Genomic DNA, 135,469 nt, shown 5'->3' with positions numbered 1-135,469 from the left:
CCTTATATTATTTTTAACTTAAAAGTGTACAAAATTTTAATTATTTTTAATTCAATTTATAAATTTACATTCTATAAATCTTGAATATGTTTTCCCTTTTTTTTCTCTTAAGAAAGTAATTTTTCCTTCTTTGTTTGGTCACCATTAAAGGTTTTTTTATGAGAATGTAAGAAATAAAAACCTAAAATCTCATTCCAAGATGCTAATACATTTTTAATTTCTATTGAATTTCACATTTTATATTATTTTAAATATTAACAAGAAAATGAAAAAAAATTCTCTAATAATGGAGAAATTAGAAAATTAAAGAAAATGAATTTTTATTTATTATTTTTCAAAGATTCATCGTCTATATTTTATATGAGAAACTAAAACAAAGGAATAATAAATAATTTTGTAAACTCTTGTTTTTTATCATATTTATGAAAAACTATCCAAAACTCACTCCAAGAGCGTGATGGTTATTTAAAAATCTCAAATCCAAAAGTTTAATGTGGAAATAACAAAAACATTCACAAAAACATTCATCTTGTAATAGGAAGTTAATAATTATTAATTCATGTTTAGAGTAGTAAAACAAAATTTTAAAATCTTCAAATATCAACTTAGAACTAACGCATTAACTAAAGTGTTATTATCCAAACAACTTTAAACTTAACAATTCAAATAGTTATTAAATTGTAACTTTTAAATAATGTCTAAAAATAAAGTTTAAACCAAAATCCTAATATTGACAAAGTCTAGTCATAACCAACACGCCTAAATTGAGAGTGCTTGAAAATTTGTCAATGAAAAAGAATGAGTTCGAAGCCCAATAAAGAATATTAATATAATTTCATAGATCCAAATTTTTAATTATGATTGCAAATATGATATATAATGTATAATCATTTTCATAAAAACTTTTGAGTTCAAACATGTTAATACATTCAAAACTTTTCCACCAAACGTTTTCATATTTATGTCAAAACAATTTTATATCATATCTAAATCAAATACATTCAAAATATTTTTACTTTGATTATCAAATATCAAAAGGTACCCAATTAGGAGAGACTTACAAATAGGTGGTTAGCTTCAAATTTATTACTTTTAATATGAATACCACCAAACACTACTAGTACTAGTAACCTCTAACCAAACCCCTAAAGGCTAAGGTCCAAATCAATCACATTCCCCATCATAAAATATAAAAGTCAGCTATTATATCCCATTGACGAAGACCGAAAAGTAAACTATTATATCCCATTAACTAGAATTGAAAGGTCAACAATTATATCTTTTTGACTAAAACCAAACAAACTAGAGTCAAAACACTTTGTTTTATTTGTTCAAACTTACAAAAACATAATATCTTTATATTTTTTTATATATATAAAAGAAAAAGTTCTAACATATTCTTCATACAAAATATATTTTATCCATATAAAAATATAAAAATAACATTTTACACATTTCAAAGTAATATATAAAAAGAAAATTATTTTCTTTTACAAAATTTACATTAATTTCATTTACATAAAAAAAAATTACTCAAAATTTTTGAAGAAATTAATCTTGAAGAATCTACTCTTCTTCTAACATGACATAAGAGAAACAACTATTATTATTAACTATTTATCTAAAATTATAAATTTGACAATCCTAAAAATTTTATATATTAATATTAATATTTGAATTATCAAATGTAATTTAATTAATTTATTCCTTACCAAAGATAATTTATTGACAATCCTTAATTAATATTAATATTAATATTTATTTTTATTTTTATTTTTATTTTCTTATTTAAATATACTCAATGAATATTTAGAATTTCCTATCTCTATTAATAAATCAACCTACGTTTATAAATTTTCAATCTTTTTCATCTAAAAATTAAATAAACTAACCCTAATCTAGATTGAGATATTTCAAAGAATTTTTAAAGGGTTCAAAACTAATTAAGGAATTTAAAATATTAATCAAAGAGTTAGAATCATACCTAGAAAATAAAATAAAAATTGATTTTCAAACTCAAAGCTCTCACATCTTCAACCTCATGTTACCCTACATTCTTTGATCTCTATGTAAAAGGTTTATATACAGAGAAGTTAGAAAATCTAATTTATACCTAGGGCTTTTAAGAGCGAAAGAACTTTTCTACCCTTAATAATTTATTTAATTTAGGGTTTATTACGCTATGACCCCCTTCCCCAACCTATAGTATGTTTTGCACATTGCTTCCTCAAGTTCAAAATTAAACAATGTACCCTTCATGGTTTATAATTACATGTAATGTGCATTTTTTTATAGACGAAATCACATTTTAGATGAAATGACATGTGCTCTTCACATGATTGAGGACAAAAGAATCATTTCATTTTAAAAACCTCATTCTATAGGCCTTTTCCCTGTTGTTTCTCACGAAGCCCTCCTTCCTTGTTCTTCGTTCCCTTTAAAGCCCTAAAATCATAATCCCGCAAAGTTGTTGCCAAAAACCCATATAATTTCTCTTTGTTCGTTGTTCCTCCTTATTCGTGGGGTGGAAATTTGTAAAATCCCCAAATAATTTCTCCATTCTTAGAATCCCACATAGCTCCCTAAAGTGGCCATCGAAGTTGAAGATTTGTCCATTGAGGTTGAAGATTATGAAGGCAAACAATAATTGGAAGATTAATGAATCATCCAATCCATTGTTGTTGTGGTAATAAAGCTCGTGTGATGACATCATAGACAAATTTGAATCCTGATAGAAGGTTAACGAGATGCCAAAATTACAAGGTAATATTGTGTTTGCCTGTCAAAATTTTTTATATTTATCCTTGGTGTTTTTGTAGACATATGTTTAGATTTGGTACAAAAGTACGAAGATTGTGGATTTTTCCTGTGGTATGATGGTCCCATGTGTGATAAATCAAAACAAACAATTCATGGGTTGTTGAATGATGTGAAGAAAAAGGAAAATGAAGTTATGGTAAATCGAAGAAATGTTAAATGCATGTTTTGGATGATGATGATATCATGAACAATTTGTTTGCTTCTTCTAGTCATCCTAGTGCGGAGAAATTGTATTCTTTTGGATTAAGACTTCTCGAAGTTACCTAGAAATTAGAAGGTTCCTTACTTGGTTTGAATGTTATATTTTGCGTAAACATTTTGAATATATGAGGAAATGAACAATTTCTATAAACATTTTGTGTAAACAACATATGGGAGCCTTGATGGAATTACTGTGTAATTTTGTGGTTAATGGAATAAACAAATTGAATTACAAATTTGTAGCTTGGTTTTTTTACATTTTAATTTTTAAGTCATGGAGTTCAAATGATTTATGTTGGCACTCTGCATTATGCATTCTAAGCAAATGCAGTTATCTGGAACATGCAACTCATTTTCAAGTTTAATATGCAACATTTTGATTTATTTCCTTGAGTTACAACAAATTTTTAAGTGTTGCCCTCGCTTATAGCAAAAAATACACTTTTGTCCTCGGTCACATGAAGTGCACATATCATTCTATCTAAAAATGTGACGTTGTCTCTAAAAAAATGCACATTGCATGCAATTATAAACCATGAAGGGTACATTGCATGATTTTGAACTCGATGGGGCAATGTGCAAAACATGCTATAGGTCTGGGGAGTAAAGTGTAAAAAACCCTTTAATTTACTATTTTACCACTAAAATTAGTTTAGGGTGTTGCATCCATCCCTCCTTAACAAAATTTAGTCCTCTAAACTTGACATACTTGTTCTCAAGTGGCTTCTCGAATACTTTGATTGCTCCATTGAAGCTTTACTAGACGACAACATAACGTAGTACCTTGTCCATCACATTCACAATCTAAATGAGTACTTCATAAGTCAAGTTCTCATAAATCTAAATAGGCTCCAACTCCATAACATAAGAGGGATAAAAAACATATTTCCTCAAAGTCAAAACATGGAATACATTATGAATCTTAGACAGGCTTGGGGGCAAGGCCACTTTATATACTAAAGTGTCTACTTTTTCTAATATTTTAAACAAACCCACAAATCGAGGACAAAGCTTTCCTTTTCTCCCAAATCTCATTACAGACTTCAAATGTGAAACTTTTAAGAAAACATGATCACCTACCTCAAACTTCAAATCTCACTTATGATTGTCGACACAACTCTTCTGTATACTTTGAACTACTTTCAATCTTTCTTTAATCAAGACAATCTTTTCAATGATCAATTGCACAAGTTCAGGCCCAAAAGTTTTCTCTCCAACATCATCCCAACAAATAAAAAATTGACATTTCCTACCATGCAACCCTTTGGTGTCATTCTAATGCTAGCTTGAAAGCTATTATTTTAGGCAAACTTTAATACATGAAAGTAATCATCCGAATTTCCTTTTAGGTCCAAAAGACAAGCTCTCAACAAATCTTCCAAATCCTGAATCACTCTCTCTGATTGGCCATCAGTCTAAGTATGGAAAACAATATTGCAACTTAACTTAATATCTAGAGCTTTTTGTAGACTATGCCAAAATCTAGAAGTAAAACAAGGATCCTTATTGGATACTATAGAAACAAGTGCCTAAAATAAAATTTCCTAACCATACACATTTCAATTTAAATAAGTTTTCCAATTTTGAAAAATTCATGAAAATTTATTTTCAATTAAGAATACCAAAATGTCTTGAGGCCACATATGCAATTTTATTAAGATAGCATATAATAAAAACAAAGGAATAATTAAAAAGAATATTTATCATGGCCTTTAGGGATCCTGTTGCATATTTGGTAATTAAAAATGGATAAAATCCAAATTATCAAAATAGCCTTACAACCAAATATTAGGGTTAGTAAAAATTGAAAAATCCTCAAAGACCCAATTGCCACAAAAAAATAAGCCCAAGAAAAGGCCCAAAATTGAGCCCAAACAAACAAAAAGAATTGGACCCAAATATAATCCTATAATAGCATGCTTTTTGCGCAACTTTGCTTCAATTGGTCATATCTATCTCGTTCAACTCTGAATTGTGATTTGTTTGAAGCGTTGGATTCTTCAGTTCCTATGCTTCAAAATCATATGTGATTTGTCCCAAGAAACTTATTGGAGGTAGTCTCAATTTTCACTCAAATTATACGTCATTGTACTACCATTGTCATGCCCCAAGATCCACTCTAAGGGAGTGACAGTCATTTCACACTTCAAACTCGAAGGCTTATAGTGTAACCTAACCCAAACAATTATCTTGTAATCGGAAGTTACCAATTACCAAATACCTGTTTAGAGTAGCGGAACAAAATCTAAAATCCTCAAAATTCAATTTCAAAACTAAAACATCCACTATCCAAAATCCATTGTCCAAATATTTGCAAACTTAAACAATTCAAGTACTAGAACAAATTTCAAAATCTCCAAAACTCAACTTTGATCTAACATAAAATTTGAAGGATCAATATCCAAATAACTTCCAAATACCAAAAGATCTAAATGAACACAACTAACAATTAAACAAAATCCAACATAAAATCCTAAGTCAAATCCTAATGATGACCATTCCTCAACCTAGCCATCACTCCTCACCCGAACTAAGGGTACCTGAAAAGTAGGCAACAAATGGGAATGATCACACAACCCAATAAGGAACATTAATGCAGTCCATGGATCAAACATTTCAAACTCACTTGCAAAATAGGAGATATTGTAATCAATCATTTTCATAAAACTGTGAGTAAATTTTTTTTTTTTTTTTTTTTTTGCCAATACATTCAAAATTTCTAACTATATGCATTTATTTCTGATTCAAACAATTTCATCTCAAATTCAGTCAAAACATTCCAATAATTTATTTACTCTGGTCATCAAACATCAAAGGGTGCCCAATTAGGTAGGACTTTTCAAATGGGTGGCTAGCCTCAAATTGTTCCTTTAAGGTGGACGAAACCAAACATTACTAGTACTAGTAACCTCTAACCGAAACCCCTAGAGGCTGGGGTTCAAATCAATTACATTCCCCACCAAGAAATGTAAAGGTCAACTATTATATCCCATTGACAAGGGCTAAAAGTCAACTATTATATCCCGTTGATAAGGGCTAAACAAACCAGAGTCAAATATTTACTTCATTTATTCAAATTTACAACATATAATATCTCCGCATTTATTTGTCAAAAACATAATATAAAATTCTAACATACTTTTCATGCAAAACAGGTTTGATCCATGCATAAAACGGAATATAACTCAAACGTTTTCAAATAATGTATATATATATATATATATATATATAAAATTGTTTCAAAAAAGAATTTAACAACTGAATTAATTTCCCTTACCTCAAAAGAAGTCCTCAAAAACTTTGGAGAGAAAATAATCCTGAAAATCTACTCTTCACCTAACAAAATATAAGAGGAATAACTATTACTATTTATCTATAATTTAACTAATCTATTCCTTATTAAAATAAATTAATAAATTCTCAATTTGTTTCAAATAACACAAAGCCCTGCCATTATTAAATAATATAGTACTCAATACTCAAATACCCATCAAAGTCTAACAATACGGAGTCCTGCTACTATTAAATATTACATACCCAAGTATCCATCAAAGCCTAATAATAGAGTATGTGAAAATCCACCAATTAGAGTTCAACCATGAAATCCTTACAAAAAAAGTGAATGCACAGTTCCCACACGCATGCAACCAGTGCACACGCGTTTTTTTTTTTTTTTTTTAAAAAAAAAAACTTAAGATCTCCCAAATTCCAACAATAAATCAAAATCTTAAATTTTCACTATTTGATATTAAAACGAATTAAAAAAAATAATAAACTAACCCTAATCTAAATCGAAATCTTCACAGGAATCTTTTTTTTTTTTCTAAAAAAAACTTAAGATCCCCCCAATTCCAATAATAAATCAAAATATTAAATTTTCACTGTTTGATATTAAAACGAATTAAAAAAAAAATAAACTAACCCTAATCTAGATTTGGGGTTTTCCAAAAAAATATATCTAATGTGCTTGAAATTAACTAATGAATCTAAAATAATAATCTAGGGGTTAGAATCTTACCTATAGAGGTTTGTTCTTTAAACCTTGAAATCTGACCTCAACTTCATGTTCTCTGGAAACTCTCTGTGAACAGGAATACGATTCAGAAAAGAACAGGAAAAAGAGAATTTTCTATTTATATATACTTAGGGTATTATTCGTAAAATTACCTTTTCACCCCTCTTCCATTTTATTAAATTAATTAATTTAATATCATTATTATGAATTTCCTAAATTACCCTCTCTTTTTTAAACTTGGGCATTACAACCATGCTCTTTGTGCAACCTTGTTTCAATCGGTCATATTTCCCTCGTTTCAACTATGAATTGTGATATGTTCAAAGCATTGAATTCTTGACTTCCGGAGCTTTAAAATCATATGTGGCTTCCACCAAGAAACTTATGGAAGATAGTCCTGATTTTGAATTAAAGTTGATGTCACTATGTTGTCATGGATCTCAAAATAAGAACTTCCAATCATCCTTACTTTTTATTTAAGCATCATAGGATTTCAAAAAAGAAACTTCAATAATTCTTCTTTTCTCTTGGATCACCATAGATGGATATAAAAAACTAAAATTTTTTACAACAATAAAAAATTCTATGCTCCTATAATGGAGCTTACAATCCATCAATTGAAATGAAAAGATTTTTACAATCAAATAAAAATCTTATACCCCTTATAGGATGTACAACCCAATCTAAAGAATCAAAAGGCAAAGATCATGTCCATTCCTATTCATTAATTTAATTGAATCAATACAACTATTTCATTCATTCATCCTTAAGGGTCATGGAATGAAAAAAAATACCTTGCAAAACAAAGTTAATACCTTAGAATAAATCTAACATGCTAGAACCTATCATAAGGCTTTGATACCATTTGTTAGGAACCATGGATTACAATGTTCTCATGCCTTGGATCATAAGGTGCATACATTTATCCCTAGGCATCTAATCTATCATAGCAGAATAAAATAGTAATAAAAACCATTATTAACTATAGATCTAGAGTTATGAACCTCATACCTAGATCTAGATGTTCCCAAATCAATTCCTTATGGTGAAGAATATGTTTGAATAGTTTAGAGGTCTCATACACCCAAGATCTTCCACCCTATGACTCAAACCACTATTTTGACACTCCAAAGTATGGGCTTTGGAATGGTGAAAACCTTGGCTTTCTCTCTCTCTCTCTCTCTCTTTGGAGGTGAAGATGACTAACTAAAGTCATTAGGAAACACTAACCCATAAGGGGGTATATATAGGGTTGCCCATTGGGCTTAAATGACTTTAGTCCATCAAGGCTTAAGTCACTTAATCTAACCTAAAAAGTGTCCTAATAAATTAATTAACCACATAGGGTCATCTAATTAATTAATTAAACAAATCTAAGAACCTTGTTCATTATCCTGTATGCAATCTTGCATAATTACCAAAATGCCCTTATGCACAAGAATGAACCTAGAGTCAATCCAACCCTCATAAACCATGTCATCTAGTATATAGACTCAGATCAGGACCGTGATGACCTATAGGAGTACTGGCTCCCTCGGAATCCAATTTTGAAGTTAATTAAACATTCAACTAAAGAGAATCAACTGCATTCCAATACCCTATGTAAATAATAATGAGATGAAACTCGAGTTCATAACCTACTATCTATTGCATGTAGACTCCCCATAAACTAAGTCTTCATAATCTAACAAGGTAGTGTTATTACCTATCAAGATTACATCTCCAATCCTTGAGCTACAAATCTCACTTATTATGTGATCAACTAACATACTCAAGCTCAAAAGAGCATATGTCATATTCCATTAAATGAACTATTACAACACCAAAAATTTCATGATCAAATGTCCTTTGGACCACCCAAGAGGATACATTGTCTCAATATCATGAGATATCATGGTGTCTTTATTGAGAATACATATTGCCACCAGCTTTCATCAATAGTGATATAATCCATTGGGATATATGATCACTTTAGGATCTCACCCATAAGTCAAAGTCTCCAATTGATTTTAGCACGAACTCAATATCCTCTCAAAGTTGAGAGCTCAAGCAATATAGTAGTTTTACCATAGGTCTTGTCCAATGTGCATCACATGCACTAGTGCACTCACCATGGGAAACCCATCCTAACGACTATGATAAGTCATCCCTCTAATTAGGAGGTAATACACTACAATCTCTATTAGATTGCCCAAATCCATGAACCAATGTAGACAACTTATCTATTTAATAAAAACTCATAACTTATATTTTTTATGCAACTCCTAATGCACCCAAACCATGTACAATGTAAGAAACATGAGCCAAATATTTAAAATAAATGTCAATACACCAAAGGGATAACAAAGAGATAGTTACGTCAAACTTTGTTACATCATGTCTTGTTTTTAGAGGCTCAATCCCAACAAGCTAACCTCAAATTTGTTCCTTTTAAGGTGGACAAAACCAAACCCTACTAGTACTAGTAAACTCTAACAAATCCCTAAAGGAGTCCAAATCAATTACATTCTCTATCACAAAAGGTAAAGGTCAACTATTATATCCCATTGACAATGGTCGAAAAGTCAACTCTTATTTTTAGTTAACTAATGTCAAACAAACTAGAATCAAACACTTTGTTTTATTTATTCAAACTTACAAAAACATAATATCTCTATATTTTTTTGTTATAAACAAAAGAAAAGGTTGTAACATATTTTTCATGAAAAATATATTTGATCCATACATAGATACAAAAATGACATTTTATAAATTTCAAAATAACATATAAAAAGAAAATGATTTATTATTACAAAATTTGCATTAATTTCCCTTGTCTTAAAGAAGTACTCAAAAACCTTGAAGAAATTAATTTAAAAAATGTACTCCTCACCTAACATAACATAAGAAAAACAACTATTACTATTAACTCTTTATCTAAAATTCTAAGTATAATAATCCTAAAAATTTTATGTATTAATATTAATATTTCTAATTATCAAAGATAATTTAATTAATTAATTTCTTATTTAATAAACATTAATAAATTTCTAATTTATATAAAAAAATTTCCCAATTTGTTTCTAAGAATACATCATTAATTTAATTTATTTTATTAATTAAATTCTATTTTATTTATTAACTTAACATCCATCATCATCATTATTATTAGTATTATTACACCATCAACTAACCTTGTACTTCACCCTATTCTTAACACCTTGTTAATATTATATATATTTTCCATATTCTCTCATGTTAAAGATTTCCTTACTTCCTTATTTCCTATTTTATTTATTTTCTTTCCTTATTTTATTTTTTTTCTTTCCTTCACACAACACACACACAACTATCTTCCTTTTCTTTTCTTTTTTTTTTTTCCCTATCCACACATGGCTAATAATTTTTGTGTTACTTAAAATAATGAAGATTTTTCATTTGTTGTCAAAAAATTCGAATAAGTACTAAAAAATGATAATACTAAAAATAGGCCTAATATTGAATTTTGTTCTTACTTTTTAAAATGTTGATTGTTGAGATAAAATAATAAGTTATTTTGCTTCTCAATATTTTACCCCATGTTTGGTTATTAAAGAAATTGAGGAAAAATATGAAGGAATAACAAAAAAAGAAAAGATTAAAAAATAAAAAATAAATTTAGGTTATGCTCAATTTTAGGAAAAGAAAACAATAATTTCAATACACTTATTCTACATTAACTAATTAAACAAGACCATTGACAAAATAAAAGCAATTATGTATTTACAGAAAGAATCAAATATTGATAACAAATATGAATCAAATACATGACAGAATAATACATAATATACATAAGGAGGGAAATGTACCTTATAAGATGTAGTTTGACACCAGTAATGACAACTCGTAACTCTCCTCAAATGAATTCAAATGATACAATCAAATATAACACTCTCTTACCAAAAATATACAAAACAAATAGAGAGAAAACCAAAGACAATGACCCATCGACAAAATGTTGTCACCCCCCACTAAAAGAACCCTAAAGGTTTTCCAGATTATATAGCCTTCTTCAAGTCATCAAAATATAGCCCTCCTCATGGAGCTCATCAAGCTAAGACTAATAGAATCCCCAAGTGCAAATAATAGGATAAACCCAAATGCAAAATGAAAGCAAGCTCAATATAATGAAATTAAAATTAAAATCTTAAGCCCAAATCAATATAAATCCAAATCAAATTAAATCAAGTCCAAGCTCACATTAAAAATTTAGTTAAACCTAAAGCCCCATATTCATCATGGAGAATGAGGATAGGTAAAGAGCGAAAGAGTTTAGAAAAGATAAGAGAGTATGGAAGAGGGTGGTGTCGTTGATGAATGGCAGCGATGATATGTGGTAAGTAGTGATTAGTAGTAGAATTAGGTATGAGAAAAAAAAAATGAAGAAAATGAGAAAATGAGAGAAAGATGGGTAGTTGTGGAAAAATAAAATGTGGTTTTTAAGGTTCTCTTTGACATGATGGAGATGGGGGGAAAATGAATAGCCAAGATGGGTTCTTCTAAAATGGGTATAAATGGGTTAAAATTGGTGGTCTACACTTTGACAAACTTGAAACTTGTTGAAATCCATAGACTTGATGTTGGTAACCCCGAATTACTTCGTTTCCATGATGATTGATCTTCTCTATTGTCCAAAATACCAAGCCATTTTACATAGTAACTCTGGTCAAGAAAAACTAGAGAAAAAGTCACCACAACTTCTATAGTACTTTAGGTATCATTCTTAAGGATTAACTTATGGAATTTGTCAATACTAGGATAAAGGAGTAACTTTTATTTGAATCCTAAAGTGAAAAATAATATGTGAATGAAGTGAAACTAAGTAAAAAAAAAAAACTAAATTAATAAAAAAAATGAATATTGATTTTTAATTCAATTGATTCAAGTCTAGGGTTTTTCACAATTTAACTTAAGGTATAGAAATAGAGAGAACAAGGTTTTCTTAAGTAAATTGATCTTAGGGTTTTAGGATCCTTGGCCATTTGCAATCAACTTGATCTTTATAACTCAAAATTGCATCTAAAACCTAATTTTTCATTTTTAAAACAAATTCCTAAAACTATTGTTAGGAATATTAGGCTAATCCAACCTATGATAATCACCCTAGAGGGGGGGGGTGAATAGGGTGATGGTCTCTTTTTACAAATTTAAACTAAGTGAATGTAAGAGACAATTATATGCAAGTATATAATAAGCAATATAAAGAGAATTGCATATAAATTAAAGAGTAGGAAAGAGAGAATACAAACACAAGAGTTTATAGTGGTTCGGCGCAACCCGACCTACATCCACTCTCCTCTAGCTTCAATCCCATGCTTGGGGTTCCACTAATTCAAGGCTTCCAAACCAAGCCTTCAAGTAATACAATTGGATTATGGTTCCAATTCACCCTCTTAGACTTTTGGCTCCAAGCACCCTTTACACTTCTCAAGAGATACCACACTCTTGAGAAACTTCTTCTCAAATGTTTACAAATAAATTATCTCACAAAAATCCTAGCACAAGAACTTTAAGCTCAAATGATACAAGAAAACTAGGATTGAAAGGTGCACTAAGGATATGCAAGTTTTAGAACAATAGTGCACTCAAAAACGCTCTTCCAAGGCTCAAATATAATTAAGAAAGGTTTGGGAAGGTTCAGCTTTTTAAACAATGAAGATTAGAGTCTTTTTATAAAAGAGAAAAGCCAAACTACATGTTTGGGGGTTCAATCGATCGAGTTAGGGATCGACCGATTGACTAGCCGTTAGCATTTAATGCTTGGCAGGTGACCGTTGGACCTCAACCGGACCTCAACCAGACCTCAACTGGTTGAGGTTCAACTTTGATCGGTTGAACAACCGTTCTGGAAGAAAGATAAAGTTTTTTGCACCCTTGACCGGTTGAGCTGGGGGTCTACCCGGACCTCGACCGGTTGAGTTTGCGGTTGACCAGTTTCTCATCTAGTTCAACCGATTGAGCCGTTTTTTGGCTCAACAATCAACTTTTTCAACTTAAAACCTTTTAAAACAAGTTTGAAAAACATGAAATCATCAAATTCTTAAAATATTTAAAACAAAATAAATCTTGGATGATTTTGGTGCATAAGTAAAGAATGTAATGCATGAAAATCCTAGTGCACCAACAACCTTACAAAGAGATCTTATGAAGCTTGGGTCTTGAAAAACACTTCTCTTTGAGGTGGTCTTCTTCTTCATGATTTCTCCTTGGCTTGAATTGTCTGTGTGATTGCCACTTTGCAAGTCGTCTTGCCTAATCACACTTGAAATATAATCATTAGTTCTAAACCTTATTTTGTTATAATCAAAATCAAGATTAACCAAACCTTGGTTTCACAACTATCAAAAGAATGAGATTGATTGTTGGTTTAAGGTTTGGCTTTTTAACCTTTTCTACTCCTTATAGCTTTGTTTTGGGACACATAACAATAGAAAGACTAGGATAATTAATGATCAAAAGTTTCCAAAAATCACTAGTATCGGGTAATAACCTACCATATCATTCCCTAAACTAATTCACAAGAATAGGATAAACAATTGATAAAATGAAATCAAACCAATAATTAATCTCATTGTTATAACAATTTACCCATTGTTCCTATGAGTTTCCAACCCTTAGGTTTTCATGTTTCAAGCCTCAAGTTGTATTTTTAGCCTATCATGGGGGTGATATCACATTTACAATCCATAATAGTGCAAAAATCCATAATTTGAATCAAAAGAAACTAAACACAATATATTTAATAAAGAATAAAATAAATAAACCAAAGTTCTCATCTTCTACCCTACAAAAATTTCAAACTCTTGGAATATCTAAGATGCCAAAAACCTAGAACTAAGAGAGTTTATATAGTATCATTAATGACTTAACATGTGACACACTCTCATTTGACACTTATTACAAGGAGAAGTCATAAACAACCTAAAACAGCTTAAAAAATTATGAGTTCTAAATGAGTACAATGCATTTGAATTGGATTGAGGCATTTGGAATTTGCTTTGACATGTCTCAGGGCTCAAATTTGATCAGCAATGGCTGAGTTCAAAATTTGGATGAGTCTCAAGTAAATATGAACTCATAAGTGGAAGGAGAAGACTCAATTTGAAATCAAGATGGTGAGTTTGAAATTCATAGGAAATTTCAAACTCACCCATTGCCTATGCAAAAACTTTGTTTTCGGGTTCCAAATACGTGTCTGTTACTTGAAATAGGTAGGAAGATTCAAACTTAGCCTCTATCAAAAGTTTCCTTGCATTCCTTTGAGCTTTAAATGGTCAAAAACCATTTTGAATTCAACTTTCATTTCCAACCAATTTGCTTCAAACATGCATAACTTCCTCGTTTCAAATTTGATTTATGTACCATTTGAAGTTTTGGATTCTTGACTTTCAAAGCTTTGAAATGATATATATTTTACCTAAAATAGACATTGAGAATTTCTCCAAAGGTCACCTCAAAGTCAAAGTATATGTTGCTACCAAATTTTAAGTTCCAAATTTCCATGCAAACTTGATGAATCTTGCTTCATAACTTATTTCCCATGTTTGTGTGCTTTCTTTCTTACTTCATAATAGTCATTACTCATCTCCCAAACTCATGATATCCTCATCATGCCTTTCTTTATAGTCATGAGTCTTTACTCACCAATTTCCTCATTTAACCCTTTCTTGATCTTTCAATATTTAAAGTGATTCAACTTGCACATTTTTATTCCCTTGAACTTGAGATAAATCTCCAAAATAAAAGTTAAACTCATGGCTAAGGCCTTAGTGTCAATTTAGGCCGAGTAGGATGATGTATGTGTCATATGGTGCATAAATCATATCGAATATATCCCATTAGAGCACATATTTTGGCTCCAATCACTGGATCTCGTAGGCTACATGTATCTATTTCTAGGCATCTTTAAATATATTATAATGAAAACATATGGCTATAAAAACCATATTAGAATAAAGCTCTAGAGATGCAATATTCATACCTATGTCTGGATGTTCCCAGATCAAAATACATAAAATGAAGAAGAACTCTGAAAAGTCTAGAGGTCTCATACACCCAAGATCTTCCACCCGATGACTCGAACCACGATCTTAGCATTCCAAAATGTGGGCAATGGAAAAAAGGAAACTTTCACTCTCTCTCTCTCTCTCTCTCTCTCTCTCTCTCTCTCTCTCTCTCTTTCTAAAGGTGGAAGATGACTAACTGAAAAGTCATTGGGAAACCTTAACCCATAAAAGGATATTTATAGAGTTGTCAATTGGGCTTAAGTGACTTGAGCCCATCAGGGCTTGGGTCATTTAATCTAGCCCAAAATGGGTCCTAATTTATTGATTAACCACATATGGTCATCTAATTAATCAATTAACCCAAACCAAAAACCTTGTTCATCATTCTCTATGCAATCTTATGTAATTACCAAAATACCCTTATGCACAAGAATAAACCTAGAGATAATCCAATCCTCATAAACCGTGTCATCATGGTATATGAACTTAGAGCGGGGACCATTGGAACCTATAGAAGTACTAGCTCTCTCAGAATCCTATTCTGGAGTTGATTCAACATTTCACTAAAGGAAATCAACTACACTCCAATACCCTGTATAAATAACAACAAGACGAAGTTCAGGTCCATGACCTACTATCCAATATATGCAGATTCCTCGTGAACTAGTTCAGTAGTCTAACAAAGTAATGTTATCATATATCAAGATTATCTTTTCAATCATTGAGTTACAGATCATATTTATTGTATAATCAACTGACATACTCTAATTCCAAGAAACAAATGTCAAATTCCACTAAAGAAATTACTGTGACCACAGATTTCATGATCTCATAATCTTTTGATTACCCAAGGAGACACACTGTCTCAATCCCATGATATATCACAGTGCCTCTATTGAGAATACATGTTGCTACCAATCTCCATCAATAATGACCCAACACATAGGGATATATGACCACTTTTGAGTCTCACCCATAGGTTAAGCCTCTTGTTGATTTTGGCACATACTCAATATTCTCCCAATGTTGAGAGCCCATGGAGTATAGTAGCTTGGTATTGCATCATGATTCACCGTAGATCATATTCAGCATGCACTACGTACATTAGAGCACTCACCATGGAAACCTATCTTGATGATCAAGATAAGTCATCCCTCTCATTATGAGGTGGTACACTATAATCTTTATTGGATTGCCCAAATCCATAAATCAATTGTGGACAAGTTATCTACTTACAAGGAACCCAAGACTTGTATCTTTTATGTAACTCCTAATGCACCTAAGTCATGTACAATGTAAAATACATGGACTGAATGCTCAAATAATGTTAATACACCAAAATGATAGCAAGAGGATAGTTAAGTCTAATTTTGTTACATCATACCTTGCTTTTAAGGACTCAATTCCTATACTTGAAACTTCTTAAAATATGTGGATTTGAAAACTTTTGAAATCCATGGACTTAAACATTCTCAAAATCCACCATCGACATTGCAGATGAATAGTGACTTATTGGTACTATAGATGAATATTGATATGTCTGGAATTTGAAAACTTTTGAAATCCATGGACTTAAACATTCTTGAAATCCACCGTCGACATTGTAGATGAATAGTGACTAATTGGTACTATAGATGAATATTGATATGTCTAGAATTTGAAAACTTTTGAAATCCATGGACTTAAACATTCTTGAAATTCACCATTGACATTGTAGATGAATAGTGACTTATTGGTATTATAGATGAATTTATCCCACCATTTGACATTGAATTCTCTTGAAAGAGAAAATGGAAAAGGATGAGATTATTCTTATTTTTTTATATATGTAATTCTAACTTAGAATCTAAGGAATTCTTAATCTGGAACATAATGACGAGAGTTTTGGTTGTGAAAAAGACTTAGTGGTTGTCTTGCTTTTGTAAAAGTTGAATCTATCTTGAATTGTAAGAGGAAGAATTGACTTAATAAGACTAAGAAAGATCCACCAATTTTGAAACCAAGTAAGAAAACTTACTTGATTACAGGTTTTTTAGGATTAAATGAACCACAAATGCTATTAATTTTGTAATTAAAACACAGTGTACCAAATATTCATATAATCTTGGTAATTGTAGTTCAGAGAATGGAATAATTAACTAGAGTTTAAAAATATAAGGGTTTTGATTCCAATATGACATTGATAAACCCTTTAAAATTTGACTTTTGGAGAATGTAATTCTCTTGAGATTATTCCTACCAAGGTTATGAGTAATTTCAACAAAACAATATCTACATGTATGAACTCATAAAGTGAGCAAATTTTGGAAGGATCATTTGAAGTAAAATGAACACATTTTGGAAATACATGAGGAAGAATTTTTTTAGATATCTTATGTTAGCCCAAGGATTCTCCTAATCGTGTTTTGATGATAACAAACCATGGTTAAGTTACCAATTGGTTTGAATTATAAATAATTTCAGGTGTTAATTTGAAAATTCATCAAATGACCCAATGGATGCACAATCAAGACAATTGGAAGACCTTTAATCATAGAAAACATATGTAAGATGAATGCATGGGTGCACTTAGGATTTTTATATCTTTTCATATATCTTTAAAAACTCAATCTATGCATTAAAGTAACATTTCCATCTAAATCCAAGTTCTATCAAATGAACCTTAGGCAAAATGTTTCAAAATTGACATTAATTTGCCTAAAGACCTTACCTAAGTGTTAGAAGTAAAAAAAAAACATAAAAATATAGTTTTACAGGCCAAAAATAGTGAACCAGTAGAAGCACTGGCCAACTGGCTCAACCGGCTATGGTACCAGTCAATCAATTACTCATTCTCGATCAAGAAATGTAAAAAACTTTCTCTCTTCTAGTAGCCTTTCATTCCCGGTCAAGGGATATGTCTTCTCGATCGAGATTCAGTCAAAGTCCGATTGAGGGTAACAATCACCTGCCAAGCATTAAATGCTTCAATGGCTAATGAACCAGTCGACTCCCAGCTTGACCAATCAAGGCTGCTTTTTAGCAGTTTGGTTCCTGAGGTTAACAACCTATAAATTGAGAGTTTCACTTCATTTATGAAGAAGAGAACACCATCATTTATTTGTTTGCTTACTTGTTCTTACCTTAAAAGCTCTTATTATTTTCTTAGTGCATTAAATCTCCATTTGCATATTCTTTAGTGCATCTTTGTGATTCATCCTAGCCTTGAGTTGTATTTGAGCCATTGTTGAGCTAAGTTGAGATATTCAAACTTATTATTTGAGTGTTAAAATCTTTAAGTGAATAGAGACTTGAAGAAATTGTGTAAGAGCTCATTGGAGTTGAAATCCAAATGTAAAAGTGATTAGAAGCCTGGTTGAAGTTTCAAGTATAATGGAACTCTCACTCAGTTAAGAGCTTGAGAAGAGTAGATGTAGGCAAGGAAGTGTTAAACCACTATAAAATCTGAGTTTGTTTTCTCTAACCTTATCTCTTTATATTTGTGTTTCTTGTGCTTAAATTTATTTTGTTTGAAAAAGAATTTTTTAAACTCCAATTCACTCTCCCCCTCCTTTTCTTGGGTGTTTCCTCTATTAAGATCATTCCTTATTCTCTCATCTTCAAAATTGAATTCTAACTTGATAAGAGAAATTTCTAAGGTTTTAGGCTTTTCAAACATATTTATTAAAATGAAAGGAAGAAAAAGGAAGTGTTGACACAATGCTAGAACTGTATTAACTTTGAATTGAAAAGGATTTGACTTTGGAATTGGAATCTTGAATATAACTTTTTGAAGGTTGGATTAAAGGAAAAACTAGACTTAAAGCTTTAAAAGAGTTTGTATTTGTTAAAAGAGGAGAAGGACAAACATTTGAAGACAATGCATATGATAACTTGGTTTGCTTTATTGAAGAAGGATAAAAAGAGGATCTAATGGGAGTACCCATTAGAGTTGAGAAACCTTACCCCACAAAAACTCCTGACTAAGGAAGTTAGGAAGAGAATTTAACTCTCCTTTGATAAATTCAATTTCAAAATCAAAATTTGAAAATAAAGTTTGTAATCTTGCAAAAATTTGTTTGAAACCAACTTTTAACATCCTTTTGTAAAAATATATTTGACAGCTTTGCAATTTGTTTCTAAAATAAATTTTTTATTTATCAAATCACTTTGAAATTTTGCAATGCACAAAAATATTGATAAAACTTCACTTTTAATGATTGAATAATTTCTTTAAACGTCAAACCAAATCCCTAAATGATATCTAACTATATGTATTTGATTATTATACTTTTGTTTTAATATGCTTCCATATACTATATTAAATGCATTTGATTTTACAATGAGTAGTGCATGAGGATGTGAAATGTTGATGGATGGGAAGTGTTCAACTCTCTATTTAATTTATTTGACTAAGGCATAATGTGACTTTGTCCATGTAGACACATTTTTTCTAAGTTTTTTTGTATAAAGGTTTGCAAATGATTCTTAAATTTTTTAATTAGTCAAAAACATAATTGAAACATCCCAAAAATCCTTGAAATTTTTTCTTGTCTTTAATTTCATTAAAAAAAATTGTCAACAAATTATATTAACCTTTGTATAAACTATCATTTCTTAATAAATTTCATGTCCTAAAAATATAATTTTTGTTTGAAATAATTTTATTTTTAAAGTAGAGCATGCCATTCCAATTTTTTGATTAGATTGAAAAGCTTTTTTTTTTTTTTTTTTTTAATGTGTGAAATGTTTTTTCAATGACTTAGAAAGTGCTAAAACTTCATCAATATAAATAGTAATGAAGTCATTCTTTATATTTTGAAATTCAAAAGGGGTATTTTTTTTAGTAAAAAAAGCATGATATTTCATTCATAATGACAAAAAAGAACGTTAAAATCGGTTTTAAAAGCATTAGGAATATCAAAACAAATTCTTGTTGAATTTTTTTTTTAATTTCTTTTACTTTCTTTAGAATATTTTCTTTTAAAAGGTATTCTTCTATTTTTTTTTTTTTTGTATTGAATTTCTTTTAACAAGAAGTTTATATGAGTTTGTTTTTTTGAACTAAATTTATCCTTTGATCGAATTTCTTTAGATCTAATGTATTTTGTTTTTTTTTTTGAGTTAATGGATATAAAAAAGGAAAAGAAACCAAATTTCCTAATATTGTAGTTTTGATACATTTTTAACTTACTTGAAATGGATAAAGTAATATAATAAAAGGATCTCTTAAGATTAAGAGTTCAAACGTATTTTGTACTAAGACAAATTAGGTTCTAAAACAAAATTTGTTTTGACATATGTGAGTTTTGTATTCTATTTTGAGTCTACTACTATTTGCAAAGAAAACCCTTTTTTTTTTCATAATATTGAGTAGGTACTAAGCTTTCTTATATATAGTTGAGATTTGCTCTAAACCTAGGTTTCTAAGATCATTCCCGACTCTAAGCCTTTTACTAGTTAGTCCCGGTAAAGCCCCTAGACGGTGTATTTTTTTTAAACGAGCCCCTCAGTAACACGACATAAAGACTCCTTATTTTATTGAAATTTCATTTTATAGAAAAACTTAAATTAAAACTGAACTAATTGATAAATGAAGAGAAATCTACTAAAGTATTGTACTACAAAGAATAATGAGATGAATTGTCTCAATATCCAGACCCTTTTGTATTGTTCTTGATTTGTTCTACAAAGACTATCGTTTTTAATTCGAAGTATTCAATTATCACCTTTACTTTTGTATATCATCTTTGAAAGTTTGTTTTAGATATTGAATTAATAAATGTTTCCTAAGACATTTGAAATTATTATTCTTGGATATTGACTAGTAAAGGTTTCATCTTTTGATCAATTAAAAGTATGATTTGTTCATTTTCTTGATTTAGTTGAGTTAGTTTTCTTTTTACTTTTTGTATTTCAATTTGTAAATTTTGAATGGTTGTAGGTTTTAGATCTTTTTAAATCTATTAAAATATTTTATCTATAGTATATTTATTATGTCTATTTTCTTGGATTTTATTTACAATAAGAATTAAATCTTTTAAGTTTTGTGAGGGTTGTATTTTTGTTTCTAAATCTTCTATTATATCTATGACATTAAAAAATATTTACTTATTTATTTTTGAAGAAATCATGCTTATTCCTTTGTCTTTATTTTGAGTTTAAGTGGGTGTTTGATAAACCAATTAAATAACTTAAAATGACTTAATAATTTAATTTAAGTTATTAAATAAATTAAGTATGATTGGTAAAATAATTTAATGATATGACTTCAAAGTAAAAAAAACAACTTTAAGTAATAAGTGAAAACAATTAACTTATTTTTAAATTCACATTTTCATTTTACTTTTTTTTTATCTTCATTTGCTCGAATTACCTCCACAATCTCCTTCACTATTTCACAACCTCCTTTACTCTAATTAGAATTTATGAGGATATATGTATATATATATATCAATTTGATAATTTAGAATAATTTTAAAATGAATTTTATTAAATAACTTTAATATTTAAAGTAAAAATTAAGTAATAAGTTTTAAGTTGGTAGCGTAAGTATAATTTAAGTTATAGTCAATTAAGATTAAATTTTACCAAACACTCCCCAAGAATCATGTTGGGTAGATTATTAGCTATTTGAAAAAAATTATTTTAAAATATTTAGGATGAATGAGATAAATAGTGATTTAAAAAAAATCAAATCAAAATTTAAGCATTTACTAATATTAATTTTTTTTATTTTAAATTTCAGCTTATACTTTAATCTTGTGATTGAACTTGTCGCTCTTCATTGCTTGGAAAATAGAAAAGCCTATTGACATGCATAAAAAAAATTTTATAGTCTATTTGTTGATAATGGGCTCAAAGTCCTCATAACTTGTATAATTGACAAGAAGGATATAAAATATGAAGATACCCAAAATACCCATTAGAGTAGTTGTATAGGCAAACACATAAAATGGAAAGTGATTATAGGGAGAATTTGTGGTCCCGTACATGGTGTACCAAAATTAGATTTTTAACCATTGGATTTACATATTTAATTATGACCATTGATTTGAATTGAAAAACACTTTTTATTGGAGGATTGAATTCTAGAGGATACAAACTTAGTAATAATTAAGTAATGATATTTTAAATTATTAAAATATATAATTTATAATAAATAAAAATAATGTATTATTGTGGACCCCATATTTCTACGCATGTGTTTCCACTCGATGGTGAATTCGCTTTTTATTTGAAAATGATTTATTTTTTAGAAAATGACTTGAAGTTGCCACTTATTTTTGTTTTATTTTTAAAGGAGAAATAAAATAAGAAAGAAAACTTTAATTGTGACTCCTTATTTGGAAAAGATGATATGTAAAAAACCAAATCTGGGCTCGAGGGTCAGGTTACTTATTAGGAAGGTACAGTAAAGACCGTAGCACCTTTCTAAGCCCCTAAAATGGGTCTCTATTAAATAAAATGAAGCAAACATGACAATTGGTAAGGAAATCGATGGATACCAAAATGATCACACACATGGGTATCAAAACAATGCATGGAGAATGGTCAAAGTGAGAGTGCGTGCGTACCTTAGCAGCAAACGATAACACGCTATCATGAAATGGGGTTAGTGCACAATAATGAGTATAAAGTATGTCACACATGTCACTAAACAGAGTAAGAAACCATCACTAATAGATATTGCATTTCACTCAAATTTACTTTTTTTAGAGATGACATCAATGATGTTGGGCCCCCACCAAAGCCCCATTTATTTTTGCATGAATCAATTTCATAGATTCCATCATTTGGAATTACAAAATTAAATTTATGCTTATTTTAAAACATTTAAAAAAACAAGGGAGATGTGAAAATTGATTGTCGAAGAAAATGGCAACAAGTTTTATTAAAAAAAAAAAAAAGATTTTTGGTGATCCTAAACACTAAAGAAGTATGAAGAATTGTGAGTTAAAATATTTGGAAACTGGATTTTCAAAAAAAAAAAAAAAAACGTTTTGAAGATAAAGGAAAGGAGCAAGTGAGATTTGAAAATGGGCCTAGAAGGGTGGCCATGCAACATAGGGTCATGCATGTGGGCCCGAGGTGCAACTAATACTGCACTGGTGGTTGAATATGGGATACCAACAATAGAGAGAGCTGAGGTGGACTGTCCAAAAGCAGAAGCCGTCTACCCAAGAGAAAGTGTTGAAGACTGAAACAATGGTGGTGATTGAGTGTTACCAAAATTTAAGCCATAACAAAATGTTGGAGCTATTCCCTAAGTTGAAGTGGAACCAAAAATTGAAGGTGATGACCTAAAGCTTGAGTAGCTTGGTTCTCCAAAAAAAGTTGGAGAAGAACTGGCTCCCAATGGAGGGGTTAATGATGCTCCAAATATAAAAGGTGTTGTAGATGAAGTTGATCCAATATGGTTGGATATGGATGAATCACCAAAGAAGGATGAATTGAATGTAGGAGTGGATAACCCTCCAAAGCCAAGACTGCCAAAGGTTGGAGTCCTTGGAGCAAATGGATTTGAAGATGTTGAGGAGAAAAAATGATTAGCAGATGACTGGTCAAATGCTAATGAAGCAACAAAAGGACTTAATTGTGTGTTAGATGCACCAAAGCCAACCCCACCTGTAGACTGACTAGCAGGAGCCAACCCACTTTTATCCCACAACTAGTAGTCTTCTCACCTCAGCTCTTCATGGCTTTTATCTTTGTAGACAAGCATGATAGGTATTGACTCCAGCTTTCCCACAGGCTGTGTACCACTGCCACTATCTACTTTAGTAGTTGGTGTCCATATGAGAACAAAGCCCAACAACTCCCTACATTATTTGTATTGTGACATAGATGTAACTCTCAAAATGTACTCTTATTGTTAGAGCAATGTCACCAAAGCAGGAGAATATGGTCGGCTTGACAAACTGGTGTGGTTCACTACTGGCAAGATCTTTAACAAAATGGGACATAATCCCATCACGGTATGACAAAATATCCTCATCTATAGCACGAAAAAAATCACCAACCACCCTAACTATGATGGCACAAACCTAGCATTCCTCAAAATTTTGCAAACCCATCTCCAGATACTTGTGAAACTCAACCATATATTTCCCAAACTTTGGTCCAATCACATAAGCTAGTGCACTGACTACAAGCATCGTTTTCTCATGCACTGTAGGACTACGACAAGCAAAACCTTGAGGAACAAAATCATAATTTGATTTGCAGCCTGGAGTATAATTGGTTTGGTATCATCAGTATTGCTCAGTCTTTGGATTATAACCTAGAGAACACCACGGAGAAAAGCTCGCAAATCTCCTTGCTTTTAACCCTTGATGTATTAGGATGCCATGCAATGAAGAAAATCCTACTTTTCTGGCAATTCTCTTTGGTCACAAAATCAAAATCATAGACAACATATTGACACTCATCAACAGGTAGACTTATAGTGAAATCTTCATAGCTTTGAACAGACTCACCAACATTTTCAACAACAACTTGTTTTTGCTTTTGTTGAGATATTAGGAATGCTTTCCTTATATCATTATTTCCTTATATCATTTAGTGTTTAGATATTAGGAAAGTTAAGATATTATGAATATTGAGATATTAGGAAAGTTGAGATATTAGGATATTAGTTGTTATTTCCTTATATTAATCTTTCCTTGTATCATCTTTTCCCATTCTTAGAATGGTGATTACCCTCTATATATACTCTGTACATGAACGAAAGAAAGTATGAATGAAAAACTACCATTCATCAATTTGAACATGGTATCAGAGCCAGGGAACTAAAATCCTGGATATTTTGTCGTAAGACCAACAATTGCCCCTCCTTTGCGAGAGAAAAAAAAAATGAGTGAAAAAAGTACTATTGTTTTTCAATCTGAAGGTATTTTCAATCCATGAATTATTTTGACTGAATCAAACTATGACGTTTGGTCACAACTCGTGGAGATGCATATTGCCGAACGGGAAAAACTTTCCTACATCCGAGGTAAGACAAATCTACCAAAAGAGTCAGAAGATGGATATGAAAAATGGTATGCAGAGAATCAAAAGGTGAAGAGATGGTTGTTAATGTCCATGAGTCCAGAAATTATGAAGCATTACTTACGCTTACCCACCGCTCAAGAAATTTGGAGTGCATTATCAAAGGCCTTCTATGATGGAAGTGATGAATTACAAGTTTTCACTTTGAATAAAAAAGTCTTCACTGCCAAACAAAACGGCAGGTCTCTTTCTGAATATTATGGAGAGTTAACTGAATTTTTTTGCGAATTGGATCATCGGGATAAGGTAGTCATGAAAGACCCTGAAGACATTGCAGCATACCGGAAATCCATTGAACGACAACGGGTGCACATCTTTCTTGCTGGATTGGGTGGTGACTTTGAGCAAGTTCGAGGAGAGATTCTACACAAAGATCCTCTTCCCGATTTGGAAGAATGCTATGCACTGATTCGACGAGAGGCAGTACGTCATGCTAGTATGAAAGCAGAATCTGACAACCCTGACACCTCAGCTATGGTAGTCCGACAACAATTAACCCAAAATTGGCAGGACCAATCCAAGACCAACCATCCTAAGACAGACCCTAATATTGATAAGTCAACCTTCAAATGCACTCACTGCAATAAGACTGGTCATACCAAGAGTCGTTGCTTTGAAATTGTGGGATATCCAGACTGGTGGGATCACAATCGTGATCAACGGAAGAAGGATTCCAAGAAAACCTCGACTACAGCTATTGCTGAAATAAAAACAGAGGCTAATGTTGATGAGAAAGCCTCTGCATTGATAGCCGCTACAGATTATGGTGGTAAGTTTTTAAATATTTCTACACCTGTTATTAATAATGCATGGATAATTGATTCTGGTGCTACATATCATATGACTTTTGATTCTAGACAGGTCTCACCTGTTAGACCTTCCTCACAAAAATTTGTTTCCACAGCCAATGGTAACACAACCCCAGTCATTGGGGAAGGATCCTTAACTCTTACTGATACTTTGAATTTGGATTCTATTTTAGTTGTTCCATCCTTAAATTACAATCTTTTGTCAGTTTCTCAAATCACTGCAGCCTTATCTTGTATTGTCATTTTTTTGCCTGAATTTTGTGTTTTTAAGGACATCCAAACAAGACAGACGATTGGTTTTGGTATTAAGCGGGGAAAACTCTATTATTTGGACTTGCAGTCAAAGGATTCAAATAAGTTGCGACAAGCCTTGATGGCAGATGGATCTGAGGGGGAGAAGAAAAAGTCTGAAATTTGGTTGTGGCATCAACGTCTGGGACATGCTTCCTTTGGTTATTTAAAAAAATTATTTCCTAGTTTGTTTGCAAAGAGTGATATTTCTGGTTTCCGTTGTGATATTTGTGAATTGGCTAAAAGCCATCGTGTTTCCTTTCCATTAATTTTGAATAAAAGTCCGTCTCCTTTTATGGTTATACATTCTGATGTTTGGGGCCCATCCAAAGTCCCAACTTTGAGTGGTTCGCATTGGTTTGTTACTTTTATTGATGATTGTACCAGAATGACATGGTTATGCTTGATGAAGACCAAAGATGAAGTGAACTTGTTGTTTCAAAAATTTCATAAAATGATTGAAACTCAGTACAATGCAAAGGTTCGGGTTCTGCGTAGTGATAATGGTGGAGAATATCAAAGTTCTGATCTTCAAAAGTATTTGGAAGGACATAACATCATTCATCAAACTACTTGTTCCAATACACCCCAGCAAAATGGAGTCGTTGAACGAAAAAATCGGCACTTATTAGAGGTTGTTCGTGCTTCCTTGATAGCAGCAAAATCACCGATATCTTATTGGGGAGAAGCAATCACATCTGCCGTATACTTGATCAATCGGGTACCTTCTAGCTCAATTAACTTTCAAACACCTCTCCAAGCTCTTACTAATGCTGTAGTTGCCCCAACCGTCCCAAATCTACCTCCTCGTGTTTTTGGTTGTGTGGCATTTGTGCATCTACACAAGCACCAACGCACTAAGTTAACTTCCCATGCATTGCAATGTGTGTTTATTGGATATGCATTGCACAAAAAGGGATATCGATGTTACCATTCTCCAACTCGACAAATGTATATTACAATGGATGTGGTGTTTCATGAAGATTCGATGTATTTTTCATCTGAGTCTGAACTTCAGGGGGAGTACCATAAGGAAATTCAGACTCTTGATTATGATTATCATATCTCTGAGGAAGATGAATCTGGACAATCTGAACTAGTGAACCAGGAAGTGGGTGAGTTGAATATGAGTGGTCAACAATTTGGGTCCGAAGATGTCTTCACTGAAATACCAAACCAATCGTCGTCTGTTGAGGGTGTTCTTAATTTGGAACCCAATCCACCCGATCCATTCATGAAACGGTTACCACATCGTCATAATAGAGGTATTCCTAAACCCACATATGAACCTGATTTGTCTACCAAAGTCAAATATCCCATGAGCAACTATGTGTCTAACCATCGTTTGTCTGAATCAAATAAGTCATTTGTAAATCAATTATCTACTGCAGTTATTCCTAACAGTGTGCAGGAAGCCTTAGTTGATCCAAGGTGGAAAGCACACTGTTAGGAATAACTGCAGTAGATAATTGATTTACAAATGACTTATTTGATTCAGACAAACGATGGTTAGACACATAGTTGCTCATGGGATATTTGACTTTGGTAGACAAATCAGGTTCATATGTGTGTCTGAATCAAATAAGTCATTTGTAAATCAATTATCTACTGCAGTTATTCCTAACAGTGTGCAAGAGGCCTTAGTTTATCCAAGGTGGAAAGCAAGATTGGTTAGCCGATATCCTCACCAAAGCTGTCTCAAGTCAAGTATTCTCAAAATTTTTAGACAAGTTGGGCATGTGTGACATCTATGCACCAACTTGAGGGGGAGTGTTGAGATATTAGGAATGCTTTCCTTATATCATTATTTCCTTATATCATTTAGTGTTTAGATATTAGGAAAGTTAAGATATTATGAATATTGAGATATTAGGAATATTGAGATATTAGGATATTAGTTGTTATTTCCTTATATTAATCTTTCCTTGTATCATCTTTTCCCATTCTTAGAATGGTGATTACCCTCTATATATACTCTGTACATGAACGAAAGAAAGTATGAATGAAAAACTACCATTCATCAATTTGAACAGCTTTTCCTCAATCTTGAAAACTATGAAGTAGTAAGTTTTTCTTACCTTTAGTTCTAGAACTTTAACTCACAATCATCATGAAAAGCCATACTTGATGCTTCGTTGGCCATTTTCGCTATACACGACTAACTAGATGATCAACGACGAACAAGACTTGAGAGGATTTAGCATTTATAAAGAATATAGAAAGAGACCCTCTGATGACGAGGACTCATCGGAGGAAGCCCTTTTTATTCAGTGCCACATGGGAATGAAGCCACGTTTCTACGTTTTCTTTCATATGGGGTCGGTGCTAGTGGCAGTGGTGAGGTAGCCTGGATTAGTTGGAGCTATGGACCAAATGGGTAGTGCTGGAGAACCCACGCTGGATAGGAAAGACAGAGCTAGGTCGAGTATGAAATGAGAAGTGGAGGAAGTGAAATAAGTGGGCTTATGGTGATGGGTGTGTTGGGTATGAAGGTTAGGGGGATAATGAGCTGGTCTGATTTATGGGGGTGTAGCATGTGTTGGGTGCAGAAGCAAAGAAATAGGTGTAGTTTGATTTACTTTGATGGGAACCAGGCAATTTGACGAAAGAGATAATCTCATGTTGACATAGAAGGCATGGGATAGATCCAGGTGGTCCCATTGTGGCAGCATTGAGTTAGTCCAAGCTAAACTTGGTGAAGTTGGGCAACGAGTTTTGATCAGCTTTACCCCTATTCTTGAGATCAGAGAGCATGTGTGCAACAACACTTGGCTGGGCTGTTATTTTACTATTATATAGCTCTTTAGATGACCAATCCGTAATAAGCTCATGCATGCGATACTGTACAGTTAGCATAGACATGACTTCATCACCACACAAATCAGTAAGGCATTCAAAGAGGGTTCCCCCTAAGCCTTTCTTCTCAACCTCAACACTCTAGATGGTTAGAGGAAGTTGAAGATGGTCTCCTGCAATTATACACCTTGAACCCTTTAGTAGAGCTATCCAACATGATATCTCAAGTTTATACCCATACATTCTCACTGGAATTCCATTATTTCCAACTATAACAGCTGCAATGTGACTTCAATACCCAATCTTCGTCCAAATGAGAAGTGAAACCAACTGAATGATTGAATGAGCTAGCTGATATTGCAGCTTCTCAAAATGTTAGGGTATTAAATAGGCTCAGATTGCATTCCCAAAAATCTCTCCAAGAGTGTCAGTAGAACAAAAATGCAAAACCAGAAGGACAAGAGTATAAAATATAAAGAAATGGGAATAGCACCCGTACTCTTGCTTCATCCTTTAAAAGTTCATTTGATAGTTCTCCATAGACGTACACCAACATACCTAGCAAAAATCCACAGGAAAAGATAAAGAATTATGATCCCTATGAGTAGCATTCCTTGGGAGGTTAGTGACATGAATCCTAGGGTAGCAAAAACAATAGTGAAAACCGCCATGCCTGTAATATAAACCCCATCACCAATCACTATGTAGAGTAGCTTCAAGTAATTTGGTTCTCTAAACACATCTCCCACAACAAGCTTCCATCCAAAAAGCTCATCATTCATATGTGCTTGTGCTTTTTTGTCCAGTTCTTCATACCTCGTTAAATCCCTTCGCACTGTCCTTAAAAATATATGTAGACCCTCAATTTTGTCTCTTTAGCACATGTTTTAAAGTCCATTACCAATACTTTACAATAATCTCTTGGTAGCCCATAGCTAATCACGCTACTTACCTTTCTTGAGCCATCTCGGAGACTTTAGTTGAGGGGTTTACCTGGCTCCACATTATGACCTTGGCTGCCCTTCAAGTTTAGATTAGGCTTCACTTAAGTGCACTTCATGTTAGACTTAGTTAGGCCCACCTAGTCTCATCCTAAGCCCACTTAGGTATACCTAGCCCACTTAGGTCCACCTTGACCCATTTAGGTCCACCTTGACCCACTTAGATTCACCTAAGCTCACTTAGGTCCACTTTAACCCATTTAGACTCACTTAAGCTCATTTAGGCACATCTAGACCCACTTTAGTTTGCTAGGTCCACTTAGGCATCCTGGCCCACCATGTTACCTTTTAGATAACTCCTGTATGACTTGCATAGTTCGCATGATTTGTATTTCTTAACACTTGCATGAGCTTGATTTCTTATTCATTTATCTATTTATTTATTTATTATATTTGTTTAGCTATTTGTTTATTGTTATCTATTTATTTGTTTTTACAAGATTGCATGTGATAAATTATCTTATCTCTTTTTATGATTACTATTATTATTACTATTAAATGTTTTTACTAATATCTACGCTAATAAAAATTTTTAGTAAGTTATTTTGTATTTTATTTTATTTTATTTGGTTATTTTCTTAAAGTGTTTTTAATATATTTTTTGGTAAGTTAAGTTTTTTAATATATATATATATATATATATATATATATATATATTTGTTTATACCAATTTGATAAGTTATTATTATTATTATTACCTTTAAAAAGGTTTGTTAATAATTTTTTTTTTTTGAATTATGATGTATATAAAATAGAAAAGCACTTTCTATAAAAGTTAAAATACCACTTTGCAATTAAAACATCACTTTCCATATATCCGCGTACATATCCCAAAAGGAAATAAAGTATTCCATGAAAAGGATAGGTTGCCATATAAATGGAACAAAAAAGGAATAGAAGAAGGAGAGTGAGACTTTTTCTTGGAAAATGGAGACTTTTTCTTTGAGGGGAGATCAACACACGCAAGAGTTTTTTGGAGGGAACGGTAGAGGACTTGAAGGACTAATTGGACTGCCATTTCGACACATCAAGAGAGTATTTTTTCGATACAATACAGGTTAATTTTTGGATTTTTGATACTGTGTTTCTTTTTAGTTTGGGTTTTAGTTGATTGGTTTAATTAATTGTTTGTGATAAATTCTTTTAAATCTCTATTTCGAACAATCTTTTATTTTTCTTAGATTAAATGTCTCTCTTTTATTATTGCAATTCATTAGTTCTATGCTAGTTTATTTTAATCTACATGAAAGCTTAAATAAAGTTTATATTTTTAGTTTAATTTTAGTTTATTTTTAATTTGAATGAGTTATTGATCTTAAATCTATTAGTTTAATTGGACTTGTAAGGTAAAGTTTATATTTTTAATTCCGATTAGTTTAAATTCTAGTTTATTTTTAACTTGAATGAGTTATTGATCTTAAATCTATTAGTTCAATTGGACTTGTAAGGAAAAATTTATATTTTTAATTCCGATTAGTTTAAATTCTAGTTTATTTTTAATTTGAATGAGTTATTGATCTTAAATCTATTAGTTTAATTAGTCTTGTAAAGTAAAGTTTATATTTTTAATTTCGATTAATTTAAATTTTAGTTTATTTTTAATTTGAATGAGTTATTGATATTAAATCTATTAGTTTAATTGGACTTGTAAGGTAAAGTTTATATTTTTAATTCCGATTAATTTAAATTCTAGTTTATTTTTAATTTGAACGTGTTATCGATCTTAATTCTTTAGTTTAATTGATCTTGTGAGGTAAAGTTTTCATTTTTAATTCCAATTAGTTTAATTCTAGTTATTCATGTATTTCTTGAAATCTAAATGTTAGTTTTTAGATGATAATTTTGTTAGTTTGTTTGATTAGGAAGTCATAAATTTGTTGTCTTAGTGATTGTTGGTCAAATTTTTTGAGGGCCACTAGAAACCCATGAAGGTTGGCCTTTATTCTCACCACTTTAATTGACAAGATTTTTTAAAATCTTTATTTCGTGATCTTTGTTTCCTTTTGTTTCAATTGATATTTTGTTTTCTATTTTTATTATTTTAAAAATTAATTTCTTTTATTTTAAAACAAAAACTCTTTTTCTCAAAAAACCCTTTTAATTTTTTTTTTATTATTCATTTAAAGCCTCTAGAATCAAAATCTTTTTTCTTTTTAAAAAAATAATATGCAACCATATCTTAATCAGTTTGCATCCTTCTCAATTTTCAACAAAAATTTTGGTTTTAAACAAAACGCGAATCAAAGCTTGTGGTCCCAAATAAATAGGACAATTTTAGGCTAAATTCGTGTATATTAATTTGGCGAATTGGTGAAACCCTTACATAAGAAAATATTTTCAAAATTTATTTTTGCTACCACCCTGCTATTTATTGTAATCATATTTACATTTTTCTTTTTAGGAATTGTATACAAGATATATATGATAATTAATTATTCCGTATTCTGATAATTTTTGCTAATTAATTAGATAAGCATGCTAGGATTTATTATTTATTATTTATTATCTAACCCCCATGTCCTGAGGAAGCGCATTAGGAGTTATATTGCTATCCAGGTACGTTCCCTAATACCCACTTTCTAAACCCTATGAATATGATTGTCGTTGCGTACTATGTCCATGCTTGCTATCCTGTTTGATTGCCTTGATATACATTTGATGATTGTTTGATTATCTTTGATAAAATGCATGTTGTGTGATGTATCTCAATACTAACTTTCATGTTTTATGATAGCGCTTTGAAAAGCCGTCCAAGTATGCACCCTAGCTCTCTTTTATGGTAATTTGATCCTATTTGGCATGTTATTTTTTGAAATCACCTTAGTCTATCTAGGTATCCCCAATTAATCAATTAATTGACACATTAACCCCAATTTAGTTAGTAGAGACCCCTTTAGGGCTTAGAGGGGTGCTACCTCCTAGAGGTACCTTCCCAATAAGTAACCTGATCCCCGGACTTAGACTCGGGTTTTTCAAAGACACGCTTTTCCAAAAATTATGGAGTCATTTTTTTAGGGTTTTATTTCTTGTTTTATTTTCCCTTTAAAATAAAAATAAAATAAGTGGCGACTCCGACTTTTCCAAAAATTATTTTTTACAAATAAAAAGCGAGTCTTGTCGATCGAGTGGGGACGTATGTGAAAAATGCGAGTCCACAATATAACAAACACAATACCAACTAGAAAAAAAAAAAAATCACCATTAGAGAGTTTAGGATTGAGAACCAGTGGACACGAGCACCTTCCAATTTCATATAAGCATCCCATCTAGATGCCCAACCCAAACATGATACCCAACACTCCAAAAATACCAGAAGCAAAGGAGAAAGTAAAGAAAAACATAGCATGTACAAAATGAAAATAATACTATTAAACCTAGCTCCATTTCATAAGGATCAATGAGTTGGATATAGGTGGAATCAAAAGGAAGCAAAAGTGTGATTCTCGAACATCAAGTTCAAAGATGGACCCATATACAAATTATAAAAATTATTTTCAGATGGAAGTAAAGATATCAGAATAAAAACCAAAACAAAGCAAGCATACAAACAATCAGATTTAGCAAAACAATCATGTGGCCCTTGATGTTCACAACAAACAACGTCCAAAAACCAATTGAAAAGGTAGAAGCAAAGTATGATAGTTAAATGAACTGGAAACCCATGATAGCCATACTTGGAATGACTCATCCCAAGCAGTGTTGGCTTGGCTTTAGGCAAATTGTGTTCTTTCCCCAAGATCTGCAAGAGCTCAACGAGCCATCCTTCTTCTTCATCTCTTGATTCTTCTCTCATCTGTCTCCCTTTTCTCCCCAATTGGTTCTTCTTAGTCCATTTCCCTCTCAAAGAACACTCAGCTCTCTCAAATTTTCCTTTTCTTTCTCCTCTCTCCCTTTCCCTTCCCTAGACACTCTGCAACCCTCTCTAAAAAAAATGGTTTCCTCATTGTCTAAAATGCTCCTATTTTTCTTCTGTTCAGCTCTCTTTTCCATTCCCAAGAAAACCCAGCTCACCATTCTTCTTCTTTTCTCCCGATGTCTTTCCACTCCTCCGTTGGTTTTCCTCAAACCTTTTCTTCTTTCCCAAGCTACCTTCTCTCTCAAGTAGCAACCACGCTCCTCCCTAACAGCTTGCTCTCTCTTCATAATCTTCAAAACAGTCTTAGAATCTTCCCCTATGTGTGTCATTGGCTTATTGCATCTTTAACCCACTACTGTGATTTCCTAATGACCTCTCCAAAGATGACACGCGACCATCTAAAATCCTAACATGTGGCAAAAATAACTTGAAAAAATAAACCCCAAAATAGGGTCTACAATTATCTAATTTTATCTTCATTTTTATTTTTATATCAATATTATTTAAATATATATAATAATAATTTCAATATATAATAATAGTTTTTAGTTTTTTATCACCCAATTAATAAAAAATTAATTCTTATGAATTAAGAGAGTTGGATTTATTTTGAATTCTAATTTTATAATATTAAATAACTAAATTTTAAGAAAAATCAATTTCAATATCCATCAATTAAAAATGCATTTTGATTTAATGCAATTATCAATTTTTTTTTACTTAAAATATTTGTTTATTATATAGAGTAAATAAGGATAAAAAATTTAATTTAAAAAGATAAATTTCATAATAAAATTATTTAACAACAAGAATTTTTATTTTATAAATGGGATAAATATGAAATAAAAAAAGTTATAAATTTTTTAAAATATAGGTGAAAGAAGGGCGAGGTAAGCAAAAAGATAGAAAGAGACTGAAAGAGAGAATGAGAGAGGACTCGTCGGTTAGTTTTTCTAATTTAACCGCCAAGGGTATTTTGTGAAATTTTGAAAAGTAATATTCTTCATCACCTCAATTTGTGAGTTCAAGTATCAGTGAGAGGAGGATTTTGAGCCAATTATCAGTATCAACACAACTCAAAGCACAATTCTCCCATTAAATTTTGACCCGCAACTGAACCGGGGCGACGGTCGGTCCGAGTCGGATAACTATTCTGTCCACACACGTGCTCTATCATACTTAAGAACGTCAGATCCAAACTCCATAATCAGAAGGAAGTTGATTTTGTTAAGCACCTTAAACGCAGCGTTTTGATGATCATTCGTGTAGATCTGGTGTGTCCCTTGCATACCAACTTATTCTCTCTCAGATCACATTGCGATCCAAATTGAGCTTGAGTGATTCTAGGGTTTTACAGAGCTGAGATCGATGCTGTATAGATCGTGAAAATGGATTCGCAGCCTTCCCAATCGGGAAGGTTCATGGCTGAAGCTGCAACCACCCTTGGCAATAGTGAAACCCGCTTTGGAAGAACCACTTCGTCGTCCACCAAATCTGTCCCGGACGGGAGTAGCCAGAGCTTGGCTTCCATTCTCAACAATCCTCTCGTCGGAAAATCCGGCGTTTACAGCTCCGATTCGTGGGTCGGGTGGTGGTCCTCGTCGACGGCGGTCAGTCCGCCGGAGTTCTCGCCTTTGGTGTCCGGAAAGGCCTCTTCGGAAGTTGCTCGATCCGATTTTCAGCCATACTTAGCCTCGATCTCGGAGCCGTATGGTCGTTTCGAGGACATTCGGAATCATAAGAGCAAAGAAAATGGAGAATTGGAAGGTTTTGGCATAAACGGGGAAATTCAAGGTCAGGGTGAGGCTCTCGTGGCGTGTTTGAGAGAGGTACCGTCGCTGTATTTCAAAGAGGATTTTGCGCTGGAAGAGGGCGCGACTTTCCGGGCGGCTTGCCCATTCACGACGGCGTCGGAGAATCTTGTTCTGCAGGAGAAGCTGTCGCAGTATTTGGATGTGGTTGAATTGCATTTGGTGAAGGAGATTTCTCTGCGGTCCAATTCGTTTTTTGAGGCGCAAGGGCAATTGCAAGACTTGAATGTGAAGATTGTGGAGGGGTGTAGTCGGATCCGAGAGCTAAAGGAGACTATAAGGCTCTTGGATTCGGATTTAGTAGATTCTGCAAAGCAAATTCAGGAGTTGAATGCGACTAGAAGCAATTTGCTGGCACTTCAACAGAAATTGAAGCTTATACTATATGTCAACCAAGCTCTCTCGGCTCTCAAACTGGTATTCTTCGTGCTGTCATTAACTATCTATATTACTGAGATATTAGTTATGAAAGCACAGATTACTTTATATTAGTAACAACTTATATGTAGAGCTTGCGTCCCGGACTTGGTTTACAATGCATGATTGAATTTAGGTCTGGAAAATGTGTAACTAATTCATGGAAGTTCAAAACTGAAAGATCAAGTTGCCAGAGGTTTTAAAAGTTTCCATTTGTTCATAGAACAAGTGGAATTAATTTTTCTAATTTATGAAGTTGATAAAATTTCTGATCTGGGAAAGTATTTTCCATGACAGTCTAGTAAAGAATGTAGGTTAATTTCTTGGTATGTGAACAAAAATGATGTTAACAACCCCAATAAAAATGGCACACCAAAGTATTGGGACAAATTCACTGGCGCCAAACGACAAAAAAGAATAAAGAAATGTCGTTTTCGTACTGTCTACATTTGTGCACAAAGAGGCATTGGATGTGAATTCCATGTCTATTATAGATCTAGTTGAGTGGTTGGGATAATGACAACCTTCATTAATGTCGTTGTGGAGGTGCACTGACGTGGGTGGAGAGAAACATTTGGCTTTTTACCAATTGGCAATAGTGCTAACCATTCCTTTCTTTAGTATCTCAACAATGAACCATTCTCGACTATCTTTGGGTTGGGATCTTAGTGGAATTCCAATTCTAGCATTTGGAAATCCTAGGAATCAGTGCGTGGGAGTAAATTGCCATTCCCACTCTCATGTATGGCTATAAAAAGGATTGATTCAAAATTTTTTAGCAGTTTTTCAATAATACCTTTTAAGCTTAATATGGATTTACTTGAAAATGTAACTGCATGATGAAATTGATTGTTAATAGAAAAGCTTAATATATATATATATGGTATTATTTTTTAAAATTTTAGATATTCATAATGAATCATGCTAGCTGTTAATTTGAATTTTTAAACATGTCATCATTATCCTTATTTTTAATAAAAGCATTTTTAAATACAATTTCTTGACATAAATTTCAATCGTATCTCAATAGTAATTACTTTTGCTTTTACTTCTACTATTAAATGTGGAAGTTAAACACTATCCCAAACTGAGCTATAGTTTAAGTTAGAAAATTGAAAAAGCAAAAGATGAAAAATTGGAAGATTCCCAAAACTTTCATATAGACTAAATTCATGTACATGGATTCACAACATTCCTTCACTATAGCAATTACAAAATAATTGATACACTTCAAAAAGTTTAGTGATAGATACAACTGATCAAGCTTTTAGTAATTTTTGAACTACAACTTATTCCTCAAACTAGTCTTATTAGAATGCTTACCAAACTGCAAATCACCATGGATATTGATCAATCACCAAAAGAAAAGCATACATAATTAAGACATTATACATTCCACTAATTCTATGATTAAGCCTCATTTATGGAAGAAAACACGTACAGACATGTATATGTGTGTGTGTGTGTGTGTGTGTGTGTGTGTGTGTGTGTGTGTGTGTGTGTATATGTATGTATGTATGTATGTACTAAGAGAAATTGTTTCATAAAAAGAAGTTCAAAATAAACATAAACAATTTTGTATAATTTATAACAATTAATGCATTTGTAACTTCTACTATTTTAGGTACAAATAAGCAATCTCAAAGAAACTTTTTCATATCAGTTTTCTTTAAGCCTCCATTTATGTCCATAGATAGTTTACTAGGAAGCTTGAGTAAAATTCCCCATGTTCAATTACCTTTAGAAAAAGCTTTTTACGTCATATTTAACTTTCATGTGAAACCTTGCTAATCTTCTCAATCATTGAAGAGAGAGGTGAAGGGCCAATTCAAGGATCCAATTGGAGAAAGAAAAGCTAAAGGATTGGAGTGGGCTTGTAGAAGGCAGTTAGGAAAGTATGTGATGTTGTTAAAAGAAAATCTAGTTCCATATTGAGAGATGGAAGGTGATCAAGTTTGGAAGCATAAGTGGTGTGCTGAATCAACTTTTAATGATTTTTTTTCCGCATTTTTTGCTATTACTACTTTAAAGGACTCTTGGATGGTGGATGTGTGGGAGCCGTGAGGGGAAATGGGATGTTGGAGCCCCTATTTTGTAAGATAACCACATGAGTGAGAGCTCAAAAGAATGGAGATAGGGTGATCTGGTTAGAAACAAAGATCAAAATGTCCTCAATAAAATATCTATACTCCTTTTTGATGCCGAGGATATGCGATTGCCTTTCGAATGGTGTTATTTGGAACATGGGGCTGTGGGTGCCAATGAAAGGGAGATTATTTGTATGACAAACAACTTGAGATAGGATCCTCATCATAGATTAGCTTAAAAAGAGGGGTTAAGACCATGGTTAATAAGTATATATATGGGTAAATAAGCAGGATATATTAAAGAAACTTGCCAAAAGGCACAACAAAGTACACATGGAGTATACAATTAAGACCAATAGGCAAACAGGAGAAGAGAAAAGAGAAACCCAAAACCCACCACCCTAACAACAAGCAACCACCAAAGGAACTGGGGTGTTAGATAAAAAACCACCCATTGCAACCCAAAATTGAACTACTGGACAATAGTGCTTCTTGAGCTTGACTCCAATCCCTTCCCTAAATCACCAACACCCTTCCCCTTTTGCCTGATAGTGGATGGAGAGCTATTGTAGTTGATTGAACACTCTTAACTATCAGATTTCCCTATCAAAACGGGAAGAAGACAAAATTTTTTTCTCCCCCCCTAACCTCTTTACACCTCTCCTTTTCTTGATTCCAATTTCTTAAAAAGAGAACTGATTTCCTTCTCAAAGCTTGCAATTAACATCCCCAAACCGCTACTAAACTTGACAAAGCTACTGGGCAAGCTAACAACTTCCTCCTCATTTGCAGCACATTTGAAGCCCAAATAGGATTCATCTCCTTACCCTTGACCACCAACTCCTTACTTGAAGGGCCCTTCGCTGCCCTTCCTTGAAGCTCTGACAAACAGCCATCCTGAAGCAACGTCTTTAAGGGCTGACATCCAGGACTCAAAAGTTCCAAAGGCGAGAGGGAAGGAGTCCTACCATGAGAATCCAACGTTGACCATGGGACTTGTCTCACATCGCTCCACCCTTACGCCTCAGAGTCGCCACCTTTTACTTCATTTTACCAAACAAGAATCCTATGGACACTAACTTTAGTTAAATGGGCCCTCTTAAGTTGGCAGGGATCCTTTGTGGGGAAGAAACAAAAGAAAGCATGAAAGGACATCCCATTATTTATTTATTTTTGGATTATTTAGAAGGAGAGAAATAGTAGGTCTTAGAAGATGTGGAACAAACAAGTCAAATGCTAAAACACTCCTTTTTACAATTCCTCTTGAAGTGGGTAAGGATGGACTCAATGATGTGAAAAAGTCTTTGGTAGACGTAGTTGATTGGATGGGTGTGTGTAAGTGGAGGGGTTATTGCTGCTTGTATATTGCTTTTTCTTTTTTATCCTTTTACCTTTTGGTGCCCTTGCATACAATTTTTTGTATTCTAGTGCACCCTTTTTGATAGGCTTTGTTAATTTAATTTTTGCTTGCTTGTAAAAAAAAAAAAAAAGAGGGCTAAGGGTAGTAGTACCTATTAGGCTTTGGGGTAAGGGAGAGAGGACATGATGGGGAAGGAGGTGTTTCATTTGTTGTATATAGATGATACTCTTGTTTTTTGTGAGGCTTCTAAATATCAACTTGTTTATTTAAGTTGGTTGCTCATGTGGTTTGAAGTTATCTCAAGGTTGAAAATTAATCTTGAAAAGAGTTAATTAACCAGTGTTGGGAGATTGGACAATGTAGAAGAGTTGACCTTTGAAATGGGGTAGGCAAGCTCCTAACTTCTTATTTGGGTGTTCCTTTAGGCACTCCTTTCAAATTAGTGGTGGCTTGGGATGGAGTGGAAGAGTCGTTTAACAAAAGGTTGTTGTTGTGGGAAAGACAATATATTCCAAAATGAGGGAGGATTATTTTGATTCATGTCATTGTTTTTCACTTTGAGAAAAGTTAGATTAAGGCTTGTGAAGATTCAAAGAGACTCACTTTAGGAAAAAAAAATTTATTTAGTCAAATGGTCAATTGTTTGCATGAAGAACAGAAAGAGGGGTTTGAGGGTTAGAATTCTTGCTTTGCTCAATAAAACACTTCTGTGTAAGTGGAGTTGACAATTTGCATTCGAAAGAGGAGCTTTTTGGAGAGAGGTTATAAGTGGGAAATAGGAGTAGGAAGAAGGGGGTTGGCGACCTTGTGATGTGAAAGATGAGTATGAGGTATGGTTATAAAAAGACATTAGGAAGAATTGGGCTACTTTTAATTATAGAATTTCCTTTCTTGTGGGAAGTGGGAGGAAGGTGGAGTTTAGGAAGGATATGTGGTGTGGGGAGGAGCCTTTGAGAGCATTTTGTAGAACTTAATACTTAATGCTTAATGACTTTAAACGACTTTAAGTTAAATTGTGCTCATATAAAAAATAACTTTATGTCACATTAAGTCATTAAGTTGATTTACTAAAGTTAATTTTAACTTTAAGTTGCTATATTAAGTTATTTTACCAAGCATACTAAATATACTTAATAACTCAAATTAAGTCATTAAGTTGATTTACCAAACACCCTCTTCATGTGTTTCTTTTTCATCTTTGTTTTCTTAAGCCTTATCAAAGGTGGCTTAGGTGGTGGATTCGTGGGACTAGGCGTGGGAGAGGGGTTATTAAAATCTTTGTTTTTGTAGTAGACATATTAATAATTGGGAGCTTGGTAATGTTGAACAATTTTTTTTCTAGATTGCAAGGTAAGGTAGTGAAAAGAGAGAGGAGAGTAGGACAACATGGATGGATTTAAGGTATGATTCATTCTTAGTAAAATCTAGTGAGAGTGTTTGCAGTGTTTCATTCCAGGCTCCGGGGCCGGATGGCTTTACCATTGCAGTGTTTCAAGATTGTTGGGAAGTGATAAAAGAGGATCTAGTGAGAGTGTTTGCAGAATTTCATAGGAGCGGAATTATCAATCAAAGCACCAACGCTTCCTTTATAGTTCTGTTACCCAAAAAAAGCATGTCAAAGAGAATCTCAGACTATAGACCTATTAGCTTGATCACTAGTCTTTACAAGATAATAGCCAAAGTGTTAGCTGGGCGTCTAAGAGGGGTACTTCACGAAACCATCCATTCTACTCAAGGAGCCTTCGTTCAAGGGAGACAAATTTTGGATGCAGTTCTCATAGCCAATGAGATAATGGATGAGAAAAGAAGATCAGGGGAGGAAGGAGTTGTATTCAAAATTGATTTTGAAAAGGCCTATGACTATGTGAGTTGGGATTTTTTGGATCATGTGTTGGAGATGAAGGGGCTTAGTCCTAGATGGAGGAAATGGATGAGAGGTTGCTTGTCCTCGGTTTCTTTTGCAGTCCTAGTGAACGGTAATGCGAAAGGGTGGGTTAAGGCATCTAGAGGTTTAAGATAAGGCGACCCTTTATCCTATTTTTTGTTCACTATAGTGGCAGATGTATTGAGTAAGATGTTATTGAGAGCTGAGGAGAGAAACGTCTTGGAGTTCAGGGTGGGTAGGAACAGAACAAGGGTATCCCATTTACAATTTGCAGATGATACCATTTTCTTTTCTAGTACTTGAGAAGAGGATATGATGATCCTTAAGAATGTTCTGCTAGTGTTTTCTAGTACTTGAGAAGAGGATATGATGACCCTTAAGAATGTTCTGCTAGTGTTTGGGCATATTTCCGGGTTGAAAGTTAATCTTGACAAAAGCAATATCTATGGCATTAATCTTGAACAGAATCATCTTTCTAGGTTGGCTGAGATGCTTGACTACAAGGCTTCTGGGTGGCCTATACTTTACCTGGGTCTTCCTCTGGGAGGGAATCCTAAGGCGTGTGGTTTTTGGGATCCTGTGATTGAGAGGATATCAAGGAGATTAGATGGGTGACAAAAGGCGTATTTATCTTTTGGAGGGGATAACCCTTATTCAATCTTGTCTCACCCATATGCCATCTTACTTTCTCTCCTTGTTTAAGATTCCTGCCTTAGTGGCAGCAAAAATTAAGAGACTGTAAAGAGATTTTTTATGGTCAGGTGTAGGGGAAGGCAAAAAAGACCATTTGGTTAGTTGGGACGTAGTGTGTAAGTAGAAATCGAGAGGGGGATTGGGTTTTGAAAAGATTTTTGTAAGGAATGTCGCTCTTTTAGGGAAGTGGTTGTGGAGATATCCTAGGGAGGGTTCAGCTCTGTGATATCAGGTTATCTTAAGCATTTATGGATCACACTCCAATGGTTGGGATGTCAACAATATAGTTAGATGGTTACATCGTTGTCCTTGGAAGGCCATTGCACTAGTCTTCCAAGAGTTTTCCAAGTTTACTCGGTTTGTGGTAGGTGATGAGGATAGAATTCGGTTCTGGGAAGACTTGTGGTGGGGGGATCAACCTTTGAGAGTCCAATATCCAAGATTACTTAGCGTAGTCACGGATAAAAATGCTCCTATTTCATCAATTCTTGGATATACCCGCCCTTTCTCTTGGAATTTCAATTTTCGTCGAAATCTTTTTGATTCTGAGATAGAAGATTTAGAAGGCCTTATGCGGTCTCTTGATCGTCTACACATATCACCTTCGGTTCCAGATAAGAGATCCTGCTCTTTGTCTCCTTCAGGATTTTTCACAGTCAAATATTTCTTTCTGGCCTTATCTCAATATTCTGAGTTGCCTCCAGTTTTCCCTACCAAGTTTGTCTGGAATTCTCAAGTCCCCTTCAAAGTCAAGTCCTTTGTCTAGTTGGTGGCTCACAAGAAGGTTAATACTAATGACTTGCTACAATTGAGAAGACCCCACAAAGCACTTAGTCCCGACATATGTAAGTTGTGCATGAAGCATGGAGAAACAGTAGATCACCTTTTCCTCCATTGCTCTTTGACGATGGGGTTGTGGCACAGATTATTTCAATTAGCAAAGATGGATTGGGTTCCCCCAAGGAGCATCTCTGACATGTTATCTACTAATTTTAATGGTTTTGGATCTTCTAAGAGAGGGATTGTTTTATGGCAAGACGCGTGCATCGCGTTAATGTGGGTGGTGTGGCGGGAAAGAAATGTAAGGATTTTTGAGGATAAAGCAATGAATTAAGAGTATCTTTGGGATTCTATTCATTTTCTTGCTTCTCTTTGGGCTTTTTGTTCTAAGGTTTTTAAGGGGATACCTCTTAACGTGTTACAACTTGATTGGTTAGCGGTGTGTAACTAGAGTGTTTGCTTATTCTCTCTTTGTATTTTCTTATATTTGATTACTTGTAGTCTTGTTTTTCTTTGGTGGGAGGATTTCTCATCCTTCTATTGTACCTTCTTTTTATCAATATATTCCTTTGTCGTTTCCTATAAAAAAAAAAAAAAATTCTTAGTAAAATCTCTTTATGATGCTTTAGAGGTAGGGAGTTTAATTCCTTTTCTTGCAGTTGTAATTTTTAGGTTCCATCTAAAGCAAGATTTTTTTGTGTGGGAAGCTTGCTAGGCAAAGGTTTTGACTCTTGATCAACTTTAGAAAAGAGGGTGGATGTTGGTTAACGGATGCTTTCTTTGTAAAGTTGAAGAGTCAATTGATCACACCTTCTTCATTGTTCCAAGGCAAGGGTTCTCTGGCAGTTGCTCTTCTCTTTGTTTGGTGTTCCTTAGGTGTTGCCAACTACAATGAGAGAGACTTTATTGTGGTGGCATGGATCTTTCTTTGGAAAAGGCATAAGAAGGTTTAGAGAGTGACTTCTTTTTGTATCTTTTAGACTATTTGGAAAGAGGGAAATCAAAGGTCATTGAGAATGAGGAGAAATCTGTCCAGATTTTAAAGTGCATTCTCCTTGGCAATTTCCATTCATGGGCAAAATTGTATGGAGCTCCAATGAGTATTTCATTCCTCAACCCAATTTCAGAGAATCAGATTAGGAGTTGTTCTTGGGTCATATAAGGCCTGGAAACTCATCTATTGAGTCCTAAGTTCAATTGCTTTGCTATCTCTTGTTATTTCTATTATTTTATTGCTGGAAATTTGTTAGGTTGATATTGCATTGATTGGAGCAACCACACTGCTGTCTTGAATCCTTTTTCATTAATAAATAAAATCATTTCAAGGATCTCAATAGACAGCATATTCTTATTTATACAATTACGCCTTGGTTGCTTTGTTTTTATGCATGTTTTCCTCACTATTCAAACACTTTCTTTTCATGATTGGCTTGAATTTTGATCATTGCAAATTAGTTTATGTAATAGCTAGCAAGTTTGGAACATTCTTATTGATGAAATTATGTGTAAATTGAGTTTGAAGAAATCAATTTTGTAGATTGAAGATCTAAATTGGTGGGCTCTTGTCAGTAATTCAATAATTAGTTTTTAGGTAACTGTTTCATTAATATTTGGGCATATATGTTGATCTATTTTTCTGTCATACAGCTTATTGCATCTGCAGATTGTGCTGGTGCTCTGGATGTCACTGATGATCTGCAACATTTGTTGGTATGTTCTAATTTTGCTCATGTCTTGGTTTAGTGCTTAAAAAAATTATCTGATTGTAGTATGTGAAAAAGTAAGAATGTTTAGAGAAAGAAATGTCCAAGGTGTTAACAAAGCAACTAATCAGTTGAAAAGAGATTCGTAGTCTAATGATTAACTAGAACAAAGAAAGGACCTTTATGAAACTTAATTGCAGAAGATCATGAAAGCAGAGTTGAGTGAGTTTGTCATTTCTATAATTATCGCTTGAAATCTATGACAAAGTCATCATTGTTGAAATGATGGATAGAAGTGGAAATTCTGTATCTACTTGATAATGAACTAACACAAAAATTATAGAAGTGTTGTTATATATGCTGTCATTTATATTCAGATTTTGATATCTGTAAGTTTAAAATTGGAAATAAAATAAAAGTGGGTTCATTAAGGGGCTTTAGCACTATTTGTCAATTTGGATAACCTGCATGTGCACTGTTTATTTGCACCTTCAGATTGGGTTTGCATCAAGATGAAGAATTGATCGGGGGAGAAGTTTTGAAATAGAAAATAAAGGGTACCAGTTTGAGTTGTTCTAGCTGTATTCAGATCAGCTGCTAGTATGTCACCTCTCTGCAATTGCAGTTCGGGTTTTCTTTCTCTATAGATTTTTTTTTTTTTTTTGGATAAGTAAACAAGAAATGCATTAATAAAGAGGCAAAAAGCCACAAAGCATACAGGGGTATACAAGGCGGCTAAGGCCTCAAAAAGGAACAACAAAACCAGAAAAGATTCACCTTCCCTTAAGTGGATGCTACCCACTCCAAAAAGCCTATAAGGGAATGAGACTCCTCACCTAAATACAATTTGGCCTAGCTCCATAAATTACAAACAAAAAAATTCTTTAATTTCTGGATATTCAACACCTCCCCCCTAAAAGCTAATTTATTCATTTCCTTCCAAACCGTCCAAAAAATACACAACGGTATGGATTTCCAAACCTTTTTCCTCTTCTTCCCCACAAAGGGACCCCTCCAGCTAGTTAAGACCTCTTTTATAGTTTCTGGAAAGACCCATTTAACATCTATTAACCCAAGAATAATATCCCACAAAGCTCTAACCACTATACAATGTATAAGAATATGATTTACATTTTCTTCTTTACAACCATACAAAAAACAACAATTAGGAAGTTGCAACCCTCTTATTTGGAGCCTATCCAGAGTGAACACCTTCCCCCACGTTGCCTCCCAAGCGAAGAAAGCGACTTTAGTTGGCACCCTATCCACCCAAATACACCTTCAAGGAAAAACTGTGTCATTAGGATTGGCCAGCAAACTATAAGCTTCCTTGACCCTGAACTGACCATTTCTTCCTCGCCTCCAAAGAACTGAATCTTCCTCCAAAGAAGGCCTATGACCCCTCAAAACATAGAGCAAGTCCCCAGCCATATCCAACTTCCAATCATTAAAGTCCCTCAAAAAATTTAGGTTCCAGCCTTCTTGACCAGAATTTTGATCCCACATTTCCTCAACTGTTGCATCCCTATGAACAGCCATGACAAAGAGGTGAGGGAAGCAATGGGACAGCGGTGTATCAGTACACCAAATATTTGTCCAAAATCTTATTTTGGTGCCCTTCCCAGCTAGAAACACCATGTTTTTTTTTTATGAATAAAGAGAAACACCATGTTATCCCAGCATCAATCAGATTCTTTCAAGATTTCCTTCCAAACCCTTACTCCAACCACCCCAATTGCCTTCTTTGACCTCCATCCAAGATCCTCTTGCCCATACTTCGTCGTGATTACTTGTTTCCAAAGATTATCTTTTTTGCAAGCATACCTCCATATCCACTTACCAAGCAAGGCTTTGTTCAACATGACTATCTTCCTTAGACCTAGCCCACCCTTGTTCTTTTTTGTACAAACCACCTCCCATTTAACTAGCTCCAAGTTCCCCGCCCCCGCCCCCAATAGGAAGTCCCTTTGCACTTTCTCTAGCCTTCTAGCAACAATCTTGGGCATTCGGAAAATAGACATTTGGTAGATTGGCATGCTAGCCAAAGTGCTTTTTATGAGAGTTATTCTCCCCCCTTTGGAAATATACTCCTATTTCCAAAGCGCAAGTCTCCTCCTTACTCTCTCTTCCACTCCATCCCACATAGAAGGAGCCCTATTAGGAGCCCCTAGTGGAAGTCCCAGATACTGAGAAGGCAAGGATCCCACCCTGCAGCCTAACTCGACTGCCAACTCTTCAATCTCCTCCACTTCTCCAACTGGGATAATTTCACTTTTGGCTAAGTTAATCCTTAGACCTGAAGCCGCTTCAAACCATAGGAGAATCCAACTTAAGTGAGTTAGGTGCTCCTTGCTTGCCTCACAGAACACTATTGTGTCATCAGCAAAAAATAAATGGGAGATGTTCAAAGTGGATCTACTACCACCCCGAATGCTACACCCTGATAAGAATCCCCCCTCCACAGCTCTCCTAATGAGAACATCCAGCACTTCCATTCCCATAACAAAGAGGTAGGGAGATAGGGGATCTCCTTGTCTAAGCCCCTTAGTACTAGGGAAAAAGCCAGCTGGCACCCCATTAACCAGAACTGAGAATTTGGCTGAAGACAAGCAACTCTACATCCACCCTAACCACTTAGTCCCAAAGCCCATTTTTTGCAAGACCTTCAACAAAAACTTCCAATTGATGTTGTCATAAGCTTTTTCTATGTCCAATTTGCAGATAAGTCCCTTCTCTTTTCTTTTCTGCCACGAGTCTATCACCTCATTTGCAATTAAGGATGCATCAAGAATTTGTCTTCCCGTCACAAAGGCATTCTAGGCAGTGGAGACCACCTTTCCAACCACTTTCTTAAGCCTATTAGCTAGCACTTTAGCCAACAATTTATAAAGCCCCCCCAAAAGGTTGATAGGTTTAAAATCTCCAAGATCCTCAGCCCCACTTTTCTTAGGAATCAAGACCAGAAAGGTATTATTGAGGCTCTTAAGAAAAGAGCTATGCTCGTAAAACTCTTTAAACATATCCAGGATCTCCTCTTTAGCAAAGTCCCAACAGCTTTGCCAAAAGGCCACAGTAAAACCATTCGGACCAGGGGCTTTGTCCCCATTCATCTCCATCAAAGCTGTATGTACCCCAGTCTCTGTGAAGGGAATCTCCAGATTCTCCGCTTCTTGCTGACTAATTTGATCAAGCTGAATCCTTCCAATATTCGCCTTCCACCCCGTATCTTTTGAAAGTAGCTGTTGGTAAGTGTTAGCAATTCCTTCCCTCACCTCCTGCTTCTCTGAAAGCCACTCCCCATTAATCTTAACTCTGTCCAATGAGTTGTTTCTACGATGAGCACTTGCCATACGATGAAAAAAACCCGTGTTTCTGTCCCCCTCCCTTAGCTAGATCTCCTTTGAAAGTTGTCTCCAATGAACTTCCTCCAGAAGCACCCATTTTTTATAACTTTCTTTTGCTTCTTTTTTTAACTCTGTTTCCTCCACAGTCAGGCTTCTCTCGCTTTCCACCAGGTCCCAGAAATCCACTTGCTGCAAGGCTGAAGATTTGTTACAGTCCAGCCTCCCAAACACCTCTCTATTCCATACTTTCAACTTCTTTTTTATTTCCTTCATCTTAGCAGCCAATTTAAAACTAGCACTGCCCTTGACTTCGATCCCCCGCCACCAACTTCAAATAAGGTCTGTGAATCCCTCAACCTTAAGCCACATGTTTTCGAACCTAAACGGAGTAGGGCTTCTTCTTATCCCATCCCCCACTAAATGATTGGGAAATGATCAGAAATTGGCCGAGACAGCTTGCTATGGGTAACCCCACTAAATTGGTCTAACCAACTAGGGGACACAAGAAATCTGTCCAATCTAGCCCATGCCTGGTTATTGTGACCCCCATTCCAGGTGAACTCTCCCCCCTGTAAAGGAAGATCCACTAGCCCTAGATCATCAACAATCTCAGCAAATCTCCTCATTGCTGAATTTATTCTCCTCTGACTGCTCCTTTCCCTTTGGAGGAGGGTGATGTTAAAATCCCCCCCTAGGCACCAGGGGTCTTCCCAAAGGCCTCTAATTGCCTCAAATTCTTCCCACAGACCATCCCTTTCCACTTTGGTGAACGGGCCATAAACTCCCGTGAATACCCAAACAACCCCATTTTCTACATTCTTGAATCTGCAAGATAGTGTGAAATGACCCTCCTCCCAATCCAGAATGTCCAGACACCTCTTGTCCCAGCCATAGTTTTAAAAGGCTCAAGGCGCACCAAGGCGCAAAGTAGTCCTGGAGCCTGAGGCGCAAGGCGCATCTAAGGCACGGGCTTTAGTGAAGTGAGGCGCACCCTAATTTACATATATATTTTTATATAATATAATCAAATTTAACAATCATTTATTTGTCCTAAACACATAAATCATCAAATATCATCCAAAACTTCAATTTAATAAACAAAAAACATAAAAATAAAGAACTCCAAGCATAAAAACAAATCCAAATCCATATTGCTAATTGCCTAATACATATCCAAATCCAAAGTTTCCAAACCTAAAGGTCCAAAACATGAAATTTGTCCACAATTCAAAAACATCATTAACAAACACTTAAATCACAAATTTGTCCACAACAAGCAATCATCACTCCTCCTCTAAATCAACAAAATCATCATCATCATCATTTCCATCACCACATTTGTAGCCTTCCCCATCTTCTTCATCTGCTGAATCAACCATGTCTCCATCTTCATCTTCATCTATTAGTGAATAAGAAGGCAAAGTTCTAGAACTTGAAGCTATCCCCCTTGTTGGTGGTATTATGCTTGAGCTTGCTCTAGCTCTAGCTCTAGTATCAAACCTGGCCTCCTCAGCTCCAGCAGCTCTAGCAACATCACCCCATGTCAAATTGTCATCATCAAATACAAAATCATCTTGTGCACCTCCATGAGAATCCTCATCTTCCATTCTCCCTATCAACCATTCATTGCTATCATCTATATCTTTCAAGGAAATTGGGTTAATGGTGTTACGTTCATTGTATCTTCTCTTCAAGGCTCGATTATACTTGATGTACACCAAATCATTCAAGCGTTGATGATCTAACCTATTTCTCCTCTTGCTATGAATCTGCAAAAATTCATAAGCTCATAAATATATTTTAAAGTTTTAACTTTTAAGTTACATTCAAGACTCTATTAGACTATTACTTGTAATTATTTTGGATTTGGTCACTCACATTTTCAAAGATGCTCCAATTCCGTTCACAACCTGATGCACTGCATGTTAAGTTGAGGACTTTCATTGCAAACTTTTGCAAATTTGGAGCTGAAGCTCCATATGCAGCCCACCATTCAGCTGTAGTATAGATATTAACAATTTAGTGAAACAATTCACCTATTTTAGCAAAAATACAATCTAATCATTTAAATAAACAAAACTAAATAACTAACCTGGTGCTCTAGTCTTTCTTGTCCTAACAGCTAACTCATTCCCGAATAGTCCTTGGGCATTTGTGAACAAACTCACTTCGACCACAACTTTTTCTTGTTTAGCAGGGTCTCTTGTTAGCCTTAAGATGCATTTATACAAATCACTCATAATCTCGGCATCATGCTCTATTTCTGGCTTATCATAGAAGAATTTCGGGTTCAAAAAGTACCCTGCTGCATGCAAAGGCCGATGAAGCTGAATCTCCCACCTCTTATCAATGATGTTGAAGATTTCTTTGTACTTCTCTTCATTTCCATTAAAACTTCTCACAATTGCATCCTTAGCTCTATTCATGGCCTCATAGATGTATCCCATAGGAGCTTTTTTTTCACCATCAACCAAACGAAGCACACGAACTAGGGGACCCGAAACCTTTAAGCAAAACACAATAGTGTTCCAAAATGATGGCATTAGAACTATATTGGCTATAGTTTTCCCCTTCTGCTCTTTTGCCCATTTACTATCTGACCAATTTGAGCTTGTAAACATCTTCTTCAAATTGTTTTTTTGTTCATGCAATCGCGATAATGTGATGAAAGCAGTTGCAAATCGAGTCTTAGCAGGCCTAAGCAATTCCCTTTGTCCAGTAAACCGCCTCATCATGTTGAGTAGCCCTGAGCGATTATAAATATACCCATTTAGTGATATAGCCCTCTCCAATGTCCTCTTGATGTTTGGTAGCTTTCCAATATCTTCCAACATCAAGTCAAGGCAATGTGCAGCACATGGTGTCCAATACAAATGTGGGCGCTTTAATTCTAACAACCTCCCTATATGAAATTGTAGATAATAAATTTACATAAGTTCTCAAGATAAATAATTCAAATTTTAAAAGTAAATAAAAATTCAAGAAATAGTATTTATTACCTGCCATCACATAACTTGAGTGATTATCTGTTATAACTTGAATAACATTCTCCTCACCAACTTGCTCTACCCATTTGTCAAGTAACTCAAACATCTTTTCTCCCGTCTTAATCATTGAAGAAGCATCAATGGATTGCATGAACATGGTTCCCTTTGAACAATTAACCAAAAAGTTCACCAAAGTTCTCTCTTTCCTATCGGTCCATCCATCCGACATAATTGAACATCCATTTTTCCCCCATTCCACCATATGATCTTTCATCAAATCTTTTGTGAGAGCCAATTCTTTCTTAAGGTTAGTAACTCTTACCTCATGAAAAGTTGGTCCCTTCATACCCACACCATATTGGCCAATAGCCTCAATCATTGGTTGGAAACTCGGATATGTGACTGCATTAAATGGAATAGCAGCCTCATACACCCATCTTGTGATAAGCATGCAAGCTCTTTCTCTTGCTTCCTTTTTGTAGGCATCATTGATGGTAGTTTGATTCATCTTTCCACTCCTTCGATTTTGAACAACCGTCTCTGCATTAGGAGTGAAAAAATGATCCATAGGACCTTTTTGTCTTGGTTTTTTTGAAGAAAACGTCCCACCACCACTTCCTCCTCGGTTACTACCTCCACTAGAAATGTTGGTGACATTCGTTCTACTATTAATCTCCTCACCAATATCTTCATCTTCCAAACCAAACAAATCTTCATTAACATATTCGCTCCCCATATTCATTTGCTCTTTTTGATTTTTCTTGGAACTCATATACTCTTCCATTTCTTCTCTAACATGTTCCGGACATTTTCTACACTTTTTAGCATTTCTATATCCACCAACAAGATGTTGTTTGTGTCTATATATGCCTCCTTTGGTTACTTTATCACAAAAAATGCATATGATGGTGTTCAAATCTTTTTCATTAACCAAACGACCATATTTCCACCCCGGATCTTTTCTTCCACTTGCACTAGAGTCCACTTGAGTTTCACTCTCATTATTCATCTTGCAAACAAATTATCTATACTCCACAAAAAATAATTATAATTAAATTAAGAAAAAAAATTGAAAAAAAAATGCATATCACATTATCAAATATCACATTAACAACAAATATGCATGAGTGCTTTTTATTTATTTATTTTTATTTTGTAAAATTTTCATGTCAAAAACTCAAAATATAATATTTATATTTAAAAAAAAAAAATTACCAATGAGAGTTATGAGATAAGAATGGAAAAAAATGTAGAAAAGTGAAGAAAAAAGAAAAATACCGAGGTCCGGAAGGTACGTGACTATTTCCCCTTTCTTTTTCTCCTATTTTCCCCCTATTTTTCTTCTTCTTTGTCTTCTTCTTCTTCACTTCTCCAGCACGGAAGAGGCTAGGGCAAAGAGTGGCAGTGGTCTCGGGTTGAGAAAGACCAGAAAAGGGGGCTGGATGGAAGGAATAGGCCAAAACGGCGTCGTTTTGGCCTCTTTTTTTTTTTAAAGAACAGGGTCCAAATTGACGTCGTTTTGGCCTCTTTTTTTTTTTTTAAAGAACAGGGTCCAAATTGACGTCGTTTTGGTCCCTGTGCACTTAAGTGAATAGGCTCCAAAACGACGTCGTTTTGGTCACTGTGCACTTAAGTGAACAGTGTCCAAAACGACGTCGTTTTGGGCCAAAAAAAAAAAAAAAAAAAATTAGGGCTGGCTGGGGCGTCTCTGCAGCTCGATTGGAGGAGGAAGAGGAAGAAGAAGAAGAAGAAGAAGAAGAAGAAGAAGAAGAAGGAGAAGGAGGAGGAGGAGCGCGTACCTGGTCGGGCCGTCGGAGGCGCCTCGGGCGACCGCCTCGCGCCTTGCTGGAGGCGAGCGCCTTGCACGCTTAAGCGGCGCCTTCGTGAAGGGGCGTCGCCTCCCTTCAGGCGAGGCGCCGGAGGGTGGCGTCGCGTCGCCCCGAGCCTAGGCGCGCCTTTCAGAACTATGGTCCTAGCAAATCAGAATACCACCCGCAGCCCCCTCCGCATCCATAGCTCTCCAATCTAGAAATCTCCCAGAGTCTAAACTTCTCGCAAGACCCTCCGACATAGGTTGAATTTTTGTCTCTTGAATACATAGTAAATCCACTCTTTGATTCCTTATAAAAGACTTAATAATTTTCCTTTTGGAGCTATCGTTTGCTCCCTTCACATTCCAACTCATAACTTTTAGCTTCATTGGACAACTATGATTTGACTCCCTTTGCCCTATGATGGGCCTTTCTGCTTATTCCCCTTCTCATAGTTTACAGAACACTCCAACCTCTTTAACTCCCTTTTGAACTTTGACTTCTCCAGAAGCTCTTTGCTATGAATCTTCTCCCATCTCTTTCTGATTTTAATCAGAAAGCTCAGGATTTCCTTTTCCAATCCCTCCGTCGGAAATCCCAAGAAGTGACTAAATTTTGCCAGACTACTTTCCTTCCATTTTTCCTCATTCTCATTTCTCACAGCTTGGATCTCAGGCGTGCTAGAATCCCCCTCCGTACCCCTGACTTTATCATTGATTCTATTGGCTTCTCCCAAGTCCTAGCAACCATTATCATTCTCATTAGACCCCTCATACATTGTTAACCACGTTGTTTTATCACCTCGGAATTCCTCCTCTATGCCCCCAGAACGATCGTAAAACTCCCCCTTCGGAGCCCGATCAGAATAAAAAGAATTAAGATGAGAAGTCCCCAAAGCCCTTTTTCCCCTGGAATAGAAAACCGACCCATACCTCAAAGCTTCCTCTTCAAGCGCCCGGTCTGTTGCTGAGTAGCAAACATTCATTTGCTGCTTCCTGAGTTCCTCTGATTCCCAGGCCATAAAGGGCTCCGTCTCTGAAAGGTTCCCACTTCCAGAAATGAAGTAATCCAAAAGGCAAGCCTTCTCCTGAGAGCCTTTACTTGAGGCTTGGGATATTAACGTGACTGGGTCGGCCCTTTCCAAACCTTCAAATCCACTCAGCTTTTGGCAGCCCATTTCTTTAGCCCACATCCTTGACGATGGGCTTGCTTCTGATCCATCATCATCAGTTGCCACTTCTTTTGATTTTGAGCCCAAGGATCCATTAACCACGACCGGCCCACCAGCCCTCCTCGTCTCTTTAGGGCCCACGATTGGGCCTAATGAAGTCGACCCAGACGCTAGCGCATCGGTGGAGGCCCAGTCTCGGATCACCGAGCCTTGAACCCGGTTTCCCAACTCCCAGCCCGGCTCATTCTCCTGCGCACCCCTCACTTTAGCTGACAGGTTTAGCGTCTCAAGCCTCGCGCTTACCAACTCTTTCTCCACGCGCTGCTTGGAGCGTGAAACCACATCACCCCTAACCTCTTCACTCTTTCGTCCAGACGCTTAACTGTGTTTCTTCCTCACAACCGGTCTGAACTCCCACCATAGTGACAGAACATAGACGTCCTCCTCCACTTCAATTTCCAGCACATTCGGCCTAAAGGCTCCTCTCATTTTAACCAAAATTCTAGCCCATTGAATCTCCCCCAACGTCTTTGTCTGATCATCGACTGCAACAAAACCCCCGCATTCTTCCCCTACTCTTTTCAAAATAAGCGGACTCCACAGTGAGATTGGAAGCCCAAAGATTTTGACCTAGACTTCATTTTCTACCTCCTCCTTTACCCAGCAGCCAATCCTAGGGTTCCATTGTTCTAGCCCTAACTGAAGCCCTCCCAACGATCGATTCCCTGAGGATATGACGCGTCTTGCTTCTTCTAGATCTTCATGTTCCAGCAAGATCCTATCATTCTCCAATTTAGCCAGCCCTAATTTTCCTTTTAGGCCCCAAGACTTTGTCCATAATCTTCCCAATCTCTCCAGGTCCTCTTGTCCCTCTAATTTGGATTTCCAGCTCGCAACAATGCGGTGCTCCAATTTCTGCAAATTTCCTAGAGTTTCCTCCCTTTTAATCTTCACACTGATTGAGTTTGTATCTCTCCAACTTGGTCTCTTCACTATTGCCGCATACGAACTCTCCAAAGCAGATTTGCCTGCAACCCTTGCTTCCTGCATGTTTGCTTTTCTGCCAATAGATCCTTCCATTTGGTGTAGTTTCTCCGCCATAGTCACCCATCCCCCTTTGTCCCCTCTGCCTCTCGGTATGAAGATACAAAAGCTCTTCCTTTCCAAATTGACAACCCCTAGCCGGAGAAACCACCCCGCTCTATTTAACCCTCATGTTAGGGAGTACGATCTCCCTTTGTCCTTCCATTCCCTTCCCCATCTTCCTTCTTTCTTGTCCTTAATGCAATGGATAAGGCCCTCCATGAAAAACCCTAGACTCTCCGGTCCCATTCGGACCCATGACAAAACCCCTCTCTTCTTTTCCATGATGAGAACTTGGGGTTTTCCTTTTCTTTCATCTAAGATAATCTTGAACACCTTGGACTCCACTGCAAAGCTGCTCTCCTTCCTTCTTCTTCAAATCGCTGCGCTATTCTCTCCTTCCTCTCCATCGCCCTCTCTCTCACTCTCTCTCTCACTCTCACCCATCACAATATCAACTTTGCCAATCAATTTTCTTCTTTCTCTATAGATTTTAAATATTAGCTTTTGCTTCCTCTAAAGAGGCTTGAGTAGTGGAGTTTTGGGATCCTTCGGGAGAGGAAGGGGTTTGGAGTCCTAGTTTCTCTAGGCCCTTCAACGATTGAGAGGTGGAGGAGGTGGAGAGATTACTTTTGACAATCCGGGGAAGGAGGCTTAATCCTCTTTTGGAAGATAGAATGCTGTGGAAAGAGACTTCGAATGGGATTTTCTCAGTTAAATCTCTTTATAATGATCTAGCTTCAAGAAGAGTTGATCAATTCCCTAATGGTATGATCTAGAGTCCTTGCGTGCCTACCAAAGTGAGCTTTTTCGCTTGGGAGGCATCTTGGGGTAAGGTGCTTACTCTGGATCAACTTAAAAAGAGGGGCCGGATTCTTGCTAATAGATGCTTCCTTTGCTGTGAGGAAGAAGAGTCAATTGATCATATTCTTATTCACTGCACCAGGGCAAGAATTTTATGGGAGTTTTGTTTGCTCTTTTTGGAGTTACTCGGGTCCTTCCTTTTTCGGTTAGAGATGCCCTTATTGGATGGTGTGGCCTGAACTTGGGCAAGAAGCGTAGAAAGGTGTGGAAGGCAGCCCCTTTGTGTCTTTTTTGGGCGGTTTGGAAGGAAAGAAATATGATCGCTTTTGATAATGAGGAATTTTCGATTCATAGGTTGAAAAATTCTTTTGTTTGTAATCTTTGGTCGTGGACTAAGTCGGTTGTAAATGAAGGTCCTCTTCCTTTACTTAGTTTTTTTGATTGGCTAGGCGCTAGTTGGGGGATGGTTCTGTATCTTCTCTTCTTTTGTTTGTGCCTTAAGGTGCCTCTTGTATACCCCCTGTATGCTTTTGGGTCAGCCTCAAGGTGCCCTTTTCTAATATATTTCTGTGTTTGCCTAACAAAAAAAAAAAAAAAAAATTAGTACATTGTAAATAACCCATGGTGTAGGACATTTTTCCCTTGGATTTGGTTCACAGACTAGTTGTGAATATTATTTAGTCTCTCTCTCCACTCTCTCTCTCCTCTTTGTATATATATATATAAATCTTTTGAATGATTGAAAGGTAGAAGTTAGCTTACTATTATCCTTTCTGGAGATTTCAGAGTAGGCTGTTCATGATCAACTTTATTTGACTTTTCCTGTGAACACATGTATAAATTCAGTTTTCTGTAATGGTGGAATTTCTGTTACTACCATTACTATTGTCATCGCTCTTGATATTTGTTTCAGTAAGATATGTTATTGATATTACATTGCATGCGATTATGTTTTTTGGGTGAGCTAGACCTGTCTAGCTTTTTATACAGTTTGTGATGACTTGTAAGAAATGATATCATGTGGAGGTACCAGGATGGAATATATTATATCCTTTTCTTTTGTGGACATGTCATTCTCCGTTTGGTTGGTTCTATCCAAATCTTATTGTTAATATGTAAAAGTATCCTTTTGGTTCTATCCAAAAGTATCATTTTTTTGTACTTCTTAATTCTATCAATATATTTCTTTGTTGTTTCCTATCAAAAAAAAAAAAAAAAAATGTATTTGTCTGCCTTGAAAGTTCTGTTATTTGAGATTTATTTCCAAATTTCTGTAAGATATCTTTTTTAGCAATTTTAAGCATACTTCAGCATGCAAGAGAGAGAGAGAGAGAGAGAGAGAGAGAGAGAGAGGCTCTATTAGAAATTATTTTCATAAAGGACTATAAATTTACTTTTTGACTTCTTTTATTTGGTAGGATGGTGATGAGCTTACTGGTTTGCATTGTTTTCGTCACCTTCGGGATCGTGTAGCAACTTCAATAGATTCTATAAACAGGTTTGTCTATTCAACTAAGGTGACATGATTTTTTATTTTATTTTATTTTTATTTTTTTTAATATTTTAAAAAAATTCTGTGCTAAATTGAGCCTGTTAGGAGTCTCTGATATTTCTCTTTTACTTCATTTTTCTGTTGGATATTTTAATGCTATTTGCTAAAGGTAGGAAAGAGAATATTTGGTAGTGTTGGTAAGCAAAGTTTTGCATTATTATATTGAACCTTTGGGTTTTCTTTCTTTTTATTTTTTATAAGAAACTTTGGTCAATAAGGATAAAATCTTGTCCAGTTTCTTGTTTTTCTTTAGAAAAAGCACTCTGGTTCTGTGTCAGGGAAATCAACCAGGGAAGCTATTTACTTGGTTGATGGCATGGAAAGGTTCATAAAGAAGAGAGGTCTTCATGTGGTTTTAAGTGCCCTGGAAAAGCCTTGTGATGGGGCCCCTAGGGAGATGATGCTGAAAATTTTATAAAAGGAAAATAGTAGTTGATCAATATATTGATGCAATCACTGTAGGCTTTTCTCAAGGTAAACATTGAGTCTTTTACACTTTGGTTACAGAAATGGGTGAACTTACTAGGCAATTTTCATGATGAAGTGTGTTGTTTGTTGACAACATTGTTTTAATTAATGACAGTTAAGAGAAATAATCAAGTATAAACTAGAACTACATAGGAACTTTGAAATCTGAAGTTTTAGGATAAGTAGGATAAAATGAAATGCATTGAATTTAAATTTAGTAAAATACAAGAAAAAAGGGAAGATTCAAATTAATGGTTTGAGATCCAAAGAGTGAAGTTTTTTCTTTTATCTAGCATGTGATCATTCATTATTGTGAGTAGGCCCGAAGGTAGTCATTGACCACAAACCTAGCCTATCTATAACAGATGAGCCATTCCTTCTTCTTCTGGCCCAGGATATCACCATTGTTACAAAGACCGTAGATGCTTCCTTGAAGTGAACAAGTTCCCCTCTATATGGGTTTTGACTTAGAAAAAAGGGTGGACTCCAACTCCTCTCTTTTTTTTTCTTGGTTGAATGAGAAACTCCTTGCTATTGTGTACTTATCAAAAAAAAAAAAAAAAACTCCTTGCTATTGTGTAAAGAATTGAGATTATTTGGATCTAGAAAATAAAAAGGATCTCTCCTTTCTCAAAGCATAGGTTTGTCTCTTTTGATATCCAACCTAGTAAGTTAGCTTCTTGGTTTAACAACTCCTACTCTTGAACTGCTAGGAGAATATAATGTTTTTGGTAGGGGAGAGTAGGTTTCAAATAAGACCTTGGGATTAGATTGAAAACACATCATTTTTGTAAACTAGATGAGAGTAGAAAACATTAGGGGTTGTTCGAGAATATTTTAAAAAATAATTATTAAAAAAAAAAAGAGTTTTGAGAACAATTTTTTAAAAACAGTTCAATGAGGTTTTCTAGAACAAAAGTTTGTTTAAGATCCTGGAATGTTCTCAACTTATTTTTTATGTTCTAAATATTTTTTAAAAATAATTTTTATATGTAGCGGTTTATTTTCAATCATTTTTTATATTTGTACAATTATTTTTGAAAGCAACTCCAAGAAAACAAGTGAAAACAACTAAATTATGTTATTAAAAAACACCTTGTTTTTAGAACAATTCTCAAAAACTTGTGTTGGGAACAATTAACAGCTAAATGTATTTTCTTGTTTTTTTTGTTCTAAAAACCAAAAAACTGTTCTTGAGAACTGTTCCCACACATAGCTTTAGTTTTGCAAATCCACTCACTGCTTTATTTGTATTTTCTATTGCCCCTTGATCAGACACAACCACTGGGTATATCTTGTTTTTACTATTTGTTGGGTTTTGTTTTAATCAAACATAGCAAATTCACTATTTGTTGGGTTTTGTTTTTACTCTGAAAAGGCTAGTCATATCTACATCGTTGTTCATTTTCTTGAAAATTCATATAATTTTGTCCACAATTATAAGGTTTCTATTTGTGGAAAGTCTTTTAGAGGTTTTTAAACTAGTTGTAGCCTTGTAGGTCTTTTCATGTACATTATTTGAAAAAAAGTTTTTTTAAAGGTGATTTGAAGTCTTCTACTTTCAACATTATTAGGATTGACACTAAGAGTCCGTTTGTCAGTGCTTTTAAAATGCACTTCTTGTGTAAAAAGCATTTCGGAAGAAAAATCAGACATTTGACAAAATTTAGAAAACACTTTTAAAAGGTTGAAAAATCACTTGTAGTGCTTCTTGGAGAAGCACTTGGTAGGCAATTCTCCCAAAAACACTTATACAGAAAACACTTCTGTTAAAAGCATTTTGATAGAAACATTGTCAAAAGCACTCTATATGTCCAGAAGAAACATTTGTTGGTCTATGGGTGGGTGCTCCACTGTTAGAATGAAAACATGAGTTCCAACTTGTGCAACTTTTCATACATCTGGGTTGTGTTGATCTTGAACAACCATGGTCAAATTTCATCTTCTTTCACTAATTCTTCTGTTCAATTATTTAATCTTCTTTCAAACCCAAATGCACCTTGAGCCCATTTAGTGAGAATTAAGAGAAATATATCATTGCATAAATCTATATCGTAACTTATCAAATTCATTCTTGTAGCATTCTTTCAGCAGAATTCATGCGTGCATCTATACATGATGCTGGAAATATGGATGCCGTAATTCTGTCAAATGCAAAAGCAGGGGCTTCTATTATGACAAATGGAAAGGATGAAGACGTAAGCATGTTTCTGCCTCTGATGCTGAATCTTTGTGGTTTTACTGTTCCCCTTTACACTCTTTGAATGTTTTGGTATGTTTGATTAGGCATAAGTGTATGTCACATGTTTAACACTCAAGTTTTCCACATTAGTTGTCATGAGACTTGCCTAGGGTGGGTGTAACTTGCTAACCTTTTCTACTTGTCCTCTTTATTATCAGCCTTATTTTTTTTGAGCCATTTCTGAGATGGTAAAAACTTTTCTTATCAATTTGAATTAGTAGATAAAGATTTAAGAAATTGATTGGCTGGTTTTCTTTATTTTATAGTTATGCTCTTCTTATCTTTATGATGAAGTTCCTAAGAGAAATACAACTATGGGAGGTATGAAATCCCTAGCAAACTCCTCTAACTATGAGGCACCACTTATAGCTAACTGATCCACTACCTAGTTGGCTTATCTAGGTATCCAAGAGAAAGAATAAAACCCATGAAAGATGTCTAATTTTGCAAAACTATGCATCTAGGTTCTAGGACCTCCTCTTCCCCTGAAACACCTTAGAGAGAAGAACAGTTCAATCTCCTTCCACCTTGAAAATTTTCATGCCCAAAAAACTGCCTTAATCAGACCTTTCTGCAAGGCAAACATCTTAGCCTTGTTGGTGAAACCAGAACCAGCTTTATTAGGCAAAGATCTGACATGCTACCACAATGATCTTTGGTAAGGCCACCAATCTCTATCTGGGCAGGGGTCCCTAGAAAACAACTGTCAAAATTAAACAACTGTCAAAATTAAACATATAATGGAGGCGATTTCCATGCTGCTTTGATCCTAGTTCCCCACTTGTTAACTCTATACACCTCTCCCCAATCCTGCATATACTAAATCCCTCAGCCTTGAGTTTCTGATCTTTCCTGTTCTGATGTGTGTTGTGGGTGGTTTCCAGATTCCTGGTTTTCATGTGTAGCATCTTACCATGCAAATCTCATTCTCTGACTGAATTTTGTTTTTGTTTCTGTCTTCCCCATTTCTGTACTATGCAGTCTGGTTGGTTTTGCGTACCTTTTATTTTTATTTTTTATTTATTTTTATAAGTAAGAGTATTGTATTACGAAAAGATGCTAAAATAGCGGCTTAAGATGTACAAGAAAGAGACACTCACCCCCTTATAGCTGAAACAAAAAAAGCTGTCCAACAAGATGTACAAAAACCAACCCCTCCTTGAACGGGAATCTACCCAATCAATGAAATCAATTAGTGATGAAGGACCATCTTTTATAAACAATTTAGACTCCGACCAAAGTAAATATACAAAAAACGCTTTTAGCTTTTGCATGGACAACTCACTGCCTTCAAAGGCAATTCTGTTCCTTGCCTTCCAAACTGGCCAAAACAAGCATAAAAAGCCTGCATTCCAAACTGTTCTACGCTTCTTACTCATAAAAGACCCTTTCCACCCTAAGAAGGTTTCCCTAACCGAGGAAGGAAACACCCAAGACACTCCAAACAAAGTAAAAAACAACTTCCACACGTCCCTTGTCTTTTAGCAATGGAGAAGAAGATGGTCAATGGACGACTCATGCGCTTGGCACTAATAACATCTATTTGCTAAAGCACAATCCCTCTTCTGAACTTGCTCCAAAGTTAGAACTTTTCCCCATGATGCTTCCCAAGCAAATAAGCTTACTTTTGGCTGCACACTAGAGTTCCATATTATCTTCATTGGGAAACACCTTGTTGAGTCCAACTCAAAGGCTTTGTAAAGAGACTTTACCGAAAAATTGCCATCCTTCGATTCCACCCACCTCACCCTATCCTCATCCACAATCACTCTCTTCCCACTCAAACACAAAAACAAGTTTTCCACCTCATCCATCTTTCCTCACTTTTTTGAAACAATCCAAACATCTTTCACCCAAGCCTCTTTAGAAAGTAGCTAAGACAAATAAGGAGGGAAAAGATTTGCACAAAGGTGTAGATTCACACCACTTGTCCTTCCAAAAATTCACCCTCTGCCCATTTCCCATCACAAACCTAGCTACAATTCATAGAGGTATAAAATCTCCTACGAAAGAAACCATATGTCTAGCTCCACATTTTGCTAACACGTCGACTGCATGATTGTTTAAGTGAGGATTCCAAGAGAATAACATCCCAACTCTGAAGAAATATCAATAATTTGGCAACTACCCATCAAACTTCCAGTGAATTCTTTATGTCTTTGTTGTTGATGATATAACAATAGCAGAATCTAGGGGTAGAGCAAGAAACATTTTTCAGAGGGACAAAAAAAATAGTTTCATTCTAGGATTACAAAATCCAGAATGAGTGACCCATTGAGCCTAGTGGTAAAAGCAAATTGGAAAGGTTGAAAGCTTTTGCCTATGACAGCCTTCCCAAAAAGGTTAGAATCTTTGCCTGAATGGCTAAAGCTTTGACTTGCAGATTTAGCAAATGCTCTTACCGCTGTTCCAAAATGGTCCATAAGCAAACTCCAATCCTTAGCTGCCCTGGGTTGCTGAAGGCACCCATCAAAATTTAGCTTAACAAAACCCATTGGATGTGGTAGCTGTCAAAGGACAACTTTGCTATCCACACTTCCTTCCTTATTTTAGCCCACGCTTGCTGTCCACACTTCTTTCCTTAATTTAGCCCACCCTTCTTTCCTTATTTTAGCCCACAATTGTTTCCTTATTTCTCCATTTATTATTCTGTACAGTTAGCATATATTATTTGATAGATTATAGTTTACATGTATAGGGCTAGAATCATGCTGGAATTTATTTGCTTTTATTTGCTTTCCATGTAAAGCATCCTTGTAAAGTCTATATATGATATACAAAACTCAAGGCCAAGGTATTCGGTCATTCACACAATATTTTGACATGGTATCAGAGCTTGTGTTTTGAACCTAGAGTTTAAACGCTTTCTAGTTTTTCTTTGGGTTTTCTCGGATTTAGCCCTAGGGGCTCTCGGATCTAGCCCTAGCGGCTCTTGGATCTAGCCCTAGCGGCTCTCGGATCTAGCCCTAGCGGCTCTCGGATCTAGCCCTAGCGGCTCTCGGATCTAGCCCTAGCGGTTCTCGGATTTAGCCCTATAGGCTCTCGGATTTAGCCCTAGCGGCTCTCGGACTCTAGCCCAGCTTTTGGGTTCTTTTTTTTTCGTGGTTGTGACAACACATCTGTGGTGTGATCTTGGAGTTTTCTTTAGGTTTCTTCGCTTCTAGGCTCTTGGAGATCTTCGATTATTTAGAGGTTTGTTATCAGATTTAGGCTCTTTGACGATTTTTTTTTTTTTTGTTTCCTAGGCTATTTCTGTCTTTGTAATGTCCGGAGAATATTCTATTGTTCGTTTCAATGGCAAAAACTATCTTCGTTGGGAGTTTTAGTTTAAGATGTTTGTGAAAAGTAAGAAGCAAGACAAAATCTCTAAGTCATCTACGGAATCTGAGTACCGGGCGATGTCTCTTGCTTGTTCTGAAATCATTTGGCTTCAAGGTTTGCTTGCGGAGTTAGATTTTTCTGAGACCAATCCTACACCTCTACATGCCGATAATACAAGCGCTATTCAGATCACGGCCAATCATGTCTATCATGAGCGCACAAAGCATATTGAAGTGGACTGTCACTCTATCTGTGAAGCCTTTGAAGCTCGTGTTATCACTCTTCCACATATTTCCACCGACTTACAAATTGTTGATATCTTCACCAAGGCTCTCCCTCGTCATCGACATTGCTTGTTAAGTAGCAAATTGATGCTTGTTGATCAACCTGCATCAATTTGAGGGGGGCTGTCAAAGGACAACTTTGCTATCCACACTTCCTTCCTTATTTTAGCCCACGCTTGTTGTCCACACTTCTTTCCTTAATTTAGCCCACCCTTCTTTCCTTATTTTAGCCCACAATTGTTTCCTTATTTCTCCATTTATTATTCTGTACAGTTAGCATATATTATTTGATAGATTATAGTTTACATGTATAGGGCTAGAATCATGCTGGAATTTATTTGCTTTTATTTGCTTTCCATGTAAAGCATCCTTGTAAAGTCTATATATGATATACAAAACTCAAGGCCAAGGTATTCGGTCATTCACACAATATTTTGACAGTAGCCATTCAAAAAGTGCCTTTTTAATCAACTTCATGGTTCTGCAAACTTGGTTCCAGTCTAGCAAAATGATTAGATACTTACAAGAGTTTCACTGATAGAAGCCCACAGGGAAGAAGAGAACTAAGACAAGTCCCAAACTATTTTTAGAAAACTCCACCTATCCTAAAAAATTCTTTCTTTCCTTTCCTGCCAAATAGTCCTAATTAGAATGAGGCTAACAATGTGCCAAAGAGAGGCTAACATTGGAACTGATATTGCGATTTTACTTTGACTACTTTGGTTTGTTTATTTCTATTTGAATATATATATATATATATATATATATATATATATATATATTAATTTATTAAATGATTTTTAGGAGCAAATCTGCTAGGCAATTATCAAATTAATGACTGGATTTGCTATGTTATCAGGTTAAGTTGGATGAGGAAGAAACTTCTAATTTCCGAGATCGTCTTCTCCCTTTCATTATTGGATTGCTGAGAACTGTGAGTAAGCTATATGCAGTTATGACTACATGAACTGTCTATTATCTGTGAAAAACAAATTTTACACCTTTATTTCCTGGATGCTGAGGACTTGAACATGTGAATTATATCATACATCATGATCTTCCAATTTCTGTTAATAACTACACGGTTTCACTTAACTTTTGCCTTTTATGAATATATCTATTGAAACTAATTGTCATTGTGGATTATCCACTAAATTGCTTATGACTTCATTGTGGACTTGTCTTCATTCAGATCCTGAACATCTGCTGAGTAGTTAACTTTTTGAGGCTTTTGTTGGTCTTGCAAGCTTTGTAGGTTGCTTTTGTGGTTTTGGCTCTTCTTTGTTATGTTTTGAAGGATGTATCACCTTCCTTATTTTCTTTCTTCTCATTGTTTACATAAAAAATAAAAAAAAGAAAGAAAACTAAAGCATTGTAATATAAACAAGGTAGTAGGCATCATTATAATATATTTAAAGAGGTAGAAATTCTTAGCCCTCAAAGGGCTTTGTAGGAAGGATGTAATCACTGGGACATAATGTGATCATTAAAGTATTACCGAATATGTAGCATGAATAGGAAATAGTGCTTAAACAGGGAACTCAAAAATGCAGAAAGAGGAAATTAGGTTAGATTTGATAGCATAAAATTATTGATAAGAATTTCAAAATGATTTTCCTTATTTGTGAACCCATAATTGTCAACAATTATTTTGTTGTGTAAACATAGATAAAAGTCAGGTGGAAAATGGGGCTTGCTACAAAATTGAAGGGTTGATGGTGTTGAGATGGTCATGTGTTGGTTGGATTTTAGGGTTAGCCATGAACTGCTAGATATTTGTAAGTTAGCAATTGTAACACTTGAAGGTCCATGTTTTGAGGTCTTAGGGTCACATGAGGAAAGAGGGTAAAGTACCAATGAGATGACTTGTTCCAGATTTGGAGGTCTTCTAAACCCTTGGCAGAATTGCTGTGTCTTATGCATACAGAGTGGTGGGACAACAGGTCGCCCAAGGAAAGACAGTCATTACCAATGAGGTAATGACCTGTTCCAGATTAGGAGGCTTCTTAAACCCTTAGCCTCAAGTGATGTGTCCTATTGATAGAGTGGTGGGACAATAGATCCCCTTTCCCTTTACCATTGTGTTTTTTTTTTTTTTTTTTTTTGTGGTTATGACATAATTTATTTGAGATGGTCCATATTTGTTCAATCCCCTCTATTGCTAAGGTATTGGGAGGAATTTGGAGGAAGAATGCTTTGGCAGTGGGCTATGCTTTCCATCTAGGTGATTTTCTTGGAGAAGAATGCTGGAATTTTTGCCTCAAGTGGAGGTCTAGAGTTTATAGGGCACCATTCACTACCTCACTTCTTTTTGAGGTTAAATTTGAAGCAATTTTTGCACTTTTTTTTGGTGCATGATTATGATGGATTGGAGAGAGGTAAGTTGTACTAACAGGAGGAGGTTGATGTTAGGGCAGTGTGGAAATCCCTTTCCATTAGGGTGCTTTATGTTTAACTTTAATAGTGATTTGCTTGGGAAATGGAGGCAGGCAAAATAGGTGGCATTCTTTGAGCTCATTATGGTTGGGTGGTCAAACCTTTCTAAGACCAGCTGGTTTTGGTTTGATCATCAAGGCTGAGATCTTAAATTTGCTGGAAGGTTTGATTGAGGCGGTTGTTATGGTAGATAACTGATTCTCTCTCTAAAGCGATGTCTGTGGGCATACAGATTTCTGAATGGAAGGGGACCCCCCCTAGAGACTAAATGGGTAGATTTGCAAAACTATAGTCTTTTAGGGGTTTGGATTGCTCCTCTCATTGGGACCATAGATCAGGTCATATAGGGTATCATTTGGTTAAGTGTGTAAAGTGGTTGGTAGAGGTTCTGGCCTTGAGTTTTATCTCTCTCAGGATCCCTTGTTGGGTGTTACGTGGGTCTTGGCTTATCATCACCTTTTTGAGGCTGCTTTTATTTTATTTTTGTACCTTTTCTTTTTGGTTCGACTAGAAGAATATCCTTCTTTCTATTATGGTAAGAAAGAAGATCATCATCATATCCCCACCTCTTTTGCTCATGTGCTACATAGATAATGAAATGCTGAAATATTAGTATCCATTGGTGCTCTTTCACTTATTCTTAAAAAAATCAGAAACTGTACATGCATGCATATGTGTATGTATGTATGTATGTATGTATGCATGCATGCATGCTTGTATATGAACAGTTCTGATGTAGAAGAAGAAGAAGACGATGAAGGAACACCCTATATATATAAAGAAGAGATCATATACATGGCAGGATGAGAGATCCTTCAAAAGGAAGACTGCAAGAAGGGAAAACAGAGACAAAAATTAAAACCTCTGAAGGGGTTAAAGTTTGGCATTTTGGCATGTCGACTCTCCTACCGTAAAAGAATATAAAGAAGAAACAAAAATAAATAAATAAATAAAATAAAAAAAAGTAAAACAAAAAATCTGGTTCTGAGATTTGTCAGTTCTGCTTGACATTCAACATGTATCCTTCCTATTTGTTGATCCCAATAATCACATTGTACAATAAATTCATCCATCTCAATCTATTTGATGCATCGATTTTTTAATCTCTAAGAGGTGGAGGCAATCTGATGATATGATGGTCTTTTTCAGGCAAAACTCCCATCTGTGTTGAGGATATATCGTGATACACTTACAGCTGATATGAAAACTGCTATCAAGACTGCAGTTGCAGAGCTGCTTCCAGTTCTTGTTGCCCGACCATTGGATTCGGATTTTGCACCAGGAGAGCGAACGGTTGATGCTGATGGTGAGTAGTTATATAATAATTAGTCTTTAATGTGTCTTTCTGCAGCTCCAAATATCATAGGCAGCCATTATGTATGTTCTAATATATTAGGCTCTATGCAACACTTAGCAGATGGAATAATTTTATTATGCTCCTGTTCCATTTGTTCCTGTTTTTGAAGACCTTATTTGGCTACTCAGGTGGAGGTTCATCACTTGCAAGCAAGTTGAGAAGTCTATCATCAGAAAGCTTTGTTCAACTTTTAGGTGCTATTTTCAAGATTGTCGAGGTAATGTATACTTGGAAATACTTGTATACATTCTAGATATTAATTTTTTGAGTTTGTTTGGCTTTAAGGGCCATAGTAGAGAAAGGTTCAAAAAGGTTTCTAGAGGATGTATTGCAATCTTGATAGGTTCTTGCATGAGGTTCTTCCATGATCTTTATGCCAAACTTTCTGACCCTAGTGCCAATCTACAGGGAAATGATCTTCAAATTCTTTTGGTCGCCATGGAAACTTGAAAGCTACAATTGTATAAGTTTTTTGAAATTTGTAATGTTATATCACCATATGTTTTATTGTAATTATGTTAAGTCAACTAACTCAACTAAACAAAAGCAAATATACCAGAAACTACTTTAGGCTACATGAACAATTTTTCCTTCATTCTTCTTTATCTAGGGTTGCATCCTCCATGGCAATCATGCCTTGTTTTTTTTTTTTTTTTTTTTTAATAAGCAAATCTCCCCTATTTTTTTTTTTTTTTTTGATAGATAATAAGCAAATCTCCCCTATTCTTTTAGCCTTTCTCCTGTAGTTGTTGTGTCATCAATTTGGAACAAAAAATTCCTTACTGGTGCTTACAGGTCTTAACAACACTATCTTATACAATTATAAAATTTACATTAATGCATCATTTCATGTGTATTATTTTTTAAATTTACTTGTCCATTTTGTGAAGTCTAGCTAGCCCAACCTAGTTCTACACCCAAGAGAGGAGGTAAATTTTTAAATAATACTAGAAATTAATACAAATTTAAAGGCTAAACGTAGTGCAATAAAGTAAAGAGCTAGTAAAAGAGAGAGAAAGAGAGAGAGAAGGGTGCAAACAAAGATTTATAGTGGTTCGACAATCTCCTACATCTTCGCCTGCTAGCTTCTTCTCAAGTTTGGATGCTTTTCCACTATTCCAATAGCTTCTAGAACCAAAGCTCTTCAAGTCTTATACGCTTGGATTCCAAAGTCCAATGGACCCTTTTTTTCCTTTTTTGGGTAGGTAAATATTTATTGTATTTATAGTGCCTAACAAAATAGTGCATTGAAGTATACATGGTGTGTACAAAGGTACCACATAGCCATATCAAGTAGCGAGGTATGCAAAAAATAACCCCTATCCACTGCATTGAGCTCAACCAGTCAATGAATTCCAACATGTAAAAGGAATCAACTCCTATGTACACTATAGGCCACTCTGAAAAATTATACATAAATGATTGTTTGAGTGCTTGATTTGCTTTTTCAGTATTCACAAATGCTTGCCTATTTCTCTTCTTCCATGTGGTTCAAAATAGTCATAAGGGAGCACTTCTTCAATGGCCCTTTACAACACTCTTTAAGTGTTCTTCCAAACACTTTGAAACTCTTTCATAGAAAAGGCAACTAGGGTATATTGAGAAATGCATGAACTAGCTAGAAATTGAATACAATGAAGATGGTAGCTAGGCACAAGGTGCACTGAGTAAGATTTCTCTTCTTTCATGTGGTCCAAAATAGGCATAAGGGAGCACTTCTTCAATGGCCCTTTACAACACTCTTAGGTGTTCTTCCAAACACTTTGAAACTTTCTTTCATGGAAAATGCAGCTAGGGTATATCTAGACATGCACGAGCTAGCTTGGAATTGAATGCAATGAAGATGGTAGCTTGGCCCAAGGTGCACTAAGTAAGATTTGCAAATTTTGGAGTAAATGCACTTAAGAAGAATATAAGGCTCCTTTATGATTGATGGAATTCATGTTCAAGAGTTGAAGTTTTCATAAAATGAAGCCCATGAGCTTTGTTTAGGTTTTTCTGGCACAAAGTTACAAATTAGTTGTTAAAAACAATTTCTTATGCAATCAATCGACTGTGCGATTGACTAGAAAACTAGCCATTAGGGTTTCATGTGACCATTGAGTGATAACTGGTCAACCCAATCGGTTGACTGGATGGTCGACTGTTTTCTCAACTAGTAGCCACTGCCTGCCACACTATTCTATGCACCCTTCCAGGCGATGGACAGGTCGACCACCCATGCTGGGAAGCCTGCCTTGTGCAATTTTGTGTATCTAAGCACCCACTTTGAATTCTGACTAGCTGCGATTTTGCTGTTAAACTTGAAAACTTTTTTCTCTTTGGAAAAAATCTTGGAAAATAGTAATTTATCATCACCTTTCCCAATAGAATCGTTTCATCTAATTTTATGTTCCAAAGCCCTCTTGTACAAAAAATTTGGATGAAAGTTATTTTAAAATTTAGCATGGCCAAGATTTTTAGAAAACACAAATGACACGAACTTAATGCACCTTGGCTTAACTTTACATTAAATCCCTAAATTCTATTTCTGCTTGGGGCTCTTCTTTGATATTTGAATGATGCCACTGTTTTGATTTTTGACCTTCCAATTTTTATTTATTTATTTATTTATTTTTTATTTTTTTATTTTCTAACCTGCTCAAATAATCTCAAAGACAAGGTTAAATCATAATCCTTCGTTTTATCATCATCAAGATAGTTTTTATGCAACCTTGGACTAACACATTTCAATGTAGTAGCTATACTCACTTTTAAAGTCATGTTTCTGTTGTTAAAGTTGTTGTTTCCAAAGTCAAGTAGCTAGTTGCAAACTTCAGTTCTAACTTCTTGTTTTGCATTTCCTTTGCCCTAGTTTTGTGTTTAAATTTTTGTCTATGTATGATGTAATTTGATTTGATTTCTTTTAGTGAATGCAGGCACATTTACTGCGAGCTGCTGAAGTGAAAAGGGCCATTGAGTGGATTATGTGCAACCTTGATGATCACTATGCTGCTGATTCAGTTGCTGCTGCAATTGCACTTGGTGCAGCAGTGGCAGAAGCAGCTCAAGAAAGTGATACTCAAATTAGTTCTTTTCTGTCATATTCTCCTCAAAGGAATGCTGGGAAGATTACTATTCAGGGAAAGACAAATGATGCAGCAAGTCCATCAAATATGTCAAAAAATTTCCGGTGACCTCTTGTCCCTTCCTCCTTTTAATCTTTTTCTTGTTGCTTATGTGGACCCAAAAGTATGGAGGTTCTATTTCTTCTTCTTCTGTGTTTTTTTTTCCTAATTTGGTGCGTATACCATGATGATATAATAGTAATTTTTCTCTTCTTTTTCCCATCATCAAGCATCAGTATGCATACACAAAGGATGTATGAGGTTGTGGAAATGCATTATATTATGGATGCAACCATATGAAGGTCCTTTCTTAATAGCTTCCTATTTTTTTGATAGGCAAAGGCACAAAAGAAAAATATATTAAAAAGAACGCGTCACCCAACGGCCAACCCAAAATATACAGAAAGTATACAATAGGCGCCTATAGGCAAAAAACAAAAGAAAGAGGGGTACAAAAACTCACCAACCTTCATCTAGAGCCCAACCAATCAAAAAAGTTGATTAAAGAATTAAGTCCTTCATCTATACACAACTTAGTCCAAGACCAAAAATTACAAACAAAAGAATATTTCAACCTTTGGATAAAAAACTCCTCATTTTCAAAAGCAATCCTATTTCTTTCCTTCCAAAATGTCCAAAAGAGATATAAGGGGGCTGCTTTCCAAACCTTTCTTCGTTTCTTGCCCACAAACAAGCGATGCCACCCAAGAAGGACCTCTTTAACTAACAAAGGAAGAACCCACAGCACAACAAAAAGGGTAAACAACAAGTCCCACTAAACCTTAGCCTTGGGGTAGTGAATTAGAAGGTGATCAATAAACTCTTCAGCAGCACAACAAATGAAACATCTATTCGGGAGTGACCAGCCCCTCTTCTTTAGTTGATCCAAAGTTAAAGCTTTACCCAATGAAGCTTCCCAAGCACAAAAAAGCCAACCTTAGTAGGAGCATAAGGGCTCCAAATAATGCTGTTTGGGAACGGGACTGTACTGCTACCCTCCATAGCACTATAAAAGGATTTAACGGAAAAAATACCATCCTTAGCCTTTTTCCACTGTATCCTATCCTCCATGTTAGTAACCACCTTCTTCCCTTGTAAGGAGAAAAGGAATCTCTCCACTATCTCCATCTCCCAATCATTAAACGGCCTAGAAAGACATGGATTCCAACTCCCCTCCTCCCCCGAAGCATCCCAAACCTCTACCACCCATGCCTCTTTTGAGGCCGCCAAAGCAAATAAAGAAGGGAAAGAAAGGCTTAGAGCATTGTCACCACACCACCTATCCTCCCAAAATCTCACTCTTCTAGCATCCCCCATGGAGAAAACAAAATTGCTTTTCATTAAAGGTCATTCCTTTCTAATTTCCTTCCAAAACCCCACACCATACCCCTCCCTTACTTCTCGGGTACAACACCCCCCTTCTATTTCATACTTCCTACTAATCACTTGTTTCCAAAGAGTTCCCCTTTCTTCCGCAAAACGCCAACTCCTTTTACCCAAAAGGGCTCTATTGAGTTTAGAAAGGCTTCTAACGCTCAAACTGCCCTTCCTTTTTGCAGAACCCCCCAACACACACACACACACACTCGCTCACTCAAAAGAAAGTCCCTTTGTATTTTCTCTAGTCTCAAACTAATCACTCATGGCATATGCAACAATGACATGAAGTATATGGGCATACTTGACAAAGTACTCCGGATGAGGGTGATCCTCCCTCCTTTAGAAATAAATTGCCTTTTCCACATGGCAAGCCTCTTCCAGAACCTCTCATCCACCCCATCCCAAACCGCCACCGATATATGAGCAGCCCCCAAGGGGAGCCCCAAATAAGAAGAGGGCAGCACCCCCACCTTGCAGCCAAGTTCAAGGATAGCGAGTGGACAGTCTATGATGCATGCATCTGTACAATACTGTATTAGGATAGTACAGAAGAGCAAAATTGGTTTTATCCATTCCTCTCCAGATAGCCAAAATCTCAATTGGATTGGCTAAATGGATCCTGTTTCTTCATTGAGCTCTATCTAGGGTCTCATCCTGCCAAATCCTTGGGAATCATTTGTTTGCTAAAGACCTTTGTTCACATTTTTTGTTTTTTGGATTTTATTCTGTCTGTTTCTTCCCTCTTCTTGAACCTTGCCACTAATCCATGATGGTGATTTGATCCATGTCCCTTGTAGCAACGATGTATTATAACTTGTCAACATTCTTTCTTCAAGCCAAAAAAGGGAATAAAGAAATAAAGAAAAGACCCCATGTTCAAATAAGAACTCAGTTGATAAAAGTCATAAAACAAAATAATGCTTATTAATTTCAGTTTTCATATGATATTTATAGGATATATTTGTGGTTGATAGCATGAACTTGACAGAAAGGATTTTTAAATAGTGTTTCGAAGAACAAGTGAATTAATTACTTACAATTAAGATTGTGTCCTACATTATGCCTATTAGAAGAAAGGAAGAAGAAGAAGCAGATGATTGTTTGATATAATATAGATGTGTGATTATTAGTTATTAAAGGACCTATTGGAATTAGATGCAAGAAAAGAAAGCTGCTGTTAAGTGCCATATGAGTTGGTATCTTGTTTTTCCAGGTTTCATTTTGATCATTTGTCCACCATTTGTATAATGAGTATTACCAATACTCTGTAAAATTTGACAATGATACTTGGCAGGGCTGATGTATTGCGAGAGAACACAGAAGCTGTTTTTGCGGCTTGTGATGCTGCTCATGGAAGATGGGCAAAACTCCTTGGTGTTCGTGCTCTTCTTCATCCTAGGTTGAGATTGCAGGAGTTCTTAAGCATTTACAACATCACCCAGGAATTTATTAGTGCTACGGAGAAGGTAGCTTTTTTTTCTTTTTCCAAAATTTCACTTTAGATTTAATTAATGCTCTTGATCTTTTTGTGATTATGATGCCATATTATGCTAACATTAACAGATTGGTGGAAGGTTGGGTTATAGCATTCGGGGAACACTACAGTCACAGGCTAAAGCCTTTGTTGAGTTTCAGCATGAATCTCGAGTTAGTTTTTCACTGCTGAGTTTGATTTAGTCTTTGTTGGAACCTCTACATGTGGTTACTAGACTAACTGTTTTCCTGTTCTAGATGGCAAAAATAAAGGCAGTGCTTGACCAAGAAACATGGGTTGAAGTAGATGTTCCTGATGAATTTCAGGCTATAGTCACTTCTTTATTTTCTTTGGAACCTTTGATCACTGGAAACCTAGTTGATGCTCAAGGTAATATGGCAACAAACTATGGTGAAGTGGTCTCAAGCAATGATGCATCAAGCATGGTGGACAGTGGACTGTCAAATAATCAGCCGCATATTGAGCAGAGTGATTCTATTGAAACATCTGCTGATGTTAATGCGCAAGTGAAATCTTCATCATTGGATAGTGCAACTGAAAGAAGTAAAGCTGATGTTATAACTGCTTCGGCACAATATAATAGCAGTAACATGAAGGAGCGTGGAAAATCTACCTCTCATACCCTTATTTATGGAGGTGTTGGTTATCACATGGTAAACTGGTTAGTTATCTTGTTACACTTTTTTTTTGGGTTTTTTTCACACACTCTCTCTCTCTCTCTCCCTCTCTTGTTTGAGCGCACAACATACCTACATGTATTTAATTTTAATTATTACTATTATTATTATTGTTATCATTGTCAATGTTCTTAATACCATCTTTCTTATCATCATCGTCGTCATCATTATCGTCATTATCTTGCTTTAATAGTATCCTTTACCTTCCTAAATTTGTATTTCCAGTTTGGCTGATACTTTTGGTTCATGTTTCATATTGTGATGAAAAGTGAAAAGCTATTATAACTACTATCCAAGTAGACTACAACCAAGTTACTCCAAACAATGTTAGAGCCAAGATTTCTAAAGGAAAAATTTAGGAAAAACCCTTTGCTTAAGCTGAAACCAGAAAGTTCTAGTTAATCACTTCTTATATTTTTTCTGGATAATCATCAAAAGTCTTTACAATAAGTAAGTTCTTCCCTTTTATAATGATAACCCTCAACTACTTTCGGAAGGTTTCTAGGACACAATTAGTAGCCTTTAATAACAACAATCGGACCTTTTGACTTCTAATTTAAAAAATAGACTTTTCCCATGCAAACCTTTGATATTTTCGAACTTGCCATAAATTGTCTATTAATGACTGGCATCATACTGGCATTTACAAGTCTTCCATATAGATTTGTTCCCATCTTCTGAACCATTTTCTCTGGTCCATATCTAGTAATGCTTAAAGTAATGTTATGTTGTTTGACTGATTTATATTTTTTTCTTTTTTCTTTTATTTTTTTTTATGGGTAAAACAAGAGAATATTATAAAAAGGAATCGCCAATAAAGCGCCCTAAAGTACGTAGGAAGTATATAATGGATGCCTTTATGAAACCTCTCTTCCACCCCATTCCACCCACCACATATTTAAAAGGGTTGCCTAGAAGAAAAACCCAAGTAAGAAGACTTTATCCACCTTGCAGCCAAACTTTAGAGCCAACTCTTCTAAATTCTATCCTCCCCATTGGAATTAGCTTGCTCTTATCGAGATTAATTCTATGCCTTGAAAGGGCCTCAAACCACATAAGCAACCAACTCAAATAAGTCAATTGGTCCTAAAAGGCTCACAATCACAAAAGACAATAGTATCATAAGCAAATAGAAAATGAGAAACTTCCACCCCTACACCACCTCTGCCCCTTACCCTACAACCCTACAACCTGACAAGAAACCCCCATCCTTAACCCTCTTGAGAAGGTAAATAAGAGCCTCCATAACAATCACAAATGAATAGGGTGACAGAGGGTCCCTCTACTTCAGTTCCCTAGAGCTTTGTAAAACTCCTGATAGGGTGCCATTAACAAGAACGTAGTACCTTGCTATAGATATGCACCATTTGATCTAGTTGATCTACTTTTCACCAAAACCCATTTTATCTAAAATCAAGAGCAGAAAGTGCCAATTAACATTATTAGAAGCCTTCCCAATTTCAAGCTTACAGAGAATTCCACATTCATTGCTTTTCATTATCGAGTCAATGGTCTTGTTAGCGATAAGCACGACATCTAGAATTTGTGCTATTGGAATTCTAATTTCATATTTGGTATTTTCATGTAGATTTTAATAAGTATAAAAATTACTAGTAACTAAAGTTGATGCCATTTGTTTCTTTTCAGTGGCTTAATCTTGCTGAAGATGTTGTCAGAGTACATTGATATGAATAACTTCTTTCCTGCACTGTCTTCAGAAGTTGTTCATCGTGTTGTTGAAATTTTAAAATTTTTCAATACACGAACTTGTCAACTTGTTCTCGGTGCTGGTGCCATGCAGGTAGTCTTTTCTATTAGCAATCAGTTGATATTTGGATTTCTATAAGTTGTTGGTTAGATGTTAATATACTTCTGAAAGGGTCTAGGATATGCAACTTTTATAATCATATATGAAACATCTGATAAAAAAAGAAAAAAATCAGATATGAAATGCTATTATCTGGGTCTGTACTAATGATGTTAATTTATTTCTGTGGTTATTTTTGCACATCTATGTTTTCAAAAGTCCTCAAATAAAATTTTTGAAGTCAACCTCTTTGTATTTATTATTAATTTATATTGGTGATCATGCATGTTATAATCAGGCCCTAAAATTGCACATCATGCATGCCTTGGATAGAGACTAAAAGTGGGAAGTTCTTTGTTAAGTCTCTCTACAAAGCCCTAGAATCAGGCCCTTCAGTCTCTTTCCCATTGAATGTCATTTGGAAATCCTGTGTGCAGCCCAAAGTGAGTTTTTTTGGGTGGGAAGCAACTTGGGGGAAAGCTCTTACTTTGGACCAACTTCAGAAAAGAGGATGACTTTTAGCAAATAGAGGCTACCTTTGCCAAATGCATGAGGAATTGATAGATCATATTCTCCTCCATTGTGCCAAGACAATGACTCTTTGGGCGTTATTTTTCACTCTTTGGGGTGCAGTGGGTGTTGCCAGCCTCTGTTAAGATGACGCTCTTGGGCTGGGATGGGTCTTTTGTGAGAAAAAAGAGAAGGGAAGTTTGGAGAGTAGACCCTTTATGTATTTTTTGGATGGTTTGGAAGGCAAGAAACAGAATTGTGTTTGAAGATAATGTGCTGTCCATTCAAAGACTTAAGCGCTCTTTTGTTTATTTTCTATGGTCGGAGACAAAATTGTTCATAAAAGATGGTCCTTCGACTTTTTTGGTTTCATTGATTGGGTGGGATCTTGATGAGGGTGGTTTTTTTGGCTCCTCTGCTTTTGATGGCTGTTTTTTTGTCTCGGCAGGGGAGGGGGGTGCATCTCTTCTGTATTTTTTTGAGTCGCTATTTTAGTGTCTCTTTTCAATACAATTTCTTCTCTTCTACTTATAAAAATAAATAAATAAATAAAGTAAATCAACATGTTGCTGCCCTCGCTTTGTTCTGCACTCTGTTCAATTTACTTAACAGGCTTCCCTTGTCATTTAATTTTTAGACCTGCTTATCACCATTGTAGCCTTTAATTGGGTCACATGGCACTGCAGGTGTCTGGTTTGAAGTCCATCACTTCTAAACACTTGGCACTGGCAAGTCAGGTCATCAGTTTTACATATGCTATTATTCCAGGTAGGTTATGATAAAATGCTTCTGTTTCTTTAAAGTTGTTACTAGTGCACTTGTAGTGGGTCTGAGACTTGTTTGTGTGTATGTATGAGTGACATAACAGTGTGTATCTTTGAGTGATGCAACTGTCTTTTTTGTGTGCATCAGTGACATAACAGTAAATCTTAAATGGATGCATCTCCGTGCAGTGCAATATATTGTTTGTAGATGCTCAACAATATTCAAGTAATGTCTCCACTTGAAAACAAACTATGAAAAAGTTAGGGACTTGTTAAGAATACAGTTGAAACATCCTAGTGCCTATTTCTGTATGCTACTTAAGGACAAGGTTAATTGTCATTAAATATTACACGATGAATAATTTGCTGTGTTTTTGTCTTATTTTGTAAGCTAAATTTCCATTGTCTAGAATGTTAAATCATATTGATAATTGTGCATGGAATTGAAAAACTAAACTGATCATATTATAGACTTCTTTTCCAATTTTTCTAGTGGAATTAGACTTTATCTCTTTCTAAACTGGAAATACATGCTTTTATTGAGGGTTTATTTACCTCGAGTACCCACCCCCCTTGCGTAACCCCCTGGTTTAGGATCAATAATTGCACGTATAATCGAACCAGGCCAAATCTAGCCTACACTCCCTTACACAGCTGTGAGAATTTTGTCCTAGCTAGTAAAGACATGGATCTATATTCAATACGGAATCAAAGGATTTCCCCCAATGGGCCAACGACAATTGATTGCTATCCAAAAAAAGTGGGCAGGGGGCAAAGACTTAAGAGGTATATCGGAAGTCTATTATTAGTCCTGGCTGTGTGCACATGTTGTGTACTTTAAAACCGTATGCTTATCGTGCACTCCCACAATTAACGTTCCAGTATCCTGAAAGAAGGAAGGGCATGCTTTCCTGCTCCCATCTTTGAGAGTTACAACTTGAAAATGGACTAGATCCATTCAATAGGTCAACAATAGGCTTCTATCTATCTATCTATCTATCTATATATCTATATACATATCCAAATTGAACTTCATTTCTTATATACATAAGTGATGTCCAATCACAATAGCCTTACTTCAGGGATGAACATTGGGTCATTGTTGTTTTGCATTAGTTAATTCTTGAGCTTACTAGGCATATTGAAGAAGATGCACCAGGACTTATGCTCACATGAAAGAAACATAAGTTTGAGCGCTTGGGAAGATACTGTGGTGGGTTTTAGAAAAGCAAGGAATACTAATCATAGATATGGATCCCTCTTGCTGGATCCATCTTCTTTAACCATGTTGATTGATGAGTACTTTTGAACTATGACAATTGATGGGTGCTTGTAGGGAATCCATGTAATATGGCTTTGGGGCATCTTTTTGAATGGGAGAGGAGAGGTAATCATAGTCTTTTCAATGGGAATCCGAGTCATATGGGCTATGGGCTATGTGCTATGGGCTCACGTTAATTTGGTCTTTGGATGCCCTTGGGGAAGGGAGGGTGTTTATTCTTGATTCTGTAGATAAAGCTGGTTCGCAGTGGGTGCTCATTGCTGTTCAGGTTTTTCTTTTTATCTATGCCGATTGGATGGTTCTCTATATACTTCCTGTGTGCTATGGGTTGCCAGAATGGTTGGGAGCATCATTAGAAATCACAAGGTTGAGCTGATAGGATCTTCTCTATGACAAAAAGGTTTCCTAATTGAAGCGGAATTCTTAGCTTACTTTAGGGTGTGAACATCCACTTTGATAGGGGTTACAAACCTAATGATGGAAGGGCACTACTTGGTGATGATTTTTTGGCATCCACATGATATATTCATTGGATGAGTCAAAGCCTTAATGTGGTAAGGATGCAATTCTGACTTATAGTTAAGTGGCTTTGGTAAGCTAATCTAGTAGTTAATTATCTCACCAAGTTGGGAGCTTATACCTCAAGGATGGTCTTCATTTTTTCCCTAAATTTGACTTAATTTTGTTTTTGGTAAGCAAAAGAGAAATATTAAAAACATGCTAAAAAGGGTAGGGTCTAAGTGTGCAGGGAGTATACAAGTTAACACCTAGAAGGAAGCAAGAGGAAAAATAAAAACTACAATTCATGCTATTAATGAATTTTTAAAAGTTCTCCTATTTGCCAATGAACTCCTAAGAATGATCTCAAAACAAAATTCATTGTAACTTCAAAACTAAAGCCTGTCACCAATCATAGATTCTTTTATTACACTCCCTTTCAATTCACCAAGCCACACAATGAAGGAGACTGTCTCTAGGATAAAAAATCTGTTTATTAAAATACATCCTTTAATTTGATCTAGACATTTCTATCCATCTGCCATACTCGAATGTAGATGTTGCAAGAATTCCTTTTGAACATGATCATACATCTTTTGTGCATCTTATGCTTCGCCTTGGCTCCATTTTATTTTATTTTTGTTTTGTTTGTTTCTTTTGAAATCTAGAATTGTTGGGTTCATTTGTCATCAAGGCCACATCCAAATCTAATGATCTTCCACAAAAGGAATTCCAAGTACCTGAGACCATTGACCTTCTAAGTCTTTGTGCCAACACCTTAATGAGTAGTTTCTAGATGCCATTCACCAGACTGACCAATTGATTTAAAATCTTTTAAATCCTGGACTCCCCCTTTTTAGGCATTAGAGCAATAAACATAGCATATGGTTTGTCTCACATTCTCATTTCTCATATTAAACCGTTAATTCTATTGCTGCCTCTTCAACCGCCTCCCAGTTTTATTGCCAAAGTGTCAGTCAAGCAAATCTGGCCTGGAGCCTCATCTTTGGGGTAGTGGTTTTGTTTAGTGTAGGTTTTTCACTTTTTATATGGCTGTACTTTTCTTTCTTTGTAAGATGTCTAAAACTTCCCTTTACTTTTTTCTCTTTTCAATAATACTTGTATTTCCTACATAAGCTTGCAGAAAAGGACATATATCCAATCACAAATAGAGGGGATTAAACTTTTATTTACTTAAGTTGAATTGAGTAAATTCTGAACAAGGTCAATTTTGGAGAATCATGAATTATTGGATAAAACGCACTGTTTTGGATGTCAGTTATACCACATGGTGGTTTATTATTATTAAGATTTATGTTGGAAAATAATAAGTTAACACTCTTGACCAAAAGGATCTGCTTGTCTTCTTGGTTTTATAGAATATTTATCATTATGGCAATGTTTATTTTAGTCCATTCCAACCTTTTGATTTTTCCAGCATGTTGCTGTTCTTCATTTATGCATTGGCTAAGTATGCTAAAAGTGGAGTTCCTAAAGTAAAATCATATTTTATTGTTACCTACACTTATAAAGAGGACTCTGTACATATGGTAAAAGAATTATATTTAATTGTCACCAACAATTATAAAGAGTAGATACACTCTCCCTCTCTCTGTCTGTCTCACCCTCTCATGGTCAAAGCAGAGTTACAAAAATGGAAATATTATTTAATTGTTACCTACAATTATAAGAGGAAAATAATTTAATGAAATACATATAAGTATGCCTCACTGAAGCAAAAGAAATGAAAGATCTCATTTGAGCCTTCCTCTCTCTCTTTCTCTCTCTCTCTCTCCCACCACATAAACAGTTTATCTTTCATTCTATGGCTTAATCATTGTTACATCCCTTTTATTCAGTTATCAAATTGTCTTAATGTGTCTGCTGTATTCTGAATCCTTTTTTCTAAATGCTGAGAGATATTTTCTGTTCTTTGGAGAACAGAAATATGGTACATTTGCTTAGAGAAGGCCATTTTCTGCATAAATTGTCACAATGTAATTTCAAAGTTTCTTGAATCCTAAATAACATTTTACATTTTGACATTGTTATTTGTATGGGGAACACAGAAATCAGGAGGATTCTTTTTCTCAAAGTACCTGAAACACGAAGACCATTATTGCTCTCCGAGATTGATCGAGTAGCTCAGGTACATGATTTTCATGCTGCTGTATCATAAATCTTCTTTTGCATTTCTCAGATATCGTCAGTGTTGGGTCATTGGCATTACCAAGTGTCTGAAATGCAATTGGGATATTTGCATTTTGATATATATAAGACGTTTTTTTTTTTTTTTTAAATTTTTTTTGATAGGCTTTATGTAGAAGACTTAGTGGCAGTTAGCATCAGTTCTTAACATAGATGACAAAGTCTTGCCCTTAATTGATGCATAATTGACATGTGTGCACACACAAATTAAAACTGATGGCAACATCTCTCTTCATGCTTAAGTGTCAATACATTGATAGAAAGTGCCATAGACTATAATGATGCTCAAATATGGTTAATAATAGTTAGGATAACTCTATGTATGTTTTTATTGGGCCAACATATCTGCAACACCTTTGGCGCCCAGCCCACTCTAACACCATTTGGTGAGAATGATTTTAACCATAAGTCCAATACCAAGGGGGTGGTTGAGAGAAAGATGGTCAGACAACTCTTTCGCAGTGGAGGAAAGGATAGTCAGCTCCTGCTTCTTAAGCATAAGAACACAGCAATATGAAGGCTAATAATTTTTCTGAACTGAGTAAAAAAAGTGATTAATAATTATTGTTGTTGTCCTACCAATAATATTTTCTTTAGCGATATGACCCTCTAGTTAAAAACTTTTGAGCTATATACCATTAATTTGTTTGCCTCATAAATTCTTTTATTTCTTACCTTGAAATTTTTTTAGCAAAGATGGTGTATTTGTCATGCAGTTCTATAACCAGCCTTTTGCTTTTGAAGTGATGCATATTTTTTCCAATGTTTGTGTTTATAATATGAATTCTCTAATGAAAGGTCAAATTGTACATGTTAGTTTACACATTCATTTCTTTAAAATCTAGGATTATAAGGTTCACAGGGAAGAGATACATACAAAGCTAGTTCAGATAATGAGAGAAAGGTTATTGGTCCATCTGCGTGGGTTGCCTCAAATTGTTGAGAGTTGGAACAGACCTGAAGATAATGATCCACAGCCTAGTCAGTTTGCTCGATCCCTAACAAAGGTGATAAAATTGAATAATATCCATCTCTCTTCCCTTCATTTATGTGGTGTTTTTGCATCATTGTATGTGTACATGGTTATCTTATTGGAGTATCTGTCTATATGCTGTGCTAGCATTTGATTTCTTTTTCTAAATTATAGGTATAAAATGATTAAATAAATAAATTCCTATAAATATGTTTATTTATTTTTTGCATAAGCTCTTTCTTTTTCATATAATTTTTTTTTTCTCACCATTTTGCTCTAATGTAAAGCCAAGTTTTTGTATGAACTTTTAAAAGTTGTTCAATTGGAAATCTATTGAAAGATTTTCTATTTGATCATTTCATGCTGAAATTTCTGGTTCTGGGTTGAGAGAGAGAGAGAGAGAGAGAAAGACTTGCATTCCTTGGATTCTTTTGAATGGGTCCAAACCATCTCAAACACTTCTCGCTAATCTTGTCTCGTTTTGGTTCTACTGCTTTCTTTGAGCAGATACATTCAATTCTTGTTCTATCTTTTCCCATTTAATCATCATGCCTTAATTCTATGTGCTAGGGCTGTAGCCCAAATCATCTGGATACAGATTGTTAGCCTATCATTTCTTTACAACTTGAGTTTTTAGGTCTATGATAACTGAACTGTGCCTGAAAAAGGTCTGTTTTTGGCCTATCATTTTCTAACAGTTTTAAGATTTTTGGTTAATTGTAACTTAACATTATGAGTAATGTCTGTCTCATTTAGTTTTCCCTTTGTGCTGAATCATTGTCCCTAGGTAAGGAAAATAGTTGTGTTAAGTTGTCTCCTGATTTCCAATTTCAATTATTCCCTCATTTCTTTTCCTACTTTTACTACATTTACATTCCATATACATTTTTGTTTGTCTACTTGTCGTATATTTAGACTGTAAATCTTTTTCTTCATAATTTTAATGTAGTAATAGTTACTCTAATTCATTTTTGACTAAAACTGTGTTGTGAGGAGAACAATAAGCCTCCTAATTTTTTCCTAGATACATGGTTTAGAGTTTCAGATGCTACCAAATCCAATACCTTCAAACATTTGAAAATTTTGAAAATCTTTCTTGGTACCATTTAATTGATGAGTTCTCACTAGCTACTGTGTACCCCTTTGCCCTTAGAGGAATGGCCATCACATTTTTTATGGCACCTTACACTAGTGTGGAAAATGTTGCTCCTGTGACATCTACCTTAAGATTTTATGAAAAACTTTCACTTTGTGCCAGTGACTTCTGAGTTTGATTGATCACTTCCTCAAATACTTTTCTTAAGTCGTGTTGACATTTGTGTACTTCAAGTCAAGTGAAGAGAAAAAGGATTCTATAAATTATGGCTTTCTAGATCTTTGAGTACAATGTGATTTCTAGTTCTGCATATATTAACTATCCAAGTGATAGTTTGTCTTCTAGATATTGCTTAAATTTCCATTTTTTAAAATAGACCTCATTGGCTATTAACGTTGTTACCAGGAAGTTGGGTATCTTCAGCGTGTCTTATCTCGAACTCTGCATGAGGTAGATGTTCAAGCAATTTTCAGGTGAGGCTTGATATATATGGGTGTGTGTGTATGTGTTCTTTATGACAAGGTGGGGCCTAAAATTAGCATGGTAAATATGCATTCGGCCGAGGATTCCATGATTGTTCATTTTTTTCATTGTGCTAAATTGTTTTGTTAATAAAAGAAGAGCATTTTAGCATGGATATATTTTCTTAGAATATTCACTAATAGAGGTATAATAATAACAAATTTAGGAGGCTTTGACATCTCCTTACAGTTGTGATAGACCTTTGCAAAAGATCCTTTTGGTTATTCCCATAGTTGTGAAAGGCGTGCCTTAGGTGGCGCAATGCCACCCACTGGCGCCTCGCCTGACTGTAGGCGTCGCCTCTTCATGGAGGTGCTGACCTCCAGCCAGGCGTGACGCCCCTAACAGGTGCGCCTCTATACTCTGTCATCTTCTTCTTCTTGTTCGTTTGGTCTGTTCTTTTAAAAAAAACAGGCCAAAAAACAACGCCGTTTTGGCCTGTTCTTCTTCTAGAACCCAAAATATGCTCATTTTGGACCTGTGAAACACAAAATAAATGCCCTAGCCTCCTGAACAACATGAAGAAGAGAAAAAGACGAAGAAGGGGAAAAATAGAGGATAATTTTCAGGCACTTGATTATATTATATAAAAATATATATGTAAAATAAGATGTGTCTTACTTCACTAAAGCCTGCGCCTTAAGTGTGCTTTGCGCCTCAAGCTCCAGGAGGACTTTGCGCCCTGGTGCACCTTGAGCGTTTTAAAACTATGGTTATTCCTTTTGTATGGTTGACTGGAAATGACATAATATATCTTTGATCCACCATGATGCCAATATTTGCGTTGTGCTTTGGAACTGTATCTAGTAGATACATTTGGCACTTGGATCAACAATATTTGGCATGAAACTAGGTGTTACTTTGCAGTGTACTGTAATTTGAGAAACCTTGTTTCAATTGTGAGGTGCAGTTTGCTTTGTTAAGATTCCTGAGCCAACAATGTTCAGTTGAAACTCACATGAACAAGTGTTAGTGTATTATCTACATATTTTTGTGCGATTCCCAATGTTGAGGTTACAATCTTGTTGGAGATGTGCTGGAAATAATTGCAGATTTCTATTGACTTAGCTTGCTAAGGTCCTTCTCAAGCATGTTTATTGAGGCACTCCATTGGATTATCCTCTCTTCCCAGGGAATCTTTATTGAGGTTTAGATGAATTCCCATTGCTGTTCTGATTACTTAGAAATGGAAAAGAAGTTGGTATATTAAAATCCATCTAGCACAACCTCTTAATGTATTCTAATTAGTACTTGCTCCAAAGGAATTAGTTTTTAAATTTGGTTCTTGTGTATTATTAGATAACTGAATGTCTGACTCATCCCGGCAAAGTAATGACATCACGTTTTCTACTTGTAGGCAAGTGGTTATAATTTTCCATTCTCAAATTTCAGAAGCATTTTCACACTTAGAGATCAACACCCCACAAGCAAGGAACAGGTACTTTTTCAATTTGGTACTTGTATGAACATCAAATATCATGGTGGTTTTTGTTTTTCTTTAGGATTGATTTCCAGTATTTTATTTATGGAACACCTTTTTAATCTTTATGTCAGGCTGTATCGGGATGTTCAACACATTCTTGGCTGCATCCGATCATTACCTTCTGATAGTTTGGGTAAATCTGGTACCCCAAACTCAGGGCAGCTTGATGAATTCTTGGTGAAGAGATTTGGTACTGAAGCTGGTTGATGGATGTTAGTTTAGAGGAGCAATTTAGATATTCCTCTGATGAAGACTAACCTGATTTGAAGAGACCATTTGAGGATCGAGAACCAATATTCACCATATTCATTGGAGTGATTGCTTTGGGTTAACAAGGTTAGAGACACAGTGTCACTCTTTGAAGTGAAAATATTCCTGAACTGCTATTTGCATTTATCATATCTACGATAATCTTGGCCTCTCATGACAAATCAAATTGTTGAAGTTTAAACTTGATTAATAAAAGTTCTTCAAAAAAGTATAATATTTCAGCCCTAATGCAGATGAAACAAATATGTAATATATGCAGTCTATTAATTATTGCCCAATAATCCTTAATTGTATACATTCTTTCTTGTGGATAAAACATAATTTGCTGTTTTTTTTTTTTTTTTGCCCTGTTACTATGCTCAATACTTTCACATCAAAGACAAGTGGCCTCGTTGGATTGTTTCATTTCGAGTTTTCAATTTCACTGAATATGTATTCTAGTGAGCACAGAGAATTTTTTTTTTTTATCTTTCTGCTTAATGGTTTTTCTGTACATGTAATGAAAATCATCTGAGTCACAGAAAACTTTTGAGTTTGTAACTCTTATTAGTTGCTAATTGCTGGAAAATCACTTCTTTTTTTCCAGGTGTTTGATTTGCGGCAGAGGGAGGGTCTTCAACCAGAGTTTTTGTAGCAGTCCATAATCAATATACAATTTGTAATGATAGGACCCTTGACATTTTGTTCCCTTTGATTGTATCTTTGGGTTTAGATATAAAGGGAACAAGAAGAAAATAGCTTTGGTTTTCAAGTTTTTTTTTTTTTTTTTTTCTTCGTTTTCATGGGGCTTAATTTATTTGCATATTCAGAGCAATTGTATCAGTATTGGATTTCTACAAAATATGCTTTCCGAAATCATAAATAAGAGGTGTCTTTCTTTTGGTTCTTTTTGGGCCTGTGATTTGTCTTACTGCCCCTCAAATCTCAGCTCCATCATAGCTATAGATGTGATATATACCCATATTGAAGAGAAGATCACACAAATATCACCAAGTCAATGCTAAAACCAACATTTGGAAATCAGTCTCAGATGCAAAATTTTAAGGTGCAAATGTAAATTTTAAGGGCGCTTGGATAGAGGCTCTAGATTATGGATACCACCACATTTCTTCCTACCTTAAACACCGCAAGGGTAGTTGCAAGTTGCAACCAAAATCATCTGCATAATGACTTTTGACTTCCTACCTTAATTTTCATGTGAAAGCATTTTTTAGAGTTTTCAATTTTTACAAGACAAAATAAAAACATAGAGAAATTAAAAAAACAAAAAAAAAAAAAACAAATAAAATTGAACATTTCACATTCTAATATTGATATCATAAATCTTTAAATATGATATTATTTTAAATTACATGTGTTTTTCTAATTTTTTTTTTAGTTTCTCTAAAATTTTTCATTAAGTAAATAAATTCTAAATCAAACTATATTTGACACATAAAATTTATTCATTTTTTAAAATAATTTGAAATTGAAGAATTGATTTAATTAATACTAAAAAAATCATGAAAGTCAATAACATTAAAAAATTATAGACCAAAATTCATTTTAAATGACTTAGTTTTACAAATTTTTTCACTAAGTAAATGAACTCTAAATTAAGATTTGATGCGCTAGATTTATTAACAAGTCTAATAATTTTTTTAAATAACTTAAAACTCAAATAGTGATCCAATTAATAAAAGAAAATTCTTAGCAAAAATTGGTCTAGAACAACTTTGGTTTTTTCTTTTACATAGAATTGCTATTTTTCAATTCTTTTATTAAACAAATAAACTCCAAATTAAGTCAATTTTAGAAATAACTTAAATAGTGATCAAATTAGTATTATAAATTTATGGACAAAATTTGGTTGGTAACAATCTATTGTTTCTTTTCAACATAGAATTATTAATTTTTGATTTTTTTTCACTAGACAAATAAACATCAAATTAAGAATTAATGTGTTGGATTCATTAGCAAGTCTAATAATTTTTAAAATCTCACACAATGATCTTATTAATATAAAAAATTTGTAGAGAAAAATTATTCTAAACAACTCTATTGTTTCTCTACCATGGAAAATCATTATTTGCCCCATTTTTTTTTCATTAGGCAAATAAACTTTAAATTAAATAAATTTAAAGTTTTAGATTCAATAACGAGCCTAGTAATTTTAAAAAAATAACTTAAAACTAGAATAGTGATCTAATTAATACAAAAAATTATTCATAATGACTATTATTTCTTTTATACACATAATCATATTTTTATAACTTTGGTCACAAGAAAAATGAACTTCGAAGCAAGATTTGTATTAAATTTATTAATATATATTTAAAAATTTTTAAAATAATTTGGAACTTAAAAAATAAATCTAATCACTTAAAAAATAAAACAAATTGGTATATTTTTTGAATTTTTTTATTAGTTAAATAGATTCTAAATTAATTAATAATTTAAATTCTTTAATATAATTTTAGTTTTTTGAATTTTGTCACTAGAATTCAAATCCAATCAATTTGTAAATAAATGATTAATTTTTATTTTTATTTATTTTTTACTAAAACTATTTATTTTTTTAATTTATTTGTAATTTACAAAACTATTTTCATTTTCAATAGGACTTAAATTAAATTTAATTAATATATATAAATTGGATATATAAAATTATTTTTAAAATCAACTTGTCCAAACAATTTTTTTTGTTTTTTATTGTCAAAAACTGTTTTTATTCTTTTACTTAACAAATAGTTTTTAAAAACAAGCATGATTAAACATGGCCAACTGGGCCTAACGCTTGGAACTAGGAAGTCAGGAGAAAACAAACACACCCACAAACTTGGCTGCATCAGCCAAAATTAATCTAAATGAGATGAAAAGAGGCCAAACCATGCTTCGAGAAAAGTTTGTAACATCCTTCTATATATATATCCACCATAATTGGCGATTAAAATTAGTATCTGTCTGCATCGGAAGTAAAAATCCACACCCATTTTGCTTCGTTTTCCACTGGACAAAATTTACAAAGGAAAAAAAAAAAAAAAAACAAGGCTACTTTGCTGAGCAGGAGCCAATCACTATGCTTTTCAGGTCAGATACGTCGCAGAGAGGCCAACCTCTTTTCGAGTTCCTCAACATCGGGAGATTCAGAGCTGCACACATCAAGTTCAGGTGAGTATCTTAACATGTGCACTAGAGTAAAATTAACTACCTTACTGCAATAATATATATGAATCATTGGTTGGTTTTATTCTGAGAATAAAGGTATCATCTTCATGCCTAATAGAATTTCTTATTTTCCCAACAAAGTTCATACGGACATTATCCAAAAGTCATGAAGCACATACCTAGGAACAACATTTTCGACCTTCTTTGATCCAATCCGGCCTTTTGGAGCTGATGATAACTGTTGGAAACATGTACCAGGATCAGACACTTGATAACATTGTTGAAAATAAGAAACCAATTTTACAAGGAAATTCATGTGGTGTGTTTGCTCTCAAAGGAACTAACCTGTGATGCAATGTCCACGCCAATCTCATCCAGAACCTATAGATCAACCATACAAAGGTAGAAGTTAAGGGAGAGAAAGAAGAAAGACTCAAAGAAGAAACTGAAATAAGTCTGACACAATGTTCCACCTGGTTCGTGAGCTCCTCTGTTTCCTCTTCGGCCTCATCTTTGTCTAAAGTTTCATCAATGGATTCTGACATCATCTCAATCTACATGGGAGGAAAATGACAAATTATACACCTCATAAGCAGACAGACAGACAGATCATCTAGGGAGGCACATATCTCAGCAAATTTTGCACAATTCAGCCCAGCGACTATGTGATTCTATGTAATTTTAAATTATCTGTAAAGAGAGGAAGGTCTGAAAAGTGCAGAGTGACACACACCCCAGAGCCAACTAATGGTGATTGTCTATCTTGTATTATTGGTGAGATGACCAAGTTTTTAGCAGGTAAACATTTTATCATCCTTGAAACCAATTTTATTCAGTCTCACCCATTATGCAATTGTTCCAAACTTATCTTGCCTAGAAAGTTTTTTAGCTAGACAAGTTGACAGACCGGCAAGTTTAACTAGGTGGTGGAAAAAATATATGAAACTGTTCTGCAGTAACCATAAGAATTAATTAGTTTTACCGTCATATCCATTTGTGCTGACTGCTTCTGGAATTCTTTGATCACTTTAGCTTGTTTTGCAGGTGCCATTTGCTGAAATTAAAAACCAAATGAACTGTTAATTACACTGTGTCAACTATAAAAAAAACTTCTTAGAACATACTTAAACCTTGTGGAATCTTATTCAATTGCTGGAAAATCCATTTTAACGAGAGTCAAGAAATGCCAAGGTAAAAAAGTGGGTGTGAACAGATCCAATTTATGTATAAAATTTTCTTTTAGGCTTATCCAAACTTGTCAACTGAACTGCACACCTTCTAATGCAAAAACCATTTTTTTGATGGACAGAGTCAATCTACAATGCAGGATATTTGTCCAATTAGGATTCATACCTTGTTCATGGCCACCATTGCTTTAGTTGCGCCCTTCATCCCAGTGGAAATTGAGGTACTGGCATACAGTGCCTAGAAAAGTTGCAACCAAAGGGCTGATACTTAGAAGAATGAAATGGTATAGATTATAATCATCACCGACAAGATTCTTCTAGTACTGACCTGTGTATGAGTTGCTACACCCCTGATTTGGGCACGACTCCCCTGCAAATTAGTTATTTGTTGCCGTAGCCGAACAAGTTGACGAGCTAAGATTCTGGTGGCAGCCTAGATAGTAGATATAGATGGTTAACAATTAACATCAGAAGATGATGAAGCTTCTATAGAAGTAAAGCAACTGGCTTCAAAGCCCTTGAGGCTAAAGCAACTGGCTTCAAAGCCCTTGAGGCCTGGCTTAAGTGGTAAAGGGGTTGGGGTTTATGCGTAAGAGTTGCTACACCCCTGATTTGGGCATGATGCCCCTGCAAATTAGTTATTTGTTGCCGTAGCCGAACAAGTTGACGAGCTAAGATTCTGGTGGCAGCCTAGGTGGTAGATATAGATGGTTAAGAATTAACATCAGAAGATGATGAAGCTTCTATAGAAGTAAAGCAACTGGCTTCAAAACCCCTTGAGGCCTGGCTCAAGTGGTAAAGGGTTGGCACGTTGGGAGGTTCTAGGGTCAAAGTCCCAATGGTAAACCAAGGAAAATAATTCGTAATAGCAACTGGCTTCAAAGTTAAGATTAGTGAGATTATAAGGCCCCCCCTTTGGAAGTAAGCAAATCAATTCAAAATTAGGGCTGTTCAGAATGGAAATTAGGGCTGTTCAGAATGGTTAGTCTAATAGATTCTAAGACGACAAAGCTCCAAGCAACTCACTTCAAAATTAAGATAAGTTCAGGCAGGACCGAAATAAAGTTTTGCCACCATGCATTTGGCTTTGGTTGTTAAATCTACAATGTAAGTGACAACCCAGAAATATTTTTGTAAGGGGCATGTTTAGTATTGGGTCTATTTCAACAGTAGTGGGAGATCACCACTACTGTTTGATATTTCTGTTCCAGATATCTAGATGACTTGACAAAGAACCATTACCAAAGGTGGTAGCTCAGTTATAGCTTAGCATAATGATAATGAAACAAGTTTTCTACATGATTTGGTGAACCAATAAGATCTAAGGGAATTCACTCTTATATAGTGAATCAACTCATATTGGTGAACCAATATGGTTACTGGTTGACTATTGTTCATCCAACTCATATAGCCAACATTTTTAAAATCTAAGGTAATTCACTTGCCCAAAGTCTGTCACATGCCTGACAAGCGCACTCTTGGAAAAGGACAAAATCCTAAAATATGATAAGTTAATTGGGGAGATAACCCAACTTGGTAAATGAAAATTGAAAATGAGTTAGCCAGTTATTTCTAATCTGTGATGAAAGACATGCTTGTCAATAAAGGTTTATGCCTCATATATAGATGCTGAAGCTTCATCTGGCCCGAATTTGTGCCATTCAGCTTTCTTCAAGTGGACTGCCTCATGTTTATGTTGCAGGATTTGAGGTGCTTTGCCTTGATGTGTTCATCAATCACTTAAGCCTAAAAAACTTCCTATTTACACTGTTTCATTGAAATGAATTGCAGACATTTTGGCTTTGCATGATATCAAGAGTGCGGTAGGTGAGACTTATTTCTTGAGGTCAAGGCTCCATGCTGACCTATAGCATGCAGTGTCCAACTTTATTATACCTAATTGAGCAAACATGAAGTTGTTTTTGCAATGCTTTTCCCTGATCAATACTTAAGCCATAAAACTAGTGATACACAGTTATACACTACTCTGACAAAAGAGAAAAAAACAAAAGAAAAGAACACTGTTATACGCCATACAATTGCAGAACATGAAAGAAGAATGAGCATAGATAGGCTTGTCACTTTAGACCTTGATATGATGCACCAACAGGTAAAAACCAATTTATGAGAGAACAAACTTGCCTCATTCCCAGTTTTAGCCGTTTTCTTGATCTCGGCCACCAATTTCTTCTCCTGAAAACAGTATGTCAGCAAGATCTTAGAAAAAGAAATATGACTAAGTTTATCAAAACATTAACATTGCCTAGCATTAGTAGAATACCTCCAATTGCAGGGACGAAATCTCTCGTTCAATACCTACAAAATGAGTAAAGCAAATGACAATAAAATGAAAACTAACTGCAACATAGAAATTAGAGCTGGAGCATCATTACCACTCTTCAATGCACATGTACCACTAACAACTCAAGCATTTCCAAGGCATGATTTGATAAATGTCTGCAATCCTCTCTTGGAGAAGTTTGACCATTTTTTATTTAAGGTGTCTATCTGCATCTCAATATTCTCAGTTTCCTGTCTTTTGAAGTATCTTTACATATTTATATACGATTTTCATTGTTTGGCCCTTAATTTTCATGTGGCTTTTTCAAAAGGTTGCAAAATGGAAATGTTTTTCCCGTCTTCCTGTTTTCTTTCTCTTTTAAGACCAGAAATCATGGGCTAAAAATTTTACCCAAACAGTACTTGGCGTTCCATGGACTTTAATCTTAAAATGGGCTTTCTGATTCAAGAAATGTACTAAAAATTGCATCTTTTTAAACTATTTTTCTAAATGACAATTTCAGGCCACGCTGAAAATATTTTTATCTTCTTTTTTTAAAAAAATTAAAATTGAAGTTTGAGGTTGTATCAAACTATTTTTCAAAAGAGGCCCCTTTTAGACAAATGCTGACAATATTCATTTTCCTTTTCCTTTTTTAAAGCTTAAGTTATGATGAAATTGTGGCTTTAGTATTTTATATGAAGCTACATGATGAAGATGCTGTCTCCCCCTAAAATTTAAGCTTTGTATCGATAAGATGAAATCGCATCTCAACCTATTACTTTATATACAATATGTGGCTTAGCTCTAAAGATTTTTATTTTTATTTTTATTTTTCTCATTTTTAAGAAAAATCTTGCTAGAATAGAATGGTCAAAAAGGGCTATTTTCAAAATAGTTTGAAGAGAGCCTTTTTAATGTGTGTGTATATATGTATATACAAAGCCCATTTTTTTAAAACTTGAAGCTATGATCCATGTGAACACTGAAACCATACTCATATGTAGCAGACAGTAGAGAGGCCAAGAATTTGGCAAAAGCATGATGTATATATTTGCAAGTACTTGAAAAATGAAGCTCATATATTTTCTTTATCTATTAGGTCATTTGCTCTAGAAGTGTAATTGGTTCCATTTCATGTATCATGCATAAGGGAATGTTTGCTTATATTTCAAATTTCATAATTTCAAAAAACACAAATTCAATTCGTTATTATTTAACTTAAAGAATTCAAACTATGATCCCATCCTCAGCCAAGATGTTTGTTTTTATCCAATCAAATCCTAAGAAATTCTAAGAGAAATCTATAAGAACTCTTTTTTAGGGGAAAAAAATGCATACCTCTTGTTGCAACAGACATTTCTCGTTTGCTTGTCCGGAGTGCATCTGTTAAGGTAAACACGATCATTTATTTTTCAGCCCCAATCAAATTTCGAAAGATGCCCAAAAAGGAAAAAATAAAATAAAATCCGGCTTTCATTTTCATTGCCCAGATAGCAAGAAAAAAAATTCAGCATTAACTTCAAAGAATCAAATGGTTGTAAATAAGTCCAATTGAGTGAAGTATCTTTTTCTCAGGCCCGAAATAACAGAGGAACTAACTCACACTTTCAATTTCCTTCATCTCCCCAAATTTTCCCAGCAAACAGGCAAGAGATGGAAAAACAAAATGACATGAAAAGAAAACCTTTCTCCAAACTGGACCCAAATTCGGGTCAGAAAAAGAAAACAAAACAAAACGTTTCGGGCTGAGAGGCAAAATCACAATTCACAGGTAAGTGAAACAACGAAGAATCCAGAAGGAAATTCCTATGTTCCAAAAAACGCCCATTTTCATTTCTTCGTTTCTAAGGAAAGCATAAAAATTTCCCGAGAAAAAACAAAAGAGAACAAATAAATTTAATTTTAAAAATAAAGAGCCACGAAATCTCAAAAAAAGGAAAAAAAAGAAGAAAAGTAGCAACCTCTGAAGACACAAACTCACCCTCCAAGTAAAACCCTAGTGAAACAACAGTAGTTCCGTTTATTTTGGTGGAGAAAACAGGTGTGAGGATTGAAGAAAAAATATCAGAAAAATTGTAGAAATGAATGTTGATGAGTGGAAAAGAAAAAACCCTAGAGCATAGAAAAGCATTCACCTTTAGGTGAGGTTTTCTTCCTGAAGATGTTCATGGCTGTGATCTCCGAACTGGGAATTGGTGCCGCCGAGGTGAGGATAAGGAACCCCTCCGAATGTGTCAGCTAAACGCGGCCACCTTGCTCTATATTATTTGCCTCGGACTTTGGAGCCTCTAAGAGCCCTCATTTCCAACGGTCGTCTTCCAAGTAGCCGTTACAATTTTTCATATTCCTAAAATACCCCCCCTTTTCAATTCATATTTCCAAGCAGCTAATCAAGGTCATAATTTTTATTTTTTATTTTTGCTAAACTTGATATTCTTGCTTTTAAGTCATGTTCAGATTTAATAGATGCAACAAAAGCTAAAAAATAATTGTGTCATACCTTTTATTCTCAAATGTTGTGGAATCACTCTCATTAGAGCTAGTGTCACTCCAAGAAGCATACATGGGTTTTTTTAATGCCCTTAGGAGTAGGACAATCGATAGAAGCATATCCCAAACCTTCATAATTAAAACACTTAGGTGACGTTTGTTTTTTTGACTTTTTGATGAAAGCAATTTGCTTTCAAAATTTAGATTGTTTGTTTTTTTAGTTTTTGATGACTTATTACTGAATTTTTAAATTTTTTGGCTAAATAGAAAAAATCAGTTTTTTAAACCTCCCCCAAATATGATTGCAACTCTAGCCCAATCCTAGCCCACCCATCCCTTGTAGCTCTCTGCAATCGGCGATCCTCAACCCTCACCTCATCCCCAAAGCGATAATTTCTTCATTCTCCTCCTCTATCACTCTCCATCCGAGATTACAAAGTTGGAAAGTCGTTCCATTTTCACGAATTGGTTGAAGATGTTGTGAGATTGACCTAGGGCTATGATTCGATCTTTTTCAACGACGATCGCGCCGTTGTAGAACACTCGAGTCTCAAAATCCATTGTCATGATCAAAGCATTGTGGAGCAACGTGACTGAGCTGCTCTTCGTCTCCATCGCTTCCTCTGCTTGCTGCTTCTGCACAAATGACAAAAAACAGGTCGTTTTAACCCAACTCTAACTGGTGACCAGAACTCAAAACGCACCATTTTGGCATGAAGCTCACTGCTCACTCCAGGCCAAACCGTAACTGAGGTGGTGCGAGTAAAACACAACGTTTTAATGAATTATTATGTTTTTTCTTTAATTTGATTTAGGTTTTATCAATCCATTATTTTTCAGATTATTAAGTTTAAATATTTTATTTTAATTATATAAAAAATAAATATATTAATTATTTTTTGTAAGAATGATAATGATAAATTATTTATTATAACAATTTTATTGTTTTGAACTTTTTAGAAATACGTTAAATTATATTTTTTTTAATACATTAAAATATTAAGATATTGGTTTTTAGTATATAAAAAAACAAACAACTTAATACTTAATAGAAATAAAATATTGAAAAAACAAACAACTTAATTCTTAATACTATTAAGCATTATTTAGTATTAAGTTAAATATAAGTTTTATTTAGAATTAAGCCAAAAAAAACAAACGTCACCTTAATCTTTTTCCATTTAGAATGTCTTTTTCCATTTAAAACATTATTTAAAATAAAAGCATAATTGTTGTAAAATAATAATGTGGAAGGAGAAGAAAACGAAAAAGAGAAATTAGAATGTAGGAAGAAAACGAATGAATTTTCATTAGAGGTCTCACCATTTTATAGGTAGTCACAAAGAAATATGCATCAATATGGATGATCATCCATAAATTCCCATAATTCGATAAATTCTCATATTTTATAACACTTCCCATTGGATGATTATAGAATATGCCTCATTAAAACCTTACTAGGAAAAACGTTATGGGAAAAACCCTAGTGAAAGAAAAGAGTACAATATTATTTTGAATTACTACAATTGCTTTGTTAAAAACCTTGTTAGAAAAACCTAGTGAGACAAAGCCTAGATGAAGGAAAAAGGAGTACAATGTAGTGATATTCTTATTAATTAGCTCCCCCTCATGTTGACATGATTATATTTTCTCTAGTAGCGGAGTATGGAGATCTTTGAGTTGACATATTCTAATGAGCTTCTTGAGTATTGCAGTTGAAAATGCCTTTGTGAATAGATCTGGTAAATTATCATTTGATCTTACTCATTGAATAGCATTTTGATAACTCTTTTGGAGGTGATGAATGTAAAAGAACTTGGGTCATATATGCTTAATTTTATCATCCTTAATACATCATTCTTTAATATGTGCAATGTATACAACATTATCTTCATATAGCTTGGTAACATTACCTTTAATGGAGGGTAGTTCACCATTGGGATTGAGCCCCTAAAAGTAAGACATGATGTAATTAAGTTAGACTTAATTATCCCTTTGCTATCCCTTTGGTGTATTAACATTGATTTGAGCATTCAGCCCATGTCTCTTACATTGTACATGATTTGGGTGCATTAGGAGTTGCACAGAAGATACAAGTCATGGGTTCCTTATAAGTAGATAAGTTGTTCACAATTGGTTTATAGATTTGGGCAATCCAGCAGAGACTGTAGTGCACGACCTTTTAATTAGAGGGATGACTTGTCTTGACCATTATGATGGGTTTCCCATGGTGATTGTACTAGTGTATGTGATGCACACTAGATAGGACCTATGGTGAATCACTAAGCTACAATATTGCATGGACTCTCAACCTTGAGAGGATATTGAGTCTGTGCCAAAATCAACAGAAAGATTTGACCTATGGGTGAGACTCTAAAGTGGTCACATATCCCTATGGATTGGGTCATTGTTGATGGAGGCTAGCGGTGATAACCATTCCCAATAAAGGCACCATGATATCTCATGGGATTGAGACAGTGTGTCCCCTTAGGTGATCCAAAGGACATGTGATCATGAAATATGTGGCCACAATAATTCCTTAAACAAAGTTTGACATATGCTATTTGGAGTTAGAGTATGTCAATTGATCACATAATAAGTGAGATTTGTAATCCAAGGATTTGAGAGGTAATCCTAACAGGTGATAACACTACCTTGTTAGATTATGGACATTAGTTCATAAGGAGTATGCATGTAGTGGATAGTAGGTCACGGACCTAAGCACTTGGTGTTTCGTTATAATATACATAGGGTACTGGAATGCAGTTAACTTTCTGTAGTGGGATGTTGAGTCAATTTCAGAATTTGATTATGAGGTAGCCGGTACTCCTATGGGTCCCAATGGTTACCGCTCTGAGTTTATGTTCTTTGTTGGCATAAGTTATGAGGGTTGGATGGGTTTTTGGTCCACTTTTGTGCATAAGAGTGTTTTGATAATTATGCAAGGTTGAGTAGGGATAAGTGAGTGGTATATCTGAACTGGGCTAATCAATTAATTAGGCCTTTGATTGTTAATTAATCAATTAGCAATCTTTTTAGGCTAGATTAAGTGACCCAAGCCCAAAGTAGGCTTAAGTCACTTAAGCCTAGAAGGAAGCCTATAAATACCCCTTTAGAGGTCAAAGTTTTCAAGTCTTGTCATTCTCCCATTCAGTCTAAAGAGAAAACCCTAGCTTCCACCCTTGAGATCTCTACCATCTTAGTGCCTAGACATAAGGAAGAGTCATTAGGCGGAAGATCATAGTATTTACGGGATCTATTATGACTTTGGAGTTATCTATATCGATTGGAATTGATCCGAGAATATTCATATCAAAGGTATGTGACTTTATTCTCTAGATCTATGTTTTCTATGGTATCAATATTAGTTTTTGAATACCTATTTATCCGTTGTGATAGATTAATTGGAGAGCCTAGGATAGATTTGCATGCACCTTACACGACCCAGGGCATGGGAACAGAGTCATCCAAGGTTTCCAACAACTAGTATCAAAGTTCTAGGGTAGGTTCTAGCATGTTAGATCTATTCTACGATATGCTAACTTTATTTTGTAAGGTTGTTTTATTCATCCCATGGCCTAAAGGGATGAATGAATGAAATGTTTTTATTTATTCAATTGAAATATTACAATGATTATAATTGTGATTGATTGTTATTTGTTCTTTTGAATGAATATGATCTATGCCATATTGTTCTCTAGATTGGGTTGTACACCCTATAAGGAGTATAGGTTTTTTATTTGGTTGTAAAAATCTTTGTTTTTCTAGAAATGGATTGTAAGCTCCATTAAAGGAGCATAGAAATTTTCATTGTTGTAAAAATTTCAGTTTTTTATATCCATCTATGATGACCCAAGAGAAAATAAGGAATCTTGAAAGTTCTTTTTGAGATTCTATGGTGGTTAAAGAAAAAAGAAGTATTCTTGAAAGTTTTTGGTTTGAGATCCTTGGCAGCACAGTGATGTTGACTTGAACTCAAAATCGGAACTACCTCCTAATAGTTTCTTGGGGCAAGCCACATATTGATTTGAAACTTAGGAAGTCACGAATCTAATGGTTCAAGCGGGTTGCAATCCATAGTTGAAATGAGGGAGATATGGTTGAATGAAGCAAGGTTGTGCAAAGTGGATGTCGACATAGTGATGTCAACTTTGAGCCAAAATCGGGGCTACTTCTATTTATTTGATAAGGTCAAATCATATATGGTTTTGAAGCTTAGGAATTCAAGAATTCAACGCTTTAAATGGATCGCAATTCGGAGTTGAAACAAGTGAGATATGGTTAATCGAAACAATACTACACAAAAAGCATTAATATTATTATTCAGGTTTTACTAAAAAGAAATTTATTTTTAATTTATTTTTAATTACAAAATTATCTTCATTTTTAATAATACTTGAATTAAATTTAATTTATATTATATAAACTGAATTTGCAATGTTTTAACAAAACCAAAACAAAAATATTGTTTTTAAAAACAACTTATCCATACAAGTTTTTTATTTTTTATTTTTAAAAACAATTTGTTAAACACTCTTACTTTTATAGAAATACTGAAAAGCTATTTTTTTTTTTCTTTTATTTACAAATGTTTTTTAAAAACAAGTTGTACAAAACATGGCTAAACAGCCTAAGATACAAAATAATGGGATATAAGTATAAAGTGATGAAACTAAGGTACGAAACAATAAAATCTAGGTACAAAATAATAAGATTAATTATAAAACAATAAAAGCAAGGTACATGACTAATGATACAAAGCAATAAGTACAAAGCAATGAGACCAAAGATACAAATGAATTAGACCCTGATGGTTTTTTAATTTCACTTGGATCAAAATTACAAATTTATGGAAAGGAAGGATTTATCTTGATAGTGTTAGTTGTAATATTGGGAGCACGTACTTATTTTATGAGTGCTTTTAGTGATTTTGGGAATGGAAAAACAGTATTTAGGAGTAAAATTATGTTAAAAATTTGCCACCAAAAAAACTTAATTATGTGAACAAAATTTCAAATTTCCTATGATATTAGTAAATTTTATTTTTCAACCGATAGTATTGTCTTCTACATGAAATAAATATTTTTCTAATTTTTCTTTAAGATAACATGATAGAAATATTTTTTATAATTTGTTTACTTTTTAACATAATATTTGATTTGGCTATTTTATTTTATTCTTATCTAAATAATTAATGATTATTATAAAACTATTTGTTGCATGGTAAATAAATTTTATTTTAAATAAATCCCATTCTTATCTAAATAATTATTGATTATGGTAAACAAATTTTATTGTAAATAAATCTTATATAATCTATTTTTACTATTATTAGAATAATATATGAAATACATATTTAAAAAAAAATTATTTATTTGTGATAATTTTTAAATAAATCTTATTCCAATTTTTTTTTATATATATATTAGTGATAATGTTAATAAATCTATATGAATATATTTTGTTCAAATTTGTTTTCTTTAAGTTATTTTTCTATCTCACTATTTTATTTTATAATATTTTTAGTGAATAATTTTTTGATATATAATTTTTATAAGAATATATTTTTAACTAAAATATATGGTAGATGGAAAATGATAAAGATGAAAAGGAAAAAGGTAGAAACCGATGGAAGGAAGCATCGGTTTTTTTCTTTAGATTGAATTACTGAGTGCATATTTTCCTCATTCATAAATGGTCAATTTTTTTGGCAGATGTCTGTGTGTCATGTCTTTTCATGCTCCTATCATTTTCAAGATAAAGCAATAGCCTATAAAAAAACAAACCTATTCATGTGGCTGACAGTGGACATTTATTATTTTATTATTTTATGTGCCACACAAGTAGATCTACATCCACACAAGGGCATGTGGATGAAACTGCCATTGATGAATTAAAATTCTTAAAAGCAGTAGTGAAGGAAACCTTGAGGCTGCATCCTCCTTTTCCTCTACTAATTCCAAGGGAATGTAGGGAAATGTGTGGATTAATGGATATGAGATACCCGAGAAGACTAGAATCATTGTTAATGCATGGGCAATTGGCCGAGATTCTGATTATTGGGTTGAAGCTGAGAGATTTTACCCAGAGAGATTCCTGGATAGTTCAATCGATTACAAGGGTGCTGATTTTGGATATATTCCATTTGATGCTGGAAGAAGCATATGTCCAGGCATACTGTTTTCTATGCCTAACATTGAGCTGCCACTGGCATATTTGCTCTACCATTTTGACTGGAAACTCCCGAATGGAATGAAGGCAGAGGATCTAGACATGACTGAAGCATTCGGCCTAGCAGTTCGCAGAAAACAAGATTTGCACTTAAATCCCATTCCTTATAAGCCGTCGCATGCTGATTGATGGGTGTTTTGTGTTTGGATCAATTCAAACTTGCTGCAACATGTATTATGACTATTATCTATTTCAACTATATATTAATAATTAATACAATAAAAGTTGCTACAAGATAGGTTAGTTGTAAAAAACATATTGTAAAAGTGATTCTGAGAGGCCTAAAATCAAATCCTAAATGGGCTTCAATGTCTTGGTTCTAGGCTCGTTAGGTCTGGTTCGGGCGAGAACCAATCAATCAATGCCAAGGTTTTCAATATGAAGTTTGGCAATTGCCCTGATTCAAGATTCTTTGCTAGCTTCCAATTCTCTAAGCCATACAATTGGTGCTAACAACCAAAATTTGTAGTTCTCTAACTTTTATGAATCATTGTGTTTGGCCCAAGAAGATAACAAGGAGGTACCACAAAGGAGATGATCCTATTTCATGCATAAAATGCCTTCAGTTTTTTGTTTTGTGCACACATGATCATCATATCCCAACAATTTACACAACCATAAGCCATCTAACCTCATATCACTTGAGATGCCATATAGAGAAACCAACAGAGCAAGCTTGGATTGAATGAACCTTAGGCAGTCGATCCAACCCTTAAGGTTAGGCTTATGCAGGAGTATAGCCCAACCTGACCCTTCCAAGTTATGACACTAATTAGGCCATAAACATAATCAAGCAGCATCTTTCTATTGTCATAAGAAATATTTTCCTTTTTGTATATTCTTTCAGTGTATTCTTTCAAATTAAGAGTACACTTGGCAATGATTCCAAGAAATATTTTTAATATTTTTGACACTTAAAATCTTTTATCTTTTAAGCATTAAAAAAAGTAGAAACACTTCTTCATATCGCTACAAAATATATTGTAAATCTCTTACAACTGTTCAAACATTGAAGTCTTGCAGTTGTCTAATGATGGAGAATGCTTCCAACACTCTTTCTATTATCTTAGTCTATATGCATATATCACTGTACTCTCTAGAACTAAAAATACCAACTACTGATAGAAGAAGGGAACATTATAAGAAGATAAATGGAGTAAGTTAATGCTCATTCCTTTGAGGCTTCTTATTCCTGGAGTGCTTCCTCACCTAGTTCCCTAGGACTAAATTGTTTGGAAGTCACAGGCAAAAAGCCATTACATAAGCCAAATATGAATGATTACTTAGATAACAAGAACTCAAGTACCCAAATTAGGACATAACTCAGCAACATTAAAACTAGGGAGCAATCCAGATTAGCACTAGAGATGTCCATAGAAGTCCTCGAAGATATGCCAAGTTAATCAAGAAAATGTAAGGCACACTTGAACTTCGTTTTGTGAACTAGCGCAGGTGTCTAGGACAACTAACATATAGTCTAAAAATAAATTATATTTAGAATTAAGTTAAAAAAAACAAACACCATTTTAATTTGTTTATGGGAAATTTTTACACATTTAGACTAATATTTTTGAGATACATTATATAAAATATATGAGTGAATTTAATGGTTCTTATTGATCATTAAATTCTAAGTATGGGATACTTATGTAGCCCTTTGCAATTATTTTTTGAATATGATTTTAAACCTTCAAAGTAATATTTTTTAAAGATATATTATAAAAAAATATTTGAGTGATGATTTTAATGACAATAGGTTTGTGATATTTATGTACTATCCCTTCACAATTATTTTTTGAATCCAACATTTTTACACATTTAGACTAATATTTTTAAGATATATTATATAAAATATTTGAGTTATTTTAATGGTTGTCATTGATTATTGAATTTTAGGTGTGAGATATTTATGTACTATCCCTTCATAATTATTTTTTGAATTCGTTGTTTTTACACATTTAGACTAATATTTTTAAGATATATTATATAAAATATTTGAATGATTTTAATGGTTGTTATTGATGATTAGATTCTACGTCAGAGATTTTTTTGTACTATGCCTTCACAATTATTTTTTGAATTCTTTGTCTTTACACATTTGTATTAATATTTTAAAGATATATTATATAAAATATTTGAGTTATTTTAATGGTTGTTATTGGTTATTGAATCCTAGGTGTGAGATATTTATGTACTATCCTTTCACAATAATTTTTGAATTCAGTGTTTTTACAAATTTAGACAAATATTTTTAAGATATATTATATTAAATATTTGAGTAATTTTAATGGTTGCTATTGATTGATTATTGGATTCTAGGTCAGAGATATTTTTGTACTATTCATTCATAATTATTGTTTGAATCCTTTGTCTTTACACATTTAGACTTGTATTTTTAAAATATATTATATAAAATATTTGAGTGATTTTAATGGTTGTTATTGATGGTTGGATTCTAGGTCAGAGATATTTTTGTACTATCCATTCACAATTATTGTTTGACTCCTTTATCTTTACACATTTAGACTAGTATTTTTAAAATATATTGTATAAAATATTTAAGTGATTTTAATGGTTGCTATTGATGGTTGGATTCTAAGTGTGAGATATTTTTGTACTATCCATTTACAATTATTTTTTGAATCCTTTATCTTTAGACATTTAGACTAGTATTTTTAAAATATATTGTATAAAATATTTGAGTGAATTTAATGGTTGCTATTGATGATCGGATTCTAGGTGTGAGATATTTTTGTACCATGCATTCACAATTATTTTTTGAATCCTTTAGTCTTATCATTCAACTAAACAACCTTTAAGCTTTATAATATATATATATGTAATATGGGTTGGGCTACATTGTATAGTACTTTTTTTTTTTTTTTTTATCCCTAAAAAATATATCATCAATTTGATGTTGTCATGTACATAATTTTGTACTTTATTATTTATATCTTAATTCTATTTATTTATATCTTTATACTTTAATCTCATTTATTTTTATCCTATATTATCTAATGACTTAGATTTGGTCAAACATTTTCAATGATTGGGATTTTTTATTTAATAGTTCCATTATTGTACCTTAGTATTGAAAAAAAAAAAAAAAACCTTGGAAAGTACAATGACTTAGATTTAACCGTTGCCCACAAAATTAAATTGAAGGCATCTTTTCTAAGAAACTGTGACATCTATACATAGTATTTACAGATATATGGGTAATTTGGATATTAATTTAATTCTTTTTTTTTTTTTAAAAAAAGAAAGAAAATAAGTGAGATATTTTTGGAATGTTGAATTAATGAAATAAATTAATCAAAGAAAATTAAAAACACAAGTAGCCAAGTAGTTAACTGGACTGTGGGATTTGTTGAAATCTCCAGAGTGTTTGACCTTGGAACAAGGCCTCTGGGGGAGCCTGCAGGTAGAAACGAGTGAAGAGGTTAAATTAATAAAAAGGGCTATGGGTTACTGGATGAAGTGAGGAAAAAGCAAGGGAAATAGGAAATTAATAATGAGACAGGAAAATAATAAAGTATTAATGAGATCTTGGGTTGTGGGCCAGCAGGGAAAAGTAAAAGTAATTAATCAAATGAAAACTTGTGGCCAATATGATGCGATAGGACATGCATCAGACATGAGCCTCATGTTCATCCATACGAAGTTAGCAGCCAGAATGACTTATTTTTTGAAGTTGCCAGCGTGCTTAAATTGAAGGCATCTCTAGCAAGAAATTAACCCATCACATTCTATCTTCACAGCTACTTTCTTTCTCTTTCTGATCATGGACGGCCTTTTCTCTTCTATCCTGTTTGCCTCTCTTCTCTTTCTGTATATGCTGTACAAGATAGGGAAGAGATGGAGAGGCAACATCTCCTCACAAAAGCTGCCCCCAGGGCCATGGAAACTACCTCTAATTGGAAACATGCATCAACTGATTGATGGCTCACCTCCTCACCACTCCCTAAGCCGCCTGGCCAAGCAATACGGGCCTCTCATGAGCCTCCAACTTGGTGAAATTTCCACACTCGTTATTTCATCACCAGAGATGGCCAAACAAATTCTGAAAACCCATGACATCAATTTTGCTCAAAGGGCTTCTTTTTTTGCTACCAACATTGTATCTTATCATTCTACCGACATTGTTTTCTCTCCATATGGCGACTATTGGAGACAACTTCGAAAAATTTGTGTAGTTGAACTTCTAACTTCCAAGCGTGTCAAATCCTTCCAATTGATTAGGGAAGAGGAGCTTTCAAATCTCATTACAACGCTCGCTTCTTGTTCAAGATTGCCCATCAATCTTACTGACAAACTTTCCTCTTGTACATTTGCCATTATAGCAAGAGCTGCTTTTGGTGAAAAATGCAAAGAACAAGATGCCTTCATATCTGTCTTGAAGGAAATGTTAGAGCTGTTTTCTGGTCCCTGTGTTGCTGATATGTATCCTTCTGTTAAATGGCTTGACCTGATTAGTGGAATGAGACATAAAATTGAGAAGGTATTTAAGAGGACTGATAGGATACTCCAAAACATTGTTGATGAGCATAGAGAGAAAATGAAAACAGAAGCAGGCAAGCTACAAGGGGAGGAAGATCTAGTTGATGTTCTTTTGAAACTTCAACAGCATGGTGATCTTGAATTTCCCTTAACTGACAACAACATCAAAGCAGTCATACTGGTTAGTATCCCATGTTTTAATTCAATTTTGCTAAAATTTAGTTTTCTTGTTTTTTTCCTTTTATCCACAACAAATATTTTCAACATCAAAGATCCCTTCATGTTTTACAATAAATGGAAAATATAGGCCTGATTAATATTTTCAACAATCAACAATCATGAGCTACAGTCTCATATTGTAAATGTTTGTAGTTCCCATTAAAACCATAATTAAAAAAAGATTCTTCCTTTGAGTGATATATTGTACTCATAGTTTTTTCTCATCACTTTGATCTGTCCTCTTCCAGAACATTTTCGCTGGTGGAGGCGAGACAACATCCATTTCTGTGGAGTGGGCAATGTCCGAAATGCTGAAAAACCCAAGAGTGATGGACAAGGCACAAGCTGAGGTAAGGCGGGTGTTTGATGGAAAAGGGAAAGCGGATGAGGAATTAAAATTCTTAAAAGTAGTAGTGAAAGAAACCTTAAGGCTACACCCTCCTCTTGCTCTACTAGTTCCAAGGGAATGTAGGGAGATGTGTGAGATTAATGGATATGAGATACCCAAGAAAACTTTAATCATTGTTAATGCATGGGCCATTGGCCGGGATTCTGATCATTGGGTTGAAGCTGAGAGATTTTACCCAGAGAGATTCCTTGACAGTTCAATTGATTACAAGGGTACTGATTTTGGATATATCCCATTTGGTGCTGGAAGAAGGATGTGTCCAGGCATACTGTTTTCTTTGCCTATCATTGAACTGTCACTGGCACATTTACTCTACAATTTTGACTGGAAACTCCCAAATGGAATGAAGGCAGATGATCTAGACATGACTGAAGCATTCGGTATAGCAGCTCGCAGAAAACAAGATCTGCACTTGATTCCCATTCCTTATAATCCATCGCATGTTCAGTAATACTACCGCGAAGAAGCGTTAGATTGATGGATGTTTTTTTATTTGGATTACTGCTATATGTATATCATCTTAAACGATGTTATCTATTTCTACCATATATTGTAATTAATGCAATATAAGTTGCTACCATATAATTAAAATTTATAACCTCGCATTGCTTGAGATGCCTTATAGAGAGGCCAACTTAGCAAGCTTGGATTGAACCTCAGGCAACCTATCCAACCATTAAGGTTAGGCTAATGCAGGTATGTAACCAGATGTAAGTAATACTTACCTTCTTGTCATCTTTTCAAAAATCTACCTGTTAGCTTGCAGGAGTTCTCAATTTGAGTTGGTGAAGCTCCAATTCAAGGGTTACCTAGTGCAAATGTTCTCCATGAATCTACTATAAAATTGACATGATACATTCAAGTGTGATGGTGTTCAAACATTAACTTCATAACACTTAGCAAGCTTGGACTGAAACTCAGCTAACCTATCCAACCATTAAGGTTAGGCTAATGCAGGTATATAACCCATCCAACAATTTGAATCTTATCTAACAAATATGGCAAATAAAAAGCTGCAAAAATCAAGATTTATCTGACAAATATTGCAAATAACTGTCTTAGTCCCATTAGGGAACTTTAGAATAGGAGATCTTTTCAACAAGAATCTCTATTGTTGGAGTTGGGTTTGGGTGCCCCCTACCCGACCCAATAATAAAAAAAATGGGAACAGTTTCTGAGTTTAAAAACTATCCAAAAATTGTCACTATTAAATATACATACATATATATATATATATATATATATATATGTATTTCTCCATTTGTGAAAAGACTTCCTCTCTCTCCCTAAGAACCAGAAAAAACATGATTTTTCTTCTTTTTATGAAAATGAAGGTCAGAGTACTTGTGCTGTGGAAATAGAGTGATTATTGTATTTGTAGCCCCATTCATAACTTGAAGTAAGAAAATTTGTTAGTAAAACAACCAATGCCTAGAATTCCTTCCTTTAAAGAAGTTTATTGGAGATATATCTACTAACTACTGTTTCAGTTTGAACAGAGGAATTGATATTTCATTTATAAAAAAAATGCAGAAGTGTCTCAGAAGTTGCAACACTGTTAGTTCCTTGAGATTTCCAAGCTCCATAGGATTAATGGTCCCAGAGACTGCATTATGAGCAAGTGACCTATTCGTATAAATCCCATGTAAGGGATCCAGAGAAAAATGAACAAATATCAGAAGATGCTCTTATTTAAAGTTAAGGCTCATTCATGGCAGAAGATGCTCATTCATGATTGAATATGAGTTTAAGCATAACAAGTGATGATTAAGTACAATTGCAACAATACTTACAATAATTGCAATTTGTATCGTTAAGAAAAATACGTATATTTTGAAAAAAAAAACATATATTCTTTACAAAAATATGAACATTTTTTTTAAAGGCTAACTGAAACCCCATTAGACTTTATTTGGGTCTAAATATTCATTTAGATACCTTGGGAATTGATTTGAGTCCTTCCCCCACCTTGAAATTTAAACCCCATGTACATCTTTAAGAAAAAATAAGCACATTCTTAAAAAAAATACATACGTTTTTTGAGAGGCTAACTATGACCAATTAGACCCTATTATGTCTTAAGTATTCATTTGAGGAACCTTAAGAATGGATTTGAGATATTTCTGCACTTCGAAATACGAATTGGAACCATATGTACATTCTTAAGAAAAATACATACATTCTTCACAAAAAATATGTATATTTTTATTGAAGGTAAATTGAGATCCCATTAGGTCCTTATAGATCCTTAATTTTGTCCCTTTAGCACATATCTAAATTCACTTTCAGTGCTCCATAGTAGTTCCTTTGTGGCTCATAGCTACTCATACTACTTATTTTTTTTGAGCCACCTTGGAGACTCTAGTTGAGGGATTATTTGACCCCTTATTGTGATCTTTGGCGGTCTCGATTTAGACATAGGCTTTTCATTCATTTTTAGGATAGCTCAAAAAGTATAGTTTTTTTATTGTCATAAGTAATACTTACCTTCTCGTAATCTTTTCAAAGCGCTGCCTGTGCTTGCAGGAATTCTCAACTTGAGTTTGTCAAGCTCCAATTCAAGGGTTGAGTACCTGGTGCAAATGTTGTCCATGATTCTAATATGAAATTGGTATATATATAATATATTCAAGTATGATGGTGTTCAAACATCAATGTTTTCAATAATGCTTCCAACACTCTCTCCGGTATCTCACTCTATGTACATATCACTGTCTCCAGAACAAGAAGTACCAAGTACTGATAGAAGAAAGGAACCTTATAAGAAGATTAATAGAGTACTTGTAATGACAGAGGTACAATGTTATCCCAGTGGCAGAAACAAATCACCTTCCTTCTCCAATGATCTCATGGAGCATTGGTTCAGTGGGACTAACAGGGGAAGGCATTTGATCAGCTGTATTATCCTGCTTCCGGCTCTTAGATGCTACAGATGCCTGACTATCTTCGTTCAAAAAGCTGTTTGTTATGTCTTTGAAATCCCAATCTGTTAAGTAACTGGGTTTTGCTGTAACTATGCCTACTTCAATGTCTCCTGCAAGCATTGCTGCAACACGCGACATTGTTGGCCGCAGCATTGGTGATGCCTGGGTGCACAAGAGAGCCACTCCTATGATCCGACTGGCTTCACTATCATCAAATGCTGTCAATGTTGGATCCACCAGCTCCAAGCTTCTGTTATTTTCATGTAGATTCCATGCCTGGAAACATATAGAAATGACCATGAAGAAGGAATAAGCTTTTTTACTAACATTATCTTGGGAAAGAGAGACAAATATGAGAAGTTATTTCGCTATACCCATTCCAGAAGATATATCTTTTCAGTATCCAAGCTGTTATCAGAGTTTGGCCTCCCACTGAGGATCTCTAGAGCAACAACACCGAATCCGAAGACATCAGCTTTTTCTGTCAGATGCCCTCGCATTGCATACTCTGGTGCTAGGTAGCCACTTCAAGGTTACATCAAAATAGCTTAGTTGAGGTTAATTCAATGAAGGCTTGTAATGAGGCCTATGAATTTAAATAAGAAGGCATATTTCAAATCTAAAAAGTCCAGGAGCTTTCCTAAAAGAGGAATGAATTTGAATTTGGTAACAGCAGGTATCAGAACCAATCTATTCAATATAAAAATAAGCCATAGAAAGTGTCTTTTTTTTTTAGGCATGTATGAAGGCTATGTATATAGTTTCACTTAGATATAGACCATAGCAGAATACAGAAGTAGCAATAGAATGGTTCCAAAGAAACAGTTGAAGGAGCTCACATTGTGCCTGCAACTCGGGTGCTGATGTGTGTTTTCTTGTCATCATACAGCTTTGCCAGTCCAAAATCTGATATTTTTGGGAAGAGCTCTGCATCAAGGAGAATGTTACTAGCCTTAACATCCCTGTGTACAATCCTTGGCCTTGAGTCTTCATGAAGATAAGCCAACCCTCTAGCTGTTCCTAAGCATATATTGAAGCGGGTTGACCAATCAAGATGCAAATCATTTTTGCCTACAAGCAGCAGCACCCATTTGATTAAAAACAAATTAAACTAGCAGAAATGATGAAAAATTTCAGACAATTGTAGTCATTCTAAAACTGGTGAGTGCTCAAGAGTACGCAGATTTTTTCCTCTCCAAAGGCTCATAGAAGTGCAAGATGGAAAGTATTCTAAAAATCCATACCAAAGAGAGCCTGATCTAAGCTCTTGTTTTCAAGATGTTCGTAAACAAGGAGCCGTCTATTTCCTTCAATGCAGCACCCATACAACTTCACAAGGTTTCGATGCTGCACTGCAGATATGGCAGCAATCTCTGCCACAAATTGACTCTTTCCTTGTTGAGATACTACTGAAAGTTGCTTCACAGCTACTACCCTCCCATCATTAAGGGTGCCCTGTAGAACACTAAAATTCAGCAACATAATACTTTTGGAATTATTTAATGCTCTAATTACAATGAGAAAAGGTTTTGACATGCAATACATTATTGGTAAGTCAAATTAAGTTTACCTTGTACACGGGCCCAAATCCACCCTCCCCTAGCTTATTTGCAGGATTGAAGTCTTCTGTTGCAGTTCGTAACTCTGAATAACTGAAAGTGTTTGGTCTAGGGCCTATTCCAAGAAACTCTGCAAATTCATGGAACACAAATGTTATCGAAATATCAGTACAATTTTAGATAATGTCCATTTCATTTTGTAGAAAGTGGTGTCCTTCATATGATAGAAAAGGTTGTATCTAATCTTCTGTGCTGCAATCACCAGACTATTGAGGGTTTTCAAATTCCAAAGTAGAGCAGAAGCAGTACCTTCATCCTCATTGACGTATGAAGCTTTCCTTTTTATGTAAAGAACTGAACATATCAGTATCATGCTCACAACTCCAACAGAAACTGCAACACCCACAATCAACCCAGTGTTGTTCTTCTTTGAGGGAGGAATTGGTGGATTTCCAGCTACAGTTGGTGTAAAATCTGAGAAAAGAAGCACCATTTGGATCATCTTGTATTAACTGAAATTCATAAAATATCATTCAAATATGTTACCTGAAACAACACTGAGAGCTGAAATGGATGGTCCATAATAACCCTGGATTGGATTGCAGCAGGTTCCCTTACCGGCCCAAAACAGATGAATTTCGAGATAGTTTTCTGATACAGTAGCATAGAATTTTTTCTCAAGTGCTCTCTCAACCCCACCAGCCTCTTTTGATATGTCAAAGTCTTTGAATTGAAGGGCTCCCTGAAGAACAAGAAAAGAGATTAAAATAATCAAACGGATTGTAAATGGAAGAAATTTCATACAAGGCAAGACCGTTGAAGTTCAAATGAGGATGTTTAGATTTTCAGCTTTTACAATTTTTACCTGAATGTAAATATCAAAAACACGCCTGCCTAGACTCTCCCAAGTTTGTGTATCTCGATCTTTAAATACCGTTTCCGCAAATTCCAATCTTACTATGTAAGGTCCATTTTCAAGTCCCAGGCCATAGTATCTAAGTGATCCAGGTGATATCCTTGAACTCTGGAAAAGCTCTGGAGTATTAGTGCTGGTAACTTGCATCAAGTTGTTGTCAACATATGATGGATTGCTTCTGTCAGAAAACAACCCCACATTGCTCACTGCCCATTTTTCTGTACTGGTAACATAATAAGATGCTGCTCCAAGAGTTGAGTTTTCAGCCTCATACACTATGCCTTCTGCATTTCTCATCTCTGAGCCACCACACTTGATCGAGAAGTTGGCATCTGCCATTTATATATACACATATCTTATTCTTTTCTGAATAATTGCTTTTATCTTTGTTTTCATGTTGTTTATGGCAAGAACAAAGAGACTTACAGCGTGGAGTATTCTTATTGCATGGGAAGTTTCTCTGTAGACAATTCGATCCTGGCAAAAGACTGCAAGCACAAAGAATGAGTACGTCAAAATGGGAAGTTTCTTATCTATGCTATTTCATGTTAATTGCTTAATCTTAAACTAGATTTAAGATACTGTAAGTCACCTTCTGTTTGAGCTATCAAATGTGAAGTTGTTGGCCACTAAATTCCTGTATTATTCCATGCAACGTTCAGTGAGTAACAGTAGGAGTTATGCTCACAAAATATTCAAGTAAAGCAAATTCAATATCATTTGCATGTCAGTATATGTAAGTACAATAAGGTAACAATTATCTAATGAGAGCAGAACTTAGCAGAGTTAGCAGTCTGCTTCTCCATGGAAGAAGAATAGATCAAAATCCCCTATAAAAAGATGAATTAGATAGGATTAGAATAAAGTTCAACATCTCAACTCCCAATAACGATGTGCATCTAATGGTTCCATAGACTAACATATGTGCCCCCGTATGGAAGACCTTATTGTCTGCCACATGAATTTCTTGGACAACCAATTTCTAGTGAATGAATCCTCCACTATGTTGTGACAAACCTTGCTGTGACAACTCATGGCAAAGAACAATCATTGAAAACTAAATAAGAGAGTGAAAATAGCTATGTCAGTGAAGAACTTCCACTGTTGTGGAAGCAGATCACAATCTAGATCTCTCAAACCTTCTCAATGTGCTGAAGTATTTGAATACCTTCTCAATGGACTATTTATGTGATATGTATATTAATTTGCTTCTGGTTCACTATCTTTATCTACTTAAAATCTTCTTTGCAGCTCAACGATCATTCATTTCAAACTCACCAAGAAGTTGAACTTAAAAACGAAAAAGCAGAAAAACAAAGCAAAAAAACATGGTCCAGCTCCTTGCTTGAAATCATAAATCCTTCCTGAGGCATATAAATATGTTCTTTCCAACTTGCTATGCAAAATTGCAATCTTAACATCAAGGCGATCCAACTCTAAATCACAAAGAGCAACCATGGCAAAAAGCACCTACATTAGGTACTTTATGCATCAAGACGCTTCAACTGGGGTATTTATAATCTAAGCCAATGACAAACAGACCCATAAATACCTGAAAGTAACTTGGGCCAGCCCCAAAGCTCCTGTTAAAACTGAGGGAACTCACAAGACATGAACTTTGCAGTGTCATAAACAAAGTAACAGGTACAAATATCATACATCTAACATCTTAATTCCTAGATATCTAAATAATATCTAGATCAAGAATTTATGTAACAAGTATTGCAAATAGCCAATGTTTTTATAATTAGACCGGTCATTGAACAGAAAAAGTTACAAATTCATGGTTCACTGGTCAGATTGATGGTCAAATTGTGATCGAACCAATGATGTAATATATATATATATATTTTATATATTATTAAAATTATTAAAAAATTTAGAAATAAAAATAATAAATTTAACCTAAATTTTGACATCATTTACTATGTTTGTTGAACTATTTCTTTTTTCTTTTTATTTTATGTTAGTCACTTTGTGAAGTAAAAATATTAAATCTTTAATTTGAAAATATATAATTTAAATTTTGAATTATTAGTATTGTTAATAAAGGAATAAAAATATTTATTAAAAATAAATTATAAAGAGAATTTTTAAATAATACTAAATATGAGAGAGATTTCATTTTTTTAATATTAAATGTTTGTTATAACTGAAGTAATGAATGCCACCACATTAATATAATAAATGTTAATTAAGTATTATTTATGAGTTCCATTAATATTCATTAATGAGAATATTAATGGAAGTTATTTGGAAAGCCTATAAAAGAGCTTCCCATTCCCTATTATATGCATCCCTAAGTAAGAAAGAAATTTCTTACTTTTTCTCATTCTCTCTGTTTTTCATTCTCTCAACTTTCTCAATTCTCTTTTATGATTCCTTCTTTCCATTATATATATTGTTAAAGTAAGATATATTTTATCTCTACTACTTTATTTGGATTGTATTTATCCTTGTTTTACAACACGTTATTAGCACGAATTGCTCTGAAGGTAATTCTCGTATCTTAAACTTGAAGTTATTTATATAGAATAAAATTTTACATATCTATATTATTGTTGATTTTTTTTGTTATATATTGTTAAAATTTATAAACAAATTATTTGATTTTGTTTATAATCAATATTATACCAATGCTATCAATTTATTATAACTAATTATCATAATATTGTTTTGTCATATATTTGAAATTATTTGACAATGTCGAATCTCACAAAAGTCGAATTAATGACACTTGACATTTCGAGAAAGAACTATCTATCTTAGATCCTTGATGCTAAAATACATCTTGTTGCAATGAATCTTGGAGCTATGATCAAAGAAGGAAATCAAGCATCCCTGTGGGATCGTGTAAAAACACTGATTTTCCTTTGTCATCATCTCCATGAAGGTTTAACAAAAAAATAAGCTTTTGATGAGAAATCACCAACTCGTCCAACTAGATCTGAATCATTCTGTGAAGTGAATGCAATATGGTCCCAAACTCGTGGATGATGATGAGGACGTGGTCATGGTCGTGGAAGAAATCCCCAATACCATGGTTCTTATAGTAATAATTCACCAAATTCTCAGAAAAGGAAAGTCTCATTACACCACCAAAAGTGGAATAATACTGAGGTAAAACAAGAAAATGGGAAGCGTTTACAAGATAAACCTCCTAAGAACCATGAGAAGAATTGTTATAGATGTGGTATGAAGGAGAATTGATCGAGTACCTGTTGTACGCCCAAACATTTGGTCAACCTTTACCAAACATTAATAAAAGCAAAAGGAAAAGAGATAGAGATGAACTTTACCAATAGTAATGGATTGGACCTAACCTATCATGACATTGATTTCTTTGGAGGTTCTAGTGGAAAAAACAGACCATTTAATAAATGATGAAAAGATTAACATTGATTAATGTTACTTTATATATCAAATAATATAATATTATGTCTTATATTTTCATCTAATTTTCTTTTGTTATTTACATTATGCCTTGTTTTTTTTAGTTATATCTGAAATCCATGTGTTATTTGGTCTCAAGATGAATGGGGATGATGTATGTCTCACAGACTGTGCAACCACGCACACAATTCTTCGAGATAAAAGATATTTCCTCAAATTGACATTAATGAAAGCTAATGTAAGTACCATATACCCTACAAACTTAGTTGAAGGCTCTAGAAGAGCAAACATAACACTACCAAATGGAACTAGATTCCATATAAATGAAGCTTTATATTCTAGAAAATCCAGAAGAAATTTGCTCAGTTTTAAAGATATCCGCAGAAATGGATATCATATTGAAACTATGAACGAAGATAATGTAGAATATATTTACATTACTTCCATTATATCTGGCCAGAAGCTTATAATGGAAAAACTCCCGACTTTCTCCTTTGGGTTGTATCATACGACTATAAAGCCTATTGAATCATATGTTGTCGTGAACCAGAAGTTCAACAACCCAAAAGTTTTTGTCCTTTGGCATGACAAGCTAGGTCACCTAGGGTCTTCAATGATGCGTCGAATAATCGAACACTCACATGGGCATCCACTAAAGAACCAAAGATTCTTTCGCCCAATGAATACTCATGTGTTGCTTGCTCACAAGGTAAATTGATAGTCAACCCATCTTTTACTAAAGTCATATCTGAGTCACCAGTCTTTTTAGAAAGAATACATGGGGACATATGTGGGCTTACCCATCCACCATGTGGACTATTTCGTTATTTTATGATCTTAATAGATGCTTCTACTAGGTGGTCACATATTTGTCTCCTTTCTACATGTAACGTTGCCTTTGCTAAACTCATTGCACAATTTCTAGATTATCCAATTAAGACAACACGTCTTGATAATGCTGGCGAATTTACTTCTCAAACATTCATTGACTATTGCATGTTTGGTTGTGCAGTATATGTACCAATTGCACCTACACAACGCACTAAAATGGGTCCCCAACGAAGACTTGGGATTTATGTAAGTTTTGATTTTCCATCTATCATAAGATATATTGAACCTTTGACAGACGATGTTTTTACAGCCTGCTTTGCGGATTGTTATTTTAATGAGAGTGTTTTCCTGTCATTAGGGGAAGAAAAGTCGATTCCTAAAGAACGACGAGAGATTAGTTGGAAGACATCTACTATGACCCATCTTGATCCTCGTACAAATCAATGTGAATTAGAAGTTCAAAGGATCATTCATTTGCAAAATCTTGCAAATCAATTACTAGATGCATTCATTGATACAAAGAAAGTGACAAAATCACATATCCCGACTGCAAATACTCCAACACGGATTGATGTCTCTATAGGACAGTTAACAAATGAATCTAAGATACACCTGAAGCGTGGTAGACCTATCGGCTCAAAGGATGTAACTCCTCGGAAGAGGAGAACCCAAGAAAAACTTGGCACTCTAGAAGAAGCCATCAAAACGACTGATCAATTTAAAATTGATAAATCTATAGCCCCGGAAGAAGCACAAATAATGCAGAATGCCCTTGAATAGGCACATATTGAATGAGAAGACCTTGAAGAGGCACATGTACTTGAAAATTGTGAGATCTTAGTAAGTTATGTACACATGGGAGAAAAATGGGATTGAAATAATATTGTTATTAATAATATTTTCGCTTTTGAAGTGGCCTCCGATATCATAAGAAATGATGAAGATCCCGAACCACAAAATGTGGAAGAATGTCGACATAGAAATGATTAGCCAAAATGGAAAGAAGATATATAGGCAGAGTTAAACTCATTACAAAACGAGAAGTTTTTGGACCTGTAGTCCAAACACCTGAAGAAGTAAAGCCTGTTGGGTACAAATGGGTATTTGTACGAAAGCGCAATGAGAATAATGAGATCATAAGATATAAAGCGTGATTAGTAACACAAGGTTTCTTGTAGAGACATGGTATTGACTACGAGGAAACATACTCTCCTGTCATGAATGCAATCACATTTCGTTTCTTAATTAGTTTGCCTGCCTCAGAAGGACTAGATATGTGTCTCATGGATGTTATCACAACATATTTATACAGATCCATGGATAATGATATATACATGAAAATCCCTGAATGATTTAAATTTCCTTAAGAAAATAGTACAAAGCCTCGTAACATGTACTCAATCAAGTTTCAACGATCCTTTGTATGGATTAAAGTAATCTGGACACATGTGGTACAATCGCCTTAGCGAATACTTGCTAAAAGAAGGGTATGTGAATAACCCTATATGCCCATGCATTTTCATTAAGAAATCAGAAACAGGATTTGCAATTATTGCAGTCTATGTTGATGACTTAAATCTTGTTGGAACTCCTGAAGAGTTCACAAGAATAATAAATTATTTGAAAAAATAATTTGAAATGAAAGATCTTGGAAAAACAAAATTTTGTCTCAACCTATAGATCGAACATTTTCCAAATGGAGTTTTAGTACATCAATCAACATACATTAAAAAAGTTTTGAAGCATTTTTATATGGATAAAGCGCATTCTTTAAGTTCTCCAATGGTTGTCTGATCACTTGATGCAAAAAAAGACCCATTTCGTCTTTGCGAAAAAGATGAAGAATTACTTGGTCCTAAAGTACCATATCTTAGTGTCATTGGTGCACTTATGTATCTTGCCAATTGTTCATGTCCAGACATTGCCTTTTCTGTCAATTTATTAGTAAGATACAATTCCGCTCCAACTCGAAGACATTGGAATGGTATCAAACATCTATTGCGTTATCTTCACGGAACTACTGATATAGGTTTATTTTACTCAAGGGAATCAAAACAACAATTTCTTGGATATGCAGATGTAGGATATCTTTCAGATCCATATAAAGGTAGGTCACAAACAGGGCATGTGTTTAAATGCAATGGTACTAATATTTCATGGAGATCTTTCAAACAAACAATGGTGGCCACATCATCAAATCATTCAAAAATACTGGCAATTCATGAATGTATATGGCTAAGATTTATGATCTAACATATTTGGGAATCATGTGGACTCTTCTCTATCAAATGTGACCCAACAATATTATTTGAAGATAATATTGCATGCATTGCACAAATAATAAGGGGTTATATTAAAGGAGATAAAACTAAACACATTTCACCAAAATTCTTTTATACACATGAACTCTAAAAGAGTGGTGAAATGGATGAGTAATAGATACGCTAAGTGATAATCTAGCAGATTTATTCACCAAATCATTGTCAACCTTAACATTCAAGAAATTAATGCACGAGATTGGAATGCGTCAACTCAAGGATATCGACATGAGAGGGAATATGCTTGTAACAGGGTGTTAGTGTATAGTACTCTTTTTCCTTCTTCCAGGTTTTGCCCTACTGGGTTTTATTGACAAGGTTTTTAACGAGGCAGTCCTAACATACCAAGAGCAACTTAAAGAATTATAAGAATATTGTACCCTTTTTCCTTTACTAGGTTTTTCCCATAGGGTTTTTTACTAGCAAGGTTTTAATGAGGCATATTCTTCAATGTGGTGGACATCCAAGGGGGAGTGTTATAATTGAAGTAATGAATGCCACTACATTAATTATAATAAATGTTAATTAAATATTATTTATGACTTCCATTAATACTTATTAATGTAAACCATTAATGTTATTTATGAGTTCCATTAATATTCATTAATGAGAATATTAATGGAAGCTATTTGGAAAGCTTATAAAAGGGTTTCCCATCCCCTGTAATATGCATCCCTAAGCAAGAAAGAAATTTCCTACTTTCTCTCATTCTCTTTGTCTTTCATTCTCTCAACTTTCTCAATTCTCTTCTCTGAATCCTTCTTCTCATTATATTTATTGTTAAAGTAAGATATATTTTATCTCTACTACTTTATTTGCATTGTATTTATCCTTGTTTTACAATAATGTTATATTTTTACTTAAAAAATAAATTTATTTCTATTTCTATTCATTTCATAAATCAAATAATAATATGATATAAATATTATTATATATTTAATGGAAAATGACCTATTGTGAGGAATAAATATAAGAATAGTTTGAATTAAAAAAATGAAAACAAATAAATAAATTGCAAGATTCTCGGTGGGAGATTTGGAATCCAATGGGGTCCTCGTCGGCATGTAGAAACAACAACTTTGATGATGGTGGTTGCTTCAACGTGGTGTAGTTGGAGGCGTGCAGGGTGGAGTATGGAGTAGGGATAGTGGCTAGGCTTGCTAGGAAGAAGAGGGTGTGGCATACATATAAAGCAAAATGGTGTCGTTTCGATGCCAGATGCATCAAAATGACGTCATTTTGATGGCAAAAAAATATAAAAAATAAAAAATAAACTATAAGCCATTCGGTTTAGGGGAAACTAGTTGATTCAACCGATTCACCGGTTTCGACGGTTCTAGGCCTATCCAACTCGTGGCGATTCAGATCATCGAACTTGAATGTTGACCAACCGATGGTTGAACCGGTCGGATCGGCTGATCCGGTCTGATTTTTAAAACCATGCAAATAACAAGCTACAAAAATTGTCATACAATTCTCCCCTATAGTCATGGCCCTAGATACTTTATAAACTTCATATCAATTAAGAAAATTGTTTTTGGCTAGTAAATTTGAATTGATAGTCGAGATTCTTGTCCAAAAATTTCTGGTACGGTTGATGTTGATAAATAAAAAATTTAATAGATAATGATCTATATGAGCATGTGATGGCTAGAGCTTCAGAGTAATGTCTTAAACCTTGAAAATTAAGATGAAAGGGAAAATATGTATCATGATTTTAGAGACATACAATTGTAAACCTGAGGTTACCCATGAAGGAAAACTTCCTGAAAGTTCATTGTAAGACAAATCTCTGCATGCAAAGACATTTACAGGAGTTAGTTGGCATACTTTGCCCCATAAAATCAGAATGTTAAAGGAATTAAAAGACAGACATTATAACTTTCATTAAATGGATGTAAGCGATATGTCACATAGGTAAGAAATTTTATCATCCATTTCTTAGATGACCATAGTTGCACTAATATATTTTATAAGTAGTTATGAATGGCCCAAAGGCAGAACACATCCCCTGTAATAACCTTTTAAGTACTTTTAACTTATCAAAGACAGACACATGTAAACCAATATTTCAGACATATAAATGCATCTTAAATTTTTAAACAGTGGAATGTTAGTGGTTGCAAAATTCTGATACATTCAACTAACACTGGAAAAAAATACACTCACATATTTTGAAGTTGTTCACTTTTTTGGGTTGGAAGAGTTCCAGACAGGCTATTGTTTCCAAGAAACCTGACCATTTAAACAGGATGGGGGAGAAAAAAAAGTACAATTTAAGGTGAATGACATAACGAAGATCTCAAAGAAAGGATATTTGAATCTTACAAGTTAGCGAGAGAACCCAAGTTGAACAACGAACTGGGGATTCCACCGGTTAAGTTGTTGAAACTTAAATCCCTACAAAAGTAAATAAATAAAAAAAGAGTAAAAAAAGTAAAAAAGAGAATGGAAAATGGATAAAAGAAAAGAAAAATTGGTGAATCTGTAGGCACATTAGAACTTACAATCTTTGCAAACTTTGGAATTCTCCTATGTAAGAGGGAATACTTCCAGTGATTAATGCATTCCTCAGAACTCTATGAAAAAAGTAGATTAGTTCAAGTCAATTAAAGGACATACAAGAGATCCAAAAAGCAAAAAGAATAAGAACCGTTTATAAATGAATGGAGGATTATCTTACAAGTCGGTTAAGTTCTTCAAATCCTTAATGAAATCAAGAGATGAGCTCACATTGAATAAATCACTTATTCGCCTGCATAGTAATTCATGAACACAGTTGGAACTGGTCTATTTTCCATAATATATACATAGATAGATAGAAAGAAAGAAACACATAAAAATTCAGAAATGATTACAAAGGGATCGAAAACTCACAGAGAGCTCAATGAGGTCAATTTAGAAAAACTGGAAGGTATTGGACCTTCAAAAGAGTTACCTTGAAACCTCCTACAAGACCATTTGAGAGACTTCTCATCAGAAACCATTTCTCTACTGTGTGGATGGCTTGTTTGCTCAATTTTAAAGAGAAACAGAAGTTTTAGACAGCTTACAAAGATGTAAGCTTGGTCCAGTTCCCAATGAAGTCTGGTATCTTTCCACTGAATGGACAGTCTGATGCCCGCCTGAAAGCCAAAGAGGTGTTCATACAAATTAAGCTTTGGAAACATTACATCATGGATACAGTGGGAGGAAGCTAAAAAAGTGCCATGACCAGTTCGTAACATATCTTACACGACTTGCATGTTCTCAAGGTTAGCAAATGTTGAGGGAATCTCACCACCTACGCCAAGGCTGTTAATATAACTGTTGAATTCACAAGTCAAAAATTCTGTAACTTTCAGCTCATTTGAATCCCTCCGAAAAACTCCAATGTTTTCATTTTCAAAACATGCTCACACAAGAATAAAAGATAAAACTTACAGTTCCCGAAGGTTAACCAGATTTCCAAGTTCAGAGTACCAGAAAAATTATTTGAACTTAAGGACCTGCATTGAAGTAAAAGAAAAAACAAAATAGTAATATACTATAGAAATTTTTTTCGTTAGTATATGGTTTGTTAGCTTATTGACTTCTATCTAAGAGACTCAATATGTGAGGTAGGAAGCCTTCAATTGCTGTTCTTCCATCCTTCTCTTAATGAAATCCCTTCGGATAATGCCCGACTTCTTTCTGTGGCTTTCTTTTATGATTTCCTTAAATTCTCCCATGGGTCTAATGGACCAAGCAAGACATTCAGTTTGGATGGATCGCTTTTAGAAGCTTTATGTTTTAGGTGAGGAGGTTGAAATGGATCCAATATTCTCATCGGTTCTTCTTTATCAGCATAAACCATATGAGTCTCCAAGCTTTCTAGACCTCTTCCAAGCTACCACAATAAATCTTGAGATTTATCCATACCTAGAATTCCTCTAACCTTCTCTGCAGTTCCTTAAACAAGAAGATTTATTACTTCCATCTATTGTTTCATTTTGTACAGAGCAATTGATATTTCGTTTTAAAAAAAATGCAGAAGTGTTTCAGAACTTACAACACTGTTAGTTCCTTGAGATTTCCAAGTTCCATTGGAATGGTCCCAGAGAGTGCATTGTGAGCAAGTGACCTATTCATATAAAACCCACGTAAGAGATCCACAAAAAAATCAACAAATATCAGAAGATGCTCTTATTTAAAGTTAACTGGCAGCCTTGGTCATTTAATAATCAACCCTGAAGTCGCTGTTTTTAAGTTTTGCATCACCATCATCATCATATCTCATGATATCTTAGAAGCAAGCCTCTCTTTCATACAACACAATAGAATTGTTTAATCTTCTTAGCATTGCATTGTAGCTCACTGAACTTCCATATTTCTACAGATGGAAAACTAGTTTGGGAGTTACAAATGGATGCTGTAAAACAACTGATAATTAAGTATAACTGTAAGAATACTTACAATAATTGCAATTTGGATAAATTTCCAATAAATGAAGGCAAAGGACCTGTGAAGTAATTTTGATCAATCTTCCTGCAAATTTTATTTTATTTTTCATGAAAAGGTTAAAATTTTACTCATGAAGCCTAGTTGCCACTAATTAAGATTCAAGAACAAAATGGATAGTCTGAATTGAAAGAAGGTTTGAGACAGAAATTAATTCTCACAAAAAGGTGAGATAAGTCAGAGCTGTGAGTTCCTCTGGAATGACTCCTCTTCTGTTCAAAGCATACACTCTCCTGAAATGAATAAACACATAATTAATTAAATAGCTAAATAGCATACAGATAGATATATGATTTTTTATAATAACACTTACAGCTGAGTAATGTGGCAGGTGGTAGAATTATTGTAAGTACAGTCACAAGTGATAGCTGGGTTGTTAGCTGTCTCCTCAAATCCACTCCCACTTATGGCTGACCCGGTGCCTGGCTCCCCACTGATGTTCCACAATGCCGCCGACTGTGTGTCCCATTGTTGGAATATTGAGTTCAATGCTTCAGCTGCCATTCACAAACATTCTCATCAACCATTTGTCTAAACTTACATTTTACACTTTTCTCCTCAAATTTTCTTATTAACTTCAAATACTTTTCTTTTCAACTTTAATTGAAACATATTAATTTTTCTAAGAAAAAAAAAGTGGATGTTTCCTATTTTTAAAAGCCAGATGCACAATGTTTGAAGATTTAGCATAATTTTAAAGAATGTTCCTATTGTTATCATTATATGTGCAACAGTACTAATTACCTGTACATGTATTCTTGATTGCTAAAAATAGAAGTTAAATGTGATTGAAATTGACCCATTAATTATAACCATATTTATTTAAATAAAAGAAAACAATTTAGTCATAACATATTTTTCTATTCAATTTTGATTTTATTTAGGCTATGAATTTAAGTGAGAAGTGAAAGTCGGCTCAAATTTGGGTTCTCACGTAAAACGTGGATTAGTGTGAACGGGATTGAAAAAAGTCAAAGTATGCAAAAGTTTCATAATCATTATGTTGAAAAATGATTTTCATAAATCCTTTAAGAAGAATTGGTTGGTTTCTTTGTTGACTGTTGATGAATTTCATTATCAAAATAATTAAGTGCTTAGCATAATTCAAAAGGTAGTTTAAAATTATTATTCTCCCCTTAACAAGAAACAATCCAATGGTATGGGTCTCATTGTGAAGTTTTTTAAAACAACTGTTAAAAAATAGTTTTTGACAATACTTTTTTGAACTATTTTTAGAACTAAAATTTTGTTTGAAAATTCAAAATAAGAAAAATAATTTTCCTAACTTAATTTTCATCAAGGTCCTACTTTTTTATGCCAAGGTAATTTAGGTAAAAGTTTTTAAAGTGTTTTTTTTATTTTTTTTTATTTTTAAATTTTCAATTGTTAATAAAAAATAACAGTCGGAATATCTAAATTTATTTTAGAAAAAATGTTTTCATATTAATTTTTATTTATAACTTTTATGATAAAATCATTTATGAGGAAATCATTTCTCTTTGCCTTTATGTTCAACTCATTAATTTAACCTTTCCATCTAAATCATAAGATTTTAAACTTCTAAATAATATTTCTCTTTCACAGTATTCAGTTGTCAAGTGAGACCTAATCATATACAAATGTTACCAACTTAAAAGTGATGCCCATATGCTAGAATTTAGTTTACTTGATCAAGAAGTATAAAAATTCAGAAATAAAGTAATTTTCTAGTCAATAGCTTCCTTATTTCTGAATCCAAGTGATGATCTTCCTTCCTTTCCTATTACATTCAACATACAAGATTGAGGTATTTGGTGAAGAGAATCAAAAGACGAAACAATTGAAAAACATCCACCTAAACCCACCATTGAAGCCAAGGGTCAAAATAAATGTGCAATATTTTGGAGTGCAGTCACCATCTCCATCTAAATCTCAGGCGGCATTACTTTATATTTTATTATTTCAGCAGGTAATCTGTCAACATTTTTAAAATTTAAAATTCATGTTTTCTTCTATGGCTAAGCATGTCAGATATCTTATTTTATCAAATATAATGGCATGTCTCCTCATCTAAAACAAACAAATAAATAAAATTGAAGGATGTATTTTATATTATATGATAGGATTAGCAATATGCAGAAGCTTTGGTAAGCTCCCAGAAGTTAGATTTCTTGAATAAGAAGCAAGACTTCCAAGAATGGTAGAGAAAAAAATTACAGATGAAATGAAACACCAACACCATTACTAGAGAATTAATCTTTGAGGAGGAAGCTACTGATTAAGAGTGATATCAATTAAACCATGAACATCAAATTAGAAAAGGGTTCCAAGCCATAAAAATATGGGGAGAGAAAGAGAGAGAAAGAGAGAAACAGATGATATACATGGATAGGGACTAGGGAGGTACCTTCAGATGCGTCCAAAGTAGCATTCTGAGCAGTTGATCCCTGAAATAACGGGAAGATGAAGAAGAAGAAGAAGAAGGTGGTCATGCAACCCAGATGAGGAAGAAGAAGTGGATGATGAGAAGCTCGTTTCACTTTAAAATTCATCTTAATCAGCTGTGTGATTCTGTGTTACAAAACATCTGAGGAGCAGCAGAGAGGTTTCAGTCTTCCAGATATAAAAATGAGTAAGAGTTGAGAGCTTGTATGAGTATGAGGGAAGTTCATCAATATTATTGACTCTACACAATATGCAGTCATGGTGACGTGAAGAGAGGCGATGCTATTCAGAAAAATGTAGTTACTTAGACCCAGAAGAGCCATTGACCACTGTATTCTCACGTGCCTTTGAATGACATATTGGCCTTTGTATGAAAATATGTCTTCTTCAATGATATAATGTCATACTACGAATATTTGAGTTTAGTTTATAGTTTCAACTTGCTCGCCTGCTTCGTTGAAAATTCTCGATAAGGCCTAGTTAAGAAAGTTATGTTTTTTTAATTACTTTATTATTTTTTATTATCATAAGTATTCTTATATATATTTTTTTTTATTGAAAATGGCAATTAGGATTGCAACATCAAATTGACATTAACCCAACTTAACCTGATTTAAAATGATGTAAACTTAGGTTGAGAACTTTTATCCTAATATAAGATCAAATTTGATATCTTTACAGGCTTCACCAACTTGACATGAAATTCAACCTATCACATCATAACAGAAGATTGAAAAAAAAAATGGCAACTTGTTACACAATCTGAGTAAGTGGTTTCGTCTAGCTGCCAAGAGTTTGATGAAAGAAACGACCAACAATTTTGTCTAAGTCTCATAAGATGCAGACGACTATAGTCCTTGCACAAAAGGTTGTCCAGATGGTTTGTTTGGGTACACCCCTCCAATGCTAAAGTCAGTAAGTGACTCAAGCAAGTAAGGGATTTTTTTCCTAAAGAAAGCCCCTACCATTTGTAGAATCCGCATAGTTATTTATACTTTTTGCGATATAATGTTTTTCTAGGTGTCTTAATAGCACCTTAACTACGCTTGATTGCGCGATATTATGACATTGACTACCGATGTATAATGGTTGTCTAGCCATGATGACTCATTGAGGATGGAATGTTTTCCAATAATGACTATAGTTAATGTGGAGCGTGTCTAGTGCGCAATTTGCGCATTAATAGGTGAGTAAATACATGATGGACAGTTAGGCCTCAATCATATTGCATCCATGTAGGATTTATCCTTAGGGCCATTGGGCCATACGACTGAAGTCGGTCTCCTAGACGGCTTGCCCAGCCAAACGAGCATGAAAAAGTATAGGACTTTAGGACGACTTTGCAAAGGGGGTTCCACAATGGCCCTCAAGTCTTGCAGTTGGGCTCAGATGGAGATCAATTGTCCAAATGCAAGAGTTATGAATTTTGGAGAATTTGAAATCATGGCGCCAAAATCCACGTGTCCTACACTCACTTGTTGAGAGGTCATATCATTTGAGGCATTGTGTCAAGCTGCGCATTCCTTCAAACGCCTCAATTTCTGTAACCATACCATATATAGGTTGATTGTTTTTAGGCAGATGGTTCATTTCTTAGCTTTTATTACTCTTGGCTGTCTTTTCGTCTTCACTAGCAACGCTTCAGGCCTTCATAGTTTCCATCGTCGACGGTCCATTCTCAGTAGGGCGACTCTACTTCCACCACAACACAATTCGCTAGGTACGTAGTTCCTCTTTGATCTCTATTTTTATGGTTTTTTTCACTGATGAATGCACTCCAACCAGTTTTTCTCCTTGTGCTTCCATAAATCTTTGTTGAAATATGTTCTTGCGTCAATTTGGTTGTGGCATTGGAGTCTATTTTTGCCTATTACTAGCATTATGTTGAGTTCTATAGCATTTTTGGGCTCAGGCGAGACTATGGTTTGAGGTCATCGACGTTGTTTGGACATGACTTGCTCAACAAGTTTTGTGTTAGGTTGTTTAGGGTAGGAGATGCATCACTTTTCGTGTGATGAACATAGCTTTTGTTTAGGTGCCTTTGTACGGTGTCCCCATGCTAACTAGTTAGCGCTTTTGTCGTGCAAGTGTTCATTTGACCCTTTGTTTTGTTTGTAAATATGGACATAAGTGAGGTTGCATCCACAAGCGGCAGAACTCAGCGCAGTGGGGCTAAGTCATCTTGGTCTAGTCGTTCCCTGACGAGGCATCCAATAGATGAGTTGTCCAAGCAGGAATTCCATGCTTGCTTCTATATGCCGGACTCAATTTCCTTCCAACTATCAAATAGAGAAGCTTCGTCTATAGACGGGCTTCCCAACAATATGATATATTTCATAGAAAAATAATTTGGAGTGGGACTCCAATTGCCCATCCCCTCCTTAGTGAATCAATTCTTGCATTTTTCTCGGATTCCACCTACTTTCATCCATCCCAACGTCATCTGGATTTTGATGGGATGTAATGTCTTAGACACCCTATATCAGTTGGACTTGTCTTTACTAGAGGTGCTATATATCTACACCATAAAGATGAGCCATAAAGAATGATTTAGTTCATCAGCTCACATCCTCTCTCTACAGTTCATAACTGGACTGCTATACTCTAGTAAAGGTTTGGCCAAAGGACATGTACTAGTTTCTAGTCTATGGAATGGATCAACAGAGGCTCTTAATAGGCTATTTAAGCCCACACGATCTTTAGAGATACCAAGTATTGAATGCTTTCATTACTTGTTTATGATTTGTATACTTCTTAGTCTCATTTTCTTGCGACTTCCACTAATATGTGTTATGTTCACGTAGACAAAGATAGACAAGGCTACTTGGTTAAGTGGGTAGAGAAGTCATCTTTTACCCGCCTCAACAAATTGTTTAAGATTGACTAGACCGAACGGAATCACAGTGTGCTGCTTATAGAGAAGAATATGAGGATCATTCTTACTCAAGCTAAGTCATTTGTAAGCCCTTTTCTTTCATGGCAAGCACCATCGACTCTTTTGTCGAGCGAGCACTTTGTGTTAAAGGATTTACCTTTCTACGAGGTCGCTCATTTTGCTAACGTTGAGGTAAGACAGGTCTGTTTAGACGTTAGGGAGAAAAAACACCAAGAAGGGACTTTGTGTTAAGTCCTTAGTTCAACTTCTCGAGTAACTTCAAGCCTTACCCCCAGACCAGCAAAGAAGAAGATCGTCGTTCGGCCTCAAGCTCAGACGATTGTGACCAAGACAGATGAGATGTTCGGAGCAGGACTAGCTGAGTGGTGTGAGATTGTCGAGCTAGTCGTGTCGTCTATAATTGAAGAAGTGAAAAAAGAAGAAATGGTTGCCAATCTATGAGTCAGCTTCCACGAGCAGCAATAGAAAAGGTTGAACGAGGCTGTTGAATTCGGGCCCTCATAAAAAAGGTAAAGGACGGGCAATGAAAAAAGCTCATCCTCTAAGCTTGTTACCACACCTCCATTGGTGTCGATTCCCCATCTCCGCCCGCTCCTAAGGCACAAGACATGGAAAACATTCATTTTCACGGGTTAGGAGAGACAATCACCATACCATGTAATGACTCTACACCTAGTGCGCAAATTTTGCTGACTACTCTCATCAATATGTCCAACCAAGAAGTGTTAGACGTCCTTTTGGAGTGTTTCCCCACATTCACCAATATGGAGCCTCCAACATCCCATATGAACAAGTTTTTCCCAATACTAGAGAAAATTTCAATGGATGTGACTGCTAACCCTCATCAGAACTTCATGACTTGCGTCCCACATGGGACCACAGATAAGACCATTGAAGCAATCATGCACTTGAAGGATTACATGGCCATGTAGATAGCGGAAGTGGTATAATACCTTTTACACATAATGTATGTGCTTTTACATATCATTTTCCTTACTTGTTCTTTTTAGCACTTTGTGATAGATTGTAGTCAAGGTCCGAAATCTAATGAGACAACGTTCTCATCTTTTTGAACAGTTGAAAGCAACTAAGAAAATTGGGGCACATACGACCCTAGCCGTGGACTGCCAAAATGAACTATCGGCCAAGTTGGAAATGGCAAAGACAACCGAAGCCGCTGCACAGAAGGCGATAGTTAAGGGTACATGCCTACTGAGAAAGAGGAAATTGAAGAATGATGTGCTTCAGGCCGAGATTCGTCAACTAAAATTGGATATGGCTACCTTAGAATCATCCAAGACCAAAACTGAAGAAGAAGGTGTTCAACTGAAGTCAGAGCTTGAGCAAACCATGTTCGGCTTTGCCAAGGAAAAGAAGAAGCTAGAGGTGGCCTATCAGCAACAAGTAGATGACATGTTCTTCTATGGCTATCACTGTTGTATGAAAAAACATGGCATCATCGATGACATCCTTAGCATTCCTTCAAACGAGGAAAATGAAGCTGAGCTAGTTGAGGGTGTCGGGCAAGGGGATAACTCAAGAGTGAAAGACGAATCTATAACAACTAGCCATGAAGATCAGAACACTGCCTAAGAATATTGCTTTCATTGTTCTTTTTTTTTTTTTTTTTTTTTGTTTAGGCAATTTTATTATATAGACATTGACCTTTTGGCCTTTTTTAGATGCTATAAATGAACATAGTTTTTTAAGGAATTTGTCTATTTATGGAATTTTCCTGTGTATTTGGTTTGTTTCATCACACTCACTACTTGGCACAAGTTATTCTCTTGGCCTTGAGTAGCATTAACTATTTCGAGCCTTTTGTCATTTCTTTTATAGGAGCTTATTACTTGCTTTAAGGCTTGTGTCGCTTAAGCTATGCCTTTAAGTTATAGTTTGCGCCATATTGGTCATGTCATTTACAATCTAACTTATAGCCATTCAAAAATAAAATACAATTATGTACAAGTTGTTTATTGATAATATTTCTTCAAATTTTCTACATTCCAAGGATAAAGCAGTGGCGTTTCGTTTAATGTCTATAGGTGGTATGCCCTTGTTCTTCCTGTCTTGAGTACAACTACGGGCGTGCTCTTTTGTCATATTGAGCCATTGTTATTTGCTAGTAAGAGGCCAGTTGGACATTTGTGGCCTCGTGTTCTTCATCTGCCCAATCTAGATGTATTTCAAGATTTGCTTCATTGATTTTCGATTCTTGCACTGTTGTTCTGATCGTGGGTAGTCCTATCTTGATAGGAATGAAAACTTTCATGTTGTATGCTAAAGCAAAGGGGTGACCCTAATAAGTTGTCTACTGGTGGTTCTATAAGCCCATAATACGCCAGGCAATTCATCTACCCATTTGTCTATCGCTCCTTCCAACCGTCTCTTTAAAGAATTTAACAATGTTTTATTCATCGTCTCTACCTGCACATTACTTTGCGTATATTGAGGTGCTGAATAAACATTTTTAATCTTCAGTTTTGAACAAAACTCTCGAAATGTACTACTATCAAACTATGGTTAGTTGTCTGTGACAATGGTGTGAGGAATTCCAAATAGGAAAACAATGTTTTTCCAGACGAACTTTGTCACATTTTTGTCTTTGATGCTAGCATAGGCCTCAACTTCCACCTACTTGTTGAAATCATCTGTGGCTACAAGCAGGAGCTTTTTTGAGCTATGCCAGTTGGTAATGGGCCGACTATGTCCATTCCCCACTAAGAAAATGACCATGGACTGGTTACTAGGTTAAGGAAGTTGGTTGGTAATCAAGGAATAGGTGCATGCCTTTTACGTTGATCACATTTGCAAACATAATCCTCAGCATCTCATTTCATTGTAGGCCAGTAATAGCCTTGAGAATAGGCTCAATGCGCTAAGGTTCGTCATTTTGGGTAGTTTTCGTATACACCTTCATGCAATTCAACCAAAACTTACTGAGCCTCTGAATTGGTGATTACTACTCAAAAAGTGTTATTTGATAGCATGTAATTAATCCTTTTAAACACTTTTGAGTAGTAGTTATTGCCTTTTAACCCAATTAACATGTTAAGCCCCTTTGCAATCAATTCTAATCAAATTGTCTTAAGTTTTGGTGTTTTGATAGCTTTTTGATCACCAAAGCAATATGAGATTGAGGAGAGTTATTTGGAATCCATGGCAAAGCAATGGGAAGCTCAGAGGCATGAAGAACCAAAGCTTTGAAGTCCTTTGCCATAAGCAAATCCGGAATGCAAGGAGGGGAAAAGATAAATCTATCATGAAGCATTCTTGATAACAGTCATGTCAGCCACTTTTGGAGCACTTCCTGAAGTCCAATTTATACATGCTATATGTCATTTTAAAGCTTAGGAAGTCAACAATCCAATGCTTCAAACGGTATGCAATTCGGAGTTGAAATGAAGGAGTTGCAGCCATTGGAAGCCGATCACTCCAAGCTAAAGGAAGAATTTTGCACAGCGTTGCGAAATCACCCTTTTGTTGTGGAATTATTTCGTAGCCTTTTTGCACAGTGCTGTGGATTTTCCCCTGAAGTTTCACGACGCAATGGAAGCCAAACACCACAAGATGAAAGCCAACTTCGCAGCGCTGTGGAATCAGCCTTTTGCTGCGAAGTGATTTCGCAGCCCTTTTTGTTCATCTGCGAAATTTCGCAGACCATGTTTTCACCTACGAAATGGTCCTTAGTGCTTCCCAATATTTGTAACCGACACTTGGAGATATTTTTCATTAGATTTTTGTTGTTTAAATCCCCAAACTCTCCTTGTAAGCCACCAATTATAGGATTCCTTAGCTTTTAAGTTAGGAAAAAGGCTAAATATCCATGTAATAGCTATTAATGTAATTTTTCATATAAATAGAGCCCGGAGAGCCTGTTCTCAGGGTGATGAACCTTTTGTAAAAGTTTGAAAGAAAGTAAAATACAGAGCTTGAGCTCTACCTTACCTTCTCACTTTGATTGTATTTTTCATTTACTTAGTTATGCACTCTCTGAGGAATTTTCCCCAGAGAATGAGTAACTAAACCTTTTAGTTCCTTGGAGTTAAAGTTGCCGGGAAAGGTTCCAAGTGCAAGAATCAGAAGCTTTGTGGTTTCAGCTATGAATGAAGAGAAAGTGTGTCCCGTGAATGGTTTCTATGTTTTTAGTTAACTTAAAACGCCTTGGAGTCACCTGGGCCAACACTTGGTAAGGCAAGTGATCTCTATCCATGGAGATGCACTATTTTACCCCTTGCGAGCCTCTGGGAGGTGACTTGAAGGTGGGATTTTCTAGAATTGCCAACACTTGGTAAGCTTTTGGACTCTAAGGAGACATCCATTAGTTATCTCTTGCGAGCTTGAGAAAGGAAGTCCAAGGTTAAAGATCACCTTGAATGGTAAAGGCTAAGTGAGAGGCTCGAACCATTGCAAGTTGCATCAGTGAGAGAATTAAAGCTGAAATCCAATTAAGGGATGCATTTGTACAAGCACCGGTTAGAGAATTGACTTTATGTTAATTCTCTAATGCGAGGAAATGAACCAACTGACCGGAGCTATGTTTTTGCATGAGGAACCTCCCCTGTGAACCTGAATCTCCAAGGAATGTTTTTCTTCATAAGTAATTTTCATTACTTGCTGTGTCGGTAGTCTAAGTCTAACCCTTTTTCAACCAAAGTTTGTGTTTTATTTCTTAAGCTACCTTGAAATGAAACAACACCAATTCACTTTGAATTGGTATCATTTTCAGTTTGAAAACCCTTCCCAGTGAACGATCCTAGAGCCACTATGCTATAGTAGCTTTTTCTTTGCTACCCTAGTTCATGGTGTAATAGGTTATAAATTTTGTTGATTACTCCCTCTATCAAGGAGCACCAGCTGGACAAGAATCAGCTGAGACACCAATTAGGCATGAATCAATTGGTTAAGCATTTCAAATAAGGCCCCCCAAAGGACCGTTTGTACAATTGATCATTGATCAAAGTAAACTAGGCAGCCTAAACACGAAGTTTATGTGCTTATTTTCCATCCTCCGTGACTTCACCAGGGCAGAGGTAGTTGGCAATATGATGCATTCACCCTACATCTACATGGGCTACATCATGGATCCGTTCTGATGTGATAGAAGACATGGGTTGGATGTAGACTAGCAACATGATAGATTCGGTGATTGGTAGGGTGACGACAACTCCAGCCAGTGCATCTGCTTTTTCGTTCTCTTCAAGGAGAATATGATTGACTCTTCAATCAACCATCTTGGCTAAACGAGCTTCCACACTATTGAGGTAGCAAGCCATGCATTCGTTCTTGGCCTCATATTCACGCTAGATTTGCCTAACCACTAATTGAAAGTCACTTCGTATTTCCACTTTTGATGCTGCAAGTATTAAGGCGAGTCCGAGGCCAACTATCATTACCTCGTATTTAACCTCATTGTTAGATGCGGGAAAATCGATGTGGATGGACTTCTCAATCTGCTCCTTAGTAAGGGAGAATAGTACGAGTCCTACCCCAACCTTTGATGTTCTTAAGGCTTTGTCTACATGCAGGATCCACCAGTGGTTGGTGGTGTCAATTTGTACTTGTTTTCGGGGTAGCTCAGTTATAAAATCTACGAGGACCTTGCCTTTTAGTGACAAGCGAGGCTTATACTATATGTCATACTTGCTTAACTCAATAGCCCACTTCATCATACGTCCAGATAGATGTGGCTTGTGCAAGGTGACCCTGAATGGTTTATTTGTCAAGATTGTAACTTGATGTTCCTAGAAGTATGGACGAAGCTTTTAAGCAGCAATGTGCAATGCTAGCGCTATCTACTCTACTTGAGAATAACGGGTCTTAGCGTCTACTAGAGCTTTACTCACATAGTAGACGGGTTTTTTGCTCGTCTTCTGTGGCTTGTTGAAATAGGACGGTGCTAACTGCATGGTTTGATGCAACAAGATACATGTATAGTTCATCCCCCACCTGTAGACTGCTTAAGTGGGAGGTTCTGTGAGGTATCGCTTAATAGAATTGAAGACACTTTTGCACTCCTCTATCTAGCTAAATGTTTGGGTTCCGCATAGAATAGTGAAGAAATGATAGAGATTATAAGTGAATTGGGCTATAAATCGGCCCAAGGCTACGAGACGACCCATTAGTTGCTGCATTTCCTTCTTAGTGGACAAAATGGGTGTCTCAAGCATGACTTTCACTTGGTCTGGGTTTATTTAGATTCCTCATTGATTCACCAAAAAACCAAGAAACTTGCCTGTGCTAAAGCTAAACGCACTTTTAAGCGGGTTGAGTTTCATATTATACTTCTGCATTAGGCCCGCTTCTTCTAAGTGCTGAACGTGTTTTGAGCGGGTTTTACTTTTGAGGACTATGTCATCAATGTACACCTCCACTGTTCGTCCTATCAATGGTTTAAAGATTTTTATCATTAACCTCTGATATGTTATGCCTGCATTTTTTAGCCCAAAAGGCATGATGTTATAGCAGTATAATTTGTAAGGCGTGATGAAGGTCATTTTTTCTTGATTAAGATGGAACATAAGGATTTGGTGGTAACCAAAGAAAACATCTAGGAAATAGAGCATTCCATTCCTAGACATAGAATCAACAATCTGATCAATTCGGGGCAAAGAGAAGCTATCCTTCGAGCAAACATCGTTTAAGTTCATATAGTTCACACACACTCGCCAAGTTTCTCCTTTCTTTGGGACTACAATGACATTGGCTAACCAATCTAGATAGGTGACTTCCTAGATAAAGCCAATGGTCAATAGATGTGGACTTTCTGTCTCACATGACGCATGTTTGGGAGAATATTCAATTTATGAGAAACCACAGAAGGGTTGATTCTTGGCATATCCACATGCGTCCAAGCAAAGATATCTGTATTTCGACGAAATAAGGCTTCTAAGTGGCTACGTTCCTCCATCGTTAGCAAAGAGCAAGCACTTGTCATACGACCTTCTTCGTCTAATAAGGTTAGGGGGAACAGATGATCAACAATTGGTGGATCTCTCTCTACCTGCTACTGTAATTGCTATTGGCTCTTTGCACTTGACGACTCAAGTTCATCTCTAATTGGGTCTATTTGCTCAACTTCTACTGTCACTTGGTAGCATTGTCAGACAACCAATTGGTTGTTGAGTATGTCCATGTGCCCAGCCTCAATAAGGTAACTCACCATTTGATGATATGTAGATGAAATGACTTTCATTTTATACAATCATACTCATCCCATAATGGTGTTATATGGTGATAAATCCTCCATTATTGAGAATTGGACATTTAAGGTGACCCGATTGGCCTGGATGAGAAGAATGACATCGCCAGGGAGACTGTTGATGCTCTATTGAAGCCGATCAAAATGTGGTTGGGATTTTCTAAAGTAGACGGGGAGTACCCCATTTACCTATAGGCTGACATTTGTAGGAAGTCAAACGAGCTTCTTGGATTAATTAGAATTATGCGCACATCAAAATTGTCGACTCCAAGTGTTAAGACCAGCACGTCCTTGTGCGACAGGATTACCTGGTTGGAGTCAATGGGAAGGAAGGTAATGGGCCCACCTATCGGCCGGACACTTTCATCAATGAACATGCATTGAACGGTATGTACTCTCTCTCTCTCTCTCTCTATCTTACAGAAGTTGCACTAACTAGCCTTTACCTCTACCTTTTGGAGTGGTATTTGTCATATACGGACCTTTCGTGTATATAGTTGATGACCGCTATAGGTGTTGTAGGAGACGAAAGGGCCCATTCGATTATC

The 135,469-nt window shown here is 34.8% G+C and overlaps 4 protein-coding genes and 1 pseudogene across 6 annotated transcripts; 3 read left to right on the top strand and 2 right to left on the bottom strand.

Moving 5' to 3' along the window:
* The first annotated feature begins 34,977 nt into the window (after positions 1-34,977).
* LOC117924388 (vacuolar protein sorting-associated protein 54, chloroplastic) lies at positions 34,978-86,400 on the top strand. 3 transcript variants are annotated; one of them, XM_034843013.1, is made up of 19 exons: positions 34,987-36,073; positions 44,526-44,588; positions 57,200-57,279; positions 59,882-59,999; positions 64,508-64,582; positions 67,234-67,390; positions 67,570-67,658; positions 70,360-70,613; positions 73,223-73,394; positions 73,492-73,575; positions 73,660-74,084; positions 75,748-75,901; positions 77,104-77,185; positions 81,031-81,110; positions 82,015-82,176; positions 83,644-83,711; positions 85,118-85,198; positions 85,315-85,579; positions 86,100-86,400. In XM_034843013.1, the coding sequence occupies exons 1-18, from the start codon at positions 35,234-35,236 to the stop codon at positions 85,448-85,450; spliced, it is 3,120 nt and encodes a 1,039-aa protein (XP_034698904.1). In that variant the 5' UTR covers positions 34,987-35,233; the 3' UTR covers positions 85,451-85,579; positions 86,100-86,400. The 3 variants fall into 3 exon arrangements, with proteins under 3 accessions (XP_034698906.1, XP_034698905.1, XP_034698904.1); XM_034843014.1 differs by lacking the exon at positions 83,644-83,711 and having other exon boundaries at positions 34,983-36,073; XM_034843015.1 differs by lacking the exons at positions 77,104-77,185; positions 83,644-83,711; positions 85,118-85,198; positions 85,315-85,579; positions 86,100-86,400 and having other exon boundaries at positions 34,978-36,073; positions 82,015-82,068.
* A 1,983-nt stretch (positions 86,401-88,383) lies between these two features.
* LOC117922915 (vacuolar protein sorting-associated protein 2 homolog 2) lies at positions 88,384-94,374 on the bottom strand. Its single transcript, XM_034841137.1, has 11 exons — positions 94,267-94,374; positions 93,470-93,514; positions 92,129-92,163; positions 91,990-92,040; positions 90,176-90,280; positions 90,014-90,085; positions 89,643-89,714; positions 89,134-89,214; positions 89,006-89,041; positions 88,840-88,898; positions 88,384-88,644 (listed from the first exon to the last, which is right to left on the bottom strand). The coding sequence occupies exons 1-11, from the start codon at positions 94,298-94,300 to the stop codon at positions 88,584-88,586; spliced, it is 651 nt and encodes a 216-aa protein (XP_034697028.1). The 5' UTR covers positions 94,301-94,374; the 3' UTR covers positions 88,384-88,583.
* A 6,077-nt stretch (positions 94,375-100,451) lies between these two features.
* LOC117923053 (cytochrome P450 71D10-like) lies at positions 100,452-101,043 on the top strand. Its single transcript, XM_034841307.1, is given in 2 exon segments — positions 100,452-100,602; positions 100,605-101,043. Coding segments are annotated over 2 exon segments (528 nt in total). The 3' UTR covers positions 100,982-101,043.
* Positions 101,044-104,588: 3,545 nt separating this feature from the next.
* On the top strand, positions 104,589-106,639 carry LOC117923332 (cytochrome P450 71D10-like). The gene is made up of 2 exons (XM_034841584.1): positions 104,589-105,533; positions 105,820-106,639. The coding sequence occupies exons 1-2, from the start codon at positions 104,637-104,639 to the stop codon at positions 106,429-106,431; spliced, it is 1,509 nt and encodes a 502-aa protein (XP_034697475.1). The 5' UTR covers positions 104,589-104,636; the 3' UTR covers positions 106,432-106,639.
* Positions 106,640-108,805: 2,166 nt separating this feature from the next.
* Positions 108,806-122,904, bottom strand: LOC117923052 (annotated as a pseudogene).
* Positions 122,905-135,469: the final 12,565 nt, after the last annotated feature.

Source organism: Vitis riparia, chromosome 10 (genome assembly GCF_004353265.1).
Source record: "Vitis riparia cultivar Riparia Gloire de Montpellier isolate 1030 chromosome 10, EGFV_Vit.rip_1.0, whole genome shotgun sequence".
Classification (NCBI taxonomy): Eukaryota; Viridiplantae; Streptophyta; class Magnoliopsida; order Vitales; family Vitaceae; genus Vitis; species Vitis riparia.
The sequence above is the reverse complement of the archived record's forward strand: the minus strand, read 5'-3'. Positions and strand labels throughout refer to the sequence as shown.

Coding starts and splice junctions, on each gene's coding strand:
- LOC117923332 (XM_034841584.1), top strand. CDS start 104,637: ATGGACGGCCTTTTCTCTTCTATCCTGTTTGCCTCTCTTCTCTTTCTG. Junction 105,534..105,819: donor ACATCAAAGCAGTCATACTG/GTTAGTATCCCA, acceptor GTCCTCTTCCAG/AACATTTTCGCTGGTGGAGG.
- LOC117922915 (XM_034841137.1), bottom strand. CDS start 94,300: ATGAACATCTTCAGGAAGAAAACCTCACCTAAAG. Junction 90,281..91,989: donor CGGCTAAAACTGGGAATGAG/GCAAGTTTGTTC, acceptor TCTACTATCTAG/GCTGCCACCAGAATCTTAGC. Junction 89,042..89,133: donor CAGAGGAGCTCACGAACCAG/GTGGAACATTGT, acceptor GTTGATCTATAG/GTTCTGGATGAGATTGGCGT.
- LOC117924388 (XM_034843013.1), top strand. CDS start 35,234: ATGGATTCGCAGCCTTCCCAATCGGGAAGGTTCATGGCTGAAGCTGCA. Junction 70,614..73,222: donor AATATGTCAAAAAATTTCCG/GTGACCTCTTGT, acceptor GATACTTGGCAG/GGCTGATGTATTGCGAGAGA. Junction 73,395..73,491: donor TTATTAGTGCTACGGAGAAG/GTAGCTTTTTTT, acceptor TAACATTAACAG/ATTGGTGGAAGGTTGGGTTA.